General features: G+C 44.7%; 3 protein-coding genes and 1 long non-coding RNA gene across 6 annotated transcripts in view; all 4 read right to left on the bottom strand.

Annotated features, from left to right (window-relative positions):
* Window positions 1-5,656, bottom strand: part of LOC308491083 — a 14,901-nt gene extending 9,245 nt beyond the window's left edge. Inside the window, exons 1-2 of the long non-coding RNA XR_013992275.1 lie at window positions 5,572-5,656; window positions 2,425-2,483 (exon numbers count right to left, since the gene is read on the bottom strand). This is a non-coding gene — a long non-coding RNA (uncharacterized lncRNA). The remainder of the gene's footprint in view (window positions 1-2,424; window positions 2,484-5,571) is intronic.
* A 28,878-nt stretch (window positions 5,657-34,534) lies between these two features.
* Window positions 34,535-42,183, bottom strand: OCSTAMP (osteoclast stimulatory transmembrane protein; the record flags this gene model as incomplete). Its single annotated transcript, XM_081034261.1, has 3 exons — window positions 34,535-35,724; window positions 38,440-39,442; window positions 42,140-42,183. The coding sequence occupies 3 exons, from the start codon at window positions 42,181-42,183 to the stop codon at window positions 35,326-35,328; spliced, it is 1,446 nt and encodes a 481-aa protein (XP_080890387.1). The 3' UTR covers window positions 34,535-35,325.
* Window positions 42,184-48,312: 6,129 nt separating this feature from the next.
* SLC13A3 (solute carrier family 13 member 3) lies at window positions 48,313-112,159 on the bottom strand. 2 transcript variants are annotated; one of them, XR_013992306.1, is made up of 14 exons: window positions 111,799-111,940; window positions 87,815-88,080; window positions 85,362-85,525; window positions 76,529-76,595; window positions 73,551-73,721; window positions 72,222-72,347; window positions 70,428-70,523; window positions 69,402-69,506; window positions 65,019-65,116; window positions 62,191-62,303; window positions 54,529-54,690; window positions 51,929-52,066; window positions 49,335-50,086; window positions 48,313-49,016 (listed from the first exon to the last, which is right to left on the bottom strand). XR_013992306.1 is itself a non-coding variant. In XM_081034258.1 (13 exons), the coding sequence occupies exons 1-13, from the start codon at window positions 111,907-111,909 to the stop codon at window positions 49,910-49,912; spliced, it is 1,794 nt and encodes a 597-aa protein (XP_080890384.1). In that variant the 5' UTR covers window positions 111,910-112,159; the 3' UTR covers window positions 48,313-49,909. The 2 variants fall into 2 exon arrangements, 1 of the variants encoding a protein (XP_080890384.1); XM_081034258.1 differs by having other exon boundaries at window positions 48,313-50,086; window positions 111,799-112,159.
* A 14,837-nt stretch (window positions 112,160-126,996) lies between these two features.
* Window positions 126,997-141,183, bottom strand: TP53RK (TP53 regulating kinase). Of its 2 annotated transcripts, XM_081034259.1 has the most exons (3): window positions 140,867-141,170; window positions 137,551-138,071; window positions 126,997-128,759 (listed from the first exon to the last, which is right to left on the bottom strand). In XM_081034259.1, exons 1-2 carry the CDS (start codon window positions 141,147-141,149, stop codon window positions 137,593-137,595), a joined length of 762 nt encoding a protein of 253 aa, XP_080890385.1. In that variant the 5' UTR covers window positions 141,150-141,170; the 3' UTR covers window positions 126,997-128,759; window positions 137,551-137,592. The 2 variants fall into 2 exon arrangements, with proteins under 2 accessions (XP_080890385.1, XP_080890386.1); XM_081034260.1 differs by lacking the exon at window positions 126,997-128,759 and having other exon boundaries at window positions 137,499-138,071; window positions 140,867-141,183.
* Window positions 141,184-144,179: the final 2,996 nt, after the last annotated feature.

Raw genomic sequence — 144,179 nt, 5'->3', positions numbered from 1 at the left:
CTGCCAAGTAAACACACATCAGCTACCTATACTGATCTAATGAGGTTTTTACCTTTCTGTTCACACAGAAAACAGAAGAAGGCCCAGAGGGAGGAGGAAAACCAATAATCTAAAAAATAAGCCTCAAGAACAGACTTGAAGACTGTTAAACAAATTTAATGTCAATAAAAAGCAACAACCCAAAGGATAAGTACCAAAACGAATGAAGACTGAAGACCATGAAAACAAGTTTATTGAAGAGAATAACTATTGAAGAGAATAGCTATAGAAGAGAATAACTTTTGGTGTCCCCAAATTGATGTAAGAGTCTTACTTCCATAAAGTGAGAAGAGCTGGTTGAGAAAAAAAGGAAAAACCCACAGATACTAAATATTCTGTTGCCGACTTATGAAAACAAATAAGCAAAACTCTCAAGAGAAGGCTTGAAAACAAAATGACTATATAAATGAGCAAATCTCTCAACACATAGAACAAAAACAGAAAAATAGAAATGAAAGGAAAGTAACAAAACCCAGACAGCCGATCGGGAGAGGCACTGACAGTCTAATGGGATTTCTGGATGACAAGAACAAAGAGGCTAGAGGGAAGGAAAAGAATCACAGAAATAACTGAAAACATCCCAGAGCACAAGAGTCTTCATCTTAAGAGAACCCATCCAATTACCACGTAGGCAGCCTGAGAAAAGAACAAATAACCAGACACTGCCTGGTGAAATATTTGAAACCCAAGGATAAAGAAAAACTTGCAAGAAGGAAAAATAAAACAGGTTATTTATGAAAAAATGAGAATCAAACTGCCACATGACTTTTCCCCAGTCTCTCCAAATGTCAGGAGATAATAGAGATGATCTTTTCTCATAATACTCTAAAGGAAAAGGATCTCAAAGCAAAATCCTATAACCAGTCAATCATTCATGTAACGGGGCAGAGTAAAGGCACTTTCAGATACCCAGATTCAGACAGCACACAATCACAGCCATTCCGTGATATATTCCAGAGGCCTCTATTAAAATTCAACAGAATCTGAGAAAGAAGACATGACATATGTAAATCGTGGTGGACAAACAGAAGGGCGCTGAAGAACTGGTTCCTCATAAAACCAGAGAAGGGCTGCAAGTGGGTGATTTACAGACATGGGGCTAACTCAACAGGAAGCACTTTCTTTTAAAGTTATTTATAAAGGGTAGGTAGGCAAAGTTTTACATTTCTTGACAAAGCTACATATTGTGGGAAGCAAGCGTGAGAATTCCTGAACTTTGGAAGAGGAGCTGATGGTAAAGCTACAGCAGGCCACCAGTTCAACCACAGGCCACCTGGAATGGGTAATACAATCAGCCACTGACGACAGAGAGGGTCTGGCCCTCAGGACGAGCTAGGACTGCCAGTCCTAATGGTCCCTACAGGGTACTTCAAACCCTCTTTCTACCTAAGGAGGGTTGCCAGATTCAGTAAATACAAAATACAGGGCACCCAGTTAAATGGAACTTCAGATAAACAACGAGTAAGTTTTTAGTCTAAGTATGTCCCATGCAAGATATAGTTTGTCTTACATGCCGTGTGTCTTATCTGGCAACCCTATGCCTAAAAGATCTCCCATTCCAAGTTCTTGGGCAAGTTGGGACCCAGCAGACGATAACTTACAACCAACAATGGGTGGACTTGGGTTTGGGGTCTCCCATTGGGGCAGGGGGAAGTACAGACAAAATGAAATGGTCCATATGTTGAAAATTGGTGAAGCTGGGACAAGTATACTGGAGTTATTACATCTAGGTAAAGAATTTAACAGTGACTAGAATGTAAAAGCAGCTGGAAATTGTAGGTATATTCTAACTGCCCAACTATTATTATTTTGTCACTTTATCTTCAAACTTGCGACAGCAAAAACAATCAGACAATGTTTGCTGAAATTTCAAGAGTTATTGTCCAAGTAGCTAGAAAGTGTGATGCAGTTAACAAAAAATTCCTGAAATAAAGTTTATTATGTAAAAAGAAAACGAAAAAGAAAAGCGTTAGTTGATGTCCACAAAAAAGGAGATGAGGGAGGCATATATCTTATTTAGATGATACTATAAAAACAATTCCTAATGATAAACGTCTAAGTAGTACTTTGTTTTGTGCACCTGAAACTAATAAAAGAAAATTGTAAAAAAAAAAAACCCAAAAAAACCAATTCCTGATACTGATAGAAGAATGTTTATCTGTGTTAAACACATCAAAGGTCATCAGTAATAGAGGAAAAAGACTACGTAGACCTTCACAACCACTGGAAGAGGGAAAAGGGAAGTAAGACGATAATGCAGGAAAAAAATCAGGAAATGAAAAAAATGAAGAAAAACAATTGACAAGAAAGCATGGTTACTAAAAATGCAAAAGAACATTTAGGTTTCACTGAAAAAAAAAATTGGTAATAAGTATAACAACTCACCTGGGATATGTTCATTTTCTCCTGCTCCTGGAAAAGTTTAGAGAACGGCGAAGGCAGAGCTGGAGAAAGGAAAGGAACAAAGACATCGTGAGAACTATGGTCTACCTGGAAGGTCCTGAAAGCACCTAGAAATCCATACACACCAGCTGACAAATGGCCACAAGGTGGGAGACCCTTTGGAAAGGGCAGGTATACCGAGGGGACTGCTGTATCCCTCGTATAACCATGGGGAGCTAAGAGAAGCAGATTTTTCTTTGGGGAAAGTAAATATTTTTTTCTTATTGGCTTCTTGCAATGTATAGCGTCCTTAGAGTTAACCGCAGACAAATATAAAACAAGACAGAGTCCAGCTAAGGAAGACTTGGTTAAACAAATCAGAGCATAGCAAGGACAACACGCCATGCCTTCAATCCATTATTAAACATATTATATTCTGAATGTTTTGATGTCTCGGGTTTACTTTAATCCAGTAGAGGAAGGTGGAAGTGGGAAAGTGTATGTGTATGTGTGTGTGTGTGTGTTTGTATGTGTGTATGTGTGTGTGTGTGTGTGTGTGTGTGTTAGGGGGTGGGGGGAGCACAGATGAAATAAATGGTCCATATGTCGAAAACTGCTGAAGCTGTGACAAATATACAGGAGTCATTATATTATTTACTTTTGTATATTTTGAATATTTCCGTTAAGAAAATGTAAAAATCACGCAACAACAAAAACCTGATAGGATTTGTTTATATTTTATTTATATTTTTAACTCCTTGAGGCTAAAGAATTAATAGGAACCTCTAACAACAGGGATGGTGTGCTTTAAGGAAGTTGTTGGTTTTTTTTAAAGGGATTTGCTATCCTTCGGTTGAAGTGTCTCTAGGGACTTTTTATTAAGAAACTTGTTTTGACTTAACTGCGACATGGTGGCCAGAACAGTGGTTTGAGAGTAGGGGACCTTGGTGCTCCTTTTGGTTCTGCCATTAATGATTAATGTAAACTAGATAATAATAATCCAGGTATAATAACATTAGTGATACTGACACTTGTATAGTGCTTATTATATAACAGCCATTGTTCTAAGCACTTTACATACATCACTTCATTTATTCCTTAAAATAAAGCAAGATGTAGGTACTATTATTACGCCCATTTTATAGATGAAGAAATTGAGGGGAAGAAAGTTAAAGTAATATGGTAGAGCTGGGCTTTGTTTGAATCCTGGCAGGTGGGCTCCAGAAACTTTGTACTTAACTCTATGCTGATTACTCCCTCAGGTCCCATATTGTTCACTTTTAAAAAGAGGCAGGATTCTTATAACCCCTCAAAACCCTTCCTACACTCCAATAAAGGAAGGAATGGGGCGTGGGTAGCATATCCCTAAGTTCCAAATGTGGTGATGGGCGTGGTTTAAGGGCAGTGCAGAATCCTGGGAAAGGGACTAGAAAATGAAGAGTGTGGGGAGAAGTTTCCAGAAGGAGTGGAGCTAGTGTTTCCCTGCCTGGCCTTCCTCCCAGGCCATGTCCTCACCAACTGTCCATAGAATTTCCTCTTCCCACGAAGCCTGCCTCTTGCCCACCACTCTCAACCAAGCTAACCTCTCTCTTCTGAAAGTTGTCCCTCCGCTGACTGGCAGTTCTCGACAATCTCTGATGTGGTGATGTCACTCAGGGCAGAAGGGCCAGAAACTGCCTCTGAGCGAGCAAATACAGAACCTGCTTGTTTCTCAGATCTCTGCCCTGCAGCTGTGGTGGGGCCCTCCCAGGTGTGCCCACCTTCTTTCCTCACAAGAGCTGTGTGACCCAGGGAAATTGCACCAGGCTGGAGGGGGTAAATTAAAATAACTGGAATCTTTGGCCCAGGTCCCAACTGTCTCGGAATTCACCATCCCCTACAACGGTAGTTTTCACAGTATGGTACTCAAACTGGCAGCAGCAGCAGCGTCACCCGGGAACTTGACAGAAATGTAAATTCTCAGGCCCCTTTCCAGGCCCACTAAGTCAGAACAGAACCTCTGGGAGTGAGCCCCGCCAGCTGTTAGATTTTAACAAGCCCTCCACGTGATTCTCATGTATGCTTGAGAGCCACTGCCAGAAAATCTGGCTTGGGAGTCTGTCAACTGCTGAGGGCACAGGGCAGATGGACAAGGAAGGGTCTAGAAGCCTCACTTCTGCAGTAACCTGAGGGTTCTGAACAGATACCAAGAAATCTCTAAGAGCCTGTAAGGAAGACTCAGTCCTGTACCCTCCAGGTTCTTCCTCGTGGCTCTAAGGGATGTGCCACTCTGCCTAGTACTGGGCCAAACCCTACGTGGGGCGTGGGAATAAACCTGAGAGGTTTGCGCCCAGCTCCTTCAACCACTGGCGCTGAGACTTCACCTCCAGAGTCTTGGTTAAAAGGGAGTTGTTAATACCGACTTTACAGGGAGTGTTTGAGAACAAATATACTTAATGAAAAGAACATGAGGAAGGCAATTAACATTTCCCAGGGGCGGAGTGAACGTCAGGACCTGTGCTGAGTGCTTTACAGGTGCGATCGCATCCCATCCTCAGAACGACCTGGAGGCAGGTTTTAGGAATAACGTCAATTTACAGATGGAGACACTGAGTCTTACAGGCTCATCCTTTTGCCTATGGGGAGACCCGGTGGCAGCGCTAGAATTTAAACTTCTTCGTTAAAAGTCGGATTCGTAAATCAGCCTGCTGTACTGCACACCCACCACCTGCCCTTGGCCTGCCGGCGTATAATAAATGTTGTAAGAGTTTCTCCTCCCGAGAGCAGACGAGATCGGGCGCGTTCAGGGTGGTATGGCCGTCGACTGGCCTTCATTCTCACCCCCGCTGGTGGTGTGGATTTGACTGGCTAATGAATGGCTGCTCACGGCCCATGCAAATTCGAGGTGCTTCTGGAAACAGTTCTTTAGCATTTGCATGCCTTTTTTCTCAGCGCACTTTATTCTGACCGAAAACCCATGCCCTTATCCTCCTCGTGGAACCTGCAGGTCCGCAGCCAAGCTCCTCTGTCACTGGGCTTTCTCTAGGGGCAAACGCCGAACAAGGGCTACCGAGTCAGCCCGCGTGGGATTTGCGCAGGTTTTTGCTTCCACCAGGTGTGGGCAAACCTACCCCAAGCCTGGCAAAGCAACCCTCGAAACTCGGCTCTCACCTGTAGTGCACGTCCTCCACGCGGGACCCTGTCACCGAACGACGCGCACACGGGGAGTTCTCTGCCCCGCGAAGCTGGAGCCAAGGGCGCGGGAGAACAATGAGGAAGAACTGCACATGCGCAGGAGTGTGAGGCCCACTTCCCTGGGCTCTCCCGGTAATCCATCAAATTGGATCCAATTCAGGACTCCGTTTCCCATAAGCCTCCGCGCCCCTTTCCTTAGGGACTATCGTAAGAGTTCCTGCCTTATTTGGTGAATTGGATGATTTGTTGTCCACGGTCATCTCTACTTTGGGGCCTGGGTTCCTTGGTAACCCCGGGATTAGGGATCTGGACCCCACTCCACTTACAACCAGTTTCCCTTTATGTCAACTGCACATACGAAAACATAAAAATTCAACTACACTAAAAACTGAACTAAACTACTAGAAAATAAAGCCCAGCTATATAGGAAAAGGTTAATACCACCACCAGAAATTCTTTTCTCAAACACCATCTCCACCCAAAACGGGGGATTTCAAAAGTAAAACACTGAAACTGTAGATAAAAGGGCAAATGCACATAAATCACAGGAAGACTTGATGAAAAGAAAAGCACTCATAATTTCCTCTCCCAGAAAGGGCCATGTGAGGTGATATTTTTATTAAAATAGTGGCCTAAAAGTTCAATGTTACTTTGATCTTTTCATTAAACATGTAGTTAATAATTTTCTTACTCTTTTTACATTTTCATTTTGAACATTTTTAAACTTACAGAAAAGTTGCACGAATGATTCATTCTGAATGAGCACCTATGAACTATTTTCTTAAATCTACCAATTGTTAATATTTTACCACTTCTGCATTCTCTCAATTTCTTCTCTCTCTCTTACTCTCCAATGGAGAGGGTAAGTTGCAAACATGGACTGTCACCCCTAAAACTAGCATGTATTTCCTAAGAACAAGGGCATTCTTTTATGTAACCACTACACAATTATCAAATTCAAGAAATTGAACACTGATTTATTATCAAATATGTAGACTATATTCCAATTTACCCCATTTCACAATAATATCCTTTATACCTTTTTTCCCTCATCATCCAGGATCCAATTCATTCATTACATCCAGTGGTTGTATCATTTAGACTCCTTTAATCTAGTCCCTCAGCCTTTCTCTGTCTTGTAGGACACTAGTAATTTTGAAGAGGACAGGCTAGGTGTTTTAAAGCATGTTACTTCATTTGTGTTTGTCTGACTGTTTCCTCACGATTAGATTCAGGTTACACAATTCTTGGCATAACATATGGACGTAACATTTGTCTCAGTAAATCACACCAGATCAGTTTCATATACATGATGCCATTTTTAGTAATATTAACTTTGAACCTATGATTAAGATAATGTGCAGGTCAATATACTTTTACATCAATTGTTTTTCTTATGCCAATGATAGAAATAGGAAATAAGCTCCATTCACAGTAGCATTCAGTTTCTAGGACTAGGTTAACAACAATTGGACAGAATGTACACAAAAGAAACTATTACCCTCTATTGTGTGACATTACAGATGTGAATGAAGACATGTCTTGTTTTCCTAGATGGGAAGACTCAACATTCTTTAACAAAATTTCAATCAAAATATCAATAATTTGAGTGATGTGGTTTCTTTACTTTTTCTTTTCTTTTGTTTTACCTAACAGAACACATCTAAATTTCATCTGGAAGAAGAACAACCCTAGGATAACAGCCAGGACTTAAAAACAATCAGAGTACTTCCCACAAGACATGAATATTTATAATATTAATATAATATTCAAAAGGTTGCCTCTGGCTCTTTAGCAGAGCAGGTACAAACCCAAGAATTCATTAGAATTTAGAGTATGATGAAGGGGAAATTTCCATGTTGGGGGAGAGGAGAAAAGGGGCAGTCAGGAAATCGTATAAGGAAACCAGAGGCAATGGGGGAGAGTGGGAAGATTATTTTTCTTGTTCATACACGTTATAACACAAATTTCATATAGACTCTTGATTTAGCATTTTAACGGTAAACCACCAAGTACCCAGAGAAAACATAAAATAAGTTTCTCATTTAATCTATGGGTAAGGATGGCAAGTTGTAAAACCATAAAAGAAATGACTGCTGAATTTTACTCTAGAAAAATTTAAAACCTTACTTTCAGACAACAAAAAAAAATCAAATAAAAAACACTTGGAAAATATATTTGTTAAGTATATAAAAGAAATGGTTTATTGGCTTCATTTAATTATCTCTTACACATTTATAAGAAGATCACAGTACCATAAAAATGATCTATGAATATGAAGGTGAAAGTAATAAAAGAAAAAAATGCAAATGAGGAATAAATATGTGAAAGCAGCCCATAAACTACAAATAAAAAATGCAAATGTTTTTTGGACTTTACCATTGGCAAAGATTATAAAGAAAAATGGTATCTAGGGAGGACAGAAGTTTAGGGAAATGTTCATTCTCATAAATTTCTATTTGGAATATAATTTACAAAACAATTTGGAGGCCACTCTGTACCAAGATGTAAAAGAGCACGCACTTTAATGCAGCAATTCTATTACTAGAAATATGACCTAAGGAAACAGTTGTCCAAGGATACATGTACGCATATAAGTACATTTCTTACAGTTTATAGTAACAGCAGCACATTGTCAAAAATCTAAACGTAAGGAAGAAAAAAAAGAAAATCACTTGTAGGAATCCATAAGGTAGGGTATTAGGTAACCATTACAAATTATAATGCAGAGCTATATGAATTGACATGGGGGAAGATTACAATATATTGTGATATATAAAATGCTCTTTACACAAGAACGTAAGGCATTAATTCATTTTTTGTAAAAAGCATACGTGTCTCCTAAGGATATGAGAAACGAAAAAGCCAAACGCAAGAACAAAATTGAACCAAAAATTAAAATTAAAATCACTTTCACGCATTAACAATAGAGAAGTCCATGAAAAGATTTTGTTTATAAAGACCGGGAAGAATTCTAAACCTGCATCATTCAATTCCAATTTCCCCACAGTAATAGACGTAGAGTTGGAAAGATGCATTCTCAGGGAGAATACATTGATATCTATTGTGGAATATACCTGCCCTAATGCTGCCTTTTTTTATTTTTAGCTTTGATGTTGTGGAGCGTTCACCAGTAAATTAACAGCACAGTGCACTGTGGTGTTTATTTAAGTGTCTTTGTAGTATCTTACAACATCTAAATTACACTTCAAAATAATCGGTCTTCATGAATTTTTAAGCCCCCTAAGAGCACAACCATTTAATGAATATTTGGATGAGACGGGTATAATAATTAAAATATTTTAAACTTTAATAACAGTGAATGTTAAAATAACTGCCAAAATTACAAAATTATTCAAGATATTCTAAATCATTAGTAACAGTGTGCTTATCCAAGAACACTTATTCCAAGACCAACTTTTCAAACACCCTACAGTAAAGTTTATTTCCCTATAGAACCTATCCCTCACCCGTCCCCCTTTGCCCTGGCTTACCTCTCTCCTGTCAAAGTCTGCCCACAGCTTCTCCTGTCACACAGTATTCGATGGCTCATGGATGTGGTGGTATCATTCTGGCTTTGTTCACTATACATGGGAGAATCAGGAACTGCTTCAGACTCACCTATCTAGGACCTACTTAGTCTAGGGATCTTTTAACTCTGCCCTATAAGGTCTCAGGTTAGAGTGGGTGCTTTTCAAGGTACTTCTAGAACCATCTCCTTCCTTCTCTTGAGCTTGTGTTTCTGTGGATCTTGAACCTGGACCTGGGAGTCAAGTTAACTTGATGTAGAACCTCTAACTTGGACCACAAACTAAACGTCAGACTGGGCTATAAACTCTGAACAGCTGCTGAGGACAGAGGCAGGCTAGAGAGGTTAGGAGAGGGTCAGAATCCTGACTGCCATACCCTTTGGAATGCAATCACCACATAGTAAGATTAATTCAATATTTTCTCCACAATTATTTGGCATGTGGGTTACACTGATGTTAAGGATAAAATGATGCAAACATTGTCTTTATCTTAGGCATAAACATACATTGAAAAAAATAAAATTTGGAGTAAATATGTTTGAATCTCAGCAACTTCATCCACTAACAATATGACCTTCACTCTACCTCTATGAGCCTTAGTTTACTTATTAAAATGAGGATGTAAGCCCTAACCTCATGCCTTGTGAGGGCTGAGATAGTTAACCTAAATAAAGAGGCTTGTAATAACCATAGTAACATTGATTGGCTGCCTGTGGTCCTATTAGGTACTAGGCAATGTGCACAGAATCATCTGGGGACCTTGTTAACATGCAGATTTTTATTTGGCTGATGTGTGTGGGGTCCAAGAATCTGCATTTCTAACAACCTCTGGTGATGCCCTTGCTGTTGCTGGTCCCCCACATTGTAGCAGCAAGGTGCTAAAGCTTTTCCTTCTTACCATTTAATCCTTATAACACCTTCATGTTTTGAAAGAGGAAACTGAGAATTACACAGATTAAATAACTTGTTCAAAGTCAGATCTGGGATTTGAAGCCCAGCATGTTTGGTTCCATGAAACACACAAGCACTGATCATCATTATCCTGGTCCTCATCATGGAAACACACACTCACACACACAATTAAAGAACATCATTAGAGATAGAAGTTATGAAAACTGAAAATTTTGGAGTTGAAAAGTACCATAACTGAAGTGGCTATTTCACTAGAGAGGCTCAACAGTAGATCTGAGCTGGCAAATGAGAGAATTTGGTAGAGAACAAACTTGAAGATCTATCAACAGAAATTACCTAAAGAACAGAAAGAAAAAGAATGAAGACAATTGAACAGAGCATCAAAGACCTGTGGAATACCATCAAAAGACCAATATATGCATAGAAGTCTTAGAAGGAGAGGAGAGAAGAAAGAAAAAGAAAAAAAAACCCACTGGAAATAATGGCCAGAAATATCCCAAATTTGGTGAAAATCAATAATCTGCATATCCTAGAAGCTAAACAAATTCCATAGGAAAAGTGCAGAATTCCACAACTGTATACATCATGATCAAACTGTTGGAATCCAAAGACAGAAAATTTTGAAATCAGCAAGAGGAAAATGACCTGTTGTGTACAAGAGAACAATATACTGGTAATTTGCAGCTGACTTTTCAAAAACAACGGACTCCAGAATCACTGCGATGATACTTTCAAAGTGCTGAAAGAAAAAGAAAGTCTGTCCACCAAGACTTAGATATTATTTCTGGGAAATATTCAGACATTCTAGAAAATTTTTCTCCTCTGAATTTATTTTTTTTGTTTTTGTTTTTCCTGAGGCTTTAGAGTTAGTAAATATCAGTTCTTTTATTTTACATTTGTCTTAATTTTAATATTCTTTTAAATCCAATCTTAATTTTAATATTCTTTTAAATCCAATCAATTTTAATATTCTTTTAAATCCAATTGGATTTAATATTCTTTAAATCCAAGAATTTTCCTAAATTCTTCAGACTTCCCATTTTACTATTTTTGCCTTTGCCTGTATCATTCTTCTATTTATACCATCTATTGTATTCATACCCAGTGGGTCTACTTTATTTTTAAATACTTCTTGAACCCCTTTTCTGTTAGCAATATTTTATCCAACAGTTTGACACTAGCGTGGCATTACCCATGGTTGGGATGCAGGCAAGTAACAGGATACTATATTAATTACACTTTTTATTGGTGGTGGAGAGTCTTACATGTACTTCTTTACATCTTTGTAATTTACTTTGTTTTATCTCATGAAGCAAAAAACCAAATGTATTTTTCTAGCAAATTAATAAGTCCATATAAAAATATCAGAGGTAAAAGTTAGTATCAGATTAACAAAAATATGAAATATTGGTTGAACCCAGGGTTGTACAAATAGTGGTAGCAATGATATATTCTTGTATGTATTAGAATTTAGAATACAAATTGACACGAACTTACCTACGTTTTGTGCCTTTAAGATGTGGCAAATACATAACTGAGATCCCTCTTTGCGAGCACCCCGACTCTAAATACAGTATACTGCTGATCAAACGCACAAAGTTACATATACAAGTTGGTGGATATTTCTTTTCATTAACAAATGGACACAATGCAAATTCCATGTAATAATTCAACAGGTATGTCTAGTATGGCACTCCAGTTAGTATTCAAGTAGCATTAAAATCAATGTATTATATTTATATTTAATCACATATCAACTCATTAAATTCTGTGCTAAAAGAAACACTTGTAAGTAAAACTCCAATTACCATTTTACGTATTGAGTGTAACATTTATTTGAGTGTAAAATTTTTAATAGGTAATAGAGTAAAAATTATTTTCAGTTCAAAGGAAGAATGATGTCAGTGCCTCCTTATTTACAAAAACACTGATGTTGCTTTTACATGATACCTTTAAAATGATTCCTTTAAAGCTGCACCACTCACTCTTTGCCCCCACACTCTGACACTTCCCAATGACATACTGCCACCTCCCTTACCTATCCTTGTATCCTCCACACACACACACACACACACACAAATAATAACTCATTGTGATTAATATGATGAGGTGAGAGTCTAATTTTACTGTACTCTCTTACAGTGTCCCTATTATTATAGCATGCCAATCAACTTGGGGTTTTTTTCTCCTGACCTTAATGAATCCATGAGTGCCTTTCGACAGAGCTCACGTTTGAATGTACAGCAAAGACTGCACACTGTAATGCAAAGCTATGAGTGTGATGACTGTGGAATGGCTTTCACTCACATCTCACACTTCACTTGACATAAGAAAATCCGTACAGTACAGAAACCATACAAATACCCAAACATTCACGCATGACAGCAACTCTTTGGATGTAATGATTGTGGAAATACTTGTAGAAGAGCTTCAAAGTTTATGCAACATCAGAAAAAGCATACAGGACCAAAACGATACAAACATGGTGCATGTGACGAGGCCTTTAAATTGTACTCATTCCTTATTAGACATCAGAGAGTTTACACTGGAGAGAAACCCTTTCAGTGTGATGAATGTGGAAAGGCCTTTTGCCAACAGACAACCCTGAAATGACAAAACAATTCATATTTCAGGAAAACACTCTGAATGCAATAGGTGTGGAGATACCTTTGACAATGTTTCAAAGCTTGCTGAACACTGGGAAGCTCATACCAACCCAACAGTATACAAACGTGATAAATGTGAAAACCGCTTTAAGTTTGACCCATAACTTAGTAAACATCGGAGAACTCATACTGAAGAGAAATCCTTCAAACGTGATCTATGGGGAAAGATCTTTAGCCAAGAAGATGTCCTGAGACAGCATTAAAAACTTCACACTGGAAAGTTTTTCATTGTTGTGTGTGTGGACATGATTTTAGCAGGAACTACGATCTTAGTCAGAATGAAAGAACTCCTACTGGAGAAAAGCCATATGGATATAGCCAATGTGACAAGAAATGCATCTAATCTTAGCTGGCATCAAAGGACACTTTCAGAACTGAAACCATTGTTTGTAATCAGTGTAAAAGAGCTTTTAAAAGAAGGTCAGACCTTGTTCAATATCAGAAAACTCATAGGAAATAGAATTTCTTAAGCCATGGTTATACTGAAAAGGTCTCCAAAGGTCTCGAAGCATCACATCTCCTCTACCAAACACCAGAGAATTCATCCAGAGACACCCTGTCGATAGCTAATATCTTTCCATATTGATTAGAATACACAATTCTACTTCATCACAATTCATACAGTCTGGAAAAATCTTAAGAAACAAAACAACTGTATAAAATTTAAGAACACACATGGCAAGGAAACAGCATTATATGAGTACAGGTTCTATCTTATTTTGTGTATGTTCAAGATTCTTTGAAATATTCACCAGAAAAATGACTGAGAAAATTTAGCCTAGGATTTGAAAGAACCCAAGGCATTACTTTTATCATATTCCCTGTGTTTAGAGTAGCATGTTAAGAAGAAAAATGAAACAAAAATACTTAATTTTATTTAGGTTACTCATTGAAATAAGATCATAAGTTAGATCATAAATAAACTTTTTAGAAATAAATAGAGGTAATATGTTAAATGACAAAAGATTTTGCATGGAAAAATTTACACCCAATACAAGTAGACATAAATAAATGATGTGAACTCTGTATTTCTGGGATCAAAACTACTGAAGAAAATTCCTATATGCAGAGACCAAACAAAACAAAACAGTCTTCATTGATCTGTTCCTTCATTTTTAGACCAAAAGTTAAAGAATGATTGCTGATGGGTATTGACATCTGTAATATAAATAAAAATGTTGGGGGTAACAAAATGCTCCTACTTTCTTGTCTGAATGGCTATAACATCTGTGACATCTAGTGTCATGAAATTATCATTAGTCTTCTTAGATATGTTTAGAGAAAAATGATGATGTTGGCTTATGGCAACAGAGGGCCGTTGGACTTGCATTCAGAACATGGAGAATCTACTTATGTTAATGTTTTACTTGAAAGTAGCTACATTTCTTAATGGCTTAATAAATAAACAAACCATTCTAGTATCTGCTACCAAGCAGACTTCTAACACAAAGTCAGAACTTATCACACATTGCTGGGTGAATTCCTTCAACCATTAGTAACAAAGTTCCCCTGTCCAGCCTAAGGCCGAGGGTATATAGCATGAAAAGTCTCTTGGACTTGATCCCAACGCCTAGGCAGTTTTGGGAATATGACAACTACTCTTTCATGTCTGTCACTCTTCTCTCTGGTATTATGAAGGCTTCTCCAAATAAAATTTGGTTTTGGATTGCCAGAGAAGCCTTGCATGTGTAATTCTATAATATCCTAAAGAGGACATGTAATGTTTCTCCAAGTAAAAGTTGGTATAGATGTCCAATTCTTGTGCCTGTACCGGACCCATTCTACTCGACCAGATTCAAGTTAGAGGAGCTGAAACTATAACGGCACTGGGCTGAAAAATAACTGAAATACATTTGAGAAATCGCTGAGAAAATAGAAATGAGATTATAAACACAATCATGAGAAAAAGAGACATCACTGGCCTGAGGTAGCTCATCCTAAGTTAATGAGGCAAAGGAAAGACTTAAGACTCATGTGCATCAAACCTCCTTCTCCATCTTACTTGGATTCCTAAAACCCAGGGCTAAAGCAAATTAAATGGCCTGTATGTAACGATGGCCCAAGGAAACTCCCACCAGCCCATCCACGCCAACATGCGAATCCAAATGACAGGGAGGAAAATGAAAGTGAATATGAGACTAAAGTAACTTATTCTGAAAAGCTGTCATTCCAAATAGGCCACTATTAAACTAGAGTAATAAGCCCCTCATTTGAAAACAGCCAAAACTAATATACTTCTCTTGTCCCTACATGGTGCCATGTTTACTTGGGGCATTCACTAACTGTAAGCCTATCTCAGCCTCTGAATTAACTGCTTGAATTAACTGTTAAAGAAGAAATAAAAAGGCATCCTTTATGAAATTTTGGTCATTCAAAGACATCTTCACCAAAGGACTCCAAGTAAAATTATTTATGTTGGATTTTTCCAATTTTAATGTATCCCTTTATAAATAATTTGCTACATCTAATAGCAGCGTTTTCAATAGAATCAAAATGATCATCACAAATGACTTTTATATTTATTTTGGAACATCTGAATATTACCGTACTATACACATGTCCAGCTTTCTTGAACTTTTTTTGTCATTAAATCCTTTATATTAGATACTCATGGTCACCTTTTGAGGAGCTATTAAGCTACGATCCAATAAAACTGCTCTGGTGGGAGAAGTTGGCCTGAGATTTTGGTAGAATGGATTTCAGATTCCAGTTTCATTACAAAGAACTAGGGACCTATACCTTGTCACCTAACCTATATGTTCCAAATACTTCATCTATAAGTAGCATGATGTAGTATTGCTCTTACTCCCAAGCAAAAAGACCAAGCTCATATTATGAAATTTGAAAGAACTATAGAGAAATATCCTTCTAGGTTGGTGGGTAGAATTCTTAGAATCAACTCCAACTTTCAAAGCTCCCAATTCCAGCACCTGGTCTACCACTGAAACGTTTTAAGTCAGAGTTAACAATATTCGTTTGATTATCTCCATTCCTGCTGCCTCTGCCCTAGTCCCTGCCCCGTCATCTAGGCTTGGACATTTGTAAGAATTACAGATGTCAAACTTTATCTGAGCAGTTCCTTTATTTCATTCTCTCCAGTTCCCTTTTCCATTCTCTTTGGGAACTGTTATAACCTTCACCATATTTCACAAGCTATTTCATCCCTGTGATGTTTTCTCTTGTTTCACAGAAACTCATAGATCATAAATTCAGGCAGCCCCTCACAATTTGACCTGCAACCCTCCATTTCCAAACTCATCATCACCTTCAATGTCTCTTCAACTCTTCTATTAGAGGAAGTTTTTCCCTCTTGCTTTCTATTGGAGTATGTAAAAATCTCACAGTGATAAACACAGATATGAGGAACATTGATTTCTTTCCTATAAATTCCTGATACTGAGCTTTCACTTTACCTACTGTGATAAAATGCAATTTTTATCACTTCTAGGACAGATCCATCTAATTCAGTAAATGCATGTTTAAAATAGATTCCTGAAATTGTCAGTTGACTGAGAAATGAAATTGTCAGATTTCAAATTTTACATGTGTTCTCAAGCACATTCCTTCCTCTCAAGTGCTGTCTCCCTTTGCCCATTTTGCCTCAGAATTAAGTGTTCCCTTCATGAAGGCTGAATAAGAAGTGAAGGAATAGGGGAATATGACTCAGGCCTGGGTGCTAGCCACTGGGTCTGGCTGGTCTCTGCCTGGGGCATCTCACCCTGCTTGGGCTTTGGGTTTGGCTTCTGTCCTGCTGCAACGTTTAGCCTTTGGGCACAAGTGAGCAGTTGGACCTGACATCCCTCCTTCATGGCGTCTGGCCCAGACATCCTCGCTGTGCCCACCTCATCCCAATCCAGGCTGTTCTCATCTCTGCGTGTTTCCCACTGCGGCTGTAACACATTCCCACACACCTAGTGGCATAAAACAACACAAATTTATTATCTTACAGTCCTGGAGGTCAGAATTCTGAAATGCATCTTATGGCGCTAAACTCAAACAACTGGCAGGACTGTGTGCCTTCTGGATGCTCTAGGGAGAACCCATTTCCTTGCCTTTTCCAGCTTCTAGAAGCTGCTTAGCACTCCTCTGCTCTTGGCCTCTCTCATCACCTGGAGCTCTTGCCTGTCTCTTATAAGGGCCCTTTTGATGATATCAGGTCCACCTGGACAATCCAGGCTACTCTCCCCATCTCAGGATCCTTAACTTACTCACACCTGCTAAGTCCCTTTTGCCATGTAACAACATATTCACAAGTTCTAGGAATTGGGACATGGACCTTGGAGTGGGGGAGGGGGTTATTATTCAGCCTACCACACGGACCTTCCTTCAAACCCATCTATGGCAAGTAGAACATGCTGGGTTCCCCCATGTATGGACGGGCCATGGGAAAGTGGAGGTGCTATTTTACACCATCTCCCTGCGAAAAGCACCAAACTGCCTTGTCTCCTCCAAGCAGCTGCCTCATGGAGGGGAGGGGCACCACGTGACACCCCTTATTTCAAAGATTCAAGTGGGAAATATGTCACAAGCCCCCCTGGGGTGTGTATTATATGACCTCAGGACTGCAGTATACAGTAGGCATAAATAAAGAACACTTGGGAATTTTTAGCCTAAACTTTGACCAGACAATCCTGCATTCTCTAATCTTTCCTGTTCCCACCATACTCAGGATCAAAGAGCTGAGAGCCCTATACTACAGGAAGTGAGTGGCCTTGATTGGGAAATGAGACGATTCTGGGTGTGATAATTTGGGCTCCATATAAGCAGGCCCAGGTGCATGCTGGGCTCACGATCCGCGTTGGGGCTGGCCTCACTGCGAGGGTGAGTTCATGCTGTTTCACTGGGAAGTGGGGGAAGCAGAGTCACATACTTGGGCATGTGGGGAGAGGCCCCATATCCCTGAAATCCCAACTGCTGCACCATCACGTGTGGGCTCCTTATAGGTCCCAGGGGGTGAGGGGAACCTGAAAGCCAAGGTTGGGAGACTGTTGTGTACCCCTGGTTTCTTCTGTGTATGTGGTTGAGGTGGTTGTAATTTGGGGTGGGGGATGGAAGTGAAGGGTAGGGGCTCTTGGTCTCACACACTTCTGCCCTCGATTTTAAGGTGAGACTTCTCAGAATTCTGCTTTCCCCTGAGAACAGGAGGAGGAGAAACATGGCTCTTTCATTCCTAAGGGTGGTATCGCAGGTGAATTACTTTTCTTATTTTGCTTTTGTTTAAATTTGATTTTCTTCCTAAATACCAATGTACAGGGCCTAAAAACATTTTGCTCTTTGGGGCTGTGTGGGTGAATCTGTTCTGAGCCTCTTGTGGTTTGCTGGCAATCTTCAGAGTTCCTTGGCTTGTTGCCTGTCTTCATCTACACATGGTGCTCTCCTGCGTCTCTTCACATAGTTGTCCCTCTGTGAGAGTCTGTCTTTGTGTCCAAATTTCCTCTTTATAAGTCATATAGGATTAGGGCTCACTCCAGTCATCTCATTTGTAACTTGGTACTTATGTAAAAACAAAACAAAACAATTTTCAAAGTAGCGTCACATTCTGAGGTTAGAACTTCAATGTTATCTCCCACCTCCACCCCATACAGACTGATACAAATTTGTCAAAACTTGTTATTTCTTCTGGGACAAAGGTTTCCATTGCTCTTGTGGTCGCTGGTCAATTTTTCAAGCCCAAATCGATACGTTTATCTCTGCCTTCGTTTTTTGAAGGGTATCTCTGCTGGGTATAGGACCCGAGGTGTGTGACCTCAACTTAATGCCCAGTCACCCTTGTGCCCCCTGTGGCTGGGCTGGAATCTTACTTTTTTGGGAGGTCTGTGTGACCTCTAAAACTTCTGTTCCACTCAGTATCCCAACAGCTGTTCTCCCAAGTCTGGCTCTGTGCAGGCAGTTCCAATGTCAGCCAAGGATTCAAGGGAAATTTCCATATGGGTGTTTAGGACTCCCTCTCTAGCATTCTGCCCTCAAAATCCCAGCCGTGTTGGAAGGAAGCTCCAAACTCCTTTGGACATATCCTCTGTCCATCCAGCAAGACCACTGCTGCTCTCTGCTTGGGTTCTATGTCCCTGCCCTGTGGCTCTAGAAATGCCATCAAGGAGAATTCCAGGATAATGTGCGCTTTCCCTCGGTCCAGGACCACAGCTCTGAACGGGTTGTTTTCCAGTGCATAAAAACAGTGGCTTGTATATTTATCCAGCTTTTTCAGTTCTTGCACAGTGAGAGGGTAACTCAGAGCAATTACTCCAGTGTGGCTGGAACCCAAAGTGACCGTCCTTCATTTAAGATACAGTTCAACTCATTTTTGAAGGCATCCCTTGATGCCGAGCCTGTACAATCTCAACCTTTATGAACCCACACTGCATGCAGTTAACAAGGGATGGTGTTAATTGGGGTTCTCCAGAGCAACAGAACCAACAGGCTACATATACCTGTATATACACATACACACATATGTGTATATACACAATTTATTATAAGGGATTGACTCAACGTGACTATAGAGGCTGAAAAGTCCCAAGATTTATAATAGAAAAGTTGGAGACCCAGGAGAGCAAATGGTGTAGGTTTCAGTGTGAAGTCTGGCAGGCTTGAGACTCACCAAGAGTAATGTTTCATTTCAAGTCTGTAGGCAGGAAAAGACTGATCTCCTACCCAAGCCGGCAGGCAGGAGTTCCCTTATCATTTCCCTTGGCTGGGACTTAGCAGCCTTCAGTCCTAATTCCACGTACGGCAGCTTCACCCCAGTGACTCCTCAGCCAAGCACATACACCAAATGTATGTTTCTTTAGCTGTTATTATTTTTTTTAAATGAGGGCAGGTAATTTTGCCTTCCTGAACTGTACAAGGAAAATGTGTATTTCTTACAGTTTCCACTTTCCATTATGGCCTTTGACCACACATTCTAACATGTCCTATACTCTGTCTCCCTCCTGATTACACCCAACTTGAAAGATATCTACTAAGGGCCACTTAAAAACATGTAGACATATAAGGTATAAATTGGTATTTCAGGAATCAGTGAAATTGAAAGATGTGGCTATGGTCTTTTCTCCGGACCAGTGGGCTCATCTGAGCCCTGAAGAAAGAAAACTGTATATGGAAGTGATGCTGGATAATTGTGATTACCTTGTGTCTCTGGGTAAGGAGATCCCCTTGTTAGTTTAAAACTACCCGTGGTGGACTTGTTCCTTCTGCATGAATTATCTGCCAATCCCATGAAAATGGCTGACTGAATTTCAGCTCGATAATTTTCAGTAAAGTATTGGAGCTGTGTGATGTTAAGAAAGGGCATTTTCATCTTGTTATGACTCAAGCTTTATATTCTCCACTGTCTTCCAAACCATCACACCTTCCTTTAATACTGTACTTCTCAGGCTATTGTGTGCCTAAGAAACAGCTGGGGAACTGTTAAAATATAGATGGTCTTTTTAAAACAAAAACAGTGCTTTGGAGGTTCCTGATTTTGAGGAACCAAAAGCATGGGTCTAAATTCTGTAAACACCACAGCATGGTCAAGGTCATTTATTTTTCTTAGGACACTGGTCTTACAAGGCAGAAGTGATATCCTCTTTGAAGCAAGGGGAGAAGCCCTGGATGGTGGAGAAAGAGGTGACAAGTCCTCCCTGCCCAGGTACTTAAAAAGCAAGTGGAAGTCATCACAGGTCACATCCCAACTGGTCAGATTAAGCTGGACCCTGAGGTGACAGGAGAGGAGCTCCCCCATGGGCCTCCAAAGAAATCTTGTTCTTGTCCCACATTGGTCACTCTCCCTGTACCCCTTCATATACCTCCAGTCTTAGGGCACTAAATGGTGTGCTGGTAAAATTTCGAAATTTATATTGCCACAAGAAAAGACATAGTATGAGTAGCTGAACTGATTAAATAGTTTATCAGTGATTAGAATGAATGAATGGGTTAGTTCAGGAAAGCGTCATGAAAAGCCTTTTCTTTTCAAAAAAGATTTATGGAGAGGGATTTTTTTCTTTCTCTCTCTAGATTAAGATAGTAGGTTAATTAGACATAAAATAATCCAGAAAAGCAATAAAATTTAGTAAATGCCAGACTGCGCTAAAATTTAGTAACTGCCAGAATGCGCTATCATCTAGGCATTTTATAGAAACTAGTTTAAGTTTCAAGTCAGGGGCTGAAAAGTTAAAAATGGGGATGGATGATGATGATTCTGATCTGAGACACCGTTAGATCTAAGAGTAGGAAAAAATACCAAATGCATATAAGCTGTAGGCATTTTGGAAAGTGGTCCTGGAATCCAGGAAGAAGTTCAAAAGTTTTCTAAGAATTGTTCATAAGAATTCCAAGTAACCTTGGGCCTTCTTATTTTTTTTTTAAACTTAATAACCTGGCCCAAACTCCTCTCCCACCACCAAGCTAGTTCATCTACAGAAATGAGTCATCTTCTGAACTTTCTTTTAGTGTATTTGTCTTTCTTCCTTATCCTTTCATTCCTGGTACACTTCTGCGTATTTTTCCATAAAGTTGTAATCAATTTTGTATTTACTACAATATTTTTTCCTACTCTCTTCACTGCCTTATGGTTTTAGTAAACAAATCTGTTTGCTTTCTGTCTTGTGTTCTATATATAAATACTCACCTATTTGAATAAAACAAATTAGATGGTTTATGGCTGGCAATGTGGTGGTAAGAGGCCTGGAAATCAGGTACAGGGAACTGAGTCAATCATATTGTTCAGCTTCTAGCCATTTATCACTGCTGTTCTATTCGAGACTCCATTATTATTTTGTATTTCCATAACCTGTAGTCCATGATCTCTTTCGTCTCCTTGCCCTAACTATGACTGCCAGTCTAATACTTTTCCTATGTTGTAAAATATGCACGTATGAATTACAAAATATACATTGTTTTATATATGAGTGCATCCTAATTTAAATTGCATATTGGGAAAATCTCATTTCTCATCTTTCCATTTATCTCCAGTTCTGAGATCTTTACATGTTATATATACTATATATGCTTTGTAAGTGCAATATAGTATTCTACAGTATGTGTCCACAACACTTAACTTAGGAATCTTTTATCCTAACAATGGCCAACTATAACTCTTTCTGACCAAATTCTCATGTTTCCTCCTTAAGAATCTGTGCAAGAATTTCTCTAAGTCACAGGGCATAATATAAATTGTGTCACAAAACATTCCGACTGTCTTTGCACCTCTATCAAAAAATCAGTTGTCTGTATGTGTGTTTATCATAGTCCCTTCCCACGTTTTTAATGGGTACAGAATGTGTAGCTACGTCACCTCTTTCATTCCTAATATTGGTAATTTGTGTCTTCTCTTTTTTTCCCCTGGCGGGGTTTATCAATTTTATGGATCTACTTAAAGAACCAGGCTTTTATTTTTTTCTGTGTTTTTTTTCTTGTTTTCTAGTTCACTGACTTCTGCTTTTATACTTCCTTTCTTCTGCTTACTTTGGTTTAATTTGCTCTCCTTTTTAAATTTTCTTAAGGTGGAAGCTGAGGTCATTGATTTGGGACCCTTCTTCTTTCAAATATAGGCATTTAGTGCTCGGAATTTCACCCAAGGACTACTTTAGTAGCATAACACAAATTCTTATATATTGTTTTCATTTTCATTCAGCTCACATACTTCTTCTCTTTTCATTTCTTGTTCAAGTTGATTAGTTAGAGTGGTGTTATTTGGTTTGAAAGTATTTGGGGATTATTCTGTTAAGTTCTAATTTCATTCTATTGTGGTGAGAGAATACACTTTCTATGACCTGAATCCTTTTCAGTTGATTGAGACTTGTTTTACGGCCACAATGGCAAGTGTCCCTTGTGCACTTGAGAAGAATGTGTATTCTGTTGAGTGGAGTGTTACAGAAATAGTAATTAGCTCCAGTTGGTTGATAGTGGTATTCAAATCTATCATATATTTGCTGATATTCTGCCTACTTTCTTCGTTGATTATTGAGGGGTATTGAAATCTCCAACAATTGTGAATTTATTCCTCCTTGATACTCTTCTGGTATCATGTATTGTGAAGCTCTGCAGGTGCCTAAACATTGAAGGTTGCTATACTCCTGATTAATTGACCTCTTTCACATTATGAACTTCTTTATCCCTGGAAATAATTACTGCTCTGGGACCTAGTTTGTCTGATATTAGTCTAGCCACTCTTAGCTTTTTTTTAATGGCAGCATGGTGTACGTACATATTTTGCATCCTTTTATTTTTAACCTATTTGTGTCTTTACATTTAAAGTGAGTTTCTTGTGGATAATATATAATTTGGTTTTCCTTTCTTATCCAATCTTCACAATCTCTACCTTTTAATTGGGCTGTTTATACCAGTGGTTCTCTATGTGGGGAGGAAAAGATTTTCCCCCCTTGGGGCATCTGGCTATGTCTGGTGGTATTTTTGGTAGTCACAACTGGGGATGAGAGTATGCTACTGGCACCTAGGGGGTAGAGGCCAGGGACGCTAAACATCCTACATACACGAGGCGACCCTCAGAACAAATAAATTATCCAGTGCAAAATATCAATAATGCTCAGATTGAGAAACTGTGCTTTATAGCATTTACATTTAATGTGATTGATATGATTAGGTTTAAATCTTTTTCTCATTTGATTTGTCGTATCTGTTTGTTCCCCCTTTTCCCTTTATTGCCCTTTCTTTTGTATTGAGTATGTTTTGGGGGATTCCATTTTATTTCCTTTGGCTTATTAGCCATACCTCTTTGTTATTTGGGTGGTTATATTAGGATTTGAGTTTATAGTATCCATCTTTACTATGTCACCCAGCCTTTATGCTACTGTTGTCCTGCATTTTACTTATGTTGCAAGTCTCACAATACATTGTTATTATTTGTTTAATCAGCCAATATTCTTTTAAAGAGACTGTAATAATTTTTAAAAACCTTAGGTATTTCTCATGTAGTTACAATGTCTGATGTTCTTCCTTACTTTGTGTAGATCCAAAAGTAGAAAGAAGGTACTCTTTTTCTTCTGCTTTAAGGGACTCTTTTAAAATTACTTGTAGTGTGGATCTGCCAGTAATGAATTCTTTTAGCTTTTGTACATCTAAAAATGTCTTTTTTTTTTAAATCCTTCATTTTTCAAAGGTTTTTGCCGGCATAAAATTCTGGAGGACAGGTGTTTTTGTTTGTTTTGTTTTTAGTCCATTGAAGATTTGCTCTAATATTGTTTTGCTTGCAGTGTTAAGTGAGAAATCTGATGTCATACTTTGTTCCATGTCCAGAATATCTTTTTATCCTCTGGTTGATTTTAGTTTATCACTGCTTTGGAGCAATTTGATTATGATGTGCCTTGGTATAATTCTCTTTATGTTCCTTGTGCTTGGAGTTTGTTGGGCCTCTTGGGTCTCTGAGTTTACAGTTTTCATTGTGTTTGGAAAATTTGGGGCTGTTATTTCTTTAAATATTTTTTCTAATCGTTTTCTCTTTCAGAGATTCCAGTTGCCCATATATTAAACCATTTGAAGTTGGTAAATCTTTCTTTTCTTTTATCGGACTTCTATTTAATGGATGCTGATACTTGTAATCCTCTGACTGTTCTAAATTTTGAGTTATATATTCCATTTCTTCAGTCCCTTTTCCTTTGATTCTCCACCCAGGTTTTCCATGTTACTGTTTTGTCTTTGGGTGTGTAATTTTGGCTTTGGCTCTATAATTTTACTATAAATGTGAATTATTACGTGCATTTAAACATGCCCTCAAACTTATCTCTACTTTGCTCTTTTTAATTACCATTTGACTGTCTTATGTTGCAATACATCTCTCTCAATCCTCTAACCTCACAAACTTCTACTTCTCATCCACTTCTGTAAACTCCCCAGTCACTGAACACTTCTCTTCCCCCCACCCCTTATTATCTTGATGTTTGTTGCGATGCCCAAATTTACTTTTGTTTTTCTCATGTTGTTTTTTCCTAATAGCATGTCAACCAGCATTGGTGAATTATCATGCCCTTAAAGAATCTGTGAATACCTTCAGACAAAGTTCTCACCATGCTAAGAATCGAAAACTTCGTAATTTTGCCCAGTGTTATGAATGTAATGACTGCAGCATAGTTTTCTGGCACAACTCACAGCTTACTGGACATCAGAGGATTCACAAGGTTGAGAAAACCCACAGATATGGTGAACATGCAAAGGCCTTTAGGCATCCCTCATCATTTACAACACTCCAAAGAATTTATATTCCAGATCAACACTTCGATTGTAACCAGTGTGGCAAAACCTTTAACAGAGTTTCCAAGCTGCTACAACATCAGCGCATGCACCAGGAACTGAAACCATACCAATGTGACGTATGTCAGAAGGCTTTTAGGTTTCTCTCGTCCTTTAATACACACCAGAGGATTCATGTTGGCAAGAAACCCAACTTGATTTGGCATCAAATAACTCATACTCAAAAGAAAGTCTTTGCCTGTAAATTTTGTGGTAGGGCCTTTCACAGCTTCATGGACAAAAGTCAACACCAAAAACTTCATATGAGAAAGAAACACTACACATGTAATTACTGCAAAAAGGACTTCAGTCCCTACTCAAAATTCATCCTACATCAAAGAGTTCATACAGAAGAGAGACCCTACAAATGTAATGATTGTGAAAAATCCTTTAAAAGTACCTCAAATCTTCATAAACACCAAAAAATTCATACTGGAGAGAAGTCCTTTTCATGTAATAACTGTGAAAAGACCTTTTCTCAACTCGTAGATCTTAACCGCCATCAACAACTACATACTGGAGAGAAACGTTACATATGTAGTAATTGTAAAAAGACCTTTGTCCGTTTCTCAGATCTAACTCGACACCAAACAACTCATACTGGTGAGAGACCCTACCAATGTAATGTTTGTGAAAAGGCCTTTCGACATCACTCAAACCTTATTAAACATCGAAAACTTCATTCTGAAGAAAAGCCCTTTAAATGTAATGAATGTGAAAAGGCCTTTCGCTATTGCTCATACCTTAATCAACACAAAAGAATACATACTAAAGAGAAACGCTATAAATGTAGTGAATGTCAGAAGGCTTTTAACGATAATTCAAATCTTAATAAACACAAGAAAATCCATGTGGGAGAGAAACCTTTTGTATGTAATCAATGTGGAAAAGCTTTTAGCCTAAACTCAAAACTTTCTCGACATCAGAAGACTCATGATAGAAACTCTAAAAATACATAGAAGATGCAAAAAAAGTATTTATAAATCACCTTTTACTAGAAATTGTAAATTTAAACCAAAGAGATCAATGTGCAAAGGTTTTTAGTCAAAGCCCAATTCTTTTGCATGAATTCATCCTGTATAGAATATTTTAAAAATATAAATACATACATGTTGAAGGAACAGGGAGATATGATCAGAAATGTACTTTATATATTCCATTGACGTGAGCAAAAAATGACTAAACGTGTTCAACCAAAACTTGAAATTAGTTCCTACGGTGAGAAGCAGATTGAGAGGCAGCTGGAAGGGTGCAGTGCAAAGAACATATTCATTTTGCTGTCTGTTCATAACCACTGGATGCGTAACATCGTATCTTTATCAGAGGTAGCTTTCTAAAGTTGTAAACTTATGTAGGAAGAGGATGGAACCCTTATCTAAGCATAAGTAAGGAAAAGTAAAGCTGTCTCTTTGGAATTAGAACTATTAGAGAAGCAGAAACTTTGCCAGTGGGTAATGAAAAATCTAAGTCATGGATTGGTGGGTGATAAGATGCTTTCTGCTTTTTCTAAAAGGATAAAATTTGGAGACATCCTGCCTCCCTGAGTAGTTAGCACCATTCTTAGATGTATCCAGAGAACCAAGAGGAAATGGAGAGATTGCAACAATTCTAGGATTTAGATTCAGGACATGGAGAATCTATTACTCATAGTGTTGTCTTATTTGAAATAAGTTGATGTCGTGTATGTTTTAATAAATAAATGCTAAGTTTTCCAATGTATGCCAACACTGGTGTGTAACATTGAATACATTCAGGCCTTGTGTCAGAAATCTAATTACACTTTCCTGAATCTGTTCCCATAATCATTGGTGGCAACTTAGCCCTGTTCAGCCAAGTGGCACAGGCATAGTCTAAGAAGTTTCTTTAGGACTGGCCTCAATACATAGAAAGTGACAGGAGGGTGATATTTTCTTCTTTGGGGATCATTCTCTCATCTTTCCGCTTTCTCTGCTTTTCCAGATAGTACAGTGGCTGCCATAGAGCTAAATTGTTGTATAATCCTAAAATGTGGCCCCTCCTTGTCTGCTAGTTTCCTTAGGTGTTTTTATCTCTGAGGTATACATATGGCTCACTTTTTGCAAATGACAGACACATTATAGTTTTATAGGTTTCAAGTTATGTATAAGCTGAAAATGCAGCTAAATTTAAAAAATGAGTACAAAAGAAATGTTATCAATACAACTATGGAAATGGTTATTGGGATTTAAAAAAAAATTGTGCATGGGGCCCCTTACTCCTAATTTTGGTCCTTAAAATACTGGGTTAGAGTAAAATTAAAAAGGAACTATTTTATGTGTTTTAAATGTATTAAGAATTTCCAACTTGGTTCCTAGCAGGGTCAAACTGCTAATTCTAAAGGAAAAGGGAAAAGAAGGTTAATAGAACAGACTAGAATAGCTTGTTCTGAACAGTCTAATATTCCAAAATTGCCATCAGCAGACTCTATAGGAGCCTACATCCCAATAAAAATCCCTAACATATATTCTTCTTTTCATATCTGTTGCCATGTCCTCCCACTAAGCCGTAAGTCTCCAATTACCTGAAAAAGGGTAAATGGATAGCCATTATGCAAAAGTTAGACTATTCAAGACATTCTGATTGAAAAGTTGAAGCAGAACTTTTTCCTTTCCAAATGGATTTTAATATTAAAACCACATAATTAAGAAAAAAAAATGCTATTGGCTGAGCAATGTTTACCAGAATTCCTTTCCCTTCCCTGTATGTTTCCATTGAGGGTGAGTCACAAAGGACATTTTTTGTGAAATATGGAGGGTGGAAGTAGAGTAGTTGTCTTGGTCCATTCAGGCTGCTACAACATACCCCAGACTGGATAGCTTACAAACCCCAGAAATTCTCTCACACAGTTCTGGAGGTTGGGAAGTCCAAGATCAAGGCCCTCTTCCTGGTTAGAGCTGGCACCTTCCCACTATGTCCTTACCAGGTTAAAGGAGTGAGGGATCTTTATAAGAACACTAATCCCAAATCACCTCCCAGAGGCCCTACTTTCTAATACCATAACCTCTGGGGGTTAGGATTCAACATATGAATTTGGGGTGGGGGGGTCACCTGCAGACCAGACATCATTTTGTTTGTTCTGAAAAGCTTCTTATCTGCTGATTCTCCTTGTTGGCATGAGACAGTAGCCAGACCTACAGCTTCTCTCCTTCCCCAGTATACTTCTCCCTTGAGGTACCATGCCATTTCGCTTACCTTTAGCACAACTCCTTGAAAGAGTCGTTTGTAGTCACTGTTTCCAGTGTGTCTCCTCCATAGTTCCGGAAACCACTCCATTTTTACTGTGATTACCTGTGATAGCTAGCCACTAAGATGGGCCTAGCAGTCCCGACCTCCTCGTATTCGTTCCCTTGTGTGGTCCTCTCCGACACAGTATCAGGGTCTGTGTGACCAGACTAGACAGGGATTGTGACAGCTAGATTACAAGATACATTATGGTTTCCGCTTTGCTTTCTCTTGGATTACTCACTCTGGGAGATGCCAGCTGCCATGCTGTGAGGACACTAAAGCCCAAAGCAGAGTCCATGTGATGAGGAACTGAGGTCACCTTCTAATAGTCATGTGGGAGCCACTGTGGAAGTGGGTCCTTCACCCTAAGTCTTTAAATGACTGCAGTCTTATCAACATCTAGATTACAGACTTATGGAAAATCTGCAGCTGGAACCACCCAGGCAGGTCATTTCCAGATTCCTGAACCACAGAAACTGAATGAGCTCACAAATGTTTATTGACGTCTTTAAGTTGCTAAGTTTTAGGGTGATTTGTTACATAGCAAGAGATAACTAATACATTACCCTGTGTTATGGGTTGACTTGTGTCTCCCAAAAAATTGATGTTCAAGTTCTAACCCCCAGTACCACAGGATGTAATCTTATTTGGCCACAGGATGTAACCTTATTTGGAAACAGATGGTTGCAAGTATAATTAATTAAGATGAGGTCATAACAGAGTAGTGAGCCACTAATCCAATATGACTAGTATCCTTATACGAGTACAATGGAGATTTGGACACACATGCACACAATGAGAATGCCATGTGAAGACTGGAGTTACGCTGCCACAAGCCATGGGCCTATCAGTAGGAGACAGGGCTGGAACAGATTCTTCCCTAGCACCTTCAGCAGGGAGTAGAAGCCTGTTAACACCTTGTTCTCAGACTTCTAGCCTTCAGAACTGTAACACAACAGAATTCTGTTGTTCTGAACCACCCAGTTTGTGATGCTTTGTTGCAGCAGCCCCAGAAAACTAATACACCCTGTATGTAATGTCTTAAAATATTGAAAAAAATGCAAAGCAATCCACCAGTTTCATTTATAAAAAACAACGAATTTTACAAGGACAAGTAAGATATTAAAATGGAGGAATAAATGTAGAAAATTTGCTACAAAAATTGGTTTTTTAAACACCATCAGTAAAGATTACAGTTTTAAAGTGAAAGATAATAAAATCCCATTCATAAGAGCAACCAAACCTTTGAAGTGACTAGGAGTAAGTTTCACAGGAAAAGAACAAGACTGGTACACACACACACACACACACACACACACAAATATATACATTCATACATATGTATATGTTCACATATAGTACACACACACGTATGCATGCACACACACACATATACAGATACCAATTTCACCAATTAGATAAACCCACTTCATCTTCCCTGGGGTGGAATATATAATGTGGCAGAGGCCAGGAATGGGTTTAGGGAAAAGTCCCACTCACGGAAATCAGGATTTGAAGTGAAAACATTTCCTACGAACTTAATGGCAATCCTGACTTACTACATATATAAACATAACGTTAATTCTAATTGGCATTACAGAGGCCTTTTTCTTTTCTCAGAATTTAGTAAGTGAATTCTAAAGAACACTTCTATGGACATGTCGATTAGGAAAAAAAATTGAAAGCCTGTTAGTTGACATAAGCAAACTACTGACAGAACAGGATACCAGGAACTACTCACATCAGGAGGACAAACAGTATCAGACTTCTCTTTGCTGCTCAAATATGTTTCCATCCGCATGTTTCCCTTACTGCAATTGCTGTTTTTTTAACGGGGCTGCTGGAAGCTTCAGGATCACACATTAGCTAACTTATGTCTTTCTCCCATTATAAGGGTCTTAGGAAGGGCTGTCATCAGCTCAGCTTTATCTAACCCCCACCTGGGGGATACCCACTGTGAGAAAAGAATGGAGTAACGTGGTTAGTTCTCTTAATGCTACCTCGGCAGATACAGGGATGGGAGTCTGTTACTAAACTATGCAGACAGTTAAAAGACAAAAACCAACCTGTCTAATCTGGGAATTTCAAACTGGGAAATTGTACTCAATTATCACAGGAAAAATTGGTGTTGATTTGGAACAAAGAGAGGTTAGATCTTCACACCTTGCAACATACATTGTCAGGTAACAATGTCAAGAGAAATCAAGTAGTTTAATTTAAATAATGCTTGTCTCATTATTTTAAAAAAGGAAGCATACTTAGCATGTCAGAAATGTTGAATGTCTCCACAGTTCACACTGAATGTTTCCACAGTTCACACTGAATGTTTCCAAAGTTCACACTGAATGTTTCCACAGTTCACACTGAATGTTCCCAGTTCACACTGAATGTCTCCACAGTTCACACTGAATGTCTCCACAGTTCACACTGAATGTTCCCACAGTTCACACTGAATGTCTCCACAGTTCACACTGAATGTTTCCACAGTTCACACTGAATGTCTCCACAGTTCACACTGAATGTTCCCACAGTTCACACTGAATGTCTCCACAGTTCACACTGAATGTCTCCACAGTTCACACTGAATGTCCCCACAGTTCACACTGAATGTCCCCACAGTTCACACTGAATGTTTCCACAGTTCACACTGAATGTTTCCAAAGTTCACACTGAATGTTTCCACAGTTCACACTGAATGTTCCCAGTTCACACTGAATGTTTCCACAGTTCACACTGAATGTCTCCACAGTTCACACTGAATGTTCCCACAGTTCACACTGAATGTCTCCACAGCTCACACTGAATGTTTCCACAGTTCATACTGCACTTGCAGGCTCTGTCTGCTGTGTGTGTTCTCTGATGGTGGGTGAGGGCTGCCTTTCGGCAGCCGGTTCTCTCACACTTGTTACTTTCATATGGTCTGTCCCACATCGTTCTCTGATGTTCAACAAGGTGTTGGGTTTTTGCTGATGGCATGTCTCATACAGACTTGGTGTAACATAACTAATATAGTGAGAACACTTAATTGTCCTAATACAGCTGTATTCCTTCCCTTCTGCGCTCTAGGACTTTTCCACCCAGCCCGCGGGCTGCAGACCCAAGAGCATCAGGGGAACTTCCGGAATCAGATTTCCGCCATTCGGCTGCACAAACCTTTCACCGTCACAGAGCACCTTCTTCAGGCAAAACAGGGAAGCACAGAGCGCACGCCAGGAGGCCTGCAAGTCAGGAGCCCAGCGCGGCCCTCGCTGCCTTTCTCCGGGACCACGGGAAACCCGCTTCAGGAGCTCCCTCCAGAGGGATGCGGGAACAGCCCGAGTCCACCCTCGCAGCCCGAGGCCCGCTCCGCTCAGCCCCACCCTTCCCTCCGGCCCCCGAGGCTGGAGCTCTCCGCCAGACTTCCCTCTAACTTGTGGGTGCACCAGCTGCGCCTCGAGTTCGCACCCGGCCAGGTGACGCCGAAAAGACGAGATCTAGAGACTGCACCACTCACCGCCGGAAAAGCCGGGAGAACCGGAAAGAGCCCCCAGGTAGAGACCCGAAGCGCACACGCGCAGTGGAGGCTTCCGGGCGCCCTTCCCAGGAGTCCCCAAAGGACGTTGGATGCCTTTCCCGACTACATTCCCCATAAGGCCCCTCGGCGGCGCCCCTCGCTGAGGGACCGTTTGAAGAGCTTTTGCTTTCATGATGGGGCTTGGTTGATTGCCATGAACCATTAATACAAAAAGAAAAGTTGCCTGTTAATACCTAAGAGTATTTTCTTTTTAAAAAACCAGGGAGACTGCTGAGATTTTTATCCAGTGGGAGCTTTCTTCAAAAGAAACTTAAAGAGTAGTGGTAGACTAAAATTTGCTTTTGAAAAATTATGTCTCAATATATGATTTTTCAGCACACCAATTACATTAACACAGATACTTTTATAAGCATGGTCACTGAAGCATGGTTTATAATAGAAAAAAAAGGAAACAACGTAAATATGCGTCGGTTGGGAGTAACTAGATAAATCATGGCGCATGTACACAATGAAATGCTGGGCAAGCACTAAGCATGAATAAGGTTATTTATATGTTGCAATAAAAAATGCCCGTGATATATTCCTAAATGAAATAAGACAAAAGGCAAACAAATATATGAAGCATAATTCTAGTATGATTAGATAAAGATACGTACTTTTAAATACATATGACTATAAATTTAGAAAGATATTCTCCAAAATGCAACAATGGTAATCCATGGGCAATGAGATTGTTTAGGAGGAAGAGGGAATTCCACTTGTGCATCTGTATAATTTTTCTATGGAGAAGTAAAATGAAAGGACATAAAGGCATTCTTAGACTATTAATTGAATTTGAATTTCAAATATGTGTGTGTCTGTAAAGAGAGAGGATAGAACACACACACCCAGATCCTCGTTGGGATAAGCACTGAACAAAAGACTGGAGTACAAATATTAAATATTCATCACTTATAGATATAGGTTTATAGGTGAATTTTATTTTTGATGTTAAGTATTTTCCTTTTAAAGTCGTTCCTTAGCGTTTCGATAACTTCTGTCTGTCCGCAAATCATCCCTTCTGCCATCTTGCCATCCATAGTAGTTTGCTAGGGCTGCGGTAAAAAGGTACCACAGACTGGGTGGCTTAAATAGCAGAAATTGATTCTCTCACAGTTCTGGAGGCTAGAAGTCTGAAACCAAGGTGTCAGTAGGGTTGGTTCTTTCTGAAGGCTGGCAGGATGATTTGTCCCAAGCCTCTCTCCTAGCTACTCGTAGCCTCAGGCATTCCTTGGCTTGTAGATGGTGTTCTTCCTGATCTTCACAGAATCTTCCCTTTGTACATGTCTGTCTCTGTGTCCAAATTCTTCCACCCCTTTGGCTTGTAAGGACACAGTTGTAATAGATAATGGTCCTCCCAAGTGACTTCATCTTAACTCGATCATCTGCAAAGAACTTATTTCCAAATGAGGTCACATTAACAGGTACTGAGGGTTAAAACATCAACATCTTTTAGGGGGACAATCAATAATTTTCCCGTTAGCTCTATTAGAATAAAATTAATTATGACCTCATAGTTACTTTGACGTATGTATGGACATCTCTCTTCAGAGTTATTTGGATAATGTGACATAAGTGGGTCTTGGAAGAGAAGAAATCCATGCACTGAGTCTCGGGCAAAGTTAGTGATCTCAGGCTGATCGCAGCATGCAGGTGATGCTCCAATGAACATTTATTGAAAGAATGGTTTTTTTTACAAAAAGGAAAAACACTGCAAGGATGAGGAGGAACAGGGAAAGTGAGGGGGATGGGATCTGAGTTCTATAGCTTTCCAGGTCCCCAATTCTAGGGCTCAACCCTGGCCAGCACAGAGCTCAGGGACTGGTTCCCAGAAATGATGAATTAGTCAGGATAGTCTAGAGGGAGGGAGAGGGAGAAAGGGAGGGGGGCGGAAAGACGGGAGGGGAGGGGAGAAGAGAGGAGAAAATGTTGGATGGAGGGAGCTAGGCTAGGGAAGAGGAAGAAAACGTAAAAAGGGAGACCAGCAAGCAGATATTGGACAATGCAGTTTCCAGTGTGGCCAGTAGGGGACAGTGTTAGCAAGGGGCAGCCGACGTTGACGCCCAGGATGAACTTTGTTGCCCAGGGAGAAGGCTCCCACCACTTTTGGTCTGGGTCAGCTCATCTGTGGTGGACATCTGCTGTTGGGCTTTTTGTTTTGTTTTCTTATGATCCTCCTGACATCCATACTGTCTTTTTCTGATAACAAGCACTCAATTTTCCTTTGGGGAACTACCCCACTCCCATTAAGGTCTGCCTTATATACTCACATAGGCTGTACACTGCACAACTCCAGAGAATCCGTCCATTTCGACTGGTGCCCACTGGAATTGAGCAGTGCCCAGCCTATACAACTGTCAGTGTCAGCCATTGAATGATGGCCCAATAGCTTACCCATCCTGCTTCTGGCCTAAGTAGAGCTGATTCATTCTGACATGGATGCCGTGAAGCAACTGCCCACTAATTCCTCCTATGTGGAAATTGCTACTCCTCTGGAACCCAGGGGAACTGTAGCCATGGGAGAGGGGCCATTGGCCAGACAGGAGCTGTGGCTGTAGGAAATGGAATGTGATTTGGGCCCAATAACAGCCCAGAGGGCTACAGGAACAAATATCCTGACCTCTCTCTCCCCTCCCACTTTGGTTGACCTGCCAGTGCCTCCCATTGGCTAAGTCCAACTGTCATAGGGCAAGGGAGCCGGTGTGTTACGACTCACAGACTCACAGAGGTCAGACCCCTGAAAAAGGGAGCAGGTGACAGAACGATCTGGAGGGGAAAACCAAGGAACACCAAGCCCACAGAGTAGAGGGTTGTGATTTATTATAACTTCGATGGGGATAGAGTTGCCAGATAAAGTCCAGGTTAACCTGGACTTTGAATTTCAAATAAACAACAAATACAGGCCCAGTCTAAGTATGTTTAGCATAGGTATAGTATGTCCCAAGGACACGAAACTCATATTTGTTGTTGATCTGAAATTCAAGTTGAAGCAGGTGCCCTGTATTTTCATTTGCTAAACCTGGCAACCCTAGATTTGAAGCCCCTAAAGGAATTTGAAGCAAAGGAGTAACGTGATCTAATTTAGGATTTAATAAATACCTGTATTTATAAGATCAAGACAATTTTGGATTACTATCAATAAGTTCAGAGGATTCAGAGGCAAACAAGTAAGTTCCAGGAGCACTTACACACATTCATGATGGGAAGTATTCACCAATGAGGTAAAGCAGTGAATGCAGGTGAGAGCCTTCACCGACTCCCCCTGGCCTGGAGGAACCGTGAGCAGATAGTGAGCGGATCACGCAATCATGGATCTCCATGCTTCCTTGTTTTCATCTTGCATAAACTTTGCTGTTTATGGAGGCCTTTCAGGCCCAATATCTCATCCCGTTCTTACCACATTCCTGTATGGAAAGTAGCTCACATTGTTGTTATTATGCAGTCATTATGCAGATGTAGAAACTGAGGCTCAGAGAGGTGTAGTGACCTACCCAAGGTCACACAGGGAGGCAGCAGAAGGGCCAAGGTTACAACTCAGGTCTGTGCCCCTCTTCTCCAGGTCTCTCTGTGGTTCTAAGTGTTCAGTATGCAGTAGGTCTCTCTATCTACGCTGGGTGCTTGCTGGTAGGTCCAGATGTTGGGAGAAGGAAGAAGTCCCCAGAGGCAGCTGCTGGCCTCGGTGCTTGTCATATCTTCGTTGGAGCCGGGCATGAAGGTGGTGGACTCTCCTTGCTTCCTGGGCCGTGAAGAAGGAAGCTGCAATGGTGTGCCGAAGGCGGCGGGCGTAGGTCTCCAGGAGGACCGTGGAACAAGCCACGAGCTGCAGGACCCCCGCCGCCAGGGGGGCAGCCAAGTGGGGGCGTTGGGCTGGCAGCAGCGGGCAGTTTGGGGAGGTGAAGCGGAGCTCCCACTGGAAGGAGTTGTGAGTGGAGAGGAAGGGGTTCTCTAGAGGCGGCTGATTGAAGAGGAAGGGGACGAAGCCCAGGACAGTGTATGCAGCCTTCAAAAAGGAGAAAAAGGCAAAGTCAACAGACAGACACTCCAGCCATTCCCTGTCCCTCACCACTTGCGGCCACTTGCAGGGCTGGAGGAGTCTAACCTTCTGTCATCTACAAAACGGGCACAGAAGTAACCTTTGCCTTCTGGAGTTTGAGGAGACTCAAACGAGATCAGAAGTCTGAAACAGGCTTTTTTTATGCCAAACAAAAAGCACCGTACAAGTGCCATGTTTATTATTACTCCCTTTGAAGAGTAATAATTTATATCACTCTTCAAACAATTTACTCTTCAAAGAGTAATTTTATTATTACTCTAATTTAAAGAAAACAAATGAATGCTTAGGGGGCATTTACTTTTTGTCGAGCCCTTAATGAATGCTTTAGATGTCTTTTTCATCAAATAGAGCACCAGTCTAAGATGGGGAACCTAAGGTCACGCAATGGGTTACATATGACCGACCCAGGGGTCAGTCCCAGCCAGGGTGGGTCCCACTATGCTTCTCAGGCTCTACAATTTCCATGGGGTATGATGGAGTGAGGAAGAATGGTGTCTAGACAGGCAGGGAGATCAGAGGTTAACCCTTTGAACTTGGGAGCCAGACTTCTAGGATTGGATCCTGATTCTGCCCAAGAGCCAACTTCTCCATCAGCCACAGTCCTAGGCACCACAATACTTTTTGGGGCCTATGAACATGTTTAATTTTCTTTTAAAATCAGAATTTAAACATAAACTTTTAAGTTGGAGACTATGTTTCACAACATAATATTAATACATTTGTGTTTATATCAATGTCATCATTAATATTTCTTTTTATGGAGAAAGGAGTCCAGGAAAGCGGACATGCCGAGGACCCCCAAAAGTCACAATGCAGCCCTGGTTCTGCCACTTATGGGTTGGATGAATTTGGGCACGTTCCCTAACTTCTCTGAGCCTTCGTGTCTCCATTGGTAAAATGGCGAGGACAGTAATTCCTATCTGACCAGACCACAGTGACAAACAATTAAATGAGTTATCTTATTTCATCAGTTCTGGGATTCACATTTTTTTCCCCCCATTTGAACACCTGGAGACCAGGCTGTGTCTTCAAATCAATAGGACTCGTAACTGCTTTTAACAGTTCTGACAATACAAGTGTTGTGAGAGGATCAGAGGGTGCCAGCATCAAAACTGTGGAGTGGGTATCTGCAGCTTGGAAGAAACTTCTGGAAATGATAGTGGAGTATCATCAATGCTCTTTAAGGTCCAGAGAACAATATTGGATGAAAAGCCACAGATACCAACAACTCAGCCAGACTCCTTCAGAAGAGTCAGGCTTGAGTGGGAGGATGTTTTAGGAAAACCTTCATAAAATAGCTTTGCTATTTTTCTTGTTATCCGTATATACAAAATATATGGGAAAATAAATCTATATTAAATAGTAAGTGAACTATTTTACATAAATACAATGAAAGTTCTAAATGATAAGAAGGCATTGTATCATGGTTTAATTGGCAGTGTTTGTGTTCCTAATGAGGCATGAAATGATGGGGTGACTTACAATCAATGGCCTCTTAGGTTTGTTAAAATACAGTAAATAAGATAACACACTTGGAACATGGCCTGACACATTTCTTTATTGTGATCTATGGTAAGAAATGTATTATATAGCACCTTCCAAGCATAGATTGTATTGCGATCGAAGAAAAATTTCATAAAACAATGCATTCCCTGATCACCTACAGTATACTCTAATATATTTCTAGTCTATTCTATTTCATTAAAAAAAGAGATGACCATGACCCCCTAAATTGATTTTATGCAATTTGAAAAACACCTTCCTAGTATTAAGTTAGTTCTCAATAAATGTTAGCTAAGAATATTTTTAGCTCAGGGTATGACACGTCGTTATGTTTTATGCCATGGACTTTTGCTTGAGATCTGACCTTTAAAAATAAAAAGATCTGTGGCCAAAGAAAATGTCAAAAACCACAAACCCTGATGAAATAGTAAATATATCCAAGAGTAAATAGATAGTAAATATTTTACATATAACTACTACAATAGTAAATATTTTAGGCTTTGCTGACTAGACAGTCTCGGTTGCCATTACTCAACCTCGCCTTTGGAGAGCAGCCACGGACAGACAATACACTAACACATGGCATGTAAAACTTCATTTACAAAGTCAGGAAGCTGGCAGGACTTGGCCCGTGGGCCGTAGTTGGTGAACTCCTGATCTTGACCATTCTCGAGCCCTCCTCCCATCCTCCTCACAGGTGTGAGCTATGAATAACAGCCAGTATTTCCTAAACATCTCCTGTGTGGCGTGGGGCCTTACTGTAGGTACTTTGAGAGACTATTACATTTTAAGATGCAACAATAACATTGCAGGGGAAGGAAGATTGATCTGATTTGTACAAGTGAGGAAAAGGTGGTCAGGACATGCTGCCATGTGTGAAGAGTGACTTTGGTGGGGGAATTGTTTTAAGGTCTCCGGATATTAGTGTCTTCACCTGAAACAGGGGGTGAAAACCTGAAATAGGGGGTGAAATCGGGGGTACATCAGGCGGTGGAGGGAATTCAATGAGTTCATCTGTGGATGCCTCAGGGTCCCAGAGCCTATCCCAGGGCTAGGACTTGAAGGTAAGTAAAATTCAAGTGCAACCCAAGGATGTAACAAACCCTACCCCATCCCTCAAGGCAACGACTATGTCTGCCTTCCCATCATCGCACTTACATCATATTTGACCGTGAGCGTGATGGGTACAACGGGCAGCTTCTGAGCCCAGTCCACGGCTGCCTGTGCCAGGAGGAAGGCCACGTGGTCTGTGGCTACCATCACGGCCGTGGCCATCAGGAGCAGGGTGAGCGGCCCGACCCTTAGGAGACAGCTCAGCAGCTCCCCCTGGGAAAGCCTCGGCCAAGCGGCCCGGAGCAGCCAGGCTGGTGGGGAGGCCAACAGGTGTGTGGCCCGGGCCTCTTCCAGCTGACGAGTCAATTGCCGGGTGGCATAGATGTTATCAAAGCACAGGTCAGTCAGGTAGCAGTGGAGGTACCAGGCCGAGTCCACCAGGAGGCCCAGCAGGAAGAGCCCCGTGACCACCCGCTGGGTCCCCCGTGCTGCTAACTGGGCCAGGGACTCTAGGCCCGAGAAGTCCTCCAGGACCTGCTGAGTGACCCTGAGCATGTGCAGTCGGAAGATGGAGCCGTTGCCCTGGACCTGGAACGTCAGGCCTCGGCTGCCCACTGGGCTGGTGAGACTCAGAGCCCTGGATGCTGTGTGCAGCTGGTGAGTGGTGTTGAGCAGACTCTCCAGGGAGCCCTCAGTGACACACCTCAGCACCTGCCCCGCCGCACCCATGTTGGCCAAGACATTGGGCACCACAGTGATAGCCAGAGTGGCAGTACTCCAGGACAGGAGCAGGCGGCGGCCCTGCTCCGTGCCCAGGGTAGGCACACTGAGCGCAAACAGGCAGCGAGCAGGAGGCACCAGGCCCAGGCCCAGGAAGACCAGGAGGCCACAGACCGTGGCTATCGTGGCTGAGGGCCCCAGAGGATAAAACAGTGAGGACACCAACCAGTGGTGGGCCAGACATGCCCCAGCCACAGCCAGGGAACCGCACAGGAGGAGCTGGGTCAGCAGCTGGCCACAGCTGGCTGGGACGGGCTGAGAGAAGGCAACCCAGGCAGCCTGCAGCAGGGCAAGGGCCTTGCAGAGTCCCACGTGCCAGAATCTCCACCTGCACACAAGGAAATCGGGGAATCCTCTATCAGGCAGGTAGGGGGTTGGGTCTGCCCAATGGCCCTGCCCCACAAACCCTTCAGCTGCTAACAGTCTCCACCCCTTTAGCCACAGGGGTGGACACTCTTCCCAGGTGGGCCAATCAGAGAACCCACCCCCAAACCCACATGACCTAAGCTGCACCAATCAGAGGCTCCCCCAGGATTATTCTCACTGGAGTTGTCAGGGAAGAGCCCAGTCCATGTAGTTCCTGACACTGTGAGGGTGAATGTCTAGGATGCTTGCGTCCATAATTCCAGTTTTGTGAGAGCAGCTGGGCCAAGGGAATGAAAGAGTTACGGAGAAAAGCACAGATGAAAGAGATGAGAGAGAGAGAGAGAGAGAACTAAAGAGAGACACTATTCCCTTGAATTCATAGACTTGGCTGGCTCACTGTGTGACTCTGAACATTCCTTCTTTATGGACCTCAGTGTCTCCTCTATAATTGGGGGAAGGAGAGTGGAACAGTTGACCTCTGATGAGCTTTTCTACTCCATTTTCCTTATATTTATTCATTCAACGGATATTTATTAAGCCACTGCTCTGTGCTAGCCATTGGAAAAACAGGAATGCATAAAGCAGATGAGACTCCCTGCCCTCCTAGAGCTGACACTAAAGACTGAAAGCAGAAGAATGGTAAGAAGAGGTTGGATGCTAGATACGTTTTGTTGGAAGAGCCAACAAGACTGACAGACTGATTGGCTGTGGGTGTGAGAGAAAAAGGAGTGTCAGGGATGACCAGGAGTTTCGGTGCCTGAGCAACTGAAAGCACGGAGGTGTTGTCGCTCAGATGGAAAATCCTGTGGTTGAAGCAGGTTTGAGTAGATGGGGAGAGCAGTCCTTCAGTCGGAAGTCTTACATTTGAGGTGCCAATTTAGCCATTCAGTGGAGCTAATGAATATGTGATTGGAAACACGAATCTGGAATTAAGAAGGGTGATCAGGCCAGAGATAAAGAGTTGGGTGTCGTTGGTTTATAGATGGCATTTAAAGTCATGGAGCAGAACAAGGCAGGATGTTGGCTGGGAGGAAAGCAACCGAAGGACTGAACCCTCACACTTCAGCATTAACAGGTTGGGAAACGAGGAGGAACCAGCAAAGGAGACCAAGAAATCAAGCAATGTGGTGCTTGGGAAGCCAAGTAAATAAAATGTTTAAAGAAGGGAGTGATCAAATATGTCCAATGCTGCTGGTGGGTCAAGAAAGATGAGGACTGAGCAATGACCATTGGATTTAGCCACGTGGAGGTCACTGGTGACTCGGATAAGGGCAGCTTGGTGACCAAAACCTAACTAGAGTGGGCCCAGGAAAAACTGCAGGAGAAGAATGTGAAACACAAGGGCAGACAACTCTTTCAAGTCTTTTTTTTTGCAGTAAAGGTGCAGAGAAATGGAGCAGTAGCTGATGGGGAAAATGGGACAAAGAGAGTTCATTTAAGATGGAGGAAATGCCAGTAGATCTGCAGGTGGGAGATGCAATCAAGAGGGGGACACTGATGAAGGGGAGGGTCACTGGAGTGATCGCTGGGGGTGGCAGGGGGTGAGACTGAGAATATGAAAAGTGGGGTGGGTCTTAGAAAGACACAGGGGCCGTTCATGCTTAATAGCAGGTGGGAAGGCAGAGGAAATGGGTACAGACGGTGGTGAACGGACAGGCCAAGTGTGGGCACTTACATATCAGCATCATCTGATATACAGAACACAGCAATGGTTAAGAGCATGATTCTAGACTGCCTGGCTTCAAATGCCCATAGCACCGCTCCCCATCTGTGTGATCTTGGTTAGGTTTCTTAACCTCTCTGTGCCTCAGTTTTCTCATCTGTAAAATGGTGCAATAAAAGCAGTACCTCATAGGGTCATGTTGTGTCTGGCACATAGTAAGTACCGTGTCAGCTATTATATCTGTCATTAGCGCATCCTCCAGGCAGGGACTTGGTCTCTTTTGATCACTGATAGGTCCCTAGAATTGCATCTGCCAGGTAGTGGGTGTTCCATAAATATTTGTTGACTGTAGCATGCTTGCTCAGGATAGCAGGAAGCGAGGTCGGCACTGATGGAGAGGATGCTGGAGGAGGCGATGGAAGCTTGACATAAAAGAGAAGGTCTAAAATAGTTGTCTGGGCAAGTAAATGAACTGGGGAGATGACATGTGTGGTGGGCAGTATGGAGGGCCCATGTGACGTTAGAGATAATGAAATATGGCCTTCCTAGCCCTTGAAGACTTTTTAATTTGGGATGAAACCCCCTCCTACTGTATAATTGGTATTCAGAACATGGTAGCTATTAAAATAATAGTTAACATGAACAATATTGGAAAGGAAAACCAGTTCTAAGTCATATTGGGTACCAAAGCTTGTGCTAAGTGTTGTCAATGATAAGGATTTTAGCTACCGTTTATTAAGAGCGTACTCTAAGCCAAGCGCACTAGCAAGTCCTGTGCATGCATTTGCTCATTCAATTCTCACAACAGTCTTGCAGACATTCTTCTTCTCATTTTACAGATGGGGAAACTGAGGCTCAAAGAGGTGAAGATTTACCCAAAGTCAGGGAAATCCTCTGCAGCCAGGGAACGGCAGAGCTTGAGACCTCTGCTCATCCCCATGATGCCTGACTGTTTTCTTACCTGTGGCCCCCACTGTCCAAGGTCCCCAGACCTACCCGGTCCTGATGAGGTACTCAGCTATCCTCCAGACGGCCCTCATGCTTCCTGAATAGCAGCAGATCCAGGCAGGCAGTTTTAGGCAGCGATGGCAGGTGGAAAGGAAACGAGGGAAGTTGTGTACTCCAGGACTTGGGAAACCCTGTCACTTCTGCTTTTCTGCTCTTAATTAAGCCCTCCTGATCGCCTTGTCCCGCCCTGCCTGGGCCCACCTCCCAATGGGTTGGGCAAGCTGCCTCATCCTCTTCAGGCTAGCAGGAGTGGGTGGAAAGAGAGAGAGAGAGGTGTGGGAGGAGAGAGAGAGAGAAAGAGCCTTTTCCAAGTAAAGTCTCTAAGCCTGATATTAGGGGTGGAATTAGTCCCATTTCACAGAGGAGGAAACTGAGGCTCATGGAAACCATATGGCTCATTATTGGTAGTGCTAGCACTAGAACTCCAATGGGTTTCCCTTTTCCCTCCCCCTCCACAATTATGTGCTGCAGGGGCAGCCTGATTCCAACTCTTAGGGAATGGGTTCCCACAGGAGACAGCTGGACCTCTGCTAAGACTCTCCTCCAACTATCAGGGTCTCAGGTCTTTCTCTTCATCTCCCTTCCTGCCATTAGCCCAATGTGGACCTGGCTTCAAAGCACAGTTCAGTCCCTCCCTAGCTGTGTGACCTTGGGCAGGTGACCTCGGGCATGTGACCTCATCTCTCTCTCAGTCTCAGTTTCCTCCTCTTAAAAGAGAGTAATCATGATAACAGTTAACATTTATTGCTGTGTATCAGACACGCTTCGAAACAGTTTCTGTTCAAATTCACTGCATCTTTACATTCAATAACCCTTTGTGGTAGAGACTATTATCATTTCTATTCTTCAGTTCAGAAAACTGAGACCCAGAGAGTTAAGTCCCTTAACCAAGCCACACAGCTAGTAAGAGGCAGAGCCAGGATTTATACCCAACAGCCCTGCTCGAGTTCACTGGTCATCCACTGTGCTCTACTGGTGTGGAGGGAAGGATTCACAAGACTCATGCTTCTGGCACTGCACATAGTAGGCACTGCACATAGTAGGCACTCAATAATATAGATATTCCCTGTATACTCTCGGCTGCAGTCATTTCCTCGCAGGTACATTACTAGGCTGTTCTGAATGCCAGTCCCTAACTAGAAAGCAGACACTTCTCCCCCAGCATCCCTGTGCCCCATCACTGCCAGTAGGACTGCCTCCTCCAGGAGGCCTCTCCTGTGAACCCAGCCCTCCACCTTGCAGGATGGACCAGTTAGGGGGGCACACCTAAGTGCAATTGCAGACTCCATGTCATTTTCCCTTATAAGGACATGTTGCCTGGGTCACTTGCCCAGGCCTAAAAAAGGGTGTCCTGTGGCCCAGAAAGGGGAAGTATCAATCTCATAGTCACACAATTGAATGAGACACCTGTGGCCCTCAGAAGGCCTAACACCATTCCCAGATCACAAGCCCCTCCAGGAAGCCAGGCCAGGTGCCACGTCTGCAAAGAACTGGGCATGCCAAGTAGACCAGGAGCAGGAAATGCACATGCCCCTGGGGCTGGCCAGCTAAGGTTAAGAGCACGGCAGTCCAGCTAGAAACAGAGGTGCACGGACACGTGGAGACCCCTTCACAAAAGGCAGCCTCTGCTCTGCTCCAGCTAAGGGTTGAAGACACTTGAAAATAAGGCCCAATGTTACCTGATTTTCCACTTACTGTGTGTGCTGTGTGACCTTGGGCAAGACACTGTCCCTGTCTGAACTTGTGTGGACTCTGCTATGATGAGAGTACTAGTACCTACTTCTTAGGGTTGTCTGAGGATTCAATGAGATAATATATATAGCGTGCCCAGTAAACAATAAATAAATGCTCCTGCCCTGGGCTGATGGCTCTGCCTGAGTGTACCCAGGCTGCTCAGACTTGATTGTGCAGGCCTCTGTGAAGCCCACTGGACAAGATCCCTGATCAGGCTCCCATCACACAGGAAATTTCAGGGTGTTGTGCTGGTCAGAGGGGAGCAGTCCTGGAAGACACTAGCATGTGCCCAGTTTCTGCACTGGCACTAGAAGCTGATTGGTTATTTCCAAAGGCCTCCGGTAAATGTAAGATTTGGGAGGATGGGAGCATCGGAAGAGAAGGGGCAGAAGATATTTTGGCTTTTCTTACTTCTGCCTATATAAGGATGGCCTGACTCCAAGGCCCACAACATCCGGAGGGGGCTTCTGAATCATCAAAATAGAATCAGCTTTGTTGAAGGGAAATTTCTGGGTAGAGGATTCAGAGCCATAAGACCAAACAGGAAGAGGAAGTGGCAAGGCCTCAGCTCTAGAATCAGAATCAGAGGTCCGTAGACTATTAGAGTCATTGCATTTTACAGCCTGTGGGCGTAGAATGTTACTGCCACCCTGTTGTTTTGAGAATGTGGGGAAATGGCTAAAAATCATCCCCAATAGATAGGGCTAGCCAATAGAAACAGAATGGGAACCACATATATAATTAAAACATGTCCAGTAGCCAGTTAAGAAAGTGAAATTAATTTTAATAAAATATTTTACTCAACTTAGCAAATCCTTTAAACTGTAATCAACATAAAAAATTGTTAATGAGATATTTTTACCTTTACTTGTTTATACTCAGTTTTGAAAATCCGGTGTCCATTTTCTACTTACAGACCATCTCCATTCTAACCAGCCACATTTCAGTCGCTCAAAAGCCACTGATAGCAAGTGGCTACTGTATTGTCCAAGGCAGACTCCGGTCATTGCCATCATCACAGAAAGTTCTTTTGTGTAGTGCTGCTCTAGGCCACTAGAACCTGTGACCACTAAAGCTGAAATGGACCTTCCAGATCGTGTTGCTCAGGAGTCATAGATTCACATATCTTCAGGAGCCAGGAAAGTGACAGAGTCAGAGACAGTGTAACACCTGAAGGAGTAATGAGGACTGTGGCAAACAAGAGTTCACCCTCCAATGTAAGTTCTTCCACCATAACCACTCCAAAAAATTGTTGCCAGAGAGCAATGTGGTGCCATATTCCCAGGTCATCTGTTATTTTCTTTTCCCAGAGAAGCATAAATCCAAGTTTTAATGGGAAATGTCCTGAAATATTTTAAATATTAGCAAGCAATTAATAGTTTAAACTACATGGAAGAGGGAAAACAAAACACCGTGGGCTGGAGGCAGACCTGGGGACCACTAGGTTGAAAGCTCTGTTATGATGTAAACCTTTCGTGCCACGTTTTCTCAATGTGCCCCTCCAGACCCAGTCTCCACACTTCTCCTCCCTGCCTTGTGTCCCCAGAGGTGGACCTGGTTGGGCTGCATCAAAGGACTCCCTTGTCTTCTGGCTTCTGTTGGTGTGATGGTTAATTTTATATGTCATCTTGGCTGGGCCCAGATATTTGGTCAGACATGATTTTGGATGTTTCTGTGAGGGTGTTTTTGGATGACATTGACATTTCAATCAGTGGAATTTGAGGAAAGCCGATTCCCGCCATACTGTGGTGGGCCTCACCCCATCAGCTGAAGGTCCGAGGAGCACAAAAGACTGACTTTCCCTGAGCAAGAGGGAATTCTACCAGAAGACTGCCTTTGGACTCTCTCTTGGGTATACATATACACACATCCTGATGGTTCTGTTCTCTGGAGAACCCTGACCAATACAGTAGGGATTGGCCAGTGGGAGCCCCAGCCAAAGAGTTCAAGGAAGGAGGAGAGAATAATCTAAGGCAGCTCCCTCCCGATGGAGTCATCTAGGGCTGTATGTGCCCCTGGACTAAAGGTTCCAGTTCCAGTTAGGCCTTTCTCTCCCTCAGACCTTGGGCTGGGAGGTGCTTCTCTATGACTAGCCCTCCCACTGGGGCCTGTCCTTTTCCTCATGGTATCCCTACCTTGTGCCCACACCTTGTAACTAGACCTTTTCCTAAACTCTCCTCAAGTTAGCTAGCTTATGTGCTTCCTGTCTCCTTTTGAGACACTGATTGCATATTCTCCTTTCTCAGATGAGGAAACCAAAGTCCAAATCACTCCAAGGTTGCAGGAGTCCAACGTGGCTTGCTGCCCCCCTTGTTCAATGACTTTTATTCATTTTTTCTTTCCGTTTACCATCCCAGCTTTCATTCTTCTGCCTGCTTGACTCTATGTAAACTTTTTAGGTATATGCACTGGAATATGGACGAGTCTATCCTATCCTATGTACCTGTTGTTTATTGCTTGTACATGTTGCTGTGTTTTCCAGTGTGCTTTCTCCATATTTTAAATAAATAGTCCCCGCCCCCACAGTGATGGTCATCTAGGTGGCCTTCAGCTCCTTGGTCCCTCAAGCAACAGTTGTCCAAACACCCTCCTACATTGTCTCCTTAGGGCCCCATTTTGCTAGGATATAACCCAGGTTAATGGGGCATAGGGAATGCAGATAACGAATTCCCCTAATTATTGCCAAGTTGCTTACCAGACAGATGATGACAGTTTATGGTCTGACCAGCAGAACACGAGTGTTTCTGTTTCCTTCCATTTCACCATCGCTTATCATTCCCTTTTCTAGTATTGGCCAGTCTTATTGGAGTATCAGTGAATCTTGGTTTAACTTGCATATATCTGATGACAAGCGGGTTTGAGCATCTCTTTACAAACCTGCTGGACACTTAGATATCCCTTTTCAGAATGGCATATTCCTAGCTTTCACTCAGTTTTATCTCGAGTATTATGGTAGAAGGCTTCCAAAGATGGTAGCCAACTCTCCTCTCCCCTGTACGTGAATTACGTGGATGCCACTGCTCCCAGCGAGGAGTGGAGTCTGCGCATATTTCCTCCCCTTGAACCAGGGCTAACCTGTGACCTGTTTTTACCAATAGAATGTGGCAGAATCAATGCTCTTGGACTCCCAAGCCCAGGCCTTCGGGGACCTTTTAGCTTCCGATTTTACCTTCCTAGAAGCCCACTGTCATGTAGAGAGGTCTGGGCTGGACTCCTGGAAAAGCCACATGGCCACGGAGGGCTGATGGCCACGGAGGGCCGATGGGCACGGTGGACATTCCAGCTACACTCCAAGCTGAGTGGCTCCAGCCACACCATGGAGAACAGAGACAAAAGCATCTCTGTAGAACTTCGTCCAAATGCAGAAATGTGAGCCAATAAATCGTTGTGTTTTAAGGTCCTGATTTGGGGAGGAGGGTGATTTGTTATGTAGCCACAGGTAACTAAAACAAGTGTTTTGTTTTTGTCTCTTCTAACTTCTGGGTGCTCCTCGCCGATTCCAGACATGAGTCCCTGGTATATTTCCAATGACTCTGCACCACCCTTGCCATCCTCTGTCCTCCCACACCACCATGAGTACACAGCTGACTCCTTCTGGTCTCAGTCCAGTGCTGCCTCCTCAGAGAAGTCCGCCCTGACCACCCTGGCTAAAGTAACCTCTGAGCCAGTTTACTACGTTGGCCAATTTCATTTTCTTCTTAGCTGGCATCATGACCCAGTCATTTTATTTGTTTACTTGCCTACTGCCTGTCGCCTCAGCTAGAATGTAAATTCCATGTGGGTGGGGACAGTGAATGAGCACATAATCAGGTTCTAGATACACATTGTTCGATGAATATATGGAAAAATGAGTGAGCAAAGAAATGAATCAGACCCCCGATCAGAGGGTGAGAATGCGTTCTCATAAATTCTGGTATAGATTCATTTATCAAATATTTACTGAGCACCTACTATGTGTCAGAAACTGTTCTAGGTACTGGAGTAATAGCACTGAACAAAATAGTTTGCATTTTCATAAGTTTATATTCTAGAGGGAGAGAAATTTAATGAACAAGAAAACCAATAATACAGTGGCCTGACTAAATACTAAGGAAAATATAGGAGCATAAGGAGATGGAGAGTAATGAGAATGACATTTTAGACCAGATGGCCAGGGAGGGTTCTCTGGGGAGGTGCATTTGAGCAGAAACCTGAATAGAGCAAGGAAACAAGCATATATTTGGGAGCAAAGTATTCTAGACAGAGGGAAGAGCATGTGCAAAGGCCCTGAGGCAAGAGGGTCTGAGTGTGTGGCTGGAGTAGAGCAGTAAGCGGAGAGTAGTAAAAATGTGAGGTCTGGGAGGCCAATTCTGTGGAACCCCCCCCAGCTCAGGAATTTGGGGCTTTGAAGCTCTTTTATGTCCACAAAGGCAAATAATCTCCAGGGCCAGTGTTGATTAATATTCTTTATTTTATAGCATTTTCAATCAGAAGTATGTGAAATCATGATTCATCTGGTTACAAGTCCCATTCTCTGTGAATGAACTTCTCTCCTCTCCATCCCATAGGAGTGCGTTTCCCCCCTCCCCCACGGGCTGCAACGGTGACTAACTGCTGAGGTCCTACTCATGGGAAGGAGGTGGGGCTCATCCTCCAGCTTGAGGTGGGGGGGCCTCTCCTCTCTCCTCCCCCCTGCTCCCAGGGAAACATCCATGACTCACTCTTGCTGTACTGAGGACGCGTTCCGTCTCTAGGAACTGCCTTCCCAGCCATGCTGCCAGGGAACTGCATCCCTCAGAGGTGCAGGAAGGGGAGAGGCGAGGCTTCCGGGCCCCTCGAGTGGCACCTTTTCTGGTGCCCTTCTAACACTGGGCTATTCATTCCACAGACACTTCCTGAACATCCACTGGGCCCAACACTGTGGATGCCCAGATGCTTCTGTTTAAAATCAGGAGTGATTAACCCCCCTGGGAGACGCCTCCACCAGCCACTGCTCAGGGCAAGTCTCAGTTCTCCTATCTGTACAAGGGGTTTACCATTCGTCGCCTGCCTGAGATATTCCACTCCAGCCTTTCACAAGGCCCCAGTTTATCTTTTGATTTTTGTCTCGCCCCTGAAAAATGGGGCCTTTGCTAATCAAACATGTTTGCCACTTAGGGTGGGGTTGGGGAGGTAAAGACCAGCTGCTATAACAAGAAGTGGCTGGCAGCCACAGTGGCCCCTGTGGGACACATGCGGGAGGGGCCTGGTTGGAGGGGCCATGGGTGACCTGCGAGAGGGCAGGGCCCAGGCTTGGCCTGACTCCAGACCTGTGGCCAAACTGAATCAGATTAAACAGGAAAATCCTAAAAAGCTTGGGTAGAGATGTCAGCAGGGGTTTCTAGAAGCCCCCTGATGTGCTTGGGAGCCCAGAGAAGCATCAGGAAGGCTTTGCCCAGTCCCCACGTACTCAGGAAGTCAGCTGCCCCACCCTGTCTCTAGGGATTGAAAATAGCTCTGGCTGCTGGGTATCAGCAGGGGTAATATTCAAACAACTGGTGTAGAATGGGCACCCACCAAGCGGAACATGCACTAGTTGTGAACAGCTGGAAGCAACTGGCAGCCTCTCCAAGGAAGGTGATCCCTGGAGGCAAGATGGTCTCTCCAGAGCGTAACCTAAAGTAGTCAGTGGGGAATGTTAGCGGTGCCCATGGGGATGGGGGGCTTCCCGTCCCAACTGTTCGGGACAAATGCCATTCTAGATTTGCTTACTGTTGCTAAAATCAGGCTCTCTCTTGCATCCTACCCATACGACAGCTCAGAGATAAAGGAGCCGGTTTCTCAGGCAGCAGATCGGGGAACCTTTCTGGGCCCGGAACAGCACGAGAGAGGAGAAGATGTCCTAGATAATGAACCTGTTGACCCAAGTGGACCACTAGAGGTCACCCTTGTTTGCTGCACACTGATTGCAGCGAAGTGCTTGATCATCCTGTATGATTCTAGCAGCAGGTGATGGCACAAGCCTTCTGGGAGGGTCCCCTCCCAGAGACAGTCTCCAAGGAGGACTCAGAGGGTCCGCAACGTGCCGTTGGCCAAAGTGAATGACGGTGCTGTGACACTGGCTGAGTGGTTGCGGGCCCAGTCCGGGAAAGTGCCCAGCTGGAAGATGGTCTGTGCCCAAGTATTTATGGCTAAGTTGAGCAGGAGGACACCCATCAGGTTCATCAGGAAGCCTGCCCGTACCTGAGATAGAATGCAGATGGAAGGAGGGGTCAGCGGGTGGCCCAGCTTACAGATGGGAAAACTGAGGCTCAGAGACAGGAAGCCATTCACCCAAACTCAGGTCAGTGGATGTCCCAGCCGCTCCCACCTTTACACTCTTCTAGGCTGTCCCTCAAAGAGCTGCAAATGTCCCCATTCACTGAATGGTTTCTAGGTGCTTGCAGTTTTCATAAGGTCACTTAACCCTGAAAGCAATATTCCAAAGGTTGTTACTATTATTATTCCCATTTTACAGAAAAGAAAAATGAGGCTCCGAGAAGTTGGCTTACCCAAGGCCACACAGCTTGAAAATAATCTGATTTGACCATTAAACAATCCCTGCGTGTACACACACACACTATGTGTGTCCAGTCCAGTTAGAGCTATACTTCTTTACTGAGAAGAATTTTCCTGCTGGAAATTTTTACGTCTTTATGTAGCTGGAAAGAGTTGCCCACTTGCTCCTTACCCAGGCTGACCTTGTATATCATGCAGTTCAACCTTGGGCTGAAAATTCCTGTTTCCCTGCTGGGTTTCCTGGTTGTTCCCGCCTTGCGCTGACCAGCTGTGATTCGCATGGTGCGAAAGTTACTCCCTTTTCAATTCCTTTTTCAATCTATTCCTCAAAGAGAAGGTCTCCCTGAGGTGCTACTATGCCCTTATCAACTGCCCTTTTTAATAAACAGGGGTTCAGAACCATCTCCAGGCAACTGTTATCAAGGAGAATTTTATTATTTTGCTTTTTCCCCCCTTAGATGTAGCTTCAATGGCATGCGATACTGGTTTTCCATTTACATATGCATTGGAAATTTTTAAAATACTGTTATTTTCTTAAAATGTAAGTTGAATTAGTAAAATTGTGAAATGAGTATTACCCAGGACGGTTCGTGAAGGGAGGTGGCCACCTGATAAGGTCAGGAAACTGCATTGTGCTGTTCGGCCTCTGTTCTAGGGGATTCTTAAAGCTCCTGACGAGTTTAAAGGATTACAAGGAGCCTGGTCTAAGTTTGCAGGGGAGGGGCGGGTAGGGAGGAGGGTTGGGTCTTCCTTTGCAAGGGTCCTGGGAGCCTCACTCAACATGGCTGCTTAGTCCTGCCTTAGTTATTTTAATTAACAGCCACACTGTTACTCTCTGTTTGCTTTGTGATCTCTTTCTTATTTTCTCTCTCTCTCCATTTATCCTGCTGGGGTTTCTGAGCCTGGGAAGCCTGCATCGTAAACTAGTTAAGCAGATGACCCTTTTGGTTGCACCAGCTTAGGAAGGGTAGTTTGCATTCTGAGTGTCCAGTGTACAAACACCCCGGGCAATGGGTGGAGGGGGAACAGGCAACAGGAGGCCAGAGGAGGGAAGGGGGAGAGGGTTTAGCAGGGGAGCATGGGGGAGAGGGAACACACTGGCCAATGGCTGAGCCCTGCTGAAACCTGGTGGCTTCCCTCCATAGCCACAACCCTGGGCTTCTCTCTCACTCCCCAGCTGGCCGGACACGGGGGCCTACCCCTACACCCCAGGGTTTGGACTGCTGCTACTGTCTCCTAAAGATTCTGGGTACAGGGAAGTTGTCCAAACGAGAAGAGAGAGCAGTGCCCGGAGCGAGGGGAAATCTCTTGTCCTGGAAGCAACTTTGGAACGTGTCACTTGAGCAGTATTTCCTGAAATTGTCTAAACATAAGGATCATCCCAGGGGGTTTGCTAAAATGTATCTTCCTGGTCCCACTCAGAATGGACTCATCCAAAATTGGGGGCTGGTGGCAGGAGGAGCAGGAGTCCTGCCTAGAGGTGTCCACCCCCCTCTCCGTGCTCTTCTAGAAAATGCCCAGACTCACCATGTCTTTGACCAGCAAGTGTCCAGAGGCAAAGGCGATTGAGTTGGGAGGCGTGGAGACGGGGAGCATGAAGGCGTAGGAGCAGCCGACTGTGCCAGGAATCATCAAATACAGGGGGTGCACTCTCAGACGGATGGCCTGGGCCCAGGACAGGGCGGGCGAGACCACGACGTGGAGAAGTATCGAGAAATCACAACAAGAGATGGAGACAGTTAGAAGGAGAGCGATATGGAAGACAGATGTAGAGACAGCAAGAGAAGCAAAGGCAACATGGATAGAGATGGGCAGAATGAGAGCGGACAATAGAAACAAACGAGAAGACAGATTTGGAGACACACGAGGAGAAATGCAGCCGGACATACAAATACATGGAAAAGAGAGATGTGATATGCAGAAATAGACAGACAGAGAACCAGACCAAGGGAGACATGGAGAGAACATTCTCAGGGTTAGTGACATTCCAGGGCCAGGCTACAGGGTCATCAGGGAGAGTGGAAAGTGCTGATTTACCTAGAAACCTCCTCCAATTTGAGCGTGCGCCCAAATCACCTGGAGGCTTGTTAAAACTCAGATGGCTAGGCCCCACCTCACCCAGAGTTGCTGGTTCAGCACGTCTGTGGTGGCCCTGAGAATCTGCATGTCCAACAAGTTCCCAGGTGATGCAGATTCTCTCAAATAACAAGCCCCCTGTCCCCTCCTTCTCTCAGCCAAACGGTCCAAGCCGCTGGGCTCTGGGCACCTTTGGTTGGAGCCTCACTGGACTACAGGGATAAAGAGAGCTCAAGATGGCATCTGTTGGCAAACATTTTCAACTTTCTAAGACTGTGTAGATCAAAGTGCCTGGGTTGGCCTCAGTCACTGGTCACCTCTCCCCAATGACATATTCACCTATAATTCATGTTGATTGCCTCTCCAGCCTTTTATTTAAGATAGGACAATTTTGGCCCTTATAGGGAAATTTTGCAACCCAAAGCATACACATTTTCTCGAAATGCACTAAAATCACCCCTTGCATGGAAAACATTTTGATTTTGATGAGCAACATTTAGAAGGATGTGTCCTTTGCTAGCGTCTTCTCCAGCAAAAGATCCTCTGCAGATCTGGCTAGCTCTATACTCTCTTCCTTTCCCCCTCCCTTCCCATAGCACCCCCATCTCTCTTCATTGTCAGGTTCCTCAGCCCTGGGGAAGGGAGTGATTAAATCCTATCACAGTCAGCTAGGGGATGAGGACCCCCACCCCGCAATGTGCGTGGGAGTGTCAATGGCACGCCCACTTTGGAGCACAATTTATCCCCATCTAACAAAATTGTAAATGTACGTGCTCTTTCATCCAAGGATCTCAGTTCTAGGAATGTATCTCGCTGTCATCAAAGGTGCACCGAGAGGGAAAAAGGTTGAGGCAGCATTGCTGGGTAACAGCAAAGGCTGGAAACAGATGGCTTAACCAAATCGGCAACTACTGATTCATAATAGAATATTCTCGTCATTGACAAAGAATGAAGTATATCTGTGTATGTGAATACAGTGTGACCTCCATTATAAATGATAAACATTAATAAACAAACAAAATCAAGGTGGTTCACACAAGTGTGCCTGGTATATTACTGCATATATCACTGCGTGAGTATACTCACAACACTGTTTTCATTTGATCCACTTTGGATTGTATTGAGATAATCAGATAGTTTGGTCTTCTTTCATCTATTTAAATGTATAAAACTATATCAATGGTTTCTCATGTTAATCACTTTTGAAATTCCTAGTAGAAACTCTGCTTCATCAGGCTATGTTGTTCTTTGCATATGATCCTGGATTCGTTTCACTAGTGGCTTCTTTATTTATTACACATCAGATTGAGTTACAACTTTGTTCCCTTTGCTCCCCTTGTTTGCTTTTGGTGTTGGGGTTTTGCTAACCTTATACCTGGATTGAATGGCTTTCTCCGGAACACTGTGGGGAAGTTGGCAGCTGTCTGTAGCTTGAAGGTTCTAGCTTTCACCCAGCCACCTCTCCAGGGCTCGTGACTTTCAGAGCAGTGGTTCTCAACTGGGGATGGTTTTTGTCCTTCAAGGGGACATTTGGCAATGAAGACATTTTTGATGGTCACGATTGGGCGGGGTGCTACTGGCATCTAGTGGGCAGAGGCCAGGGCTGCTGCTACACATCCCACAATGCACAGCACGGCCCCCACCACTGACCCGAAATGTCAGTAATACCAAGAGGCTGGGATCTAGAAGGAGGTTACAGTTTTGCCCACCATTATGATTTCTCCTGTGCTTATTTGACCACTCAGATTTTCTACTTCTGCTTAGTCCACATTTGGTCATTTATATTTTCCTAGAAAACTTTCCAAAGGATGGAATTTGGTCACTTTGAAAATATTTACTGTGTTTATGCATTTTTTTGAAGGAAAAACACAGTATTCTTTTTTTTTTTTTTTTTAAATCGGAGTTCTGACACTTTCCTGCATTTTGTAAGAGAACAATGAAAAATGGAGCTCCCGGATGGAGTTCCTGCTAGCAGGGGAGAGATTTCCGACCTGTGTGGAGGGGACAGGTGCTCTTCCTTTCCTCCCACCCTTCCCCAGAAGGACCCTTACCAGCTCTGACAGGACGGGCAGGAAGATGATGACGGTGGCCGTGTTGCTGGCAAACTCGGTGAAGAAGGCAATGACCGAGGTGATGAGCAGGACGGCCAGCACAGGTGGCATGTTCTCCAGGGGGTGTAGCTGATTACTGATCCACGCAGACAGCCCTGACTCCTGCAGAGGGGAGGAAGCAAGAGCCATATCGTCACATCCCAGCCCACCCCCATCTGCCACCCCTGAGGTCTGGGCCCAGGGTTGGGGTCAACCCCTTCACAGATGGGGAGCCTGAGGTGCAGAGGGGGGATGTGACACGTCCAAAGTCATACAGTCAAGCCTGGATTTGAATCAGCTTCTCTGCTTCTTGAACTCTTCTCTATTCCATACTGCATAGGCCCAGGGCCCAAACCCTTGGATTCTCCGTCCCTTTGGCTCTCCAACTAATCCATGTGGGTCTAACACCCCTGAGCTCTAGGGGGAGGGGAATTGGACCCTCCATGATAAATCTCCCATTTTTCCAATGATGGTTATTCCTTTTAGAAATACTGACACAATTATTTACAAAAAATATTAATCTTATAATTATTATATAACATATTAATATGCATGAAATATATAAAATATATACAAGATATAATATATGTCACATGTACTATAAAAACATGTATCAGATATAGTATATCAACTACAACACTATCAATATGATTATCAATGATAAAGATATTTATGATCAGTAATAAGGGTGATTATTAAAATGACAATAACACAAATATTAACACTATTAACACTGTATTATTCATTATCATAAGAATCACCATTATTGAAGCTTTATAGGGTGCCCGGCACCTGCATACATTACCTCCTAGACTCCTTCCTTCCATCCGTAAGGTGGACATTCATCCTATGTTACAGAGGAGGAAACTGAGCTGGGCAGAGTTTTTGTGATGCCCGTGGTCCCTAGCAGCAATGACTGAGATGCATTTCACACTCAGGGCCATGTACTTCTGTAAGCTAACGTGCTCCTGCAAAGTTCCCTGTCACCCGGGTACCCTCTGCTGGACGTGCCAGTCTGTCACTACCCCTCTTAATGAAGAGCAATGACCAGAGCTGACCACAGCCCTCCAGGACAGAGAAAGGGCCAGATTGTTGCCTCCCTGACTCCAGACTCTGCCCTGCCATCAGTGCTGTAGAATTATCTCCATGCTCTCTCCACTGACTTCTCCAGGAGTTACTCTGTTTACTAGTATCTAATATGTACACTCTCCCCCAGCTCTGCTCTCCTTAATTACCCAGAGTTCAGGACACCTTCATTAAGACCCCAAAGCAGCAAAGCTGAAGGTGTAAAATGGTGCTCGATGCTACCCCCTGGTGGTGCCATGCAGCAATATCTCAATAAACCTGCAAGGTGGCGTCCTGCAGGTCGTTTCCTTTTTTTCTTTTTCTTTTTCTCATTAAACTTTGTTTTAATGTGTCTCAAAATTCTGTGACAGATTTTTGGTCAAGTTGTTTCCAATAAAAAGTACTGATTTTAAAAACTAATAACTTAAAAACTGCCACACAGAAAAACAAATGGTCCACAAAACATTCTCCTTTCCTTCTGAAGGTTTTACCACAGCAATAGGCTTAGATACTGATGGAGGGCAAAGCTGCGTTAGTCCCCTAAGGTTTGGAATCAAGTGTATGTCTACCGTAGCCCTTTTATCAACCCAGCATCCTCTGGTGCCAATCCACTTTGGTTTATCAAACAAACTTTATACATTTCTTTTATGTTTAGTAGAAAATTTACTGCTTACCCAGTACTTAAAATTTCACAATGCATTCTAGAACACAGCATACTGTTTTTACATAAACCAAAGAATACATTTGTCCCTACAATCTGGCTTTGAACTTACCTCCAACGAACGAATAATACATGCTTAAAGATATTTTCCCCTAGGAGAGAGAGCTTGTGAAATTAAGGTGCTTCTTTTACATCTTCCCTGTTTGTCTGATAGCCTAGAAATTATGGCACATGGCAGAGTTCAGACTCCAACCCTCCTCTGGCCCAGGGAACCCCTATAAGGAAAAAATGGGGCCACTGTTTTTTCCCAGAGGCCACAGCTCTGGCAAAGAGACCGACAGCAGTGTGTGCAATTAAATGAAGAGGGGCTGGCGAGGGAATATTAATGACCTGGATGAATGAGAAGCCAAGAACTTCCCTGCAGCCAGGCCTCTGGCTGATGGGCTTCTAACCAATGTCCCAGCAGCCACTCACATCCTTGGTTCAGCTCCCGCAGCTAGAGAAGGTCTGACAGCTACATGAGAGAGGAGAACCCCCAGCTGCCTGGATTTCTCTTAAGGACCTGCTCATTCCCACTCCGGTAGGAAGCAGAAGCTCTGTTTCCTTGAAAACACACTGCCCCCACAGTGTCCCCAGGACTCTGGGACCAGAAACAGACAACCAGCAACAGTCAGAGGCGGTATGGCCAGAGGGTAAGGAGAAAGGGCTCTGGAGTCAGACTATATAAGTGTGTTCTCCATCATAATCCTTTCCAGCTGTGTCCTCCTGGTTAAGTAACTTAACCTCTCTGTGCCTCGATTTCTTTATCTGTAAATGGGGATGTAACAGTATTGATCCTAGACAGTTATTATTGGGAGAAAAGGAGCTAATCTAGAAAGCACTTAACAGACTGCTTGGGTACTTGGTATGTGCCCAGTGCATGCCAGCTGTCATTAGTAGCATCAAGTCACGAGATGCCAGAGGTGGCAGGACACTTAGAAATCACCCAGTGCGGGGGTTGCCAAACCGTGAGTCCCCAAAATGCCAAGAGGTGCCCGAGGCCACACTGCAAAACGGTGGGAAGGGGAGGCTGAGTGTCAGGACGATGCCCCCCTCTTCCTTCTCCTCTCTCACTTCAATCAGCTCCTCTTCTAGATAGATCTCTGTGATACATAGTAGGGTCGCGTCTTACAAGGAGGGTGTTCTGGTCTAAGTTAAAGGTTTAAAGTTGAAATCTCAATTAAAAAACACCCTTGAAATTCTCTTACAAGGCTCATAAAACACAGCAGGCTTGGCTGTGTGTGTACAATTCTGTATAATAACTCGTAGGCAGAGAGAGCCAGTGAATTTGATTAAAGGAAAGAGAAAAGAAAAGGCTTTCTACGTGAGGTGAACACTCAAACCATTGCACTGCTTATAAGCTGTGTGCTCTTGGGCAAACTAATGAACATCTCTGTTCCTTGATTTCTTCAAGGGGTCATGGTAAAGATTAAATGAGTACACATAAAAACAGCTCCTGTACATAGTAAGCACTGAATATGATTTATTATTATTTATTTAACAACACAGAACTTACTCTGTGCTGGGCGCTTTTCTAAGTCCTTTGCTAATATTAACTCATTTGGTCTTCATGACACCCCAATAGGTAAGCAGTATAATTGCATCCATTTTACGGTTGAAGAATTGAGGCACCGAGAGGTTGTGATTTGCCCAGTTGAGATGACTTGCCTTAGGAATGGAATTCTGAGCTCAGAATGACCCATCCAGAAAATGGGGGTTCTAGGCTACTTCTCCAATGAAAATAATAACGATAATGATAAATCTCAGCTCTGAAGCAGGAAATGAGGGAAAGGGGAGAAGACACATATTTCTACTTGCCTACAAGGCTTGCGTGGTTCTGAGTTACATCAACTTTCAATAACTTCAATATATTTGCAGACACGTTTGTTGTGGTGGAGATGCAATAAGACAGACGTGAAGGTGCCAGAATAAGGCCAGTTGTTTATCCATGAAATAGTACAGTTACAGGAGAAGCAGTGAGGTTGATAGTGGCCCCGGGTTTTAGCACCGCGTACGTATCAGCCCTCCACATCCATCGTGTTGTCCATCCTCAAAACATCCCATCTCATAGGTCGTATCCCACAATAGTTACTGCGTGAGCATGTAATACACCAGGCCTCTTCTAGATGCTGGAAACAGGGGTGGGTAAGATGGATATGACCCTTGCCCTCATGGAATTTACATTCTGATAAGAGAGACCCCAGGAAACAAACAAATGGACAGGGTCATTTGGGAGGAGAGTAGATTCGGGTTAGCAGAGTAATAAGAGGGAGAGTGACTGGATATATGGCAAGGCTCCTTTAGATAGGTTGGCGGGAGGTCCTTTCTGCCTTGGGACCTTGGAGCTGAGACCTGAAGGGTGAGGCCTCAGAGATTTCAGGGAGACGAGCATTCAACAGGGAGAAAGCAATGCAAAGGTCCTGGGGTGCAAATGAATCTAGTGTGGCTGAGGAATGTTAACGGGCCAGTGAGACTGGAGTGGAGCCAACGAGAGGAGAAAGATAGGAGCCGACATCAGGAGGTGGGAGGGGCCAGCCATTCTGGGCCGTGTGTGTAGGCCGGTGGGAGCCTTCAGACTAGAGTCTAAATATATGGGCAATTTTGCAGCACAAGAAAACTGGGGAGACCACTAAGTGGGTGTAAGCGAGTTGCCCAAACTCAGAGTAAGCCCTGGGACCTGCTTCCAGCCATTTGGAGCCAGCACGCAGGATTCCACACATCCAGGCTCACAGTGGGCCCCATCCAAGGACCTCGGCCACAGGAGATCACTGTGGCCTGGGAAGGGCACTGGGCAGGGACTAGGCAACAGGATGTGCCATGAGCATTCTGGTCCCTCTGGAGCAGGCTGTGCTGCCTGGGGAGGGGGTGGTACCAGCAGGGGCTGGGGGAAGGGGACAGCGGCTACACAAAGCCCTCGTTGAACAGAAACCCCGGCCGGCTGCCCAGGGCTGGGCCAGGAGCCAGACTGGCCTCCCAGCATGCTCAGCGGTCCTGCAGCCCAGCCCCCACTAAGAGATAGGCTTTGGCCACCACAACCTGAGCTCAGAGAAGCCTCTAGGGTGTAGGTCACAAATCTGCCCCCTGCCTCAGGGTTGGGCCAAGTGCATCTCAGTAAAAGGCACCATTTCCACAGAGTTGTTCCGGGCAAGAATCTCTGTGTCATCCTTGATTCTGATTTCCCCTTTTCTCCAACGCCCAGTCATAATAACCAACTATGTCGGGCTATGTTCTAAATTCTCCACATGTCTCTACTTATTTAATAATTGTAACAACTCTATGAGACAGGGACCATTATTATTCCCATTTTACAGATGAGGAAATTGAGGCACATAGCTAAGAGGTGGAAGATCTGTGATTCTAATCCGGATAGTCTTGTTCCACAGCCCATGCTTTCTACCCCTGCATTGTATGGTCTCCTTCAGACCTGAATAACACGTCACTTCCTCTGAAGACGTCTTCATTTATACCTCTCCAGTAGGAGGCAGCAGTGAGAAGAATCAGACAGACTTGAGTTCAATGCCTGCTCTGCTACCTATGAGCTGTGTTACCCAGAATCAGTCGCTTAACCTCTCTGGTCTTTGGGATTCCTAAAACAGCAGTACTTTTGCTCATCCAGCCTTTGGCTCCTTTTGAAGTCTGTACTATTGTACGTGTGTTATTTATTGAAAAAAATGAGTAACATAAAAATCTACCTCACAAAAAAGAATGGCTGTATAGAGAACCTGAATGTGCCACCCAGAGTCCCCTTTCCTGTTGCCCCAGCGCGGGGAGTGTGGGCAGCAGACAGCCTCCACTGTCAGCCCCTGGCCCAAGGGTTGTCGCCTTGCCAGAGGTCACACCCACTCCTGGGGCAGCGCGGCTCCCCCAACTGATGGAGGGATGCCCAGATATAAAGGCCTGGCCATCTCAGACCAACTGGGATATCTCTGAAGGGCCATCTCAGCTTGGCACTCCCTATAGGGTTGGTGGAGGCTTCACAGGGTTTGCCTCACAACTTTACATCTCCCCATATCCTCTCCTGCTTCGTTCCTTCCTCTTCCACGGGAGGTGACCGCAAGGTCACCTAACAACCCCACTGCTCGATTCTCCATCTCAGAGTCTGCTTCCTGGAAGCAGAACCTGCACTAACCATGGAATAAAAATGCACGTCTGCTTGCTATGGATTGCATCAGCATTATCTTCTTTAATTGCTTCTAACAACTCCACGGAGTAAGAACTTTGAGCCAATTAATAGATGAGAAAACTGGAGCCCAGAGAGGTTAAGGAACTTGGCCAAAGTGCCCGAACAAGAAGTGGTAGAGCACGGGTTTGAATCCGGGTATTCGGATCCCCAAGCTTGGGTTTCTGACCAGCATGCACCTTAATAGGGTCTTAATTTACACTGTAACACTATTGAAACCTGAAATTTTCAATTGAATTAAAAAAAGAAAGCAATCTGAGAAGCAATTTCAGGTTTCCTTGACCTTAATTTCAGATTGACCCTTAACTGGTTTTGAAGGTGTCAGCTTACACAGGAGAGATTTAGGGGCAGGGTGGGGCCCAGCATTGTGAGCTGTGGGTTCAATCCCGACTCTGCCATCTCCTGACTGCACAAACACAGGATTGCTATTTAGTTTCAAGTTGCCTCCTTTTCCTCATCTTCAAAATGGGACAGCAATAGCATTTACTTCAGTGGTGTTTATGAAAATTAATGGAGTCAGTGTTTGCAAAGTGGTTGGAAGCAGAGCCTGGCGCTTGGGAAGTTCTCGAGAATGAGCCATTAGGAGATGGGACTCTGAAATTAGATCGATGGGAGTTCAAACTCCAGCTTCCAAGCAGAGTGCAATTGTATGACCTTAAGAGAGCTGCTTAGGGGGTGGCTGGTTAGCTCAGTTGGTTAGAGTGCGAGGCTCGTAACACCAGGGTTGCCGGTTTGATCCCCGTCTGGGCCAGTGTGAGCTGTGCCCTCCACAACTAGATTGAAATGATTACGGTACTTGACTTGGAGCTGATGGGTCCTGGAAAAACACACTTAAATAAAAGTTTAAAAAAAGAAAGAAAGAGAGCTGCTTAATTTTTCCATGCCTCAGTTTTCCTACCTGTAAAATGGGGGTAAAAAATATTATTAATCCTTGGGGTCCGGGTGAGGATTCAATGAGAGAATCTATTATAATACATGTGGGACACTGAGGCTGCACTTCCCCTGAGCAGGGAGCACGACCCTGAGAGAGCACCTCCTGAAATTCTGCATCCTCAGTGCCATACGCGCCTCTCTCTAGTCCCAGCCCCGCCTCTGAGCTCACAGAGCCCTGTAGAATAACATGAATAATAATTAATTAATATGAGTAATATCTAACATTTATATCACCATGGCTAAGAACTATGATATAAATACACACTCTTAGAGCCAAATGACCTGGTTTCTAACCCTGAGAATATAGCTGTTAGGCAAGTTACTTTACCTCTCTGTGCCTCAGTTTCGTAATCTATAGAATGGGGATTTTGATGGCATCTACCTCGTAGGCTTGTTGGGAAGTTTAAATCAGTTACTATGTGTCCAGCATGTTGGACAGTGCCTGGCATGGGGTGGGGGGTGGGGAGAGCACAATATGGCGGTGGCCCCCTGAGCTCCCAGAGCCCTCCATCCACGATATTAGTAGTAGTAGCAGTAGTATTCTGTTCAGCATTCTGAGCTCCCTGAGGAGCTAGATCACACCTCCTTCCTCTCCTTCTGTGCAGCACCAGGCACTGAGATGACTGAGATGGGAACTTGGATTATCCCACCCGGCAAATGAGGAATGTCCCCTGCAGGGACAGTGCAGTTGCTCACTCTGAGGCTTAGCCTGCAGCTCACCCCCTCACCCGCCCGCTGCGCTCACCTCACAGCCTTTGGCCATGGCGAAGCCCCCTCCCAGGAGAAGGATGATATTCCAGGGCACCGTGTCCTGGGCCTTCTTCCACGTGAGCAACGGTTTTGTCTCTGTGTTGGGAGCTGGGCAGAGAGAAGACACATAGCCTGAGGAGGGGACACTGGCCCCACTGGGCACACACCCCACACACACTCGGGACACTCAATCTGAGGAGGGGACACAGGTCCCAGCAGCCCTATCTTTGTGGGGACACTCAGGGTTCTCCAGAAAGCCATGATCTGGCTCCAGCATCTAACTGTGGAATTTTAGGGGGAGAAAAACCAAAAAAACCCACAAGCATCATGATGGGGCATCTGCTCTATTCAGAATGAGGATAGTTTTCATGGCTCCTGCAGCTTGAAAATCTCCTGGAACCTGGCACTCCACCTGCAGGACATCCTTTTACTCTCTTAGCAGCCCTTCTGGGTAAGTGTTACTTTTGCCCTCAAGCAAGACAAAAGGCTCTCTTTGTAATTGGATGTGTACAGAGAAGAAAGAAAGAGGAAGGAAATTACAGAGAATAGAAACTCAGGGTATCCTTGGCCCATGGAATTATGGGATGATTTCTATGTTTTCAAAAGGGGCAGTATGTGCAGTGGTTACATCGGGTGGGGGGGGGGTCAGTAAACTCTTTTCTGTAAAAGCTTAGAGAGTGGATAATTTAGGCTTTGCAGCCTCGGTTGCAACTGGGCTGCCATTGTAGCATGAAGCAGCCACAGACAAAACATACACGAACGGGCGTGGCAGGGTTCCCAGGAAACCCTGCTTTCCACAGGGTCTTGTCACTTACTAGGAAAGGAAAGATGGACAGGGAGGGCCATGTTGCACGAAACACATTTTCTTGCACCCAATCTGCTGCTTATGTAAATGTTACTTCTCTGTAGCCATTTGAGTTTGCAACCCCCCGTTCAGTAGAACTACTAAAGCCGGAGATGACAAGTGTCTAAGGGACCTGCTCATTTTTAAGGGGAAAAGCAAGGCCTAGAGAATACAGGAACTTACTCAAGGTCACCCGGCCAATTAGTGACAGAGCTGGGATACCAGACATCTATGTCATGGTGCCCTCCCCACAGCCCCAGACAAGAGGAAGCTCCGGGTCTTATAAGCCCACCCACAGGTGACATGGATGGGACCTGATCCAGAACAGCCAATCCATAAGCTGGCCAGGAATCTGTGAGGCAACGGGGTAGCCTGGTGGGGGAAGATCTGCCCAAATAAGAGGAAACGAGAGCAACCAGATTCTTCCTTTCAGAAGCATCAGTGGGAAGTAGAGAGACAACAGGGGAAGAGAAGTGGTAACTACAGGTGAAAGGATGAACAGAGAAGCCGCATGACATAGGAGGGGCGTGAGGGGGCTGAAGTTCTGTGAGGAAGTGGAAACTGAGGACGTAGATACTACGAGGAAGCAGAACCTGTGAGAAACAGGAAGCATGAGGAAACAGCTCCTTGGAGGAGGCAGAGACTGTGAGGGAGTGGAAGCCATGAGGAAGGAGAAAGTGTGTGGGACTAGAAGCTACGAGGCAAAGAAATTGAGGCGGCAAGAAGCAGCAGAAGCTGTGGGAGGGAATACTAGGAGGGAGTGGGCATTACGGGGCAGAGGACGCTATAAGGGAACAGAAGTTACAAAACAGCTGGGACTGTCATGAAGCAGAAACTATAAAGACACAAAAGCTAGGAAACAGTATAGCCTATGATGAGACCAAGAAATGGTGTACAGAGTGAAAGGTGAGGGAACTTACTTGGAAGCAAGACGGAGAAGCAGAGATGGAGGGAACAGCTCAATCCTGTTCAATCGCGAGTCCCAAAGCCCACAGCCTAAGCCTCCTTGGAGCCGGCACCAGCCCCCCGGAAGTGCAGCTTGGCTGGGAAATCCTCTCCGTACTGACCCTTCCCCTCTACTCCCCACACGCAAACCCCTACCCCTCCAAAATTGGAGCTATCCTGTGTAATACTCTATGTTTTTCAACAATAGAAAATAGATGAGGAGCCTTATTTCCTATTGCATTGTCCAGGACAGGGATTACCCAGACACAGCCTCTGTCACGGGTGGCAGTGTTGGCACCTTCCAGATACCTGCTGGGAAGCCTGTGGAGTCACAAACTGGCTCTCTGAAGGCCAAGGCCAGCCTACAGATGCTTTGCTCTGGAGGGCTCAGTGATTCTTTTGAGCTGAATCTGAACGCTTTTAGGCACTTTTGTCTCAGTCTCCTCAGCTTGAGGTTCATGTAAACCCAGCTTGAGGTTTTCACGTCTGGCCCCTTAGGTAACCGAGTTGCAACTTCTGCCTTGGACCCAGGGGCAGCAAAGTTCTTCCGTAAAGGACCAGAAAGTAAATATTTTGGGCTGTGTGGGCCAAGAGATAAAATTGAGGCTATTGCGTAGGTACTTATATAACTAAAGAAAATAAACAAGTCCACGAATTTCTTATTGAAGAAATTAAAAACTTTATTTACGGACACTGAGATTTGAATTTCATGGAATGTTCATGTGTCAGGAAATATTTTTTCTCTTGATTCTTTCCAGCCATTTAAAAATGTGAAAGCCATTCTTAGCTCAAGGGCTATACAAAAACACACAGCCCGTGTTATTTGGCATGCGGATGTATGGCAGCCCTAGGTGCCCAGACAAGGTAACCGCTCAGACAGGAAACCAGGGTACAAAAGAATCAGGGCCTATGGCTCAGGCAGTGGGGCTGTCAGAACCCGGGCTTGGGCCCTGCCTCCAAGGCCACTGATTCCCATGACCCAGGTCACAGTCCTTACTGAGCCCACAGAGACCCCCCCGCCGTGGTCACCTTACCTTTAAAGTCAAACCACCACTTGATAGAGGGCCTTTGCGACGGGAAGAAGAACAAGATGGTGACAATGGCCACACCGGTGACGGCATCAGAAAGAAACCTACAATGACAAGGCCCCAAAGCATGTGACCTCAGGCATCTGAGCAGACCAAGGTTTGGCAGATTTACAAATGCGGATTTGTGGGAGGTGGGAGGGAATTAGCGTCTCTGTAAAGGGGCCTGGTTGGAGGCCTCTGGCTTCTGTCCTACACTGAACCCAGTATGGGTGCAACCGCCCACAGATGTAAAAGCCCTTTATCCATAGCTCCCTGGGGCATGTAGCCGCTGCTTGAGCCAAACAAATGTTTATCCTCCTAATTCAAGGACCCCAGGAAGAGGGATTTGAGAGAGCCACAGAATACTGAGAGCCACAGTATAAGAATCTGAGAGCCACAGAATACTGGGGTCTGTGGAGCCCCCATAAACTCCTGTAAGAGCCTGTATTTGTTCAGCTTTTGCTTGCATTCCTCCTGGGATGGGCAGCTTACTCCATGGAGATGCAGCCCATTCACAGCAGTAAAGCCCAGATCAAACCGCATTCAGAGCCGCTCAAAACCTAACTACTGTCTTTCAAAGATCCACAGTGTGTCCTGTGCAGACATGAAGCTCACAGAAGTCTCAGAAACAGCCCTCGGGGGCAGGCATCTTCCATTTTAGATGAGGAATGTGAGACTCAGAGAGCAGAAGCAACTTGCTCAAGGTCAGACCATGGTGATGGAGGAGATGGGCATTAAACCGAGATATTTCTGGCTCCATGTTCAATGAAGCACAGAGCCAGCTGCTAACAAAAGCTTTTTCAGCCCACACATTTCGGAAGAAGAGTGCTCAAATGGCCAAAAAACTGGAAAAGATGGTCAATATCACTATATTAGAAAAATACACATCAAAAACATTAATAGAGTACTACTTGTCTTGGAACAGACAGGCAAACTTGAAAAGGGGGATAATACCAAATGAGCATGTTGGGAAACTAACAGGGATGGAGGGAAAACAAACAGGTTTAACCTTCTGAAGGGCAGCATGTTTCAACACCCCTTGACCCAGTTATTATACTTGTAGGAATTTATCCTCAGGAAATAAGTGGAATCTTGTACACAGATTATGTACACGGATGTCATTATTGATAATAGTAAAAAAAAAAAGAAGACTTTTAGTAGAGGCCTGTTTAAATAAATTGTGTTTAATAATGTACATATTATATATATATATATATATATATATATATATATATATATATATATATATGTAAAATGAAATACCCTGCATCTGTTTTTTTAAAAACAAAAATACAATATCAGGCTTTATATACTGATACAGAAATACAACCAAAGGAATTGATAAAATAAATGAAGAAGCTCCTATTCTATAGACTACTATGCAGTGTTTAAAAAGAATGGAATAGCAAGTTGTCCATGATCATATTATTGTATTTTCCAATTTTTTGTTATATGTACACATACATGTCTGTGTGTCTATTAATGTGTGTGTGTGTGTGTATCTGCAATGTTGTGCACCAAATTGTTAATTGTGATAATGAGTGGGGGGTAGGACAGAGGGTAGATGAAAGGCAACTAACTTCTACTTTTTCAAGTCAGCATTGTTTATAATGAATATTCATAACTTTTATAATTATACAAAAAAGAAAAAAGCAGATCACAAACAATATCTTCACTGTAATCATAGTTCTTATAAAAAATCTTGTGTTTATGTAGCTAGTTTATGTAGCTAGTGTTGTGTAGCTAGTTTGCATGAATTTTTAAAGTTAGTTTTATTGAAGTGTAATGAACATGCAATAAAATGCACCCATTTAAAGGATATGAATACATGAGTGTTGAGTAATGTGCACAGTCTTGTAACCACCAATGCAGTCGAGATGAATGAACAGTTCCCAGAAAGGCATTTTTTAAGTCATTAAAGATGTACATCAGATCTGGAGATGGAGATTCTAGGTGATTTTCAGTTTCTTTGTATTACTGGAATGTTTATAACACCCTTTTTTTTTTTAATCTGAAGAAAAAATAACAGAGTACCTACATTTTCGTACTATAACAATCACCTACATTTTGGAAAAATGAAAAGAATAGTAATGAGAAGAATAAAAGAATGGTAATAAGAGCCACTTCTCTTGGCTCCATGAAATCATGTCATTTCTCCCTCGTAACAACCCTCATGAGAGCAGAACTTATATCATGCATTTTAGCAGAGGGGAGATTTAGTCTCTGAGCTGAACTGTGTGGAGCAGTCTATCCAGTATGGTGGCCAGCAGCCATGTAGAACTAGTAGACACCTGAAGTGTAGGAAGACCAAACCGAGAGGTGCTGCAGTGTAAAATACACACCAGATTTTGAAGATTTAGTATGAAAAAAAAAGCAAAATCGCTCAGAAATAATTTTTATATGGATGACATGTTAAACTAATGTATTGGGTTAAATAAATTATCAAAATTAATTTCATCTGTGCCTACAAAAATTTTGTAAATGATGTATGTAGCTCCCATTCTCTCTCTCTTGGATGGTGCTGATGGAAATCATCAGCTCTCACCCCACCCAGAGGACATCTCCCCCATCCAATCACAATCTAACTCACACCAGAATCTGACAATTTCCCACTCACTCTTCCTTAAAACCTTTACTCTCTTGGCCTTTGCTAGCCCATTGCTCCAGGTTTTCTGCCTGCCTCCCTGACTGCTTCTTCTCCATTTCTCTTAAGGGATTATTCTTGTCCCAGCTCCTAAATATTGGGGTCCCTCAGGGTCTTCTACACTTGTCCCTACATTCTTTCCATAGCTGAGCCATCAATGCCTATGGATTTAAATTCCAAATTTATAGGCTGACTCCCAGATTTATATGTACACCGGACACCTCCTCTGAGCTCCATGCTTGCACACCCCACTGCCTACTGCAGTATTTGAAAGACACTCGCGTTGATAAGTCTAAATCAAGATCAAAATAGAATTGCTGGTAAGGCACCCCCAATCTCCTTAAAAAATGTCCTTCTCCAACTAACCACCACCAACGGAGGTACTTCTTTTCCTCACGCCCCCAAATCCAACTGTAGTAAGTCCTATCATTTCTAACTTTGACATATATCTTGACTGCCCACCTCCATAGCTGCCACTTTTGCTCATTGAAGGTTTCTCCTAGACCAAGGTCAGTAAATGTCTTCTTTACTGCAAAGAGCCACACAGTAAATATTTTTGGACTTGCAGGCCATAGAGTCTCTGTCATGGCTCAACTTTGATGCTGTAACGTGAAAGTGGCCATGATAATACGTAAATAAACAGGTGTGGCTGTGTTGCAATAAAACTTTATTTGCTGACAGTGACATTGCAATTTCATATAACTCTCATGTGCCACAAAATATTATCTTTTGATTTTCCCTGGCCATCTAAAAACATAAAAACCATTCAAAAACAAAGCGTGGGGTAGATTTGGCCCACGAGCCTTAGTTTACAGACTCCTGTCCGAGAGGGTGGGCAATCTAGACTGTGTTATAGCTCCTAGCTGTTCTCCCCCCCATATTTTTGCCCCCACGACCCATTCCCTAGGAAATATAACTAATGTTTTACTGAGTTCTTGCTATGTGCAATTCTAATCACCTGACATGTATTAACTCGTGTATCCTCAGAACAATCCAATGAGAAGTGCACTATTACAATACTGTTTTAGGAAACTGAGGCACAAGGAATTTAAGTAACTTAAAACCCTCCAATAGCTTCCCATTGCTCACAAAAAAAGACCAAAATGTTTAGCATGTCCAAGAAGACCTTCAATGATCTGGCTGTCACCTGCCCTTCTAGCCATGTCTTGCTTTTCTCCCTCCCTTCCCACCAAGGCTCAGTCACACTGGGCTTCTTTCAGTTCTTCAAATACCCTAAGTTGGGTCCCACATCGGGCTATCAATAGACATGCCCAGGGTCTCTACTTTTTACCTCGATTCTTCCTCACCTTTAGTTCTTCCCAGAACTATCCAAAGTCAATGCCCCCACTCCATTCTTTTATAATATAGCCCCCTTGCTCTTTCTTTCATTATAATTTGCAGTTATTTTGTTGCCTAACAACTGGTTTTTATTTGCTTAGCACATAATAAGCTCTCAATAAATGGCAGAGCTGGCATTCGAACCCTATTTCGTCTGATTCCAAAGTCAAAGCTCTTAACACCTGAGAATCCAAATGCCTTATCATCCAAACCTAAACTCTTTGGAGGGTAAAAAAAGCAGCTGTTAATAATTATCCAGGCTAAGAGGTGTAAACCTAGCCTAGGTGTCCCTCGCCGCACTGCCTTACCAGCTCCCACCCCAGAATCCTCCCTGTTGGACCCCATCCCATGGGGCCCCAGAGGCTCACCCAGGAGTGAAGAAGTTGGCCCAGCCAGGGATGAACTTCGGGTCCCGGGAGAAGAGGAGAATGGCGAACATGCAGAAAAGGACGAAAACGGCCTGTTCAGCAAACCTGTGGCACAGATATGCAGGCACATGGTGACTGTGGGCTCGGGTAGACCGCGGTGTGGAAAGGCCTCAGGCAGGAGCCCACGGCATGATGGGCCCAGGCCCCGCCTCTGAGAAACTGAAAAAAATAACTCACTCCCCAGGGAGCCCCCAGAGTGAGGAGGGGGGTGTCCCATGGTGTGTTTCCTGTCCTGGGGCTTCCACACTCCCCCAAGAAGCTCTGAGCATCAAGCACCCCTCTCACCAAAGTAGTTATACATTCCCACCAGGGATTTCCCAGGGTCCTAAGGAGGAGAGAGAGAGAGAGAGAGAGAGAGAGAGAGAGAGAGAGAGAGAGAATCCGAAAAGCAGAGAGAAAGGAAACAGATAAACAGAAACAGAGAGGTAGGCAAAGAGAAGAACAAGCTCCATAGAGGCAGACGCAGAGAGGAACAGACATGGAGAGAGGGGTACACAGAGGTAAAAAGAGAATCCTCAACATTGGAGCAAATATCTACCCAGTGTGTCCATTTCACAGATTGGGGAACAGGGACCAGAGAGGGTTAGTGCCTTGCCCAAGGCCACACAGGAAGTTAGTGGCAGAGTCAGCCTGTGTGCAGGCCTACTGACTCCTAGATATTTTCACCACATGAGAAACGTGCATTAAACAAGGTCCGGGAAGCCACCCAAGGCAGTCCCATCCTGTACATTAGAAGGGAAGGTGGCAAGACCCCATCGAAAGTGTACCTTGAAGGGCTTGCTGGTCCTTAAGGTATCTACCCCAGTACCAGGGCAACAGGCTGCCTGTATAAGCCATCTCCCTACCCTCTGTCTTCAGGATCCCATTTCAGGCCATTGGTCCTGAAATTCCCCTAGGACTCAGCTGCCGGGGACCCAGAGTTCAGGCCAGCTCTCTCCCCACCCCAAAGACCCGCATGTCACGCACTTGATGGGTCCCAGGTTCTGGAATTCCTCCCGAATCACCGCTCCAGCCCTCTCTTCTGCATCAGCTCTGATCTCAGATTTCTTCTTCCGCCACCCCCTGAAACAGAAAGTGGGGAGTTCAGGAGTAGCCACTAACTTCTTCCCTCGCCAACCAACACCTGGCCAGGCTTTATTATCTCTGTTCTGGAGACTGCCATGGCCTGCTGAGGCTCCCTGCCTCTGTCTTTCCTTTCTAAAATCTGTTCTCCCATCTACAGCCTGGATGACCTTTCAAAACTGTGACTCTGATGTGACTCCCAGGCTTAAAATCCTTTAGGGGGTCAAACAGACACATGAACAAACAGACAAATAAATGAAATGAAATAGAAAGTTCAGAAATAGACCCAAACACAAATGGGGATTTAGTCTGTGATAAAGTTGGTACCACAGATGGGTGTGGAAAAGATGGGCTATTCAGTCAATGGTGTTGGGCATATAGATCGATGGAATAGAATTGGGAGTCCAGAAATAAACCCATACATCTATGGTCAATTGATCTTTAACAAGAGCACCAAAATCATTCAATGGGGGAAAGAACAGTCTTTCAACAAATGGACAACCGGATAGCCAGGTACAAAAGCATGAATGTAGATCCCTACCTCATACCATATACAAAATTTAACTCCAACTGGATCAAAGACCTACATGTATGAGCTAAACCTATAAAATTCTTAGAAAAAAACATAGGGGTAAGTTTTCATGCCTCGGAGCAACTATTTCTTAGATATAACACCAAAAGATCAAGAAACCAAAGATAGATAAATTGGACTTCATCAAAATGAAGAACTTTTGTGTGTCAATAAATGGTATTGGGACAACTGGATGGTCAACTGGGACGAAAAATGAAGTTGGATCCAAACCTTACACTGCACCCTAAGGATAAACTCTAAATACATAAAAAATGTAAATGTAAAAAATATAAAAAATACTAGAAGAAAATATGTGGTTACTTTTTTATAACTCTTTTAATGGGAAGGTCTTTTTAACTGTAACTGAAAATTCAGAAGTCATATGAAAGAAAATTAATAAATTCATCTACACAATCAATTTCTTAAAAATTCTTTGTATAAGAAAGCACTATAAGTTAAAAAAAATCAGGAAAAAATATTTGCAACTCATATTGCAAAATAATCACTAATCTTTCAATATACAAAGTGTACTAAAAATCAATAAGACCGAAACCAATAATCCATTTGGAAAATGTACAAAGGATATAAACACACAGTTTAACAATTCACAGGAAAGGAAATACCTATGGTCCCCATGAATACATAAAAACTTTTCATATTGCCCCTCAACAGGAAAAGTGGCTCAAAATTACTCTCAGTAAAATAAATGCAAATTATTTGTCTCTTATCAGATTGGCAAAAATCCACTTTGCTGCATGGAAACAGATTCTGTCATACATGGTAAATGGGAGAACAAATTAGCACGATTCTTATGGAGAACGACTTCACAATGTCTATTAAAATAAAATTGTGTTTTTGGTAGTATATTAGTATTGATGATGGGTGAGTTATTAATAGCTGAAGGTTTCGGCTTGGCAGGTAGGTCCCACACCACCCATAATTATCACATCCCTGGGAGGTGAGGTCTCCTGCAGTCATCATATGAGAAAATGACATGAAATTATAAGGACAATCCTCAGTTTACGTAGGAGGAGACGGAGACTTAGGAAGGCCACTCCTCAGTGAGAAGGAAGTTGGGTCCAACACAGTTCAGTCAGGCTCAAAGCTCAGTTAAACATGAGGGGTACCTCAGGGTCATTCCCCCATACAGGAAGGAGATCCACAGCCATCCCACCAACAGGAACAGCAGCATGAGCGGGAAGGCGAAAATGAACCAGGAGCCGAAATTCACCACATCGCACTGTGGGAAGAAACTGGAATAAAGAGGGAAGTGAGAGCTGGCCAAGGTCAGCCATACTGGGTGTGTGTGTGTGTGTGTGTGTGTGTGTGTGTGTGTGTGTACATAAAAAAACTTATAAGCAGTATGTTAAATATAACAGTGGAATTAAAGGTATTTCAATTTTTTTGTTTTTTCTATATTTTCTGAGTGTTCTATAATGTGGCTATAATGTGTAGAATCAGAATAAATTAATAAAATGTATTTGGGGAGCACAGCCCAAGGAGAACACTCAGGGCAGCCATTTCCCTGTGTCCCCAGGCTCCCAGTGGGAGAATCAGAACCCCATATTACTTGGCATTCCTTCTAAATGCCCTCCTCCCAGACTAGAAGGGCCAAGCCTGTGCAATTAAAGTTGCATGTTATTTGCATATAATTTGCATGCAATTTACTCAAAATCCTTCATGTTTAATATTTTTACATACAGCTCTAGCATTTTCCCCCTAATTTCTTTTCAAGTTGGAACAAAGTCTGCTCATGTCAGGATGGCCAGGCCGCCTAAAAACTCTGACAGCAACTTTCACCCCATCCATTCTCCCCATCCCACAGACCAAGGCCTCCAGTTGGGGTTAGATTTTAAAGCAGATGCTACATCATATCACTTCTCTGCTCTCAGCTTGCACTTTCCCCATCTCACTTGAAGGAAAAGCTGGAGTCCTTACCACAGTTGACTTCGTCTGAACTCTTCTTACCTCATCTCCTCCCACAATCCCCTTTGCCTTCTACACGCCAGGCTCACTGGTCTTTGTGCTGTTCACCTTGTACAGGCTAGTCCCTCTGTCTGGAAAGCTCTTCCCTCGTATCCACATAGCTCACCCCCTCTTACTACTAGGTCTCTGCTCCAATGTCACCTTAGCAGAGCGGTCACACATCCCTGACCAACCTGTATGAAATAGTACCCACTCCTGTCACTTCTACCCCCTTATCCTGCTTTACTTTTATTTCATAACTCATCACACTGACATACCACATTCATTTGCTTTTTCCTTTCCTGCTTGTCTCCCCACCAGAATGGGAAACCCCCAGGACAGAGACTTTGCTGGGTTTTGTGCCTTGCTGGGTCCCCAGAGCCTGGCTAATAGAAAGCATTGCATATACACTACCTGGATGCTGAATGAAGGAGAGAGGGGGACAGAAGGAGCAGAAACTCCCATGCTAGTCGCCGGACACTTGCTTTTACCTCTTGAGCTGGCCAAGCAGGATGAGGTTGGGGGGCGTGCCCGTGAGGGTGGCAGTGCCCCCGATGCTGGCTGAGTAGGGGATGGAGATGAGGAAGCCCTTCCAGATGTTTCTGCGATATTCTTCCTCCTTCTTGGAACATGGAGCCTCTACCTCCTCAGGGCAGTCTTTGCTTGAAACAAACCCAAAGAGAAGCCCTTCAGAACACACTCAGAATTCCTGACCTCACAGGGACATGGCTCACATATTGTTTGGGTTGGGAGAGCTAAGTGGTCTTTCTAGAAGGTAATTGGCACGGGCATCAAAAACTTCTAACAACGTGCAATCCTTCAGCTTAGGTGTTCTACTCTTCAGAATTTACCCTAAAGAAATAATTGGTCAGGTGCATTGGATGTGGGTGCAAGAGAGTTTACCATGGTATTAAATATAATTTGAATTGAAAAATAACCTAAGTCTCCATTAAAACGGGATTGGCTATATAATACTCTTTCTGGATGGAACACCAATGCAGCTATTAAAAATGATAATTTAGGGGAGTGTGTATTAGGTGAAAAATGTCTATTACATGAAGCGAAAAGGTAGGTAACAGCACTAGTGTTTTTATTTTAATTAAGAAAATTCACGTATCATGAACATACAAATATTAAGAATAGTCTAGAATGGTATAAGCAAAGTCAATTTGGTGTCTTTCTTGGAGGTGGAATTATGGATTTTTTTCCCCTCTTTTATTCTTTATTTGTATTTCTGGGTTGTTTTCCTTGTACAGTGAAAGAGTTTTGGGAAAGAATGAAATTAGCATTGTTAATTATATAATTAAAAGATGAGGTTGACACAAATTTATTGAGGTGAAAAGATGTTAAATACAGATCATTAAGTGAACTAGCAGGTTACAAAATAGCATATGTAGCATTATTAATATTTTTATTTAAAAATGCATTTATGTATATAGAGAGATATCAATAAATAATCTAAAATGGTAGTCACATAACTGTTTTAATCTATCCTTGTGAGATACGGAGTATATCTTTCTTTTTGCTTAAGAGCATTTTTAAATTAAGACTTGTGCAATTGTAAAATATTATTTATAAGTGAATGGAATGAAGAATTATTCCTGTGTAACAACTCAATTTTTTTTTTAAAGATACTTCAAATGCCTTCTGACTTAATTGCTACATGAGGGACCCCTTCTCCAGTGGGCAACGGGGACATGATCTGGGATCTGAAAGAAAGGCAAGGACGAGAAGCAGCTGGAGACCCCATGTCATAGCCTGACTTCTCGGGGTGAGCAGCTTGGTCAGGAACTATGGCCTCCCTCAGATCGGGGAACCCAACCAGAATGAGTCTCACAGTGAGAATGAGAGAACAGAAAGGACTCTAGAGCCCATCTCCTGCAACCCCTTCTTTGTTCAGATGGGGAAACTGAGGCCCAGGGAGGAAACAGAGTTTGCATCCAACGCACATGGAGTCCCAGAGAGTGGGGATCAGGTCTTTCCCAGCGAACTCAGCACCGTGCTCTGCGTAGGCAGACGGTTAACACCGATTCCCAGGCTGCATGGCAGCGAGTGGCTGGGCCAATACAGAACCCAGATCTCAGAGCTGGACTCAGAGCTCCCCAATGATGCTGGGAAGGAGCACAGGCCAGGGGATAAGACAATCAGACTTAAGATCATGTTTCTTCTCTGTTATCCCTCCATCAGCCCCTCTTTCATTCAAAGTCAAGACTATGTCAATGGCCTGTGAAGTCCCACCCACTCTGGCCCCCACCACTGCCCTCTCGACCACACAGATAATCTGACACCCCCTCCTACCATCCACTCCCCCCACTCCACCCACACTGGCTTCCCGTCTGTTTTGGACTCTCAGGCACTTGGCACCCGCTGGTCCCTCTGCTGAGAACACTTTCCACGGACCCTCCATGACGCCTCACCTGCAGGTGTCTGCTCAAGCATGACCTTCTCAGAGGCCTTCCCTAACCACCCATTTTAAAACTGCCCTTTCCCACTCCCAGGCCCCCGCCCTCGCCCTCTTTCCTGCTTTGGTCCCCTACATAGCACTTGCCAACCATCTGATGTGTTATGGATTTTACTCGTGTGATTAGTTCCTTGTCACTGGGACCTAAGCTCCACAGGGCTAGGATTTTTGTGTCTTTCACTGCTGTATCCACAGCGGTGCCGGGCTCATCCTAAAGCTCTCACTAAACATGTGTTCAAGGAATGAACCAGACCTGATCGCTGCCCAGCAATGCCTTCAGCAAGCCACTTTACTTCCTGCTATTGCATCACCATTAAATTGCGATAACGACGCCATTAACAAGTGCTACCATCCGCGCACGTAGGGCCTTGCAACCTGCTTGGTCGACATTACCTCATTCAACCGCAAAACAGCCCCGTAAGGTGGGTTCCAGTATCTCGTCCCATCGGTAGGTGAAACTGAGGCTCAGAAAAGGTTAACTGACTTATTTAAAGGGCACAGCAGGTAAGCAGCAGAGCCAGGGTTCAAAGTCAGGTCTGCGTGGCTCCACCCCCCAGGATCTCCACCACGCTGTCCTGTACAAAGGACACCAAAGACGCAACGTGCCATCGATGTCAAGGTGCTCCTTGACTCACACACGTGTGAAGATGAGTGTTGTCTCCTAGGACATTTGTGCCTTAAGGCCTCTTGAGCTGATCTGCACCCCTCTCGTTCTTGCCTAGCGTGTGGCATGTGTTTCTCTGCTCTTCTGGGCCTTCCTCTGAGACCCTTCAGTCATCAGGACTCGAGGGATTTAATGTGCTCCCTGCCCTGTCCACATGTGTGTTTTTTAAGGGGTCTGTGAAAGTCTGTGCTTAAGCCCAAGGGATGAGTGGTGGAAATGTGGGCAATTAGGTCATTTGGAGAAACAGTCAGGGACCGGAGGGGGTTGCTTGTGACACTGAATTCTTGCTCGTCATCTCCTTGGACCAAGCACTGGCTCCTGTAAGATTTTCACCGGGAACTTACTCTTCTGTGCTGGCAAGAGACTGCATCTCCGTGGGCACGGTGTGTAGGCCATTTGTCCGCACTGCAGCTAGGAGGAAAGAGCATGATGTCTTTAGTGTCATGTGAACGGGACAGAGTGTACCCCTTCTTTTGTAGTCCGTCAAGAGTGCTGCCTCAGGCTCTGCCCTTTGCCAAGAATCCCACAGTATTCACTGAATCGAATGAATGAATGAATGAATGAATGAACAAACAAAGAAATGAAATAAGGCACTCAACATTCCATCTTCCTGTCCCACCCACTCCCATTTGGAAATGACCCCAGACCTGTGTGCAGGGAGTTAGCTGCAAGACTGCTTGACAACCCATAACTCAAGCCTGATAGTGTTTGGGGGACAAGAAAAATCGAAGGGATTAAAAACAGCCATTGCCAAAGGGATGTTTGGGAAAAACTAGCTATGAGTGGTAACGGATCAGCAATGGGATGGATGACCCCAATCTCTCACTCATTCACTCAAAAAGGATTTATTGAGCACCTACTATGTGCTATTGACTATGAACTTGGGGTACACAGTGAACAATATACAACAAGGTCCCTGTTCCCATGAAGTTTATATTCTAGAAGGGGAGACAGACAACAAACACATAAAGAAAATTTCAGGTGGTGACGAAAGTGATGGAGGAAATAAAACAGGGCCATGTGAAGGAAACTAATTGCAGAGTGGGGAGGGGAAGTAGGTGATCAACTGTGATTAGGTCAACAGAGAGACACCATAAGTGGATGACATTTGATCTACGACCTCAAGGTTAAGAAGGAGCCAGTCACATGAAGAGCCATGAGAAGAGAGTTCTGGGTAACAGGAACAGCAAGTGCAAAGGCCCTGGGGTAAGACACTTGGCAGAGTTGAGGAGCCATGAAAAGGCCAGTGTGTTGGGAAAGTAGTGCGTAGGGAAGGCCTAGGAAAGGTGGGACTGGGGTAGGCAGAGGTCAACAGAAGTCAGAAGTCAAATCAAGGATGGAGAACCCTTGTGGGATTTAGAGTCCAAGATGGATATCATGTGATTGACATTTTGCAAACATCTCTGGGCCTGGTAGGGAAAAATGGACTGTAGCACGGCAAAACTGGAAGCCGGGAGACCAGTTCAGAATCTATTGCATTTTCCAGGTAAGATGATGGTGACTGCACCAGGCTAGTGGCCATAGAGATGCTGAGAACGAATAAGGTGTGGATGTGTTCCAGTTGTTAGACAAGACCTTGGTGCAATTTGGAGTCCGGGGCCAGAACTCAGTCTCGTCAACCCTAGCCAATCAATCCATCAGTAATGTCACTGAGTGACAAGACATGAAAATCCATGTTCTGTGGAGCTTACCTTCTGCTAAGGGGGACAGACCATAAACAAGTCAGTATATATATGTATATACACAGCATGTAAGAGGAAATGAGTGTCACGGAGAAAAAGCAAGGAAGGGGACAGGTATTCTGGGATGGGACACCTTTTATAAAGGGTGGTCAGGAAAAGTCTGACTGAGAAGGTGACATCAAACAGAGACCTGAAAAAGATGAGGTGAGCCATGAAAACCTCCAGTGCAATAAAGAGCAGGTGCAAAGGCCCTGAGGTGACAGTGTGTCTGGTGTGTCCAGAGGCAGAAGGGAGACCAGTGTGGCTAGAGGAGCCTGAGGGAGTGGGAGAGGAACAGGTGAGGTGAGAGAAGTGGCAAGGGGTGGGGGTGGCAGGATGGGCTGGATCATACCAGGGGCTCACAGCAAAACTTTGGCTTCTCCTCTGAGCCACATGGGAGCAGAACCAGGGGAGTGTTTGAGCAAAGGAGTCAGGACAGGATCTGACTTTATTTTAAAAGTATCCTTTGCTTGATAGGTCAGTCTCCCTAGAAGACTTTGATAGTGTTTTGGGGACAAGAAAAATCGAAGGGATTAAAAGTTCCTGCAGCTGAAACCATCACTAAGGGCAAAAGAACCCATCCCTGGGCATTGGGCATTTGACGGGTAGCCGAACACATGGGTTCTGGGTTCAGATCACAGCTCCATCACTTACTATGTGACCTTAGATGAGTGGTTCCCAGCTGGGGTCAATTCTGCCTCCCAGGGACATTGAGCAATGTTTGGAGACACTTCTGGTTGTCACAACTCGGGTGGGGGGTGGGGGAGTGCTGCTGGCATCTAGGTAGAGGCCAGGGCTGCTGCTGAGCGTCCTCCAATGCGCAGGACAGACCCCACATCAAAGAAGTATTTCAACCAGCATGTCAACAACGCTGAGGTTGAGAAACACTGGTTTAGATAAATCTCTGTACCTCTCTGTAGCTCAGTTATTTAATTCATAAAATGGAAGTAATAATTCTCCTAGGGTTGTCAAGAAGATTAAGGAGTTGACCCATTTACTACAGACTGAATGTTTGTGTTTGCCCCAAATTCCTATGTCGAAATCTAAGTCCCAGTGTGATGGTGTTAGGAGGTGGGGCCCTTGGGGGGTGATTAGGTCATGAGGGTGGAGCCCTCACAACGGGATTAACGCTTTTATAAAAGAGACCCCACTGAGCTTTCTTGCCCCTTCCACCATGTGTGGACACAGTGAGAAGATGACCAGCTATGGAGCAGGAAGCGGGCTCTCACCAGATGTCGAATCTGCTGGCACCTTGATCTTGGGCTTTCCAGCCTCCAGAACTGTGTGAAATAAACACTCAGTCTGTGGCATATTTGTTATAGCAGCCTGAAGGCACTAAGACACCATTTAAAGCAGGGACTGGCAAACTTCTTTAGTAACAGGCCAGATAGTAAATATTTTAGGCTTTAGAGCCCATGTGGTCTCTTGTCAGTAACTACTCAACTCTGCCATGATATCTTGAAAGCACCCATAGACAATACATAAACGAGTAAGTGTGGCTAAACCTTTATTTTTTGGACACTGAAATTTGAATTTCGTATAATTTTCACATGTCACAAAACACTTTTCTACTTTTGATTGCTTTCACCCACTTAAAAAACATAAGCTATTCTTAATTCACAAACTGCACAAAAAAACAGGTGGTGGGCTAGATTTGGTGGGCTGAAGTTTGCCAGATTTAAAGAACTTCTCAGGAATCTGAGCGCCAGCAAGGATTTCGTTAATGTGGGTTACTCTTGAGGAAGAATGAAAAAGTGGCCCCTGACTTCTGGAAGTGGCGTGACCCAGATATGCCATGTTGTTCTCTTGTTGGACCTAAATCATCTTATACAACACCGACCTCAGAACAGTCACTCTGAGACTGACAAAAGGAGCCAAAGCAAGGACCCGTCACAAATCTATCTAGCACACAGCCATTTGCCACCCACAAAATGCCAAGCATCCCCTGCTCTTGCGAAACGAATGGCTGCTACTTCTTTACCCAAGCATTGAGTTGCACCTGATCTGTCAGTACCCAATCTAGAGAAAACCCTGCTTCCTCAGACACCCCCTCCACGTGACGCAACCACAGCCCAAGTCCTGTGAGAGGTCCTAACACCCTCTTACCGAGATGACCCAGGTAAACCCCCGTGTGTGCTCGTCTCCCTCACTGAGGCAACAGAAGCAAACTCCTGGGACCTTTGTCCACGTAGACTGGGAAGAAGGCTCTAGACTCCAGCCTCGGTTCTTTCCCTGTCTCTCCCAGGGGCTTGAAGAAGTCCCCTCCCCTCTCCACCTGGGCTGCTCCTTTCCTGTTGGTACCTTGAGAGAGCAGGATTCCTTGGTGGCTGACTGTGCCATTTTCACTATGTCTGAGGCTGGCCCTGCTGACCACCAGCCAGGGTCTGAAGGCTAAAGGCAGCTTGGTTCACCCTGGGCCATGGGGACAAGGGCCGCAGGGCTCCCGTGATGCGCTGCACACAGCCAGAGGCACTGAAGCAGGAAGTGAGGGGCTGTTAATAGGAAACTGATGCTAAGGGACAAAGTTGCTCCCCACGGGATGTCCCAACTAGAAGAACTCTGACCCAGTGACCCTCCCCAGCCCCCACCCATGTCTAGTTCACTCCGTACCCTTGCCTCTGCAGTCTTGGGTAAAACAGTAGAATTTCCTGGGAGGGCCCAGGCCCCACCCTAGGGGTTCTGGTTTAGGGGCACTCGAGTGGGGCTGGGGCCTCAGTATTTTTGAAGAGTTCTGCAGGTGATTCTTTTGGGCAGCCAGGGTTGAACACGACTTGCCTGAAGTTACACAAGGGGAAACTGAAGCCTCTGGCGATTGCCCACGCCCTCAGAGAGGGTGTGTGCTCACTAGGTGGCCTCTGTCCCTACCTGGCCCCTGTTACTCATCCATGGACCCTGGGTGCTGCCAGCATCTGAGCTGGGGAGCCCCAATGTAAGACTGGATGTGCTGTACACAGGCTGGTTAGGAGCTTGGGGCTTACATAAGGTCATATTCAAGTAATGCCAATTCCTGAGTTTATCAGGCAGGGGGATGACATCTTTCCCGTTTATACTCTTCTAGCAGCCTCAGAACACCTGGGGAAACTGAAGTCCAGACAGGTGGGGTAAGGCTTGGATCAAGAGACCCAAAGGGTCAGTGGCAGAGTCAGACTTGTGCCAGGAATGTTGATTCCAACCCCCTGAATCTCACTCTATCTCCAAAGACTGCCCACCTGGCCCTTGGTAGGTCTGATCTGGAACTACAAATCCTAGTCGAACCTTGACGTTGGGCACACAGAAGGTCCTCAGGAAAGAGTTCTTGTATCTAATTAGGTAAAGAGCACCCCAGGGAAAGTCAAGGCCCGGCTCTTAGGTCTCGGGTAAGCTTCATGACACTATATGTGAAATAGGAGGTATTGTCCTCATCTTACAGATGAGAAAAAAGCCTTCAAAAGAGCCCCCCCACCCCCCGCCGCTCCTGGCCTCACGAATGAAGAACAAAGGGGGAAGGGCAATGCTTAACCCAGCCTAATAGATTGGAGCCTCTTGTGCATTCCTAAAGGAGACATGGGTGGCATGCTAGCCTCCCTTGGGCAGAGAAAAGGAGGGGAAGAATAGTAGAGTTTACTTTCAAAAGCCAGCTGGGCCCCTTACTGGCTGAGGGACACTGGGCAAATACTTCACCACTCTGAGCATCAGTCTCCTCCTCTGTAAAATGGGCGTGATGAGAGGACAACCCCTGTGGGGCTGTAGTAGAGGACCTGATGGGAACGTACATGTAGAAGGAGGCTGGAGAAGCCACCACTCACCTGGCCCCAAGGTCCCCCAGGCAGTGCAAGGAGCAGAGCTGGGTAAAGGATCTGAAGAGAAACAGCAGGCTGCCCTCCAAATCTGAGGACCCCCAGGGTCTGGTCCAGTGAACCCCACCCTGCCCCAGACTGACTCGCTCGGGGACGGTGCTCATAAGAACAGGTCCCAGATTTGGACAGAGCTCAATAACTAACTCATCATGTTACTTTGGGCAGATTGTTTTGTCTCTGAGCCTCAGTCCTCTCATCTGTAAAATGGGGCTCATTCACTCCCTAGTGCTGTTAGGAAGACTGAACAAGCTAATTGCCATGAAAACCAGAGCACAGTGTCTGGGTCTTAAGAAAATGAAAGTGTCCGTCATCGCTGTCACTATGGCTTTCTCTCATGTACTTAAAGTCCCAGGAGCCTCCCCATCCCTGTCCTGGCCCACTAACAGTCTCCACTCTCTCCACCGCTGTCCTCACCTCCTGACCCCAGGACAGAGCACAGAAACTGGGTGAAAGGCAACACCTCTCTTTGCACTGGAACGCTTTCGGTCTTAGGGTTGATCATTAACCAATGCCAGCTCTCTGATCCCAAAGAGCAGGTGTCTGCCCTGGCCTCCGAGGGTCTCCTACCTCCTGACACCCTGCAGCATAAGGGCAAAGACTCTAAAGTCACCTTGTGCCCAACATTGGGTGTGACCTCGGGCAAGTCCCTTTCCCTTCCTGGGTCTTTTCATTTTTATAATGAGGGACTTGGCTTTCCAACTTTTTTTTTTCTTTTGGCCACTAGACTCTGAGAAAAATCTTGCGTTGGAGGCAGAATAACAGTGGTTAAGAGCACAGGCTCTGAAGTCAGCCAGCCTAGATTCAAAACACCAGAGCAGCTGTTTTGAAACTAGGTGATCTTGGGGCTACTTTATCCCCTTTTATTTATTTCTTCCTAGATGTCCATCCCTCTGAATGAGGTCAATGCTAGCTCCATGTCAGCCAGATGTAAGGCCCTAAGAAGAGTCGTTGCACAAAGCAAGTGCTCAATAAACATCTGTGATGTTCATTGGAAGCTCAGTATATCAAGCAGATAAAGTGGGGGCAGCTGTAGTTGAAATGGGAGAAGGAGCTCGCTGCCACCCCAGGGTGACTGACTATGAGACAGTTCTCTTGGAGCCCCAAGACTCAAGGGAAACAGTTTGAAAATCAACAAAGCTGATACCAGGGAGCAGAAAACTGCAAACTATAGCACTTGGGCTAAATCCGGCCCACTGCCTGACATCTAAGACAGTGTCTAACATTTTTAAATGGCTGGAAAAATAATCAGTAGAAGAATAATATTTCCTGATGTAAAAGTTGTAGATACAATTTTAGTTGTAGCACCCATAAAGAAAATTTCATTGAAACACCGCCACTGCTGCTCATTTACATATTGTCTATGGATGCTGTCTCTGCGAGGGCAGAGTTCATTGGTTGTGACAGAAGCGCCAGCAAAGCCTAAAAGAACGATCTGGTCATTTACAGAAAATGTTTGCCAACCCCAGCTCTAGAGCTTCCCTTCCCTTCCACGTAGAGGCCTCTGACCTTGCCTAGATTCTGGCTCTGCTACTTTACCAACAATGTGATTGATTCCGCACATCTCACTTTGCCTCTCTGACCCTCATCTGTAAGGCGCTTATAATCCTTTCTAGATTTCAAAGCTGCTGTGGAAATAAAATAAGCAAGACCCCTTATTGCATGATGGGGAAATACCCATACTACAGTAAATGAGATTAACATCCATGGTACCTGGGTCAATATTTAGGTTTTTAATAGATGTATATTTATTTTCATGCATATTTGAAAAAAACATAACTAGCACACCAAAGGCCATGGTTTCACGGATAATGTCTGTTGTGTTAGTGGGGGTAAATGAGTCAAAGCTACTGGGGCAGATCTGCCATCCACCTGTCAACATGTGGCTTCCTAGGTAGCATCTCTCCCCCCATGGGCCCCCCCCATCATAGTCACATTCTCATTGGCTAACCTTGGTCACATGACCACATCTAATTGCAAGGCAAACTGGAAAATTGAGTCTTTTCTCTGCCCAGCCATGCGCCCATGTAGGGGTTCTATTACTAAAAGAACAAAGGAAGGATGAATACTGGGGGTAAACTAGCCACCTCTGCCCACAGATGTATCAGTTTAAGGCTTCCTTTTAAAATATATTTATTTATATAAGTCAAAAGAAAGGCATTTTAAAGCAGACAGGATATGGCAGCATTTTGCAACCATGAGGGAAAGACCAAGGGAATCACAGACACCAGTGAATAGTCCTGACACCGTTGTGCCTCTGCATTGATCCTGGAACTGCCTTTCTCTGACTTCTTGGTATTTGAGGGAAATAAACCCTTATTCTTTAAGTCACTTGCCGACTGGCATTCTTTTACGTGCAGCCAAAATAGTTCTCACTGATGCAGTTGGTTTCTCTGGTAAGAGAGTGGGCTCTGGAGACAGACTGCCTGCGAGCAAAGTCGGGCTCAGCCATTTACCTGCCGTGTGCCTTGGGGAAGTCACTCGCTCAGCCCTTGCTTAGTCATATAAAAACAGGGCAGCTCCTTTTGCTTTATTTAGAACACCGTTTCAGAGGTTGGAGTGAATCAGATCCCTCAGTTCCTGGCACATTCTCACTATGTCTTGCCCAAGGCCCCTCTATTGTTTCCCTTACCGTATGTATGTATGTATGCATTTATGCCTTTTATCTCCATTTCTCACTCCCATCCTTCTCAGAGCAACCCCGCAGACATGTTTAATGTGAAGCTTTTCCTCTGCTTACATTCCTATAAGCCATTTTCTCATTTGCGTGTATTCTTAAGTTACAAAACGGTATTGTGTTCTCTATTTCATTCTGGCTTCCCCCCCCACCCCCCGCCCAGTCACACCTATGTTTTATGAGCTCCACATCTATCACTATACGCTCCTCTCATTCTTTGCTCCTAAAAGCAGGAGAGCACTCAATGGTGTGCACCCACACCTGCCCTGCCCTGCCCTTCACGAGGGACACACTCATGGGACTACCAGCTGACCACACAGAGAAAGCTGCCGTGAGCACGGCCGCACGTGGCCCCTCTGGACCTACGCCAGAGTCCCTTTCGTATTTCATTCAGGAGCACAACTGCTCGTTATAGGGTATAGGCACATTGAATCTCAGGAAATGTTGCAGAATGCCCTCAAGAAACACTGACTGGTCCCCACCTGCCACCCCCAGCAGTACAGAGTTCCATTCCTGCCAACACTTTCTATTATCTCGCTTTCTTATTTTTGCCAGTCTCATTGAAGTAAATCTCTTTGTTGCTTCAGTTTGCCTTTCTCTGGATAGTAGTGATTTGGGGCATCTCTTCAAATGCTTTAAAACAAGATTTAATTACAGTACTTACTTCATAAGGCGGTTTTGAGAGGTAAAGGAGATAACGCATATAAAATGTTTAGCTCATTGCTTAGTACATAGTAAATGCTCAATAAATGCAATTTTTAAAAGTACCACGGTTTGACTTCATTAATTCTCAATTATTATTATTATTATTATTATTAAAATACTTAGCAGTTAGTAGGTGCTCCATAAGTGCATTCTTTTCGCCTTCCCTGACACACTTCGGACTTCTCCATCCAACTCCTCCACCTTGATGGGCCTGGCCCCAAGTCCCTTTCCACAGTCTCACCTGCATTCTCTTCACTCTCCCAGCTGAGGTCCTTCCGAGCCTCCTTCTGGCCAAACAGACTTTTCAGGATGGCGCTGGCGATGGGCAGCATCATGGCGGTGGACGCAGTGTTGCTCAGCCACATGGACAGGAAGGAAGTGGTCACCATCATCCCCAGGATGAGCCTGGGAACAGAGGGGGTTAGAGGCAGACCCAGAGCTGGGTCCAGGAAGTCCCCTGGCCCGAGTTTGCCCTCAGGAATCCAGCCCACTCATTTTATAGATGAGAAGTTAAGGCCCAGAGCAGACGAGCCTGTGACCAAACAGGGACCAAATCCAGTCACCAGCCTTGAGATCTAAGGAAACTGGCTCAATGTATGTAAGTGAACTCACCACAAGTACCCAAGGTAAAATAGTTCCAAAGACCCTCTGAAGTTGTCTCTTCTTTGCCCCCAAATCCTGGATGGCTCCCATTGTAGGATGAAGTTGCCTTGGTTTGGCACCAAGACTCTACCATCCTCCTCTCCCACTCCCCTTCCCATTCCTACAAGGCACCTCTGCTCAGGCTCCGCTGAACTCCTCACCAGCACCCAGCATGCCCTGCTCTCCCACCTTCCTTCCATTGCTTGGTCCCTCCTACCAACAGGAATCCAAGTTTCATGACCCTTTTCCTTTACATTCAACTCTTAATCCACCTGGAATGTATTTAGATGTATAGCAAGAAGTCAGCTCTAAGTAGATCTTTTTTTCAAAGAATAATGTAATTATTTCAACCCCCACCATTTACTGAATAATCTTTCCCTTCCTCGCTGATGCAGATTTAGTCTAAGTTCTTTATTCTGTGTTTTCAAATCTATTTCTGAACTAGTGTCATACTGATTTCATTGTGGGAACTTTAAAATATGTTTGCTAGCAGCCCCACTCATTCTTCAATGTCAAATGTAAGCTCCTCCACAAAGAAGGCAGCCCCTATCTCTCACCTGGGCTCCTATGGCACGTGGTCCCCTTGGGTATCAAACACTGCTTTCTGTTGGGATCAGTTCTGTAGATGGAATATCTCTCCTAGGACTGAAAGTTCCCCCAGGAGGAAACAGCTCGAGACTAGCATCGTGCTTGTGGGGGATAACCCACAAGTTATCCAGAACCTTCTTCTCCCTCACCCCCACCCCCAAGCCCATCACAAAAAGAGCTCTCCCATCTATCCATTCTGTCCATCTCCACTGCCACCACCCTAGTCCAAGTTGTCACCAACTTGGTGACACCCAGAACAGTCTGGACACCCAGAACAGTCTCCTAACTGGGCTGCATCCAGCTTCTCGTTGCCTATCTGCTCTTCGCACAACAGCCAAGAGGAATTGTCTTAAAAATGCAAATCTGGTGATGTCACTCCCCACCTTAGAACTCTTTAAAGCAGAGATTCATAACCAGAAGTCTATGGATATAATTCAGGATGGAGAGGAGGATGGGAAAATACATCTTTGTTTTACTAACACCTAATAGAAATGAACTATTTCCTTCAGTGATAAACACAAAGGCCACAAAGTTCAGTAGTATTAGAAGTGTCTGGGACTTGGTTACCAATTAAGATCACAGATATTTTCATATCACATTGTTGTATAATAGTTGCAGACATCTTGGAATATCGTTAACAGTCAAAACTGCCTCAAAACTATAGTTGTTGTTAGGCCAGTCCTTAGATCTCATCATTTACTAGAAAGGAGCACATATGGTGCCATACCACAAATTTGTGTTTTTAAAAAATTATTTGGATAACTGCATTTTTCTGTAATTGTAGTGGTTATTGTTGTTTTAAATCCCCTGTGTTGTGCTTTATGCATTTAAAAACATTCTGGGAAGGAATCCTTAATATTCACCAGATTGGAAAACAAAGATTAAAAGAACAATGACCAATTTTAAAGGCCATTCAATCCCCTTAGAATAAAAATTCAAATCCTAATCAGGGGTTGGAGGCCCTGCTAGAATGGACTCTGCCTCCTGTCTCTCTAAGGCCATCTTTTTACCCATTCACTACCCACCCTGTCATCTTGGCTGGTAAATAGCAAACTAGGATGACAATGGCCAGCATTTACTGTGCAGATCTAGGCTATAGTATCGTTATTTTATAGACCGAGAGTGCTTAAGTCATTTCCAGGAAAGGTGGAATTCAGCCCTAAGCAGTTGGTCACACTGCTAATATGGCCCATTCTAAAACTACAGGACACAATTCCCTGGGTCCAGGGTCTGGAAATTGGCATTTCAACCAGTTTCCCAGGTGATTCTTACACACTTTTGAGAAGCTCCCACGAGCCTAGCACTGTGTCTGGCACACAGAGGGGGCTCATTAAACATCTGAGGAATGAATAAGTATGTGGAAGACGGGACATGATGAGTAACCGGGAAGAATGAATTTGGGCTCCAAGAGATGTGGGCCCTCTGCCTCCCCACCTTTGGACTGGACTCGTCACCTGCCCTTACCAGGCCGGCTGGACCCCAACGAGCATCAGGACCTTGAGGGCGATTCTCCGGTGCAGGTTCCACTCCTCGATGGCGGTGGCCATGATCAGACCGCTGAGGAAGAGGAAGTTGGTGTCCAGGAAGTACTGGGGGCAGACTCTGCTGGATGGCAGGATACCCAAGAAGGGGAAGAGGACGATGGGCAGCAGGGCCGTCACCGAGAGCGGCAGGGCTTCCGTGCACCAGTACACCGCCATGAGCAGGATGACAAACAGGCAGCGGCCTTCCTGCAGGGGGGAAATGCAGGCTCAGGAGGGTCAGCAGAGCCCGGGGTGGCGTCACCAATCTAAGCCTCATTTTGCTCTCAACTATAAAATGGGGACACTATCTCTGTCCATTTTATAGGACTATATGAAATACCCCATTGTCTTAGAAGTAGACTCGGAGATGAGCATGAGCGTACAAGCAGTTTACTTAATAGAGGATCCCAGAAAGTTCTGGAATGTTAGTAGGGAAGTCAAGCAGAGAAGGAAGCCAATAGTGTGTGTTAATGAGGTTACCACTGTGAGCAGCGGGGGCTCAATCCTGATGGGGACCCTGGGAGACAGTGTAGATCAGGCCTCAGTCATTCATTCACCTGGGAGGCGAGGACGCTGGGCTATTTATCTGCCAACTCCTGGCCATCACTGGTTGAGGGCTGCTTGTGGGAGCATTAGTCCCCAGCATTTCCAGCCTGCCCACACGCATCCAGAGAACACACTTATCTGAGCATCTTGGGTGCAGTAAGAAGCTAGCTATTGGCATGTGCATAATGGTGAGTGCCGATGGGCATGTGGAGGGAACACCTGTAACAGCTGCCACATCTGTACCCAGCATGTAGTATGAAGCCTAACATACAGCGCACACTCTGTAAAGAGTAATAATAATAAGTGCTATACTGTGCACTGTATGGTGGGACTATAAAATGGTACAGCTGCTGAGGAATCCAGTGTGGTGGTTTCACAAAATATGAAATAGAATTACCATATGAGCCAGCATTTTCACTTCTGGGTATACACCCCAAAGAATTGAACGCAGGATCTCAGTGAGTGTTTATACACCTATGTTCATAGCAGCATTTTCACAATAGCGAACATGTGGAAGCAACCCAAGTGTCTATCAACAGATGAATGAATAAGCAAAATGTGATATATATATATATAATATATCCATATATATATGCACATGGATATATATGTATATATAGTATAAATATATATAGTATAAATATATATAACTATATATGTAGTATAAATATATATATGTATAAAATGAAATATTATTCAGCCTTAAAAAGGAAGGAAATTCTGACATATGCTACAATATGGATGAACTTTGAAGATATTATGCTAAGTGAAATAAGCCAGTCAGAAAAAAAGACGAACACTGTAGAATTCCACTTATATGAGGCATCTAGAGTAGTGAACCTCTCAGAGGTAGAAAGTCGAATGGTGGTTGCCAGGGGCTGGGGGAGGAAGATGGGGGAGTCATTGTTTACTGGGTACAGAGCTTCAGTTTTACAAGATAAAAGAGTTCTGCAGATGGATGGTTGGATAGTGGTGACAGTTGCTCAACATTACAAATGTATTTAACACCACTGAACTGTGCACTTAAAAATAGGCATAGTTAAGACGGTAAAATTTATGTTCTATGTATTTTACCACAATAAAAAATTGGGGGGAAATCCCATTTTCCTATTGACTTAAGATACATTTTTCTGGAGGAAACAACAAAATAAAATGGGCACCCAGAGTGAATACAATCAATTATCCTCCAGGAGATGGAAAAACTTCTTGTTAGGGGCAGGGAAGAAAGACATGATTATAAAACAAACGAACACGACTTGAAATGAATATTTCAACATGTCAGGTTATTGGATACACACTTTAAAGATCAAAAGCAAAAACAATAATACAGAATCAAATCTAATGACTAAAAAGTCCCTGGGTTTTGATTTCTCATCATCCTCTCAGTTCCTAAACCAGGCAGGTCTCAACATAGCAGGGGTAAGATACCTAATCACAGACCTGTAAATATTTGTTACTTTTAGCCCTTGGTCCAAGCAAAACTGCATATTGAATCACAATATATAAAACAAATCCTGAATATAAAAATTTAGTTAAAAGGGAGTTTTTCTGGGAAAAGTGGAATGAGGAGCTATCCACCGTGCCACTCAGTTCTCTCCCTCCCTTCCACCTACAAGGGCAGCGCCTAAGACATTCCCTGACTCAGGAAATCAGTGGTGGACAGTCAGACCATCACCAGCCACCCCCTGGCATTTACCTGGCTTTGCAGACGTGGAGACTGGGACCAGAGAGGGAAAAGGTCAGATAGCAGATAGGTGGCAGAGATGTTTCTAGAAACCCAAACCAGGACTCCCTAGGCAGCTGAGAATCTGCGCCTGGTCCTTTACGGAAAAAGCTTTCTTAGCCTCATTGGGTTCTTGGAGCCAAAGGGCATCGTCCGAGTGTTCCACAGAGGGAAACAGAAGAGCAGGCCCATCCAGGTACTCCCAGTACATAGAACAAAGATGGTGGAAAGCGGTGGCACGATGAAGAGCACGCGCTGTTTGCAGAAGCTCTTGGAATCCCCACATTCTGCCAGCAGAACTTCAGGGACCACCTGAGGAGCCAATCTATCCAAATGCTCAGACCACAGAACATCAAATTTGGCTAATTCGGTCTTCTTAGGCGTAGGAGCCTGTGAGTCTGCAGAGGAAACTGAGTGTCAGCTGGAGACGGTCAGTTTCCACGGCTCAGGTAGGTAAAGTGGCTTTTCTGAACACACGGATTCTGAGAGATGGGCCAGATTTCAAGCAGAAGAAGCCTGAATTTTGGCTACTGGTATCACAGAGGCCTGATGCCCCCACTTCGTTTTTCTTCATTTACCAAGTTGCCACCTATGTTAGTCAATGTTCTCCAAAGAAACAGGACCAATAGGAGATCCATATAATAAATAATAGTAATTATTATTATATATAGATACATATAAATAAATATATGGGCTTTTATATATATATTTTTTATATATATGGGTTTTATATATATATATAAGCAGAGAGAGGAACCCGCCCTTCCTTTGCCTTTTTGTTCTATAAGCTCTCAGTTGATTGGATGATCCCCACCCACACTGGGGAGGGTAGATCTTCTCTACTCATCTACTGGTTCAAATGCCCATCACCTGGAAGTGACCATTCTGATTTCTGAATCGAGACTGTTTGTGTGGTAAAGTCACTGGAGGATTTTAATTACTTCCCAAGAGTAATGGGGAAAAGTCACGTCTATAGGCGTATTCATCCAAGTTGTGGTGGAAGAACGTCCCCCGCTGACTACATTTTAGAGTCACAGCTGGAGAGAAGAATAAACATGACTTTTTTTGAAACCTAACTTTATGAGCTATAATTTACACACAATCAAATGCATCCATTGTGGATGTACAGTTTGAGTTTTAACAAACTTACGTACCCATATAACATCACAACCAAGATATACATTTCCATCAGCTCAGAAAGTTCCATTTTGCCCCTTTGACGCCAGTCCTCACCCCCCCTCCACTGCCGTGATTTCCATTGCTAATAGATTGGTTTTGCCTGTTCTTAGACTTCACTTAAATGGGAGCATACAAGATGTGCTTTCGTATTTTTTCTCGGTATAATTAATGCCTATGAGATTCATCCATGTGGTTGTGTGTGTCAGCACTTCCTTCTTTTTTATTACTGAGTTATATTCCATTCTGTGACCACTAATATTCCATTCTGCTGTCCCTCATCCCCCCACCCCTGCCAAGTCTTGAGGACAGAAATGACTTCTGGGAGAGCAAACAGTGTGTACCCCTGTTTATTTGTTCGTCCTCCTGCTGATGGACATTTGGATTGCTTCCAGCTTGGGGCTGTTATGAATAAAGCTGTTTTGAACATTCAAATACATCTACTTCAGGGGTGACATCCTTTGAGCCTTTCTCTGCAATGTATTAATTCTAGACATTATATGATGGGGGGGGTGGGAATATATGTGGGTAAATTCTGGCTGCACAGGTTGCCTTTTAAAGGCTCTGAACCCCAAACCTGTATTCATATTCTCTCTCTCTCTCTTTCCTCTTCTCTCTCTGTTTCTCTCTCCCCCTCCCTCTCTTGTCTCTCCCTTCCCCTCTCCCTCTCTGGGTGCTCTTGCCAGGATGTCAATATCAGTCCTTTGTAAAGGAATGACTCCAGACACAGCAGGTGTCCGCTGGGGAGGTGACCAGGGGAAATGAGGGAAACTGAAAATGTCAGGATTTGGGAAGTCAATCATTGGCCCACAAGGGGCTTTGGCAGTAAATGGGTCAAGAGTGTGTTTCATTACCTCGTTGGTTAGGGATTGGAGCAGAGCCCGGGTGACCCCAAATAGCTTCAGTGCCCCAGCTGAGCTTCCAAATGGATTCAGAATTGCCTGCTGGATGCCAGACATCTGGTGGGGGGTTAATAAGTGCTGCTGTCCCTCATCCCCCCACCCCTGCCAGGTATTGAGGACAGAACTGACTTCTGGGAGAGCAAAATCTCCCAGCAGGCATGGCGTCCGGGATTAGCGAGCCACGGCCTGTGAACACGGAGTGGTGGGCTTGCAGAGGTCAAGCAGGCCAAGCCCATTCCTGTCTCCAGGTCTTTGCACCTGCTGTCCTCTCTGCTGGGCCCCCTCAACCCTGACCTCTGCTCAGCTGGCTCCTTCTTGTTGTTTAGCCCTCATCTCAAAGGTCGCCTCTTCAGGGAGTCCTTCTCTGATCACGCTGTTGTGGTCTGATCTCCACTGTCCAGCCTTGTTCTTGTTGAGCACTTATCAATAGCTCAAGTATTTCTTGTTTGTTGACTTATTATCTCTCTACGAGGGATCACAGGATGCTGTATGAAAAATCCCTGCCCCATTTTAAAACCCCCATTTTGCAGGTGTAGAAAGTGAGGTCTGGAGAGGAAGAGGAGTCTTTTCAGGAGCACGCAGAGCACAAGAGCAGATCTTATCACTCTCCGTCCTGGTTACCATTTAAATAATGGACCGGGGAGGGGGGCCAGGTGGATCCATGATTGCACGCCAGTCCGCAGCACATTTGTGCCCCCTCTGCCTCTGGGCTCCCCCCTTTGGTGAACTCAGACCAGCCACTGCGCCCCCAGGAGGTTCAGTCTGCATGTCTGCAAAATGGAGGCTTCTCTTGAACCCTCTAGGGCAGATTACCTAGAAGGGTAGAGTCATGAGATCCCAAGGCCCTGTTCCTTTGAATTTTAACTTCTGGGGTTTAGAGGTTGAGGGAGGTGTCTCATCTTGCAGGCTTATTTTCTGGGTCATCTCAGATCAGTAGTTAGCCTCCTGGTCACTTTGTTCTGTCCAGAGGCTCTGCTTCAGGAAGGGAATCTTGCTGAGGTGGTCCAGGGTAGGCGGGGTCATAGCTCCAGGAGAAACACCTCTCAATTGCCCAGCCTCCCACCTCAGCCATCAAAAGCTGGCATGACTCAGCTGAAACCACTAGGGGTGGAAGAGCCTGAAGGATACTGTACCCCCAGAAGACAGGTACCAAAAGCAAGAAGCCTGATCCTAATTATCAAGGCTGACTCCAGAGACCAGATTTGGAAAACCTTGAGGTGGATGGAGTTGGAGGATGGCTGAAATGGAAAGTGGTCAGCTTTCTTTTTCAGAAGGGAAAAGAATGCCAAGGAAATCCCAGGGCTGGGCTGTCTAAATGCAGTAGCGTCAGGCTACATTGGGCTATTTAAATTTAAATTCATTCCAATGAAATGAAATTTAGAATTCCAGTTTCTCCCTCACATGAGCCACAGTTGAAATGCTCAGTAGCCACATGAGACGGGTGTGTTTACCATTCTTCACAGAGAATACAGGACATTTGCATCACCTTAGAAAGTTCTATTGGACAGAGCTTTTCTAGAGAAGTCAGGCCTGCAGGCCAGGAAGCCTGGGCACAGTGGTTTTGCTACTGAATTTTTGTGGCAAGTCACCGAATCCTCTGAGCCTAAGTTTGTTCATCTGCATATTGGAAATGACAATCTGAGGGTGTCTACATCACAGAAGATCCCACTGAAATCATTTCTTTAATTATTATTATATTATTATTATTGTTTTGCTATTTCACAGAGTTGTACTTGTGCAGTAGTTCCTCCTATTTCCTAACACCACTCTTCCAGACTTTATCTTTGATGTCCCCTTTTTCACTTATTTCTCACACTGTCTTTTTGTGGGTCTCATGCTGTTCATCCATCACAGGATTGGCGCCCCTCTTTCCAGACCAGTTCTCTGTTAAAGGAAAGTGTGGGGAAAGGGGCCGGGAGGAAGCTGGGGCAGGAGGTGTCTAAGCATTAGCACCGTTGGTTATCTCAGAATCCATTCTCACCAGCTCTGCTCTGAAGTAAGTCTCTACTCTAAGCGACAGGCTTAGTGTAGAGAATAAGTGTGAAGATGCAAGAACATTACATTTCTTCTGTGTCTCTTTGAGCTTTCAGGTCTCTGACTAACCAAGAGAGTAAACGTAGAACCATTACCACTGTAGAGCTGATCATTAACCATCCTGTCTCTTCCACCCGCTTTCTAACATCCTGCTTCTCACCAAGGGACTTCAGGCCCCTTTTTCAGTTCATCCAGACTATACTGTCACATGAGTCTCAGGGACTGTCCCCACTCCCTGTGCATGCTCCAGGCTTTGCCAGGATTGGGAAGGGCTCACAGCGTTGAAAAATACTTCTGGAGAAGTCCGCATCCTGCCTGGGAGCTCAGTGGCATGCGCCTCTCTTGGTTTCCTTCTGCAATTTGGTCCAAATCTCACTGCCACTGCCATCTCTTCTTCATACACCCGGGGGATGGGACTGTGGTCTGCCTGTCTTCACCAAAGATTTTCTTTGCTACTTTTTGTTGCTGTCGTCAGACTCCTTCAGGAAGGTGGATGGACTAGAAGTCTAGATTCCACCTACTTAAACCAGAAGTGCCTTCCACCTAGTAATTTTGTCCTCAGGGAAGTACTGTATTTCCTTTCATTTCTGTGTATTTTCTAATCTTTCTACAATAAACATGCACAGTAGAAAGAGCATGGGCTTTGGGATCAGATAAGCCTGAATTTGAAACTCAGTTCTCCCACGCTCTAGCCGTGTGATCGTGGGCCAGTTCCTAACGCCCTCATCCTCCATTTCCTTACATGCTGTAGGTGCACAGGAATAGTACCTACCTCGGAGAGGAATTTAAGGTGGGCTTCAAAAATTTCTTAAATCTTAAAATAAAGTCTTAAAATCTGAGAGCTAAAATGAACCTGAGATCATTTAGTCCAATGGTTCCCAACAAGGGGTGATTCTGTTCCCCAGGGACTATGTGTCTGGGGACATTTTTGCTTGCAGTGATTCGAGGGAGGAGTGCTAATGGCACGTAATGGGTAGAGGCCAGGAGTGCTGCTGACCAGCCTGAGGTACTCAGGACAGCCCCCAACACAGAGTGTTGATTCGTTTCCAGGAGTGTCAATAGCACCGCGGTTGAAAACCCTGGTTCAATCCAACCCCTAGTACAATGGTTGCCCAGAGAAAGAAAGTGAGTTGCCTGAGGTCACCCAGCGAGTCAGAGATAAGGACTTGTTTTACTTTATTTCCTTGAAAGACCACTGTGCCCTAAGCTGTATTAACACATCAGGAGCTGCGGGCAGGGCTGGGACTGGGGTGAGGCAGGTGCAAGACCCTGACAGTGAGCCCCACTTAAACTTTGCTCCCTGAGTGCTTCCCCGGGCTACTCTAGTCCTGGCCCTGATTGGGAGGGAGAAAATGGGGGCGGTCCCCACAGTCCCTGAGCAGCCCTATTTCTGCCAACCCAACCCATACATTTCTTACCGGAAGCCTTGTAATCCCCCCGCCAAAGAAATCCCAGCTTCCCAGATTTAGCCAATCCATTACCACAGGGATTAAAGTCTATAAGCAGAACATGCAGAGGTGGGTGGTGAGGGGGTAGAAAATGCCATGTCAGGCAGTTAATTTTTGAGCTGGGGAATGACTTCCAGGCAGATACAAGGCAACTTTTTCCCTATTGACCCCAAGCTCGCCCCCCTCATTCACTCAGAAAAGAAAGAGAACTGGTCTGTTCTCCAAGCCCAGAAGCAGGAGCTGCCTGGAAACTTTATCCACCACCATTCCCCCTGCCCACCCCCTACACACCAGCTCCCTGGTGGGTTGCAGCAGGCATTTTTGTCAGGGCACTGGGCTGTGCCCAGGCCCTCAGCAGGCACCAGCGGCTTCATGCCAGGCCCTTCGGGGTACAGGACTGGGGCCAGCTGGCCACAGCGGTGCCCTCCTGCTGCCCACTAGAGGCCTGTTCCCCAGAAGTGTCCATGGCTGAGGCTGTGGGGCGCTCTGAATTTTGAATTCTAGAAAGGCAGAAGCCATGCCTTAAACCTCTCAGAATCCCCTCACCACTCCTAGCCCAGGGCCAGTACTAAGTACTGGTCAAAGCCTCTGGAACTACTTAGAGATTGAAGCATCATGGCTCAGGCACCCATTCCTGGTGGAAGTGACCTCGAGCAGACGGCTTCCCTGCTTGGAGCCTCAGTTTGCTCATAGACACCACAGGAACGATGGCATTGCAGAGTCTCCACGGTGGTGCAGAGTCACCATGGTGGTACAGCGCCTGGAAGATGGCTGTCTCCCAAGAAGCAGGAGCTGTTGGGGTCAGTGGAAAAGAGCAGTGGACAGGGAGCTAGGAGACGGGGGCTGAAATCTGGACCCGGTGCCAAGAAGCAGAAGAGCCTGAGTCACGAGCTTGGCAGCCAGCGCCAGAGTGCTTGGGTTCAAATCCTGCCTCTATTGCTTCTAGAGCCAGTGACTTAATTACGTGCCTCAGTTTCCTCATCTGTAAAATGGAGATGATGATAATGGTAAGAATTTCAACCTCATAGAGTTGTTGCAAGAATGAAGTTAATGTAGGTAAAGTGCTGGAAGTGAGGAATGGCAGAGTAAGCTGTATATATTTAAAATCCCACCTACTATTGACGGGCTCTGTTACTTGGAGAACATACCTTGCCCTCTTTCCATTAGAAGTTTCACCGCAATGATGCATAAGGCATTTCACATGGGGATGAAAGTGCTGATTCTAGGTGGCGCATAGATATGGACCCCAAAGGAAAAGGAGCCTGGAGCACACACCCAGAAGGTCCAGGCAAAGGACCCGACCTGGCAGGACGAGAGACAACCCGAGAGAAACCCTCTCTGCACAGGCCAGGCGGCATCCAGGCAGGAGGCCTCCTCTTGGAACAAGGGACTTAAATGAGGCCACCTGAGGCTCAGGGCGACAAGGCCACTAGGTATCACACAGTCCCTGGTGCACATCTCAAGCTGCGAGCTTTGGAGCGATAGGTGGCTTTTCCGAGCCTCTGTGTCCTTGCCCATGAATTCAGATGTATGTTACGCCATCCAGTGAGAGCCGGGAGGGAGATCAAGGGGAAACAGACGTGGTGGTTCTCTGAAAGCCCCGTGATTCTGGCAGCATCTCTCTCTCCCCGCCTCTCAAGCAACTCTCCCTTGTTGCCTCAGAGCAATAGCACTGCTATTCAGTATGGGTGCATGCATTGAGCACTTACTGTGTGCCAGGTATGGTTCCTGTGGATTCCCTTGTTAAATTCCACCCACAGCCCCACGAGGCAGCTTCATCTGCTCTCCCCATTTACATGTGGCTTGGCTCACTGTGCCTTAGAGAGCTTGAGTGACTTGCCTCAGAGTGAATGATAGATGAAAATAATAAAGCTACCACTTATTGAAGGCTTACACTGACCAGGCACCAAGCCATGCCTTTGACATGAGTTAGCTCACCTGTTCATCAGACAACCCTTTTTAGAAATGAGAAACTGAGGCACAGAGAGGTTCAGCAACTTTTTTATCCATGTGCCCTTCTAGCAAGGGGTGAAGCTGTGATTCCCATGGTGGTGGTCTGAGTCCAGACCTCTGGGCCCTAGTCCCAGGCTCAGCGATGAGGGTACAGTACTGGTAACACCCAGCATTTACTGAGCACTTACTATGTGCCGGTGCTGGGCTAAGCCCTTTCCGTATTATGACTTTTGCTCCTTACACACTCTGATAGGTTCAATAAAAGGAAATGAAAGGACAAACACCCAAGAGAAAAGCACTTTCCAGGCCCTTTCACATCTCCTCTGGGTCTGTTGAGTCTTGAAGACAAGCAGAGCTGATTATAGTGTGCCCATTTTCTGGAGAAGGAGACTGAGGCACAGAGGGTTAAGCCAGGGTAACCCAAAGGAAAAGAACTGGGGCAACCCAGAAGTCTGGTCTCTGATTTCCAGCCAGAGCTCCTCCCTCCAACCCTCTCTCCTATGCCTGAAAATACTCTGAGAAAGCAGTTAGGAGATACCTGTGTCCATTTGGACTTAAGATTCAAGAGGGAAAAGAGGAGAAAGTTGAGAGGGTGCTTCCCCCAGGAGACCTCTGAGGCCAGCGACCCCTTTCCTCTCACCCTTCATCTGGACTCGAGTGTGTTAGTCCCCTGGACTCATTAGCAGACGATGTACAACTTCAAGTTCTTGGAGCCATTCAGTAAAAGTATTCCTGGGGAGGCTCACATGCCTAATCATTCCTGAGCCAGACAGGTGGGTGGGGGAGGGAGCCCCATTGGACCCAGGAGCCCTTAGCAGCCTGGCTCAGCCCAGGAGGGCGGAACAAGTTGTTCCGAAAGAGGCCAATCCACTGCGTAACCTTGGGTAGCTTCTATCCCACTCTGGGACTTAGTCCCCCTGTCCAAAGGGCTCTTCAGTTCCCAGCAGGGGGTGGGCAAGCATATAAGCCCCACTCAAGGCTTCTCTACCTCCTTCTGCTCCTGACACCGCCTTCCACACCTTTGGAGGCCTTTCTCTGGTTGAAGCGAAATCCAGCTGGAAGGCATTGGGGTGGGCTCTGCCTTTAAATCCTGTCTGGGTTCTTCAACTCAGTTTCTCCGATCAGGGGACCCAGGCCTGTCTCCTGGAGGGGCTGTTATGGGAACCAGGAAGGTCATCGATGTTTCTTGAATACCCGCCACACTCCTACCTTAGGACCTTTGCACTTATAAATATTTAAGTGTCCTGCCCGGAACTCTCTTCCTTTATATATGCTTAGGGCTCCCTCCCTCACCTCCTTCATGTTAAATGTTATCCCCTTCAGGTATCTGTTCAAAGGTTCCCTTCCCAATGAAACCATCATGACTCTAAAATCACACTGTTGCATTCCCACCTCCCTGCCCCCTTCTCTCCACAGCTTTTCATTCTCCACAGCACTTATCATACCACAGATCTTACTCATTTATCCATTGTTTGTTTTTAAGGTCTCCCCACTAGGATGTCAGCTCCATAAGTATAAGGATTTGTGACTATTTGGCTCACTGCTATGTCCCCTGGGAATAGTAAATGGCATGTCATACGTGTTCAATTAATACTTTTTGACTGAATGTATTAACCACTTGTGGACAGCACCTGACACACAGCAAACACTGAAGAAAGATCCTTTTTGAGCCTATATTCATTCTGGAAATATTTATGAAACACCTACTGTGGCCCAGGTGTTGGGGGGCAAGCTGGACAGGATTCCTTGTACTTGACTTGCTATTTGCAGGGCTCGTTATGGTTTTCAAAGCACCTAATTTCCCCGGCTCTCAGCACAGCCCCATGAGGTAGGCAGGCCCAGGAAACAAGATGAGGAAACCAAGGCTGGCAATGAAGTCCCTGGTTCCCACTCACAGAGCAAGTTCTTGGCCAAGCCGGGATTCATCCTGGGCCATCTGAGGCCACATTCGGTATGCCCACTACTCTGCCTAACTTCCCTTGGGCACTAGGGGTCTGCCCTGCCCCTGACATTTTCAACTCTCTCCTGTTTACCATCATCGCACCCCGCTCCGGTCCAGCTGGCCCTGCCCCAGGCATCCTGGGAGCTGATGTGGTGAGCGACAGGGAAGCGGACCCTTGCTGCTGAGGCCTGACCTGTGCAGTTTCCAAGCCTCTCTGGACAATGACCCTCCCTCCACTGCCCACAATCCCTCACTTCTCAGGCCTCTGGGGCTCCATGCTTCAGGCCAACAATAAGAAAGGCAAGGGAACTTGCACTGCGGTTTTTCTCTGAATAAGCACTATCTCATTTAATCTTCCCAGCAGCCCCTAGGAAGGAGCCTTATTCCATTTTATGGAAGAGGAAAAGGAGGCTCAGAGAACCCAAGAACCCACCCAGTGAGAAAAGGGAAGGGGCCAAGAGGATTCAAAGACAAACCTCATGAACTATAAAGCCCTTCCAGACCCCTGGATCCACAGGCTCATTTGTAATGCAAACAACAATACTACTACTAATTACAATAATAACAGCAAATATTTACCTACTACTTCTTCTACACCGGGCACAGCCCCAAGTATTTTTAGTATAGGAACCAATCTTCACAACACCCCTATGAGGCAGGTCCTATCAGTGTCCTCATATTACAGAGGAAGAAACTGCGGTACAGAGAGGCTAAGTAACTTGCCCAAGGTCACACAGCCAAGAAGTGGGACAACAAGACTGGAGTCCAGGAAGTCTGGTGCGAGAGTTCACACTCTCCTGATGCTGCCCCCACCCTCTCAGAAAGTGATTCTGTGGGACGCAGCTAACAAGGGCTTCTCTTGTTATTTCTCCCAACCTAGGGAAAGGCATTGTTTCTGCCTGCTGAGAGACCAGAGGGCAGAGGGGACATCAGCTCTGTCCAGCGGAGCCTGGAGCTCGTCTCTAAGTGGGGCTGTGAGGCCAGGGGTAGTTTGTCTTGCCTGGAACACCCTCGATTTCCAAATCCTCTCCGCTCTGCGAGGCCTTCTGCCAGGCTGTGTGCCCATAGGCAAGCATGGCCCTTCCCCAGGCCTCAGTTTCCTTGACAGAAAATGGGACTGGAGTGTGCCTGCCTCAAAGCCTTGTCAGGGAATCAAAGAACAAATGCATCACGGACAGGGGTTCTCAACCTCGGCACCACTGATATTTGGCACCTGAGAATTCTCTGTCATGGGGCCATCTTATGCATTGTGGGGTATTTAGCACCATCCCCAGGCCTCTCCCCACTAGATGCCAGTAGCACCTCCATCGAATTATGACCAAGTCTCCAGTGTCCCCTGGGAGCAAAATGCTTGAGAACCACTGATTTAAAGTATTTCCCAGAGCCCAGAACACAGTAGGTGATTTGTCCAGGAAGACAGCCAACATTTGTTCAGCCCTTTACAAGCATCATTGATTATTATCATAACCATTTGCAGATGAGGACACTGAGGCACAGAGAGGTTAAGCAACTGGCCCAAGGTCACATAGCATATTAAAAAGGCAGGGTTTGAACTCAAGCAGCTAAACCTAAGCTCCTACCTATCATGCTTGACCACCCATGTTAGTTCCTTCAGAGAGCTCCCCGAGACCTCTAAACTCCTACTCCAGTGTCAGGATGACATGCCTCTCCTCTGGGAAGCCTTCCTTGATGTTCCCCACCCCTTCCTGCACAATCACTGTGTTCCCCTTTTGCCTCCGCTGGATCATGGAGTGTGGGCTTTCAATAAGGCAGACCTAGGCTTGAATGCCAGCCCTACTATTCCTCCAATGGCTGTGAGGTGCTAGGGAAATGGCTTTACCTCTCTGTGCCTCAGCCTCCTCACCTGTAAAATGGGTCCATCACCCCTGTGGCACACAGCGTGGCTAAGAGCACAAACTCTGGAGCTGGAATGCCAGGGCTTGAATCCCAGCTCTGCCACTTCCAAACGTTGGAATCTTGGGCAAGTGACCAAACCACTCTGGGCTTCAGTTTCCTCATCTGAAATGTGGATAATAACATCTCTTGCCCCCACAGAGCCCTGGTGAGCTTAAATGAGCTAGCTAGCAAATCTGGAGTGCTTTGAATCATGCCTCGCAGTTAGTAAGTGCTAGAGAGGTGGCCTCTTGGGCGACACAGAAGAGGGCATGAATAAGGCATGCGGCCCAGGACATCAACAAAATTGAACTGATTTCCTGCAGCTTCCCAGGGACCAGCACATTCCTGTAGGAGAGCTTCATACTGTTGAAATCAAATCCCCTTTTCAGCCCAGGCTACTGATAAGGACTGCAGGAAAGGAGAGCAAAAGGAACTGGCCACTAGACTGACCGGTGGAAACGTGCTGGCCTCCCCAAGCCTTTGCCAAAGTCTTTATCAAGTTGGGGATCACTGTTCTGTGCTGTTTATCAGTCCCCCTGCCCCTCCAACATGGGCTCATTCCCGTTGACTCCCTGCCCCCCTGTGAATTTCAGGGACAAGTAGAACCGAGAGATTGGTATCCCTATTTTACAGATAATAGCGACAGCTGCAATTTTTTATTGAGCAACTACTATGCATCAAGCACTCTCAAGTCTTCCCAGCAGGTGGGTTTCATTATGCCCACCTTGCAGATGAGGAAATAGAGGCTGGGGGAGACAGGAGGTGGTACGGCCTTGGTGTCTCTTTCTTAATACATCTCAGCTGGAGAGAGCATTTCGGGTGCTTGTGTGTGACTTGGCCCTGGCCAGGTCCAGCCTAGCTAGGGTTCTGACTTTGTGTCTTCAAGGTCTGGGGGTGTCAGAAAATGCTGCTCATCAGTCCAGAGGGCACTGTCCTGTTGCGTCGGGTCAGGAAACACGATCTTCTTCCTTGCCTCATCACGGGGAATCACATTGGCCTGTTTACACACCTGGCAGGAGCTCCAGGAAAGTGGAAAATTGGCGGGGCCTCACAGGGATGGTTCCGAGGCCAAGGGGTCTGTATAAGCAATGGGCCAAACCTGACGGGGAGAGCACGGAAGGGGCACAATAAGGGTTCTGAGACCCCCTGGCTGGGGTAGCCTGGGAAAGTCCTCCCACGCCCCCTCTATGCCTCAGTCTCCCCAGCTGAAAAATGAAAGGGCTGGAAACAGATTCCAGCTCAAACCTTCCACAAATTGGTAGCAGTCCGGGGGTTTGGAAAAGTACATGTCTTCTGAAATCAGAGCTATCCAAATTCAAGTCCAAATTCATTTATTCACTTGTTTACTGAGCACAAAATGTATCAGACGCTGTCTTAGGCACTGGAAATATTACAGGGAGCAAGACAGACGTGGGCCCTGCCCTTACGTTACTCACAGCTTACTAGAGGTGGCAGACAAGGAACAAATGAATGATCGTTTCAGACTGGGATGAATGCCATGAAGGAAATAAAACAGGTGGCTGTTTTAGAGAGTGTTTTGTGGGATAAGGAGAGCAAGTATTCTTGAGAAGGGGTAATCAAGAGGGACTCAAAGGAGGAGATGTCACTGGCTCTAAGACCTCAATGACTAGAAGGACCCCGCTGTGGAAGATCAGGGGCAATATCATCTCAGGCAGAGAGAACAGCAAGTGCAAAGGCCCTGAGGCAGGAATAAGCTTGGCAGGTTTCAAAAACCAAAAGAAGGCCTATGAGGCTGAATCACAGTAAGGAAAGAGTATGGGAGATTATAACAACCATATTTTCTAGTTTGCTCTGACATCTTGGGACCTTGCTACTTCTGGAGGGTCGGCCTTTCCCAGGTCTCACTAATTCCTAGAGATAGTAAACAATTCACCTGTGCTTTCCAAATGTAAACCAGCCAATCCAGAACCCAACCACCTCCGTTACTGGGCTTTCTCACTCCAGGCCACTATTCTCCTGCCTTAATCATCCCAGGACCAGGTACCAGAACACTCGGGGTAGCCTCTGTGTCCCAGAGCCCACTGAAATGATTTGAACTAGCCAATCCCCAGCCTGCCTATCTAGACTTGCCCATTCCTTAAATACGTAATATATTGCCAGATAAGGGATAAAAACCATGAAGAAAGATAAGACAGGGAAGAGAACGGTGTAAAGAATTTTTCATTTTGTATGTTAATTAGGGTGGCCAAGAAGGCCTCTAAGAAGGGTCATCTTTGAACTAGGATGACTGAAGTGAGGAAGCAAGCCTTGTCTGGAGGAAGAGCAGTTCAGACAGAGGGAATAGCAAGTGCAAAGGCCCTGGGGTGAGAGCAACCTTGGGATAGTTAAAAAACAGCAAGAAGGCCAGTGTGGCTGGCGCAGCGGGAGCGAGGCGACCACAGCTCCTAGTAAGTGACCGATAAATATTTGCTGTCCTTCTCCGTTGTTGAGGGCCTACTATGATCTGAACAGATATAAGGATCTTGACCTTTGATCCCTGTCACCCCTTATCTAGAAGTTAGGCTTCAAAGATGAAATGAAATGTCACTAGAATAGAAGGTTGATGGCTGGGAGCCTGGGATGGGGGAATCACTAGATGAGGAGGAGGGGGGTAGAGGCGCTCATCTCCAAGCTGCCAGTCACTCACTGGGACACCTCAGGCAACTCACCTTCCTTCTCTGGGCCCACCTGTCCTCTTTACGCATATTAAACTCGAATGCTCACCAAGTTCTGGAATGTTGACAGTGACTGCAGTAAGTAACAGCTGACATTTATGGAGTGCTTACTATGAGTCAGCACTTTGCAAAGTGCCTCAAACCTATAAAACCATTTTGTCCCCACAACACTATTATTGGACCCAATCTCCATATGAGAACACTGAGGCTTAGAACTGACCATTTCAACAGAGTTCATTCCACACAGCACTACCAGCATCTTTCATTTTCCCCCTAATCAGGTTCAGAGTTCCCTCTAAGAAAAAAAAAGTATGAAGATTAGATTGTGAAAGAAACAAAAGGTATGTGTACCTGAGATGTAACTTTTGCATATATGAGCTTATTTCTTCATCACGAAATCCTGTGAGGAAAGAACTATGAGTAAATCCATTTATCGGATTGGGGAACAGGTTCAGAGAGGTGAAGTTACTCTTCCTGAACCACACAGCTCATCGGGGCAGAAGCGGGAGCTGAACTCACATCCACATGAGTCCAAAGCCAGGACTTTTTGCCAAAACCATGCTCCCTGCTGAACCCCAGGGTTTGCATCCTCGGAACAAAGGGCCCACGTGATGGGACAGACACACAGCTGCGAGTATGGTTCTGCCACCTATTAATTTCCTGTTGCTGTTGTCGCAAATTACCTCAATCGCAGAGGCTTAAAACAGCACAAAGTTCTTCTCTTACAGTTTTACAGGCCAAATGTCTGAAACCATTTCCACTGGGCTACAGTCAAGGTGCCCTGGGGGCTGGTCTTTCTGGAGGCGCGAGGAGAGATCCATCCACTCCTCGCCTTTTCCAGCTTCTAGTGGCTGCCTGCATTCCCTGGCTTGTGAGCCCCCATCACTTTCCCTTCTGACTCTGACCCTCCTGGACAGATCCCTGTACAGGCTCCCTCTTGTACAGATCCTCATGATCAAGTGGGATCCACCCCGGTCATCAGAATAATTTCCTCATCTCAAAATCCTTGCCTTGACCACACCTGCAAAGGTCCCTTTTCTGAGTAAGGTGACATGCCCAGGTTCAGGGGACTAGGACACTGACATCTTCGGTGAGGCACTGTGCAGCCACCCACAGGCAAGGAGTCTTCCTTTACTGACCGACCACCAAGTAGCATGGTGCCAAGAAGGTCATCTAGGTAGCCCTCTCATTTTACAGATGAGGAAACCAAGCAGCAGGGGCTGGCAGCCAACCTTATGAATCTCCAAAAAAGGCAGATACACTGGAGGTGCCAAGAAAATGTCCACAAGTGGATACTCGGGTCAGCGTTGCTCAAGCAGTAGTTCGCCATCATCAGAAGTGTCTGGACGCTGGTGGAAACCACGTTGAGCACCTCTTGTAATTGCAGAGGTCAAACGTATTCATCTTTTTGTATTCATCTTTTGTTATCGGTGTATTTGAGTATTACACATTAATACAGTTTTTTTCCTTTCTTAAAATGTGTATACATTTTTTTGGTATCCCAGTATATGCCGGCTGCGAGTCCAGCATTTCTTGCAGTGAAAGAAGCCTGCTCTGGAAGACTTTGGACCATTCAGAAAAGGACAATAAACACCACTGTTGCTCCCTTTCTGATTCTTCCTTCTCATTCCCTCCAAAACAGAGTCTCAGTTTGGTTCTAGCTTGCCTTTTACACCTCTCTTGATCCTTTCTCTCCCTTTGTAACAAAGAAAGGGCACGTCTCAGGCCCTCAGCTTCAAGCAGGCAGCTGTATGCAGCCAGAATTACCCAACATTGGATATTTACTTATTTACTGCTAGTTTTCTTCTGTTAGTCATTCATGATCCTGATTTTCCATACATGGTCCTAACATGAAATTTCCTTTCTAAGTCACTTATAAAGCCACATTTAAGTTTTATTTTGTGTTTTTTTTTCTTAAAGGAGGGGGCAGTAAGGCATTAAGGTAAGGAAAACAACAGGTAAATGATAGGAATGTAATTAAGGAAATAATACTGAGCGGGAAGGGGATCTGACAGAAATGTTGTGGGTGATATTTGGATGATGGAAACCACATCAGACCTCATGCCATTTTGGGGGTGCATGTGGACAAATTCCTGGTCCAAGTTCTCTGGGGTTCAATGAGATGAAGCAAGTTAAAAGTACTAGGTAGTAGCTGACCAGAGAAGGTGCTCGATCCACAGGGCCAGACTTGTGGTCTTGTCTGGCAAATTCCTATTAGGGGAAGACTCAAGGGCTTCTCAGAACCCTGGTCACCTGTCTGCCAAAACCCAGGATCAAGAGACGAGGAGAAGTGACCGAAGTAATATTTAGTAGCTGTGTGACCTCAGGAACATTACCTAACTTCTCTGTACCTCTCTTTCCTCATCTATAAAAATGGTGATCATCATTATTCATATAAGGCTGATGTGAAGAGTAAATGAATAAAAATGTGGAAAGCATGTAAAACAGTATAGGGTGGGGGGAGAATTAGCAGTTATTGTCATTACTATAAATCCCCACTATATTTGATACTGCACTGGACAATTTCTGTACCTTCTCTCTCTTTTGTTTTTTTTTTTTTTTGTTTTTTTTTTTAATTAATTTTATTGGGGTGACAATTGTTAGTAAATTTACATAGATTTCAGGTGTACAATTCTGTATTACATCGTCTATAAATCCCATTGTGTGTTCACCACCCAGAGTCAGTTCTCCTTCCATCACCATATATTTGATCCCCTTTATCTCTTTTGTTTTTAAACTTTTATTTATTTTAAGTGTGTTTTTCCAGGACCCATCAGCTCCAAGTCAAGTAGTTGTTTCCATCTAGTTGTGGAGGGCACAGCTCACAGTGGCCCATGTGGGGATCGAACCGGCAACCCTGGTGTTAGAGCATCATGTTCTAACCAACTGAGCTAACCGGTCACCCCTGTACTTTCTCTTAATTAAGTCTCATGAGAGCCCTTTGAGAGGATGTGAGTCCTCCTTACTTCACAAATGAGAAAATCGAGCCTCAGAAATGTGAGGTCTCCAACCCAGGCTCCCCTATCTCATAATTTCAGAGCTAAGTCCCAAACCCAGCTCTTCCTAACTCAAACCTATGCTCTTTCCATCATTTTAGTTCTCTGAGTCTCAGTTTCCTCATCTGCAGAATGGGAGCGTTAAAACTTACCTTGAGCACTGAATAAAAAAGGAATTAGTTATGGTGTGGGCACAATATATGATTTCACTGGGCCCAAATAATAAGCAGGGAGGAAGATGGTACTACAGCATGTTATAAATGAAGAAACTGAGGCCCAGAGAAGTAAAATGATTTGTCCAAGGTCACAGAACAAGTAGGTAGAATGAGAATCCCATTCTGATTCCAAAGACTCAAAATTGGGAATGAAATGACCATTTTCCTCGTTCCCCACCTAAATGCCCCAGCCCAAGAATTAGGCAACAAAAAAGTGGGCCTCTGATCTTATGGCTATACTACCACCCCCTGAAAAGATTCACCATCCCAGAGAAGTCTGCTGGTAGCCACACTTGACACCTTTGTGCAAATTACGAAGAGAGGCTCTTCCTCAGGGGATCCAGCCCTAGACTGGGGTGCAGGGTTTAGCATGTAGAGTATAGGTTGGTTCAATCTCACTTTACCTCCTCAAGGTAACTTGTACAGTGTACAACCTGCACAACACTCTGTAGCAGGACTGCCTAGAGCACCCCCAAACTCCTCCTCCTGAGAGCATCCTTAGAAAGAGTCACCTGGTAGGACCCACTGTAAGAACTCGTCTTGGCCAGGTGGTCAGTCCAGCTAAACTGGCTTTCAGTGGGTGCAAGGTGGGAAAGGGGCAAGACTCCTCTGCAAGCACTTGGGGCTACAGCTTATTAGCTTGCCTGCTTTATTAGTCTCGTCTGTCGCCGCTAGCTGCCCTAGGCCAGTCCCCAAACCTCCACCAAGTCCCAAGATGGTCATTTTTGGAAAACTTTGAGGGGGTCCCTCTGGCCGCATCCTGACTTCCTAAGTCTGGATCCCCAGTGGCGCTGGAAATTGCAACCACTGCATTCTAGAAGTGCATCCCACTCCTTTTCATCCCTGCTGATGGCATTCCGAGCCAGGACATAATGTAAGAATTGTTCCCCCCATCTGCCCTTCAGATTAACCGCAGCCTCCCCGCAGGCCAGCTCACCAGTCGCCAGGGCACAGTTGCATGAGGACCAACCCTTTGGACCAACCAGAATCATAGAGCCTCAGAGCAGCAGTGACCTGGAGAACCAGACTCAACGAGGAGCAAATGGCAAATGCCCAAGCATCTCACACTTCTATCCTTATGTGCTTTGCTATCTGCAGTTTCGCAAGTTTTTCGGAACCCATCCATACACTACAACCTGCATTGGGGCTTCCAGAATTTCTATGTGAGAGAGGCTTAGAAGTGGCAATCTGATGGGGGTGGGGTGAACACGAGGACACTTGCCTTGGAGCTACATTTGAAGAGCCAGCATATTTTTGTCAGCCCACCAGCCTTTGTTTGGAGACGTTATCATTATCACGGGGGTTAAAACTGATTAAGATGACAGAGATTGTCTTGAAGCTGTGTTTGCACAGCAAATGCATTCTGTTTGCTTTAAATGTATGTCACAGATCAATAAAAACAGCAATGTGTTCTGTTCAATGTTCTCTAAGGATGCTTTTATTCATATTGTGCTTAACATAAGATTGAGAAACGTCAGTCATTCACATCAAGAATATAATAATTATACTTATGACAATGATAATTATCTATATAATTATTTACTTAATCATACATTGAATTATAGATATAATTGTGTACATAATTATATATATACATATATATGTATATAATTATTGAGTATGCTGATAGAGATTTTGAAGGAAGCTAAAATCTTCCAAGAAGCCAGACCTGCCTCCTTGGAGGAAGCCCTGGTTTGTCAGCTACTTAGAGAGTCAGTGCCAGCTAAGGCTGCACAAAGTCTCCCCACCAGGAATCTGTAGTGAACTGGGAGAGGTTTTCACTCATTTATAACTCTAGGAAGAGTGTACAGTGTAGCAGTCAGAAGTACAGACCCTGCGTTCTGGCCTTGTACCGGCTGTGTGACCTTGGGGAAGCCACCTAACCTTGCTGAGCTTCCATTTCCTCACCTGTTCAGTAGGGATGCTAACAGAAGCGAAGCCCTTATATGGTGCCTGCACATAGAAAGAGTGAAGCATTCACCAAACACCGTGCTCATCAGGCTACCACCGTTGCCGGGGATTACAGGCATGCTGTTACATTATCTGTGCGTGCCTGAATTCACATGTGCAGGTCAGACTCCCTCCCCAGCGCCATACTGAATTTTGTATTTATAAATCTATACGCTTTTGCTTAAACTGAGCCCCTCAAATACTATGCACTTCAGGCCCCATAGCACCTGGGACTGCCCCTGGGTTCACAGATCTTGCTAGAGGGCAGAGCAGAGAGAGGGGAGCTCCCAGGACCCCCTGCTGAGGAGAGAGAACCTGTGTGCTTCACCTGTTCCCTGGAGCTCTGCCTGGGACCTCGCAGACCCATCATCCTGCCACCGGTGATCCTTCACAAAGGCAGGCGACTTCCTCTCTCAACTCTTCACAGCAATTCTCCAAACTAGCAAGGTGATTGTTGCATTGTATAGACAAGAAAAGTGAGATTCAAAGAAAAAAGGAGATTGGTCCAAAGTCCCGAGGTCAGCAAGTGGCGTAGGATGGAATGGTTTTAGAAAAAGTGACCTATTCCTTATTCCAGCACTCATTGTTTCTCTCTTCCTCGTCAAGAAATTCTAACCGCTTTGGTACGTCCATACTAAAGGACTTGCTTGTGTATTAGCCCTGGATCTCTTTGGTATCCCCTAGTACCTCGTCACTCCCTCGGCCCAAGGAGGGCCCCTTCCTCCAGGCAGCCCTCTCTGAACACCTGTCCCACTTCCTATGGTCTCTGCTGGTGTGTGCTGGGTAATGCACCACTAAATTACACCCTCTCATTAATTTTATGAACAATTTAATATCTCATTGAGGCATGGTGATGCGACTTCTGGAAGTAGAAGCCTGTCTTATGAGCCTAGTACCCTTCCACGATGCCTGGATGAGCCGGACACAGGTGAAGGAACCCACAGGGACTTTCGGTACCATCTCCTTCCAGCTCCCATTGATGGTGATTTTCATTGTGATACTCTTGACATCCATCTGCAGCCTTTCACCTTCTAGACTTTCTTTGAGAGTCTAGAAAAAGCTAGGATTCTGGAGTCTGACAAGCTAGGGACTGAACCCCCACTCAGCTGCTTGCTGTGTGATTCTGAGCAAGTCACTACATCTCTCTGAGCCTCACTTTTCTTCTCTGAAAACTGGGGTAAATGATTCTCCACCTCTGAGGGGCACTGAGGGGATTAAAGGAGATGGTGCACGTAAGGCAAAGCTGAGTGCTGCCCTTGCTCCTAGGAAGCCTTTATGAAACTTGACTGTCCCCATCATGCACGGCGCCTGGGTGAAGCCCCACCAGTGTATGACGAGGCACTTACTGTATACGGCTCAGTTCTCAGAGATTGACACACATAATCATGAGGCACTAACAACGGGGATACATTTCGAGACATGCGTCTTCAGGCAATTGCATTGTGCGAACTTCACAGAGTGCACTTATACAAGCCTGGGTGCTACAACCTACTACACACCGAGGGTGTATGGTCTAGCCTGTTGCTCCTAGGCTGGGAGCCTGTATGGCAGGTTACTGTACAAAAACAGCACGAGATTAAATTAAACACAAAAGAATATAATGCAATCCAAGGATGCCGTAAAGAACGAGATATGTGGGCTCCAGCCGGCTAACACGACATGCTGTTTTACAGCAAACTTTTTCTATGTAAGGAGAAAGAGTACGCTAGAACATATAGTACAATACATGCATAAACCAGTAACAGTTGTTTATTATCAAGTATTACGTACTGTACATAATTGTATGCACTATGTACTTTTATACGACTGTCAGCGCAGCAGGTTTGTTTTTACACCAGCATCACCACAGACATGTGGGAATGTTTGTTCTACCGTGTCAGGATAGTTACACGTCCCTAGGCAATAGGAATTTGGGGGCTCCATTATAATCTTATGGGACCACCGACGTATATGCCATCCGTCATCCACTGAAACATCATCAGGTTTATGCAGCTCATGACTGTATGGCCTCATTTACTGGTCACCACAACCCTATGGATTGGCACTAACATCCACACCCCCCCCTTTTACATAAGAGTAAACTGAAGTTCAGAGAGGTTTAGCGACTTGCCCAGGTCACACAGCGTCACATTCATTACTGTTCGTGATGGTCAAGTGAAAGGTGCAAACACGGTGCCGAACACGAAGTTAGCGCTTAATAAAGAGAAATCATTCATGTAGAAGTGAGAAGATCCAGAAGACTGGGTGTGACTCAGGCTCCAGGAGCAGCTGGGAAAGGGGAAAAGGAGTTAGGGGTGTTCACAGCAGCCCGAGGCAGGATCAAAGTGGGAAAAGGTTGGAGGGGGATCTGGTGAAATCTGTGTAGAGGGACCTCAGCGGTCCCGGCTTCAGAGGTTTGGGGAAAGAGGGACCTGCCTGTGACGCAGCCCGGGAAGCGGATGGGGGACGCACAGGCAGAGAGGGCGTTACCTTGGGCGGGAGGGCGAAGACCACCGGCAGCAGCGCGAGCGGCGCGAAGAACAGCACCAGGAGCCGCCGCGCGCTCCACACTTTCTTGGCCACTGTCGCTAGCGCCGCCATCTGCGCGATCACCGGGGGAGCGGGCCAGCCCTGGACTGCCGGCTCCAGGTCCCCGGCGCCGACTTAAAGCCTGGGGGGGAGGGTCCAGGGAGGGGACTGCGCTTGGGGACCAGCCCTCTCCTACTCCTCCCGGAGGAAAAGGGTGGTGCCTGCTCCCGGGGGACTGGGTGAAAGAGGCCCGGGAAAGTTAGGTAAAGTTAGGCACGATAACTAAGGAACCGGACTCCAGCCTGGAAGGCAGCTTGGCCTCGGGTTTGAGCCTGGCGACTTTCCAGTTATGTGACCTGGGCAACCGGCTGACTCTTTCCTCGCCACTGTTTACTTGCATGTGAAATGAGCGACAAGAACAACGCGGGGTCCAGAGCACTGGATAAAGCATGTAAAATATATGTGTGGATTGAGGTTTGCAAAACAAGTTGTTTACTACCGTGTTTCCCCCAAAATAAGACCGGGTCTTATATTAATTTTTGCTCCATTAGGGCTCATTTTCAAGGGATGTCTTATTTTTTTCCACGTACAACAATCTACATTTATTCAAATACAGTCATACCATCTTCTGGAACATCGTCCTAACGTACTAAATGCGTCTGCCTGGCTGAGATCTTAACTGGGGCTCATTTTGGGGGTCTTATTTTCGGGGAAACACAGCACTAGGATCAGGATTATGGCTGCACGTGTGTGAGACTGATAAGAGTGAAGTGAAAGTAGACATGTTTATGTGTAGAGCACATACATGAAAGTGAACATGTTTATAGTTATGTGTGAAACTGAGCAGAACAAAATAGAGTGGTAAACACGTTCACCTAAGAGGTAAACAAGTCCTGGCAAACAACTTCTGGTTATCACCTAAGAGGTAAACAACTGGCAAACAACTCCCTGGTTATCACCTAAGAGATGAACAACTCCTGGCAATCCACTTCTGGTTATCACCTAAGAAGTAAACAAGTCCAAGGAAAAGAGAATAAAAGCAGAACTCCAGAGCAATGCCATGAGTGGTCCGACTGGGCGCTCCGGCTAAGACCCTCTGCGAGGTGCAAGCCGCGATACCCCAGGACTCTCTGAAGCTCTTCCTTGCAAGACCAGCTCACCTCAGACCCATCACGGGCCCAGTCGCCTCTCCTGGACCAGGGACCTTCTCCATTCCGACTGACTCTGGGACTTGATTTGTTATTAAATTCTATTCTATTAGGTATAACCTTCTGTGCTTATCAGAGCATTGGCCTCTGGAGGGACATTGGCTCCCAAATAAAGCTGTGTTACTCTACCTGAAACTGTGTGCCAGGACTGTTTCCCCACTCGCGTCCCGAGTACCACGCAGGGACGTAGAGCCCTGCCAAGGGGTTAATGTCCCTTTGACTTTCAGGAAAAGACTGAAATGTGGGTACTGCCCTTTCAGGTGGTCGCAACATTAATTGGCATGGTGGGCACTTTCACTTCCCCACTGACTTCGCAACTGATGCTCAAGCCTTGGCCATAAATTGGCACAGTCAGTCATAAATTGGCATAGTCAGCACTCCTTTTTCAAGAACAGAAACTTCTCAGAAAAGACGGTGAGCTCAGCTGGGTAGAGCACGTTACTAGTAACACCAAAATTGCTGGTTCAATCCCCGCGTGGACCACTTTAAACTGTGCCCTTCTTTAAAGAAAAGGAAGGAATATTTATTTCTTAAAGTCTATCTGCTCGATGACAGTGGGTAACAACATATGGCATATGGGATAGCCAAAATAATATATGAAGAGCCGAACTGTGTGAGGAGAAATCGAGACAGAATTTGTCAACAGCTTGAACTGTGAAATGGAAATTTTTGGTTTGGAAAACTAATTACTTATATTCCCTTGCACCTGAACTTCTATAGCTTATTTTCTGTGTCATTTAGATATCTCTCTCTCATTTTCTCTCTCTTCCATAGGATGTGGACTCTAGCTAAATCCCTAAAAAAGAAGCTTAGGATTAGGAGACATCCAAACACTGTGCTTAATAAGGAGGACCCATGGTATGAGACGGACTAGAAGTCAGGAAACAGCTTCCTGTACAAACCCCTGAGGATGTACGGATGGACCTCAAAAATCCTAAAAATGAGAATCCTTTCATTTCAAGGGCGCCCACGCAGGAAATTCCTGCGATTTTGCTTCAAAGCCTCTCGCAGGTCGATGAGGACAGGAATAAAGGAAAGACACTGGCCTGGAAAATTTTGAGCAGATCTGCAGAAAACCTAAGGGTTAGGTTTAAAAATGATGATGAATGGAAACCAAGGGATCACACCTGGAGGATCCAGGAGATTATAACAACCTGTGGGCCCCAGAGGAAGTCTACCAGGCTAGACCAGTAATAACTAGAAAACAGGTTATAGATTATAACCATGGACAGGGAATACTACAATACCTAGAGGAAGGAAGAGAATTCACTAGAGCAGAACTCCAGACCCTGAGCGCTGATTTCTCACAAAAAGATTTGGCAGACACAGAATGGCTTCTCCGTATTGGGGATAAAGGAGGAAACACTATCACGCTTACAGGAACAGAGATGAGGCAAATATCAGCCGTGCCTGAGCCATGTCAGTTGAATGCACAGCTATTGGCCATAACTCAGGCATCCCCAATGGATACTGACACTGCGGGATTGGATCGCAGAGGCCTGGCGAGCCACATAGCCTACAGTGGACCTAACGTCCCTGGGGCATGGTTTACACTAGAAGGACACAGCCCAAGCCATCAAAGTCACTAGAAAATTGGCAATTCTGGCAATGATATATGAGGAAAATATTAACACTCCCATGCAGGTTACTGCCTGAAATGCAATAAAGAAGGCCATACTCAGAGGAGCCCCGCCACACCTAAAAATGTCACGTACAGTAGTACCTCGGTTTTCGAACATCTCCATTGATGAACATTCCGGTTTACGAACGCTGTAAATTTCATGTATCTATGGTATCATTAGATAGTAAAATTCATGCTAAATTTGCAGTTTTAGGGGTTGGTTTTAAAGGTCTGGAACGGATTAATCCATTTTGCGTTACTTTCAATGGGGAAACCGTGCCTCGGTTTTTGAGCATTTCAGAACTCGAACAGTCTTCCGGAAAGGATGACGTTCGAAAACTGAGGGACCATTGTACCGTGTTTCCCCGAAAATAAGACCTAGCCGGACTATCAGCTCTAATGCATCTTCTGGAGCAAAAATTAATATAAGACCTGGTCTTATTTTAATACGACATCATCATTTTAACAAAAGACGAGGTCTTATATTAATTTTGGCTCCAAAAGATGCATTAGAGATGATGGTCTGGCTAAACACAGTATGAATTCAGTAGCACAGGCAGGGATAATTGAACATAATTAAGGTTTTCAGACTGCCGAGGAACTCCCTGGCATTCCAAAATTTACATTTAATGCATAAATCAGGAATCCCAGCTGAGGCTTTATGCCACAGCAATAAACCAGGAAACAGGAAAACCCTAGGCAGACATTTAACAGGCCCTGGGATGGCAGATTTTTCCAAAGACCAAGACCCATTATTAATATGTTCAGGGGATGGTCTCCAAGAAATTGGATTCCAAGAAATCAGCAGGTGAATAACTTCTAGGGAATCCAGAGCGAAATTCCAATTTTTCAGGATAATTCCTACAGGAATCCTAATTTTCAAAATAAGTCTAGGGGAAATACACAACCCCTAAGACGGACTATCAACAGGAATCCTAGATGGAATCCTAGAGATGATCAACGATCATAGGTACAATATACTAAAAAATTCTTTTCAAAAAACAGGTAAACCCCGGGGTGGACATGGCTAACATCCATTATTGACCCAGAGATAACAGACCTTATATAAAGTTATATAGAGAAATTTTTTCACACCCTCAGGTGGTAGCATTCTTAATTGATACAGGCTTACAGGTTACTCTGTTGAATCAAACAGATAACAGGAATTTGGCAACATTCCCATCCTTCAATATTGAAGGGCTTGGGGGTACACTCTCCAAAGCCTATACAATTCCTATCATTATACATAATTATAATAGGAATCCAATTAACATCTACGGCTAGGGTTTCCAGGTGGGAATTCCCGCCCGTTCTCAGAAATTTTTTTCACTTTCCCGTTCCCGAATCCTGAGAAAAGTTGGTCGGGAAATCGGGAAAATCGACCCTTGAACGCAGTAATACCCACAATGGGAAATAAACGTATTACTCACAATTCATCTTTTAGACATTTTACCTACTTATCGCTAGGGTTTCAGGGTGGGAATTCCCCCCTCCCCCATCCCCCGGAAACCCTCCCTATGCTTATGTAGGGTAAAATTTAGAAAACATTCTGGGGATGGACATTTTACCAACTTTATTTTCTTCATTTATTCCACTTAAAACCTTAAAAAATAATGTAGTTGGCTTCACATGTAATTTAGCGTCCGTCCAGATTGATCCAGTAAAATTACCAAAACCTATTGGACAATGCTTTACTAAATAGTACCCTCTTAAGGGGGGACATAAGGAAATTACTGCTAAAATTCAGGAAATGGTGACTGAGGGCATAATCTCTAAAGGTCGCTCTCACAGATTTAATAGCCCAGTGTGGCCAGTTTTAAAACCAAACGGGCAATACAGACTAACTATTGACTACAGGAATATTAATAAAAACAGTTCCAAAATGCCAGGGGCATTGCCTGACGCTGAGGAGGTAATTAATAAAATTACCCAGAGAAACGGCAAATTTTGTGTGACAATTGATATGTCAGATATGTTCTTTGCCATTCTGATTACGGAGGACAGCAAGGAATGTACCACCTTTCCATGGGAAGGTGCACGGTATCAATTCAATAGGTGACCACAGGGATACTGGAATAGTCTAGTCATTGCGCATTCCATTTTTGCATCACAAAATGACAACTCCAAATACTCTTCTCTTGTTATCTCCTACATTGATGATATCATTATGAGGCATGATGAGGAACACGTATTGGAACAGGAGAAACAAAAATTGATACAGGACTTAAGATCAAAAAGGTAGACCATAAACGAGGAAAAGACCTTGGGTACCACAACAACTGTTACATTTTTAGGCATAACATGGAATTCACAAGGCAGACAAGTACCACAATCAGTAATTGACAAAATTAAAGCTCTAACAGCACCCAAGGATAAGATACAGGCTCAGAGGCTGATAGGATTATTTCGCTATCACAGACAACACATTTCTTATATGGGAGCGTTGCTGGCACCATTGTACAAAGTAACTAGGAAGGCAGAACATTTTGTTTGGGACTCAGAACAGGAAAAAGCTTTTCAGCAGTTAAAAGACTATATTATTACCTTTCAAACCCTCGTATATCCAGCACAAAGTGAAGACTTGCGCTTGGAGCTCATACAGACAGGAGATCATGGCACATGGTCTCTAGGGACCAGGAAAAAGGGGGATAAACTGTTCAAACCATGTGGTTTCTGGACCAAGCGATTTCCATGCTCTCCTAATAAATACGCTACATTTGAGCAATCGGTTTGCCTTTTATATGAAGCTTTAAAATCAGATGAGCCTCTCACAGGCCACTCCAAGCTCACTGTTCGAACCACAGTACCTGTCCTACACTGGACTAAGCTGACGTCAGAAGAAACAATGGGTGTCCCATGTGACCAGCGGTTGCTAGCCTGGAAATGGTCTATCCAAGGCGGGGATATTGCCACGAAAGTGCAACCTAGTCTTCTCACAGAGGTGATTCATAAGGCAGAGATAGACTTGCTGGACCTTGGTCCCAGGGATGAGCAAATCCATGTCCCAATAGAAAAATGGGGCTCATCCTGGTCTCCTGTCTTGCAGAACATCTGGTTCACAGACGGTTCAGCAACGGTAACTAAGAGCGTAACTGCTTCGACAGCAGCAGCTTTCAGGCCAGAGAACGGGGTGGTTCTCAAAGAACAAGGTAAGAGCAGTTCTGCTCAACATGCAGAGCTCATAGCTGTGGTGTCGGCAATGAGACACTCAGTACAGGAAATGCAACCTATGGTCAGAATTTTTACTGACCCCTGGGCAGTTGCTAATGGAATTACAATTTGGTCACAAAGATGGGAAAAGACAGATTTCAAAATTAATGGCAGAGAAGTCTGGTCCAGGGATTACTAGAAAGAACTAAGCCTGTTAGCTGAACAGATTAAGATCTTAGTTACACATGTGTCAGGACGTAGGAAGAGAGAAACACCAGAAGAATATTATAATAACATTACAGGCTCTCTCACCAAAGAATCAGAGGTAAGGGTACAATCTAAGGACTAACTATCAAGGCCAAAGAGACAAATCAAATTTCCTATTAAATATCAGGACTATGATACAACTGGAGCATTTAAGGTTCCTAATGAACCAGACAAACCACTTCCACATAGACCGCACAGGGAGCGTAAGCCTGCGGCTCATCTAAAGGACTATGTCACTCATGCAACACAAGTTACAGAACACAAACCTATTATAGTTGATGATACTATTAAACAGATCCATAATAACTTAGGGCATTTAGGAACGCATTCCCTTTATAATTGGCTGACTAAGAGGGGTTTACAAATTCCATGGCAACACATGAAGCATATTATTTCTACATGTGTTGACTGCAAAACATTGAGTAACAGATATAGATACAAAGAACTACCAGATACTACATCTATACACACATTTAATTTTCTTTGTCAGATTAATTTTATTGGACCCTTAACACACTCATACACCCAAAAATATGTGTGCACCTTGGCAGGTAAATACTCTGGTATCGGAGTTTCATTAGCCTGTCACAACCCACATCGAGGGCAGCCCAAGGAGCCACTTTTTGATGGTGTTGTTTCTATGGACCACCTAAGATTATTGAAAGTGATCAAGGACCACATTTTACCTCCACAGCAGCTGAAAAACTGGCACAACTTTTAGAAATCCAGTGGCAATATTTGCCTTATAATCCCACTGCTTCAGGCAATAGTGAAAAGATTTAGTGGATTTTTAAAAAGGGAACTGAAATTACTAGAGCAACATTCTTCTTTTTCATTGATGCTGAATGTCGTGTGTTTCCATTTAAATCAAAGGGAAAGACTTGCTCGTGAGCCACCTCACTCCTTTCTAAATTGCTCACCAGACATTGTCGATTTGCCAATTGACAACAAACCTTGTCAATTTCCTTATGAAGTCACCATTGAGGATCATTAAAGTAAACTTTCCCCACGGGACATAATCGCTGATGGAGGAGGGGATACTTGTTGGACTTCCGGAAGATGTGGACAGTTACAGCTCCACAAAGCCAACCAAACCTCCCCAGACTTTTAAGTATTCTTGCTACTTTTTACTAGATATTTTCTTAGTGCTTACACTTGTTGAACTTGTTTATATTATTCTTATTTATCCCTGTGCTCCCACATAGCTTCACTTGGCAGTACTACCAGCCCTTATTTTCTCTATTTTACACATTACCTTTTTCCTTTGGGAATATGCTGACCGGAGGGGATGGCATGTGCCTCAAATACACCCTTTCAGCAAATCCCCAAACCATTATCAGGTCATGGGGCCCTCAGGAGGGATATACCGCCTGTGTAATTTAGGACATAGGCTATATTTAATGTACAATTGGCTTATTGTACATTAAATCAGGATTTTAATAATATAACATCTCACGTTTCAGTATACTTATGAGGCCTAGAGGATACAGAAACTTTTAAAATTCACAAAGACTCCATACAATATAAGGACACCCCGATTGGTATGGACACTGATACCACCCGGATTGAAACATGTAGTCTCAGTCCGAATTCTCCATGCTTCCAATTAATACTAGAATCTTACGAGAGAGCTTTACCAATGTAATCTATAACTTTTGGTGGGTACCTGGAGAAGAGGAGGAAGACGTTTGATGATGGTGATGAGGAGGAGGAGGAGAGCAATAACTTACATCTACTAACAATACTACACCTAACAGGAGTGCTGCATATACGGCCCTTCCAGCACTAGAACTACGGCTGGAACTACAGCCAAACCATCTATCCTCAATCTAATCAATCGTCCTTTCCGCTTCTCATCTAGCAAAACACTATAATGGGAAGATTTGGATATCTACTTTCCTACAATATACTTCCACAGACAAAAATGACAGAATCTGGTATACATATAATCTGACAGATTTTCCAAACTTCCCAGTCTTTTGAAATGTTTGTATCCGTAAATGTGTGGCAAACTCACTATTTGATATTTGGTGTAACCCTTTGGACAATTTTTTTATCTCCTTCAAAAATTTTTTTTAACAAAACTAAAACTACCCTTTCTCCAGCAGAAATGGATTGGATCTCCCGTCCACCGGTTACAATTCTTACACACACATTAGTCAATCTTAATAGACCACTGGAATACCCTCAGAGAGGTTTGGACCAGGAAACAGTGGAGGCATGCCCAAAACTGGAACACATTTGCATAATTGGATACAGAGCTAATTATACTACAATACCCCTAAAGAACCGTACTTGGTTAAAAACTCAAAAATTTCTTGTTTTCTTCCCTGTCACAAACTTTTTTTACTGTGATAGTAAATGCAACTGTCATACAGAGAACTTGGAATCATGCAGGAATACAAACACAGTCTCATGCTATACCATTCATACCCAATACAGGTAGAAGCTTAAGGCCCAGCATATCTTCTTATATTATATGTGAAAATGGAATCAACCCTTCTCAGAACACGCCTAATCTTATGCTTAATCACTCTAACCTTGCTTTATGGCACAAGCTTCTAAATACCACCAGCATATATCCACTTAGGAACTTTACATGTATTAATAATTCATCAGACATGGGGGGATATATCTTTATAGAAAAAGCTAACGTTACATGGTTTAATGTAACACTGAAATCACACAAAGCCACTGGTTGGGAGAAGTGTGTCCTTTGGATACCTTTCCTTCCGGCTACCGCCCCAGTACGGAAGCTGCCTTTTAACTTCAAAGATCGTGGATACTCTTTAACAGCCTTACAAAGTTCAAATACCATTTTTTGCAGGCACACGGCGGGATAGCCGTTGGCCAGCTATTCAAAAATCTATTGGCTGTTCTTTCTTTCTGGCTCATACAAGCCATAGATGGTAACCGCTATGCAGCACTATTCACCTATAGCTGCAGGCCCATATTTTCCCTTAGGAACTATAAGAAATACTGACATTTGGACAGATTTATTATATAACACTTCCTTTTCCTACAGCATTACGAAACATGATAATCACACGAACGTCAGGGTATTACTGGATCTGCGCGAGCAGATATTCTACAGAGACAGTCTCCAAATTTGCTTTTTGTCAACCTCACGCCTTTCCAGATCTTCTTTTTTATTTCCCAAGCTTTCTGCATACCTCCAAGGATGCTCACCTAAGTGGTGGGGAACCTTGGGAAATTCTTTACCAGACTTGGATCTAGAGTAAATATGCTACTAGATCCTTAGTCTTTTCGGACGTTGCTTCCAATGCAAAGCAGCTGGAAGTATGGTATCTTTGTTTCTCACATCGCAGCCGAAGGAATTAGAAACACCACCTTAATCAATACTGCACAGAATCTTTTTCTAGCAATAATGACATGGAAGAAATGCCATATTCCTGAGTATGTGCCAGGACCAAGTATCATAGAGAGAGGTTGCCTCAGTGCGACACATTGCCTGAGAGCTGAACATGATAAACCAGAATGGACATCACGACTGATTCAACCACCTCCAGTAATCAGTACTATGTTCAGACCATTACTTATTATGTTGCAGCCTAAACGTCTGCTATACAGACTGACACCCAGCAGGGTACACATTACCTTAAATTTAGATGATTTCAGGGTGTCATATCTGAATGTAAGGCATACACCCATCGTAGACATCATATGACAATTAGTTTAGGCATGATGAAACCATTGGATGACTTTAGTTAGGCATTAAAGTCATTGGATGACTTTAATTAGGCAGCTGGCCTAATTACTAATTTCATCATTGCTGGGATCCAAGAAGCTGAGATACAGGAGATAAGAGGGAAACTATTGGAGGAATACCCAACCAGACAACATTTTTTTCAAGCAAATTCAGGACATTGTACAGGAACTTTCTTCTTCCATAGGTGAAATTAATTCTCTGCTACATATACGCGACACACTTATCCATGTACATGTAAAAACTCAACAACTACAAAAAGAACAACATGAGCGGTTAGAACAAAACTTCTTCTTTCTTAGATCCCAATATTTAGAAAACCAGCTAAAAGGATGCTGTGATAAAATTTGCTGCAGCTTGCCTATGCTGACATTGAGAGGCTCCTTAATTATGATATTGTATCTACTAATCCTTGGAGCACTTCTTCTCTGTTAGAAATGGATTATTCTAGGCCATCTGGCTGTACAGCTGATGGTGAATGTCAGATCAATCTAATAGAACTAATAGATATAGCTTCAGTACTTTTCTATGACACTTATGCCACACCCATCACAATTCAGGGACGAACCTTCGTTCCCCTTGAAAGACCCTTTTATCTACAGGGCTATTACCTTTCCAGAGATCTTGCTCATCCTTTCACTTCATCTATTTATTTCACTATGCAATCAGTGGAAGTTACCTTTTCTGATATTCCTATGGTACAAATGGAAACACCAACACTTGTAAAGAGCTTGGGTGATGGCGCGTGGATTTTGTGTACACGCAACATATCTCAGTTATTCTGTTTTAATCATACAGCCATGTGAAACAATTGAACTTGTACAGCTTGCATTCATGTTTTGAATGTTATTAATATTACTTTTAATGGTCCTAGTTACATGACCTCTACTAATACGCATTTATCATACCGCTTCCTTCCATCCACAGTGGCAGATGCTAGCAAACCAATCCTTGTATTAATTCCACCACCGTCAAGGAAGCTATTCATCAAAATTTGGACGTCCTAAAGACCACCCATGATGACACCATTAAACACCTCCACGCATTGGAGGCACTGCCATGCGGGGTCTCTGGTCCCGCTCCCCGCACAAGAACGCAGGATATGGTGAGGCCAAAAAGGAACAACAACGGAGCCATAGGTAGGGGAGTCACACCACTATTTTCTCGCTGGCGGCTGGGTTGGAGACACAGGAAGCATGAGCCACACGATCCACAATCCGCAGTCCGCTTCTCAGTAACAGCTGATGGCCAACTAGTCACAGCTGATGGCCATCTACTACCTGAGCCAGCACCTTGCCACATGAGGCAGAGTCTCTGGGACTCTGTCCCCACAGGCACGTACGACCAAAATACAGTCATTGGTTTATACCATGAATACAGGGTTATCTAAGGAAGGCATGGCTACTACATTAAGTATACTTTGTTCCTTTTGGGGACTCGTTAAGAGATCCCTGCACCTACACACTTGTTCTGTCTCATGGAGCACAAATAACCAGGTATTTCTTTTGCAATACCTGGAATTCTATCATTGGAAATGTTTGGAGCAGACTTAAATAATTTTTTCTTTTTATGATATGTATCGTTTTTGGTTGGTATTTGCTTAAATATATAATCCACACCTGTTGCACAGGTGAAATTTTTGCTAAAACACAATAATTGTGATTTCCTCAATGTTCTCTTTGTAACATTTCAGAAATCAGGGAATGGCATGTATAGAGCATATAAAATGTAATATATATGTTGGATTGAGGTGTGCAAAACAAGTTGTTTACTAGTAGGATCAGGATTATGGCTGCACGTGTGTGAGACTGATAAGAGTGAAGTGAAAGTAGACATGTTTATGTGTAGAGCACATACATGAAAGTAAACGTGTTTATATTTATGTGTGAAACTGAGCAGAACAAAATGGAGTGGTAAACACGTTGTCGTGCGGGGTGTCCGGCGGGGCGGCCTGCGGGGTCTCTTCTCCCGCTCCCCACATAAGAACGCAGGACATGGTGAGGCCAAAAAGGAACACCCACGGAGCCGTAGGTAGGGAAGTCATACCACTATGGTCTCACTGGAGGCTGGGTTTACACGACGTGCGACCTGCTGTCCGCTTTGCTGCCATCCGACCAACTGTCCTCGATTCTCCTTACTTTCCTTCAGTCTCCTCCTTCACTCTCCTCGGCTCCCCTCCGTAGCCGCGGCAGTTATATCAGTGACCAATGGCTTAATGGCTACAGCTGATGGCCAACCAGCCACAGCTGACGGCCATCCATTATCTGAGCCAGCACCTCTCCACATGAGGCCGAGAGCCTGGAAACTGCTTTCTGGGGCTCTGTCCCCACACACGTCCACCTAAGAGGTAAACAACTGGCAAACAACTCCCTGGTTATCATCTAAGAAATGAACAACTCCTGGCAATCCACTTCTGGTTATCACCTAAGAAGTAAACAAGTCCAAGGGAAAGAGGATAAAAGCAGAACTCCAGAGCAATGCCATGAGTGGTCCGACTGGGCGCTCCGGCTAAGACCCTCTGCGAGGTGCAAGCCGCGATACCCCAGGACTCTCCAAAGCTCTTCCTTGCAAGACCAGCTCGCCTCAGACCCATCACGGGCCCAGTCGCCTCTCCTGGACCAGGGACCTTCTCCATCCCAACTGACTCTGGGACTTGGTTTGTTATTAAATTCTATTCTATTCGGTATAACCTTCTGTGTTTACCAGAGCATTGGCCTCTGGAGGGACATTGGCTCCCAAATAAAAATGTGTTACTCACCCTACCTGAAACTGTGTGCCAGGACTGTTCCCCACTCGCGTCCCAAGTACCATGCAGGGATGTAGGGCCCTGCCAAGGGATTAATGTCCCTTTCAGGAAGACACTGAAATGTGGCGACTACCCTTTCGGGCGCTTGTAACAAGCACTTACTAGTATTACCAGGGTTCAAATCCTCGCTCTGCCATGGGCTTGAACAAGGTCTCTGAGCCTCAGATTACTCATCCAGAAGTGGGGTTGATGACAATAACAGTCGCTACCAGACAAGAAGTCTGTGGGGAAGTTTAAATGAGATAATGCAAAGCGCCTGGCACTGAGCAAGCACTCAGTGGGAATTATTGTCAGTTACTGCCATCGATACTGTCATTCTTATTTTTCTCTCCAGGTGGCTGAGTCACCTCTAGGGCAGAGTTTGGAGGGGTCTTCTCCTTCCTATTGATAAATGCACAGGTGTACAATTGCTGGGTTGTATGGTAGTTGCATTCTTGGTTTTTTAGGAAACTGCGAGACTGTTTCCCAAAGTATGAATACCATTGTCCATTTCCATTAGCAATATATGAGCGATCCAGTTTCTCCACATCCTTGCCAGCATATGGTGTTGTCACTAGTTTTTATGTTAGCCATTCTGATAGGGGTGTAGAGAGATCTCATTGTTTTTAATTTGTATTTTTTTCTCATGGCTAATGATGTTTAACGTCTTTTCATGTGTTTATTTGCCATTTTAGAAGCCCTTGATGATTAGGTGACCAATTACCCTAAATTAAACAGAAACCTAAGGGAAGGAAAGGAGTGGACCCTCTGGGTATGTGAGGATAGCATTCCAGGAAGAAGGAAAAGTCAAGTGCAGTGGCTCCCAGGCAGGAATAAATAAGACATGGCTTAGGGACAAGAAACTGTGGTGCAGAGATATGATCAGAAGGGCTGCCAGTGACGAGAAGACACAAGGTCTTGACAGGCTGAGTAAGGACTTTGTATTCTACACGAAATGACAAGGGCAGCCGTTGGATTTAAGCAAAGTGACATATTCTGCTTTCACTATTTTAATATAGATTTATTTAGAAATAATCCACACAGCATACAATTCATCCATTTAAAGTGTACAGTTCAATGGTTTTAACAAAGTTGTGCAATCATTACTACAATCAATTTAAAAAAATTTTTGTCATCCCCAAAAGTAATCCCATACCCCTTAACAGTCACTCCCAATCCTCCCAAAGCCCAAGGTAACCATTGATCGACTTTCTGTCTTTATAGATTTGCCTCTTCTGGACATTTCATAGATATGGAATCATACAATACATGGATGGTCCTTTTGTGTCTGGCTTCTTTCACTTAGCATGATTTTTTTCAAGGTTCACCCATGTTGTAGCCAGTACTTTGTTCCTTTTCTTGGGCAAATAATGTTCCATTGTATGAATAGAACACATTTTATTTATCCATTCATTTGTTGATAGACATTTGAGTTGTTACCACTTTTAGGCTATTACAAATAAGGCTGCTATGAACATTCATGTACAAGTTTTTGTGTGGACGTATATTTTCAGTTCTGTTGGGTAGACACCTAGGAGTAGAATTGCTGGGTCGTATACCATGTTTCCCCCAAAATAAGACCTAGTCAGACCATCAACTCTAATGTGTCTTTTGGAGCAAAAATTAACATAAGACCCAGTCTTATTTTAATATAAGACCGGGTACAATACAATACAATACAATACAATACAATACAATACAATACAATACCGGTTCTTATATTAACTTTTGCTCCAAAAGACACCTTAGAGCTGATGGTCCGGCTAGGTCTTATTTTCAGGGAAACATGGTAGTATCTCTATGTTTAACCTTTTGAGGAACGACCAGAGTGTTTCTAGAGTGTCCACAGCACTTTACTATCCCACCAGCAGTGTCTGAGGGTTCTAATTTCTCCACATCTTCACCAACACTTATTATGAACTGTCCTTTAGTTGGCATGCTTTTCATTTAAAAGCTCCCTTGGGCTGAGATGATCATGGTTTAGACCAGAGTAGTGGGAGACGTTATAAGAAATGATTCAGTTCTGGAAATATTTTGGCAGTAGAGCTGGCAGGTTTTACTGATAATCTGATGAGGCTAGGAGAGACAGAAGTTGTTGTTGGGCTTGACTGAGATACTAGAATATTTCTCACCGTGTGTGAAGCATACCAGTAAAAAAACACAGATAATTTTGTGTTGTACTACATGACATTTAAATACCATTTAATCTCATGGAGTGAAAGTTATTCCCTGTACCAATCTTTTCTTTCACTTTTCATTACACCATGGAGAGAGTCTCAGGTGGGCACCAGTATCCCTTTAACACCTCAGCACTTGGTAATCTCTCTTTGTAAACAACCAGAGAAGGCTTTTAGGCCAGAGACTGGACAACATTGGTTTTTACTTTATTTATTCTTTTTTTAAATTTATTCTTATAATTACTTTTGACTTAGAGCAAGTGATTTCTGTGTTTCATGAAAGCCGCAATTCAGTTTTAAAATTCCCCTTTTAAGCTAAACCTATTGAAGTTTACAATGTGAAGCAAAATACTAAGTAACTCATGATGCAAAGAGCACATGGTCATAGCAAAATTCCAAAACCTGGATGCAAAGATCGGAAACTTGAGAAGCCGAGAAGTGGCAAGGGAAAGTCCCAGACAGGGGTTCAGTGCTTACTTCCCATCTGTGTCACGCTGCCATGATTCCAGTAAACCCCGAGGGTAAGCTATTTCCCAATGGACGCTGCAGGCTGTTTTGAAACTTTATCCCATGTCCTTTCAGGTGACCTAACCTTGAGCCAGCCCAGTCACCGGTTTCATCAAAGGTTTTAGTCAGGTTCGTGTGAGACAACCCTGAATGGAGGCCGAGGCCCTGCGGGGAGCACTTTGGCCCTTGGAGGCCTCGGAGTGGAGGCTGGGCTACTCCAAATCGGAAATACTATTCCTGGGGTTTGGACCAGCTGATAGCATAGAAACTCTGGTCCATTCCCCAAAGCCCGAGTGGAGGCAGTTGGGACCAGGGTATATTGCACCTAGGGCCTCTGGACTGGCCCCCTTGTTCTGGAACCAGCTAAGAGTTTAAGAGTAAAATATTTAGTACTAGAGTGGAGATTTCGGACCGGCGGCTCAGATGTGATGATGATGATGATAATGTTAGTAATAATATTGCTAATAATTGCATGAACATATGCAACACTCTGTGCCAAGCACCGTGCTGGACTTTACATGTATGAACTCATTTACTCCCTCCGAGAATCCATTTGCATTACCCTTTTGAGTCTGTCGCCCCGCATTAGACAAAGCTACATTCAAACTCTGGCTGTACCACTTGCTTGGTGTGCAACCCAAGGCAAGAGGTTTAACTCCCCTGGGCCTCAGTTTCCTGTCTGAAATGAGAACGAGAATAGAACATCTTAGGGATGTTGGGAGAATTCACAGGCAAGGGTGTAGCATAGTACTTGCACATGGTAAGTTGGCAACAATTGACAAGTACTGTCCTGCTTGTGGCAGGTTTGATTTTCTAAGGAGAGCAAGTCTATCTTCCATCCGAGGTGCGCCTCCCATGTGCTCCTCTTACAATGTGATTGACACTATTCCCACGGGGAGCAGTGGTGAGGGTGGGGGTGGGGTCTCTGTCTACCTCTTGAAAGTGGAACAGCGCATATGGAGGCTAGTGATTCCCAAGGCTGAGCTGTAAAGAGAGTCCAGTTTCTGCCTAGTTCCCTCACTCTTGGGACTCTCACCCTGGAAATAGCCACCATATTTGATGTTCGAACTCAACCAGGAAGAAAAAACACAGAGAGAAACCAAGGCTCCCGACAATGAGCTGGCATAGGAGTGAGGGAGCCTTCAGATGATTCCAGCTCCCGCCTTTGAATCTTTCAGCTGAGGCCTCAGACGTGGTGGATCAGAGATAAAGCATCCCTGTGCTGCCTTGGCCAGATTTCTGACCCACATAACCTGAGCATGACAAGTGGTTGTTTGATGCTATTAAGTTCCAGAGCAACTTGTTACACAGAAACAGATCACTACCACCGTTACTTGTCTCACCTGGAGAAGAGCTTCTTACAAGAAGGAGAGTGCAAGACATGACGCCTCTAGCCGAATGGCTTGGAACACTGCAGGCGGAAAGGTGGCCCCAAGGCTGGACCCACTAACGTCCTTTCTTTGTTTCTTCCCCCTCTCCACTGAAAAGGAAGTAGAGTATGGAAAGGAATTCTTAAAGAACTTCCACAATAGATGGATGATTTTGACTATCATTTATTTTCATTCCCTATTAGATATGCCCATTGGACAGATGACGAAACTGAGGCTCAAAGAGATTAAGACACTTGTCCAACGACTCACAGCTAGTGCATGATACAGATGAAATTCCAGTGATACCCATTGCTACTCCCCACAGCTCATTTTAAACAGGCAAATAACAATTTATGTAAAATGTGCATTATATATGGAATATATATATATATATATATATGTATATATATATATATATATATATATATATATATATATATATATATATATATATATATATATATAATGCACCAGCCCAGTTATTAAGGGCTTGCTATGTGCCAAGCTGTGCTGGGCACTTTACATGAATGTTGGGTCCTGCCCAATTCTTCCACCCCTTGTCCTACCTGCCTTCCCTCAATCACAGTGTGCCACCCTCTCTGGGACTTTTTTCTGCCCCTTGAACATGCCAAGTTCTTTGCGTTGACTGCTCCCTGTGCCTGCGTCTCTTTTCCTCCCACCTTCCCTGCCCTCCCATCACAGGGGCTGGGTTCTTCTCCTCCCTTAGACCTCAACTCAAATGTCACCTTCTCAGAGGGGCCTCTCCGGCCACCTAATCTAATGACACGTAGCCTTCCTCAACTCTACATCTCTCATTCTGTATAAAATCCTGAGTTATTTATTCCCTTCACAGCATGGTTCATCATTTGCAATTATTACCCACTGGATTAAACTCCATGTTCTAATGGAGTCCAAATTGTTCCTGACCACATTCCCAGTGCCTGGAACAGAGCCTGAAACAGTAGAGGCTCAACAAATACTGAAGAATTGATCATGCATTCAATCATTGTATTTTGTTGTGAACACCAATCAAAATTATACCATTCGTTCAACAAATATTCATTGAGTATCTACTACGTACCAGGCACCATTTTGGGTGCTGGGCAAAGGCAGGGATCAAATAAAAGTTTCTGCTCTCATAGAGCTTTCATTTTAGTACCTTTTTATAACAGAAGTGAGTGAAATTAGAGCATATCACATGGTGCTTGGTGCTATGAAGAAAAACAAAGCAGGGAGAAGGGAGAGAGTATGAGGACAGTAGTGGAACCCCTTTTCCCCTGCCTCTTCCCCAGAAGGGGCTTGCAGTGCCTCCCCCCCGACTTTCCTCACTGAGCCCTATACCACTGTCTGTATCTTTCCATGTGACATTTTAGTCGTGGCCTCTGCAGCTCCAAGAGTAATATTGGCTTTGAAGCAATTCTCTGCAGGTGGACCTCAGGCTGAGGTTGGGATAAGTCCCCCCCGTAGGTGCCCTGGGGGTAGTCAGGCAGTTTGGCCTTGCAGGGTCTTTCCTCACTCTGGGGAAGAGGGCAGGCCCCGGCCTCCCCTGGCCTGGAGCTGCCACTAACTCTGGGTTCTGGACAGAGAGTGAAGGTTTACAAACACGAGGCCTTTGATCAGAACCAAACCCCCAGGGTTCTGACTGTTTTTTGTTCCAAGCTGCAGGCCAAAACCAGACTCTGCTTTGCCTCTAGCCGGGAAGACTGTGGGTAGGTGACGTTCGTGTATGTGTGTGCGCGCGCGTTTGCAGTAGTGGTTGGAAGGCTCACGCGGCTCCTTGATTTTCTTTCCAACAACCAGGCTGGGCTTGTATGAGGAACTTCATTTCAATTCAGTAAATGTTTACCGAGCACCCACTACCTTCCACGCACCATCATAGAAATTAGGGCTGGAGTAGTGGAGCTAACAAAGCCCCGTGCCCACTGAGCAAACAGGAAGCGACTGAGCACGTGAATGTAAAAGACAGCAGGTGCTTTCCAATGGGACTGAGATAAAGCTGGGAGGCGGATGGGGAGCGTGGGGATGGAGGTGTTACCTTTGACACAGGGTGTTCGGCAAGATAAAGCGCGGTTAGGCGGAGACCTGAAGGCTGTGCAGGAGGCAGCCCTATGAAGATCTGTGGGGAACAGTGTTGCAGGCAAAGGGAACAGCAAGTACAGAAGCCCTGAGATGGGAGCTGCCTGATGGAAGAACTGTGTGGCTGACCGAGTGAGAAGGAGGTCGGAAATGGGAGCGGTGGGAGCAGGTGGTTCTCTTGGCCTTGAGGGAGGTGAAAACACTGGAGGGTTTTGAACAGAGGAATGGCACGATCTGACAAGATCAATCAGGAGGCCCCAGGTTGCTGTGTGGAAAACAGGCTGTGAGGGAAGAGGCAGAAGCAGGTCCAGTGAGAAGGCAGCTGCCATGGTTCGGACAAAAGACAGTGCGGTGGCTGTGAAGGGGTACAGAGCTGTGGGTTCTAATCCTGTGTTCGTGAACTTTTGATTGAAATGTAAGACATACAGAAGTGTACACACATAAGCGCATGCAGCTTGATGAAGTTTTACAAGCAAACCCACCCATGTAACCAGCACTGAGCTCAAGAAACAGAACTTACCCATCCTCCCAGAAGCCCCCAGAAGCCTGCTCTAAGCCACGATCCCTCCCCCAAGGGTAGCCACTCTCCTAACTTCCTGATTATATTTTAAAAGTAAAGCGAACAGGATTTGCTGCTGGGTTGGGCAGGGGTGTGGGGGTGAGAGGGGAGTCAAGGGGGCTCCCAGGTTTGGAGTTGAAGCACCGGATTTGTATAGCTGTCCTTTCCTACCATGGGAAGCCTGGATGGGAGTAGAGCCCAGCAGGTCTCTGGGTGGAACCAGTTTTTTCATGAACATGTTGAGTTTGAGATTCCTGTGTGACCCCTGGAGAAGATACAGACCGTCTTACCTGAGAGTTGCCAATTCAAATGCCTACAGGGACCAGTAGCATGAGGGTGAAGGGAGCGGGGAGTATGACATTTTTCACTTTCCTCTTAACTTTATGAGAACAGCAGCACAAGTGTGATGATAAATGGTGACTGGCAGCTGGCCTCAGTCAAGGTGGGGATTGGGGTGAATTGGCGAGCACAAGCCCCCCTCTAACAGGGGAGGTATTGGAACTGGGATCCAGTGTGGCAGGATCTCCTGACACTGTTTCCAGAGGTCAGATATTTGGATTTTTATATGAAACTATGCCAATTGTTTAACACTGGCAAACCAAAAACACTTTATGGACCCAAGAAAAATGTCTACGGGTACAGCAACCGATCTGATCCAGATCAAATCTTTCATTTTATAGATGGGGAAACTGAGGCCCAGAGAAGTTGGGGATTTTTCCCAAACTCAAGAGGAAGGTGGTAGCAGAGATTGGCCGGGCTGAATTTCTCAGTCCAGTGTTCCTGCCTCTTGGTCCGTGGAGAGAAAGGGCTGGAGTCGCCTGTCGTTGCTCCTTCACTGTGATGTGGATAGATGGTCCCTGGGGCCCAGGGTGCCTCAGCCTGACCCAGAAAGGCACAAGATGCCATGGAACAGTGTGGCTTTGGGGGACCAGAATCTGTATCTCTCTTGGTTGGGAACGTTTTTGGCTTCGAATGATAGAAAACCTGATGAAAGCAGCCTTAGCTTTAACAATGTTTTCTTATGGATGCAGTAAGTGAAGGGAAAGAGGTTTGAGGTCTGATGTCCCTAAGGGTGGACTCACACTGCCCATCTCTCTACTCCATCGTCATCCTCTCACTGACCCTTTACCTTTGGGAGTGGCCTCCCAGTCTCCAGATGGCTGCTGAACCTTCAATTATCATCACTGCACCTAAAGGCAAGAATTGTTGATGGGCACGTGTCGGAGTCAGGATGTGGAGAGAATCCTCACACCCCTCTCATCTTCTGCAAGAAGTAAAATCTTCCCCAGAAGGCACCATGCAGATTCCCACTTGTGTCTTATGGGCCAGAAAACGGTCACATGGCCACTCCTATTTCAAGGACCAGTCTGAGCTTCTGAGCTGAAGCCATCTTCCACTAATAAATACCTGGACAAATTGAGGCTCTGTCCAAAAGGAGTAAGAAGGGGTGGCTTTTGATAGGCACCAGACCATGTCTACCACAACCTCTACCATTTACAGGCTGAGGATACCAAGCAAGTTGCTCAGCATCTCTGAGCCCGTTTCCTCATCTGTAAAATGGGTATGGTAAAGAACTATTGTTTCTGCCCTCCCATCATCCCTTTCCTGTCCTTAGGAAACACCCCGATTTTCCTCAGGGCAGTGGTTCTCACAACAGCAGGGAACCTCAGCATCGCCAGGGAACTTGTTAGAAATGCAAATTCTCATCCCAGCCCAACCTTTGGATTCAGAGACGTTGGGGTCGGCAACATGGGAGTGCGCCTGGGTACCTTTGGCTGGTAAGGGGAGCAAATGTATTAGAACCGCCTGTATGTTGGTCCCTAAAAATAGTAGCAATATAAATATACAACAGCTAGTGGTTACGGGGCCAGGCACTGTGGCGGCGTGCTCCGTGTGTTATTTCCAACCTGCCTGTGGTGGACGTGCATGTGTGACCCAGATCCCTTTCAAGGAAGGACTGATGGCCTGGGTGCAGGTATGGTCAGTAGGTAGCTCCAGCTGGCACCTCTTCAGGGATCGAGTCACTGGCAGGGAGTGGCCTCATCCAAGCTCATACCCTCCCAGGATGGCCCACCAATGACTGGGTGATGTGGGATTATGAAGGCCTGGTAATCTCGGCCCAACTTGGGACATCTCAGCAGGCCAATGCAGCTGCAGAGCTCCCCGGGGGTCTGCCTCTCCACCCCACTTCTCCCTCTGCCCTCCCCACCTCCTTCCCTACCCTTCTGTGGAGGTTGATCCCAAGGGCAGGCCTTAGAAACCTCCTACGTCTAGAAACCTCAAATGCACTTTAGAGTCTGCTTGCTGGAGATTCGAACCAATGACAGCAGCTCCACGAGGTAGGCACCACTGTTAGTCCACTTTGCAGATGAGGACACTGAGGTTCAGAGAGGTGCGGTGAGGGGTCCCAACCTGTGCCACTGGTAAGCAAGGAGCCAGGGGATAGGAAGCCATCAAACTTCTGAATAGAGGTGGCCTCATCTGGCTTTAAAAGGGTACCTCTGGCTGCTGAATAAGGAAGAATGTAGGGGCCAGGGCAGAAACAGGGGGAGCGGTGGGGAACCACTGATTGCAACAGTGCCAGGAAGGACGAGGGGATTTCTGGGTGGCCGCTGGACTTCCTCACCATTGCAGCTTCTTCAGGACCCAGCAGAGCTGGACACAGCCAAGGTGCTCAATCAATACCTACTGAATGAATGAGTGAAGCAGTAAGGGAACAGATGACAAAGTGAAGACAGGAGGGATGTAGACCTCCCTCTAGATGTCTAGGTCTCACTACTACTTGGTCTCTCTCACTACACCCTGAATGATTAGCGCGGTGTCTGCTACACGTGCAGGCTCAGCTCAGGTGGGGAGTCAATGAACAAGTTCAAGGGAGGGAGGGAGGTGGGCAGAAAAGAGGAAAGAAGGTGTAGAAAGGCAGAGGAAGGGAAGGAAAAGAGAGGAGGGAGAGAGAAAGGGAGAGGGAAGAGAAGGGAGTGAGAAGGAATGAAGAGCCAAGGGGCTCTCTTCCAGCGGAGAATGGCAGTAACTGGCGACCTCTGCTGGCAAGAGAGCCACTTCCGTGGGCTCGGGAAAGGGGAATTCGGTGCTTTGGAGCGGCAGTGCCCGGAATTCAGGACCCAAGAGGAGACTCCCAGTTCCCAAAAAGGGGGTTGGGGCAGGCCTGTGTAAGAACAAGGGTTCTAGCAGTCAGGGACAGCAGGGTTAGGACTAGGACCGGGTGAGTGTGGCTTGTACTAGGGCACAGGTTTAAGGGGTCCCCTAAAAACTAATAATCAAAGCAAATGTTCTAATGTAATGTTTTAAAAAATCAAATTGGCAAACTATGTATGGCCCACAAGCCGGCTGCCTGTTTCTGTAAATTCAATTCTACTGGAACCAGGATCAGGATCAGGGTTTCCTTTCTCAGTTACAGAGAGGATACCCCACGTCTCATTAATGTAGGTGTCCCCAAACCCCTTCAGCCAGCACACGGTGCTGTGTGGTTAGCTCATCTCCTTTAACAAGAACACACCTGTATGAGGCCCTCACTATTCCAGGCTTGGGCGAGTCCATTCTGTGGTCCAGGGACTGGCCACGAGGCTTTTAAATATACCAGGAGACGTCTCAGTGTCACATCACATTTCCCTGACTCTGCCACTCACTAGTGGGTGACCTTGGGCAAGACTTAATTCCTGTGCCTCAGTTGCCTCCTCTGTATAATGGGTTAATGCACGCAAAGAACTTAGTAACTGCTCAATAAAGTTAACTCATTGTTAACAAATGTGGGTTTGTCACTTATTGTGACCCTAAAACATGATATTTCACATTGCTGGGTGTTTCCTCCTCTGTAAAATGGGGGCTACAACCTGTCTGGGAGGGTTCAGGTGGGAGTTAAGAGCTGCGAGTGCCATGGCTCATCACTACAAAGCACCAGCTGTCCCCACTGGACTTGGAGGGGTGTGATTTGCAGGGGGCGCCTTAGCCCTCTGTGAGACACTGAGCTAGGCACAAGCCCAACGGCTCGCTTAGGAATGTTTGTTCATCCCTTATTTCCCATCACCGGCCACAAGCTGACAAGACTCCTGGGAACACTTACGAAGTTTCTCGTCTCCTGTATCCCTCTCCCTCTCAATGCCTGCAAAGATCATTGTTGCTCCCCAAATGCAGCGGCAACCCCCACAGCTGCTGGGTGTCACGCAGTCTGCAGCGTGCTCGCTGATGCCGCCACCACAGGCTCCCACCATTCCTGGCCAGATGCACAGCCTCCTCACTGGTTTCTTGCTTCCACTCTCCTCCCTTTAGTTCTTTTTCTACCAGTGTAATCCTTTCAAAACATAAATCAGATGTCTCCCTATTTAAAACTATCTGAGACTCAGCAAGAGTAAAACCCAATCTTGTTACAAACCAGCTACGGACCTTGCTGTCCGGCCCTCAAGGGTGTTCCCTCTTCACCAACTTGGTACACGATGGTCCTTCTGCCCGGCACAGACTCCCCATCTCCTGCTTCTCCTTCACATGGGAGTTTCCAGGTCGCTTCACCAGGTTTTCCCTGACTACTCCGCCCTCCGCCTCCCCCCGAGGTAGTTCGGGGTCTCAGCACCCTCTGCAGCACACACTGCTGTCTGGAACTGTCTTAGGCACTTAACGTTTCCCAGCAGGCTAAGGATAGCCTTTGTGTGCCCTCTGTATCTCTAGTGTCTGGCACACATTCTCCCCACGGGTTAGGTAGGAGCCTTCATTAGTCTTATAATACATGAGGACACTGGGGAATGAGCCTGTCATTTTGAGAATACTCACCGAAAAAAAACTGCCAGCTCCTGTAGCCCTTGGAGACCTTTGAAAATAACGTTATATAAAGCCAATACATATCAGTGTAATATAAAGACGTGTCACATCCAGCACGTCATTTCTTAAAAGATCAGTGGAAAGAATGTGGGCTTTGGAGCCAGGTAAAAGTACCCCTTGCAGCTTGTGACATGTTGGAAAAGTTCCCCGCTTTTTGAGCCCGTTTCTCCATCTGTAAAATGGGGACCATACCTAACAGAGTTGTTTTAGATCCAAGATGAAAACTCCTGGCACAATGCCTGACACGTAGTAACCAGGCGATGATATTAGTTCCCCTCTCTGCTAGTCACCACTGCCAAGGAAGGGACGTTTCCTTTCATTCCTGGCCGTCTGCCACATGCAGGGTACTAGGTGTGGTGAAGGAAACAGACACGGTCCCGGTCCCACCCGACTTTTCCCTCCACAAGAGCAGTGTCCACGCTGCCTGTTGTTATACCCACTATCCAATACAGTGCCAGGCACACAGAGGGCCCTCAAACATTCACTAGCTAGTTGGAGCTCACAAGGAGGAAAGGTTTATAATATCCCTCACACACATCTTCTTTGGGGTAAGAAACTGAGGCCTGGCAAGGTCAGCTGTGAGCTAACCAGTGGCACTTTGCATCTTAACTTTGTTTTCCACCCCCCATCTTCCCTTAAACCAGTATGTAGCACACGAGTCATTTTCAAGCCACTTCACCGTTTCTGCTCTATCTACTTACTGTGATATAAACTGACTTGCTTTTTTTAATCTATACAAACTACAAGGAAATTTGTATCAATCGCTTATCTGAATTAGAAGGTAATCATAAAAATATAGAGCAACAAATATAAAAACAATGTTTATAAAATTATAAGTTTCAAGTGCCTCAAAGCTATAAGCCTGCTTTTTAAAAAAAGAGAAATGAGAGTTCAGCATCTTTTTTTTTCCACCATGACCCTCAAAAAAGAAATATATTTTACATCAATATGCAGTATACCCTTGTCTGTATATACATTTGAAACAAGTCTCATAAAATAGTCACAATACTATGTGATGCACTGATATTTTCTGGTCTCTGATTCTACCACATTTTTAAAATGCTGATTGTATACCGTTTATATTGGTTTCAAGAGGAACCTGTCATAAACACAATAAAAAACACCACGAGGTCATAGGGCTGAGAAAGATATACTGTCACCAACTGAGACTGTCCTTGTCTCACCAGGACTGCAAAGGGAACAACATTCTCACGTGCTTCGATGTTTTCAGTGCCATACCCAAGCACCTGAGGCGTAAGCCTGTCCTAGATTTATTTTATAAATACTCAATTCTGCCGAGAACATGTCTTAATGTACATGGTAAGCTCTTGAGAACAGTCGACTGTAGGTGATAATGACACTTAAACAAGCACGATCACAGCACTCAAAATATCTCAACATATTTATTTTGGTCTGATCTCACACTGGTAATTTACCTTGAAGTAAATAGCTGAACTGTGCTCATCACACACATTCTTCTACCCGACCATGGACCTCTTTCTTCCTCTCAGGCGCACTTCATCTAATTTTTTAAGCACTGGCCTGGCCTTTTTGGAGGAGGTGGAGTAGCTCTTCAGAAAGGCTTCAAACACACTCTCGGTGTTGGGATGGGTGCTGAGGAAGGCTTTCTCTAGCACGTAGAGGTCAACTCCCTTATCTTCTGGAAGTGCTGAAATGAAACTCAACCCAAAGTCTATGAGCACAATGTTCAACTGTTCTAGGGGGGGTTTCAGGAGCATGTTCGAGGTGGTGAGATCCCCATGAATGAGGTCTTCGTCGTGCATTCGCGCCAAAACCTGCCCAACTGTCTTGGCTAAGCCGAAGAGACTTTGGGGAGTTTTTTCAGTCTCCATAGTGGATTGAATATAATCCCGAACAGTCACTGAGGCTTCAATTTCTTCCATGTATAAACAGTTGGAAGCATAGTCCACAAAAAAGACAACTGGGGCAGCTATCCCTGCAATCAAGACATAAGCAGTTATTGGATTAGATTCTTTTTTTTTTAATGGTAAGCGTAATTTTTCAAAGACTGATCCAGATTTTTACAGTGTATACCTGCTTATTTCAAGAAAAAGACTGAGGAATGCTGTAGAATGGTACAGCTTAACTCATCTGGAAGTTTCCCCTGCTCGTGCTCAGCATGACTGTGCCTCAAACCACCCACAGCTAAGTTTAGTAATGCCCAAGCTCCCTCCAACTTCCCACCCTTTGAGGAGTCTTCATTTGTCATACTTATTTCCTAAAAAGCAAAACAAGGAGCCAGAAGAGTAAGCCTAGTAGCCCAGTTAGAGCAGTTTCTACCTGATAAGGACACAAACAGGAGGCCAAGCAGAGTATTGGCTTGGAGATTCATCTTTGCAGTCAAAAGGGCAGGTTCAAATCCCAACTCCCTTCATTAGTTGAGAGGAATGAGTGAGGAAAACAAGATAGAAGTCAGTATAGCTAAGCTGGCTTAATATGGAGTCTGTAGCGTCAAGCTGACAAAACTGGTTCAGACCAATAGGTGTCAAGCATGAGGAATGGATTTTACTTTAACTAAAGTAACATAAACTTTTGAACTTTTCAGTTGTGCCTCAATGGCTGGAGATTATATACAGAGGATACCAAAAAAATGTATACGCATTTTAAGAAAGGAAAAAACTGTCTTAAAATTGTAACACAATGAATAATGCTAGCATTCATGTGATTAACGCCATCTTTTGAGTGTACGTCATACTACACACAGCTACCATAATTCAATTCAACTTCAAAAAGTAATACATAGATAACATCTCTTAAAATGTGTGCATCTTTTGACACCCCCGGTATAGAATGGGGATGCCAAAAAAAATGTACACAAGTGGACACTCTGGTCAGCGTTGCTCAAGCAGTAGTTTGCTGTAAATCAGAAGTGTCTGGACGCTGATGGTCACCACTTTGAGCACCTCTTGTAATTGCAGAAGTCAAACGTGACTTATATTCATCTTTTGTTATCGGCATATATTGAGTATTACAATTTTAATAGTTTTTTCCTTTCTTAAAATATGTACACATTTTTTTTTGGCACCCTCTGTACATCCAGACAGCTTGACATCCATGATGCAGATTACCAGTCATCTAGAAGATTACCATCTTGGACCCATCCAGAAGCTAAGAATACAGGACTGATTCTTCTCAACAATATACTTTTTTTTTTGGTCTTCTTTCTTTTATTTTTTTATTTTTTATTTTTTTAATTTATTGGGGTGACAACAATATACTTTTTACTGTAAGAACTCTCACCTTTCCTCTTGTCTTCAGAACACTCTGAGTGTTACCTGATAGTGTTTCCGATTTGCAAATTCTAAGACCCTTGAATAAAACTTTGCCATTTTTAATTTTAGCAAAGCCTCGTGATTCATTTTTACTCTGCCAACAGTTGTATAACTTTAAAGTCATGTTAACTTCTCTATGTCTCATTTCTGCTTCTATAACATGAGAACAATACTTCCAACGATTTAATGAAGTCTTTACTGAACGTCAATCGTGCTCAGGACACTTTTCTAGATACTGGGACGAATACAGCAGGAAACAAGGCAGTCACGATCCCTGCTTATTGAAACCTATCTCCCAGAGAGGGTGAAAAAAGAAAATATGAACACACAAATAAATTCATTAAATCCAAGCAAGGGCAGAGATGCCTGCTTGTTCACTACTGAATTTCCTCCACTTCTCCAAGCACCTAACAATGTCCTGGTCTACACAGGTGCCTAAAAAAATAGCAAAGAAAAAAAGAAGACAGGAAGTGTAAAAGTGAAAAGCCCGTTTTTCAGAGTGAGAGGGATATGAACTGAGAACCTGGTTGTGGGTCACTAGCGTTGTAACCTTGGCGAGCTACTTCCCCCGCTGAGCCTCAGTTTCTCATCTGAGAACAAGCCTAGGGTAGTGTTTTAATTTTTTTTTTTTTTAAAAAAAAAGCGATTTAATGCAATAGAACTTTAGTAAGCGCTGTGTGCCAGTCACACATTCAGATGTAGTACATGGCACACACACCTCATCTAACGGTCAGACCACCCCTCTGAGATAAACACTGTAACTATGCCTTCCCTTACAGGTGAGGAAACGGGCTGAGAGGTTAAACAACGTGCTGAAAAGCTGGGGGTGTCGGTATTAGAACCCTGAGAGCCTGGCTCCACCGCAGGCACTTACTTGTAAGTACACCTGCTTCTTACAAGTCATGAGATGATGCCCAAACACTGAGACGGTACAAACGGGGAAACCGAGACTCGGCTAAAATACGTTCTCAGCGTTTGCGCAACGATGGCAGAGCCGGGAACTGAAGTACGGAGGTGCAATGGCTTCAGGACAAATGCTCGCCGCTGCCGGGCCCAGCGTCTCCTTACCCATCCATGAACGACGAGAGGGAGGCACGAGAGGAAGACATTTCTTTCTTTCTTTTTTTAAATTTATTTATTGGGGTGACAATTGTTAATGAAATTACATAGATTTCAGGTGTACAGTTCCGTATTACATCATCTATAAATCCCATTGTGTGTTCACCACCCAGAGTCAGTGCTCCTTCCATCACCATATATTTGATCCCCCTTACCCTCATCTCCCTCCCCCCACACCCCTTACCCTCTGGTAGCCACTAAACTAGTGTCTGTGGGGGATGACATTTCTTAACCACACCGGCCACGCGGGGCGCACGGGGCGCAACCGCATCCCTGACTCGCTTCCCGGGGGCCCTGGAGCCTTGTCCCGTCCCCATGCCCCCGAGCCCGGCCGCCTTACCTGCGCGGCGGCAACGGAGAAGCGCCCGGGCCTCCTGCACCGTCCTTCGCCGGCTGAGCCGCGCCTCCAGAGCCGGGTGCCGGTAGCCCTTGGGGAAGCGGTGCTTCACCATGGCCGCGCGGCCCAGGAAGCGGCCGCGGAACACGCGCGCCTCGGCGCCCTGCTTTACCAGCTCCAGGCCGCTCAAGAAGCGGTTGCTCCGCTCCCGGGCAGCAGCCAGCGTCTTGGTCTCCGGCGCCGGCTCCTCGCTCCCCTGTCCCGCAGCAGCGCCGGGCGCGGCCATGATGGCCCCTCCGCGCGGCCGCTCGGCGCCCCTCGGCTCTCTCCGGAAGTCGTCGGAGATAGTTCGGCTGGTTCCGGAAGTCCTCGGCCCTCCTCGGCCAATAGAACGCCGACACTTCCGCTCCGTGGAAGCCAATTCCGCTTGCCACCTTTTGGCTCTTACCGAAGCCCTTCGGCGAGGCACTTGTAGCCCCGCCTGCCAGTCATTCGGCTTTTTTCCCCCTGAAAACTGCGGTGCCTCCCTCGAAAAACTGTTTCCAGAATCTCAGATCTTTCCTGCAGTATGGCCACTGAGGAGGTCGCACAAGCACCTGGCACACTGTGTGATGCGGCCGAGAACATCATTTCTCTTAGTTTCCGCGTCATCATCTTCAGAAGGAACATGATTAGTTTTACTTTGGCAATTGCTTATTAAAATTAAGTAAGATGTTGCTCGTGACGGTGCCTGGTGGGTATGTTTATTTTTAATAAGTCGGTTTTCCTTCTCCCATCATCGGGACCCTGTTTGAAATACTGAAAAATGATCTTTTGGTCCTAGGGTTGCTCTGACGCCAACTCTCAGCTCTGCGTTTTCATCCATACACGCGACAGTCGCCTTTTCGAACATCAGACCCTTTCTGTTGGCAAAATGTGGTTTCCAGCACCTTTCATCAGCCCAGACTTCTCCAAGCTCACCCAGAACCAACACGTCCAGTGTCCCAAGCGGGTGGCTTCCTTATCGTAATTGTGATTGTCTACCTAGCCTTCTATCTCTAATGGGTACCGAATCTGTCTGAACCCCACCTTTGGAAAATCCACTGTGCAAACATATTTACAAGTCCCAGGCTTGCTATGGTCAGACTGGTTCTGGCTTCTATGATAGGAAACCTAGTTTTAAAACCTTCCAATGGCTCCCCACTGTGCTTAGGATAAAGACCTATGAGGTCCTGCACGGGACCTCTGTGCCCCTTTTCCACACTCATCTCCTGCCAAACTCCCCCTTTGCCCAGATCGTCAAATACAATTGCCTTCTTTCAGTCTCTCATTCTTGCCAGGCTCCCCCTTGCCACTGGGCCTTTGCACCTGCTATTTCCCACATGTTCTTTCCTCCCTTTGTTGCCTACACGCATCTAGACATCCTTCCATTCTCAGGAATGTCACTTCCTCAGGGAAGCCCTCTTTAACTTCTGAGAAGGGGGGAAATTCAACTTTTATAAGCTCTGGTGTTCCTATGAACCTCTCTTCTTTTGCATTGTCACAGACTGTCTTGTTTGTACGTATGACTATTTGATTAATGGCAGGATTTTGTTCCTCATGGGCTATGGATCTGAGGGCCTTAGTTTCTTGCTGGCTATGGCCCCCCTCACTTCTTGCTATCTGGGCCTCTCCATCGTGCAACTCATAACCTGGCAGGTGGCTTCATTGTAGTGAATGAGTGAGAGATTAGGAAAGGGTGAGCAAGATGAAAATTATCATCTTTTATTACCTAATCTCTAAAATGATATCACTTTTGCTGTATTCTATTTGTTAGAAACAAGTCACTAGATGGTGCCCACTCTCACCGAAAGCCATTTTTGAGGATGGTACCAAAATGCCTGATTAGAGCTTTTTCTTTCTCATTTGGGACAACAAATGAAGAGGGATTCTCTATTCTCTAGGAGAGAGAGAACCTGACAGCAAGCATGCAAATATCGTCATGATTTAATGCAAGCCACAGAGATCAAAGAGTATCTAGGGGCTTCATGCTCATTTCCATCATATAACTTCTATAAGTTATCTCACAGGAACTGGACAGCCCAGGCCTTGCTGTACCAGGTCTCCTGGTGACAATACCAAACACTCATAGATGAAGGTGGCAATGGCTGAGAGGCCTCCTTGGGTTCCTCACCACGCCAGAAAGGCAGGAGAACATGATGGATAAGTGCCCAATTTACCCACAAACGGGCTTGACTCCCGGCTCATCTATATACTAGTGTGTGTCTTTGAGTTCTAGTTATCTTATTTATTTGTTTATTACGCAATCAAGTTTCTTGACCTTGGGCGGGTGGTTGGCTCAGTGGGTTAGAGCGCAGCGCTCATAACACCAGGGTCGCCAGTTCGATTCCTACATGGGCCAGTGAGCTGCGCCCTCCACAGCTAGACTGAAAGACAATAATTCGACTTGGAGCTGATGGGTCCTTGAAAAACACACTGTTTCCCAATATTCCCCAATACAAAGTTAAAAAAAAGTTACTTCACCTCCCTTTGCCTCCATTTCCTCATTCGTAAAATGGGCATGGATTGTAATAGACCCTATTTCATTAGGTAGTTGTGAGGGTTAACAGCTAATACTTGTAAAATGCTTAAATCAAATTATATCATTATCACTCAGTAGTTGAAGCTATTGTTCCAGTTGTTATTGTTGCATAACAATTTACTCCAACACTTTGCAGCTTAAAACAGCCATTTAATTATGCTCGTAGAATGTGAATGTGTGGCTCAGGAATCCAGACTGGGAACAGTAGGGATGGCTTGTCTCTGCTCCTCAAGGTCAGGGGCCTCAGCTGGGAGCACTTGACCCTGCGAGCTGGAATCCCAAGGCTCATCCTGGGGCCAGGGCTGGGGTGACTCACAGCATTGCCCACTGCAGCATCCATGCCTGGCCTATTTCTATGCTTTGAGTTTTCTCACAGCATGGCAGCCTCAGGGGAGTCGGACTCCCTAGAGGCTTGGGGCTCCAGGCACCAGTGTCCCTGTGACCCAGCCTCAGAAGTCACACAAGATGACTCTGTGCAACCTACTGGCTGAAGCAGTCACAAGCTCATTTAGATTTCCAGGAAGGGAACAAAGAATTTTGGAGCCACATTTTCAAACTGCCTCAGCTATTATTATTTTCAGAACTGTACAAGGGTCCCCTAGCTCAGAAGGTCTTGTCAATGCTGTCTTCTTTGCCGATATGCCTGGTTGTGTCTGTGGCACACGATTCCTGCTGGTTGAGGGTATGTGATGTATGTGAACTAATGTGTCTGTGGATGGGCACGCAGTGAGATAAGCTTGTGGTCACATGCATGCT

The sequence above is a fragment of the Rhinolophus hipposideros genome, assembly GCF_964194185.1.
Source record: "Rhinolophus hipposideros genome assembly, chromosome: 22".
Lineage (NCBI taxonomy): Eukaryota > Metazoa > Chordata > Mammalia > Chiroptera > Rhinolophidae > Rhinolophus > Rhinolophus hipposideros.
The sequence above is the reverse complement of the archived record's forward strand: the minus strand, read 5'-3'. Positions and strand labels throughout refer to the sequence as shown.

Bases quoted from the DNA above. Each gene is read 5' to 3' on its own strand.
- SLC13A3 (XM_081034258.1), bottom strand. From the start codon at position 111,909: ATGGCGGCGCTAGCGACAGTGGCCAAGAAAGTGTGGAGCGCGCGGCGG. The intron at 88,081-111,798 runs GTAACGCCCTCT...TCCCCCCTGCAG, and splicing joins TCTTCGCCCTCCCGCCCAAG to GAAGGCCGCTGCCTGTTTGT. The intron at 69,507-70,427 runs GTGCGTGACATG...TCTGTGCCACAG, and splicing joins CAGAACCTGGGACCCATCAA to GTTTGCTGAACAGGCCGTTT.
- TP53RK (XM_081034260.1), bottom strand. From the start codon at position 141,149: ATGGCCGCGCCCGGCGCTGCTGCGGGACAGGGGAGCGAGGAGCCGGCG. The intron at 138,072-140,866 runs GTAAGGCGGCCG...TCTTGATTGCAG, and splicing joins TCTCCGTTGCCGCCGCGCAG to GGATAGCTGCCCCAGTTGTC.